Here is a 144,179-nt window from a genome sequence, read left to right on the forward strand (position 1 = left end):
AAATTTACGAAAAATATCCAAAATTGACTCCAACCCTCAACCGCTGGATCAAAATAACACCCGAAAAAAAGCCCTAATTCTTGGTTGTGTGAATTAGATAGTGTGTCTGTACTGTGTGATTGCCGCCGTGTAAACAGCACCGGCGAGTATGTGAGTGTGTGTGTGAGAGATATAGGGGGGGGGGGGGGGGGGGGGAGTTATTTTCTTGTTCGGTGTTGGTTTTGGAATTGATGATGTCTTTAGCGTGAGGGCTTGTTTTTGTTAAAATTTCACGGAAATTTGTGTTTTGTGTGTTTGTTTTTCTTGTTTTTCTAAGCCTAATTGTTTGTTATTATCATATGAGTTGTTTAAAACAAAATAAACAAGTTTGCATAGGAACATGTTATGTGTAACTTTTTAATTTTCTTTTCTGATGAAAGTAGGTAACATGTAACTTGGTAACGTGTAATTGATGATTATGATCTAGTTTGGATAACATGCACTTTACACGTGAATGGATAGGCCTGTTAACGAACTTAATGTTCAGTGAATTGTTCGTGAACTGTTTGACAGAAAGTTCGTTTATATCTATTTATTTATGTATTAATATAAAATAATTAAATATTATCTAGATGAGTCATCTACTTAAATGTTTTATATTTGTTAATTTGTGTTCATTTATGCGTTGGCACTGTTGTTTGTTTATGTTCATTTACATTTGTTCATATATGTTCGTTTATCTTTATTCAATTATGTTCGTTTCGATTTTAGACAAACAAACATAAACGAACACATGTGTTCATTTTTTAAATAAACGAACATGACATAAATATATGTTCTATTAAGTGTTCGCGTTTGTTTAAAGTTAAATGAACTAACACGAACATGCCCTTGTTCGTGTCCGTTCAATACGCTTACATGCTTTCATTATTCACATAGATGAACACATCAGTCTCACTCTATAGGTTCTGCTGGTTTTATTTGTGTTCGTAAACCGTCGATGAACACATTGATTTCCTTAATGAACGAACATGAACATAAAATCATCAATTTCGGTAAATGTTCGTGAACACATTATATCCTTTCACACACGAACACAAACAAGATTTTGTTCGTGTTTGTCCGGTTCATTTACAACTCTATCTAACTGAGCTAATATATTTTGCTTATGATAAAGTATTGTTTATAGCTAAGTTAGATAACAAATCCAAAGTTTTTAACAAATCCAAAGTTTCAACATATAAATTGAAGGGATGGTGACGTGGCCATGTATTTGACCATATAAATACAGTTAACATGTATTTAAGGTAAACAGTTAACAGTTAGCCACCACTTGGTAAGTTTTATAATCTTCATCATTGACTTAGATTTTTCACACGACAACACAAGTCAACCCCAAAATGGACGTCTCATCTCATTTCCAGCAGTCTCTTCTGACCACTCACATTTCACACAACCATCCTCCATTGCACACATAAACCTTCACCTTCACCTTCACCTTCACCTTCACCTTCATACATACATACATGCAACCACACTAACAATAACAACATGTCTTCAAGTTCCAGGCATAAACGATCAGTGGCGAAGCTTGACCGAAAAAACGCAGCCAAGAACATCGGATATGATGCCTCTGTATCATCATCACACAGAACTCGTTCACTTGATAGCTCTCTGATATCTGATCAAACCAGTTTCAGAATTGAAGGTAATATTGATGGAGAATTTGACTTGATTTGCCGCTCTTTAGGACTTTCTGGACCCGAAGCTTTTGCGATTCCAGCGGCCGACTGGGAAGCTCGTAAATCTTACTCTCCTACGAATAATAATAATGTTTTAAGGTCAGTAAGATCAGAAGAGGTTAAGGTTAAGAAAAGTGATGATGAGGCTAGCTTATGTGGAGTTAGTGGGAAGAGTTATGTGACTTGTCAAAGTGGGATCAAGGGTGTTCGGCCTCCGGTGCTTGCTACTCCACCGGTTGTCTTACCCGTGGTGGTGGATGATACTATCGGTTCGAATTGGGGATTTGCTAGTATGGTGGAAGAAGTTACTGTTTTATCTGGACCGGATGCGAATTTAAGTGAAGATGTGGTTGAGGATGATGAGGATAAGTTGTCTTCAAATGCGCCAACTGAAGTTGGTTCGCTTTCGCCTAATGGACCGTTGAAGTGTAGTATTACGAACTGGCAGAAGGGGGACTTTCTTGGAAGGGGGTCGTATGGAACGGTTTATGAAGGCTTCACCGGGTAAGTTATTTGATTTTTCGTTGCGGTTGTAGATCTTATGCAATTGTTGTTAAACTTCCTTGAAGCTGCATATGCATTTGTCTTACATGAAGAAACTTTTAACTAGTAGAATGATCAAAAAGCTTTTAACTTTATAACTTTAAGAGAGAAAAGAAAGTCATTCACATTCAGACATTCAGTTGTTACATATTGTTAGGTGGTTATTAATACTACTGTAAGAAGGTTTTTAGGATGTGACTTGTCGACCATCTCTTTCGGTTCGACTTGTTGAAATACTTAAATAAATGTGGTGCTTTCTTATATGTAAACTAAGAATCAATTCTGTTTTCATGCTGCACTGTTCTACAACATGCCAAGGAGATCAAGAACTGTTGATATGGGAATTGTTTGTTGCATATGACATAGATGTTTGTTTGCAGACACGGGTTGTTCTTTGCTGTTAAGGAGGTTTCTCTGCTCGAGGAAGGAAGCCAAGGAAAGCAGAGCATTGTTCAACTTGAACATGTGTTTTATGGACTGTTATTTTGATCAAGTTGTTGCTGCATACTAATGTATTCTTGTTTTTTATTTACTGTTTTAGGAGATTTCACTATTAAGCCAATTCCAACACGAGAACATAGTTCGGCATCTTGGCACTGATACAGTATGTATTTGGACTTTGTCAGCAAAACAAGTGTCCACTTGCTTATTTTCTTTATCTACGATACGTGCTGACTTTTGTTTAAGATATGGTGTTTTACTGTTTTAGGGTGATGGCAAACTATACATTTTCCTTGAGCTAGTAACTAAAGGTTCACTAGCAAGTCTTTATCATAAGTATCACCTTGGAGATTCCCGAGTGTCTGTATACACTAGGCAGATTCTAGGCGGCTTAAATTACCTTCATGAGCGTAATGTCGTTCATAGGTAAATGTTGTACTTTGAAGTTTGAACATAACTATAAATTTATTATTTAACAGTTTTGATTTGTATTCTCATTTGAGCATTTCATAATCATCCTAGAGATATTAAATGTGCAAATATATTGGTTGATGCAAGCGGATCGGTGAAGCTTGCAGATTTTGGGCTGGCAAAGGTAACAGACGCACATTTTTTTCCTCATTTGTTCAACTGATTAATTATTTTAGTTTATGATCGCAGGCGACAAAATTGAATGATATTAAATCTTGCAAAGGAACTCCATATTGGATGGCACCAGAGGTTTCTTTAATATCTCAGTTTTATAATTTATCAGAAGGGATTATGTTCGATAATATTATCGCTTGACAATCTATTATTGGGCCATCAGGTTGTTAATCGAAAGAATAACGGGTAAGGACTTGCAGCTGATATATGGAGCCTCGGATGCACGGTTTTGGAGATGCTAACAAGCAAAATTCCATATTCTCACTTGGAAGGGGTTTGTTCTTAATTTATATTTAAAAATCTTTAATATTTTATGTCATTAGGTTATATTGTTGTTGTAATGAAAACATGAATGATGTTTTGATTTGACAGATGCAAGCTTTGTTCAGAATTGGTAGGGGTGAACTCCCGCCTATTCCTGAAACATTATCGTTAGAGGCACAGGATTTTATTCGCAAGTGTTTACAAGTCAGCCAAAACAATAGACCGACCGCTGCTGAACTATTGATGCACCCTTTTGTCAAGGACCAAAGTTTATAAATCAAACAATAAAAGCACAAATTGTTGATAACATTTTGTTTGTATCAAACTGACAAACGCGCTGGAGTTGAAGATTGATTGTATTCAGATTGTAGCGGTTTGCTGGTTTGCAGGTGTGAGAACTGTGAAGACTTGTATTACTTGAGTTAAGAGCTGGCCCGTGTCGTCCATTCACGCGTCGACTGGTTTGCAGGTGTTGGATAATGTGTTGAAATCGGTGTTTGTAGAGTGAAGTTTCATACATCGGCACAAGTTCTAAAACATGCTATCTAGTATTACTTGAATTCAAAGTCGATATCAGGATTCGTGTATTGTTCAAATATCAGGATTTGAGTTTACAGCTGATGTATTGTTTAATGATTTTAATGAAATAGCCTTTTTCCAGGTTGATTCTGTTTTCGTGTAGCTGAGCCAAACGCATAGCGTCCTCCAAGGCCGTCGGCTGATGAACAAGTACCGATTGCTTTATGTCATCCCTAAGTCCGGATATGAAGCATCGGACAAGGAAAGCCGGTGGCAAAATCATTGCACGATTAGACACTTGTTCGAACCGACCTCTGTATTCTGCCACCGTCGATGTTTGTTGCAGTTTAGCGAGGATCCCTTCCGGTTCTTCCAATTCACGAGCCATAAATCGTTGGATTAGGGATTCCGTAAAATTTTCCCACCCTGCAAGTTTATAATTCCTCTGCATCCAATCATACCAATCGCACGCACCACCGTCGAAATAGAACGAGGCTATTGTGAGTCTATCGGAGTCAGGTATGGAGTAAAAATCAAAGTAACGATTCGCTTGTGCAACCCAACGCTCCGGATGCTCGCCTGCAAAACGAGAAAGGTAAATGGGAGCAGGCTTATGGCGAGAACCACCAGAAGAAGATTCAGTGTTGAACGACGGTGTGCGAGGACCCATGTTAGCTAAAACCATATTCAACATCTTCTTTTGTTCTTCCAGGGAAGTTGATATCGAATCCAAATCCGATCGTAGGCTCGCTTGATTCGCCTGCATCTGTTGTTGAGACTCATGCAGGGATTTCAGGCTTTCATCAATGATTTTCGAGCGAGTTCCATCAGCCATCGTATCGTTGCGGATGGACAATGCAAGCACCAATGTAATGATCAGAGATAATAATCTTATTAGAACCAAATTTGATGACAAGAGAAAACACAATTTACATAACAGAATTCATCATGACCTCACACACACACCCAATGAAAATTTTAACTTCAACCCACAAACCCATTCAGATATTCATTACCACCCATTTAAATAAACACAAGTTTCACAAGTGTGCATGCATTACAACCAACCGATATGAATGATAATGCAATCTCAATCCTCTAATCTAGGGGGTTGCAAATGGCCCGAGCTGGTTCGTGAGTTACTTGAGATTGGCTTGTTAAAAGTTTGATTTTGACCGAGCTTCAATGAGCTTGATTCTTAAAATAAGCTTGTTTAGGCTTGCGAACATAAATAAGCCTATTATATAATTAGACATGAATAAGTATATAACTTCAACCCTCTAACCTGGGGGTGAAAACGAGCCGAGCTAATTTGTAAGCTACTCAAGATTAGCTCGTTAAAAGCTTGAATCAAGCCGAGCCAAAACAAGCTTGAGCCCGAGCTCGAACCTTAAAAATAAACTTGTTTATGCTCGCGAATCTAAACATTAAACAAGCGTATTATTTATATAAATTTTATTTAATATATCAAATATATGTTTTTATATAATAATATATATTATATGTAAAATTATCATAAAAATAATATAATTATGTATTATGTTTAATATTAAAAAAATATAATTAAAAACTGTATAAATATAACTAAAAGTGTATCTAAATTAACTGCTAAACAATAAACGAGGGAAGCTTGCGAGCTTGAAAAAACATAGCCAACCTTGAGCTTTAGAAAAGAAGCTTAAAACGAAGCCAGCTTACGCTCAAGCTCTAGCAGGTCAAAACGAATCGAACTTGATCCTAGTTGAGCTCAGACTTGTTTACACAAAAACTAGTTTTACAAATTGATTGAAAAACAATAAAGTAAAGGGACATTATGTGTAAAAGCCAAAAAGATAACTATCTGCTCAATAAAACGTTATCTTCAGTTACGGTATATGCATAAACAACAGAACAGGTGTGTGAGATAAGCACAGCAACGATGTCATCAATTTCGGTATCATTTCTACACAGCACTTGCTCCTACTCAAACCTTCATCAGCACCATAAGCTGTTGGTTCAACCGCCGTTGATTTCATCATCACCGTTGTCTCACCGGAGAACAACCTCTGTGGTGGTACAAGCGTCCGCCAAAACTCGTCAAGATAACAGGAAAGCTCGTCACGCTCGTATTCGTAAGAAGGTGATTCTTATCAACTATCTAACCCTAGCTCTCTTCACTGTTTACACTTTCCCCAATTTTATGCGGTTTAATTTATATACTAATTACCTGATATCTAGCAATTGAAGCATTTTATTTGTATGAATTTTGCACACTGAATTTTCTTCTACCGTTTATGGTATTGTTCAATCACATTACAGGATGGAGTAATTCAAGGGAGTTTATGGATCATGATTTACTGAATTGGCTCGAACTTAAACGAGCTGAGCTCGAGCTTAGCTTGTTAAAAGCGCGAGCCATCTTGTGGCTTGTCGAGCCGACTTGTTAATTTTTTTTGTGGTTTTTTTTTAACAAATATTGATTGATGTATAAATTGCAAAAAAGTAATTTTTTTAACATATATTTGATGCAAAATTAATAAAAAAGAGAGTTTGTAACATTATATATGTATTATCGCCGTTAAAAACATCGTATGTCTTATTTATTATTTTCAATGTTGAGAGGCATACTATGTTTTATTTTTTATACTTTTATTTATTGTTATTATTATAAATATTAATTTATGATATGGGTGTGTATATATATATATATTATAATTATATTTATTTTTTATACTTCTGTTTGTTGTTGTATATATATGTATATATATCAAAATGTGGAGTTAAATCCCACCGAGCCACAAGCCAAGCCAACCCTGGCTTGGGCTCGGGCTAAGCTTGTTTAGATACAGGCTTTTTTCTAGCTGAACTTTTTCGATTCGAGTTTTTTTACAAGCGAGTCGTGAACTTTTTGAACAATCCTAATTTACCCTCAAGTCTTAGCCTAATTACTCATTGTGCAGTACCATATGTAAATTAGTGTTGTATAAAGTTTTGTGGATTCATATGTTGTAGGTTGAGGGGACACCAGAAAGGCCAAGATTGTGTGTCTTTCGGTCCAACAAGCATCTGTATGTCCAGGTGATTGATGATACTAAAATGCATACTCTTGCATCAGCTTCCACGATGCAGAAACCGCTCTCTGAGGAGTTTGATTTCACCTCTGGTCCCACAATTGTAAGTAGCCTTTCAAATGTTTGATCAATTTGCGGAGAATATAAACTAGTAATATTAATAATAGGTGCATGCATAAGGTATAACTTTATGACGAGTTTTTGGTGTCAGGATGTAGCTAAGAAAATTGGGGAAGCGATTGCGAAGTCATGCATAGAAAAAGGGATCACAGCCGTGGCCTTTGATCGAGGTGGTTATCCTTATCATGGACGGATTCAGGCACTTGCTGATTCAGCTCGAGAACATGGTCTTCAGTTCTAGTAATCTTTTCTTCTTTTTCTTGTATTTCAAGAATATTTGTTTCCTAACAAGATTTATTACTGAAATATGCCAAAGCTGCATATTTTTGTTAGTTTCCCAATTTGTGTTTTGTGTACTGAAACATGCCCTGATCAATGATTGATTGGATCCTGGTTATGTTATGTTATTATATAACCCTTTACGAGTAAAAGTTATTAAAACAATTATTTCTTTCTCAAATGACTCATTTAACCGAAACCCACTTTAGTAAAAACCTGTTTAGACACCAACTGGTTTTTTCGACCCACCCAGTCATCCTACCTTCACCTATTTTAATCAGAACTTGTTTTAATCCCAACCTATTTTGCCAATTTTAAAGGCCAAAAAGGAAACATTGGAGGTGTTACGTGCACCCGATGTATTCTCTATACTAATATATATCATCACTAGTTGTGTCAACAAGCCGATTACTAGCTCGAGCTCGGCTTGTTTAACTTACAATAGAGCAAACTCGAGTTCAGTGCGTGAGTCGTTTTTCAAGCTTGAATTGGCTCGTTTATTATATACTAATAATTTATGTATGATTATAATTACTTTTAATGTAATTTAATTATAATTTTATAACATTAGTATATGTTATTTAGTTATTTTTATCATAAGTGTATACGTAATACTATTTGTTATATGAATATATAATTAAGATATTCAATAAAAATTATATAATTAATAGGCTCATTTAGCATTGCGAGCCATCTTGAGCTCGATAAATGAAAGTTCGGGTTTGTTTATTAAGCAAGCTTGTTCTTAGGCTCAAGCTCAGACTCGAACTCGTTTAAGCATGGCTTAATATGAGATTTTAGCGAGCCAGTCTCAAGTAGCTTACGTGTCGCTTGGCTCGTTTACACCCCTCATCATCATCAACTTTGGCATTAGAGTTGCTTACGAGTTGGTATTAGAGTTCCCCGTTTAAGTCAAACCCTGTTCATTCATGAAACTTCTTCACTTATAACAATAACATCGTAAGATATTTTTGTTATGTAAGATGATACTCTAATACCTTTTGGTACAATAATTATGTATTTAATCATCATCTATTATTCGTCCATGTCATCGTTCACATGATAAGATCAAATTTACAATCATCTAAAACTATCAAAGTACTTTGTCTAAAAAAGTGGGGGCTAGAAACTACACATTCTCTAGTGTTGCCTCAAAGATATAGGTATTAGTGAACAAACATTTGCCAAATGGACAGATGATTCACGAAGTGGCATGTGTGCATTCACTGGGTTTGGCGCAAGTGCACTTGCGCCTGTAGAAATATAAGTTACGTTGTTACATATTACACTAAAGAGAGAACGAATCGAAAACGAATAACCAAACAATTTACATATTATTGAGAATGTGAAATGATTACAAGAAACAAATACGAAATTGACTGAAATTAAGAACTAACCTGATCATACAAAGTTTCATATTCAGTCCCTCATGCTTCACTAACTGATCATTAGCATCCAAAACATTTGTTTAACTAAACGCCTCCTCCCATACTTGTAGCATATAAACTTCCATGATTGTAGACCTCCGTAAATGATTTAAGACATTCGTAAATGCTCAAGTTTCACTTTGACTTTTATAGTTTTATCAATTGACTATTGTTGACCGATGCATTCTACTATTATAATGGTCATGATGCACAATTGTAATTGCATAATTCATTTTTACATTAAACCATATAAAATAAGACGTTCATTGTCATGGCAGATGTATTGTTGCATCAACATTTTAAAAATCCCATCATAGTTTGAAAAAATAAATTAATTAACAATGTTATACACGTATTAAAGAGAATAAAATTCTTGATTTTATGATATGACTAAAAGTATTAATACGAACAAATAGATCCACTAAACTCCCACATGTATCATATAAGGTATGGGAGGTGGTACGAGTACAAAACCTTACCCATGGGCCATGTCCCATGAGATATATGAGATATAGTGACTCTTCCCAATACAACGAGACGAAAAAAGACCATTTTGTTTGCATACAACATCACCATTTTCAAAGCTATTAACTCCAGTCATTTTGCGACTAGATCTTAATTAATAAAGGACATGTTTAATAAAAAGTAAAAAGGAAAAAAACATCTTTCATGAGAATTCAACAATAATTCTTGTTTGAAAGGATAACGGTACAAAGTTGCGTCAACTTATGCAAATTTATGAATGTAAACAAACCGAACGTTCAGCGAACCGTTCGTGGGAAGTTCGTTTACGACCGTTCGTTTAATAAATGAACGAACACAAAGAAATTTTGTTTGTATAGTTAAATGAACGAACATGAACAGAAGTTGCGTTCGTTCATTTGTATTCGTGAACACTCGGTAATGTATTCATTTATGTGCGAAAGCCGAAAGGCGAACGATAAGAACTGTAAACACACAAAATAACAAACCGCCGCAATGCGCTATTAGCAAAACTTGTTACAATATAAAATGAAATCTCGGAAACAAGTGAATGATTACAACCCGAATCTACCAATATTTATCAAAGAGTGAATTGCAATTATGGTCTCTGTGGTGAAACTCAAAACGCATGTTTCAATCTCGTGGTGGCATTTTCAATCCCTTGGTAATTAGGTAGACCACGTCTAGTTGTGTCAATTTGTCAGGTTAAGTTATGTGAATCATCATAACAAAACTAATATGTCAAGTAATTATTTATCAAAATTAGTTAATGAACTACGTCTTTGTCGTTATCCATGAATTACAAGTTATAATTATACAGTTCATTGCATTACATGAACTTGAAGTATAGTCACACTTTTCTCATATTGATTTTACAAGTTACAATTAAACTGTTTTCAAAAAATATTTTCACAATCAAATCTTTTAAACTGTTTGACATTGTTTGTCCGCCTTTGTATAATTAGATAAAATAAAACATGAGTTTGAATGACACTTTCCATTTCCATTAATTCCTTATGGAGATGACCTTACTTACCCGTACTAGTTATAAATATTTATGCTTTCTAAATACTTGTTTTTTATTAGAAATCAATACAAAAGTTAGTATGATGCTAATATAATAAAAATGAAAAAGGAAGTTGTATGCATGCATTGACTTTCACCTCGAAAGGCATTCAATTCGTCTAATGCGATAGCATTTTTGTAATTATGATAACTAGTTAGACTATTCAGCTTCAGCAAATCTACACTATAACAAAATTGTACTAGAGTAATAATCATCATGCTTTGATTTTTTTCTTTTAAATACGGCCGCAACATCTACGTTCTGAATTTATAAAATAAAGGCATCACAAACTCATATACATTTTCTAAATCTATAGAATGAAGAGTTGAAAACTGGATATATTTTATAATTTGTATTTTATATTATTTAGATGATGAGTTGGGGAAGAAATGAACCACCAACGACTTTTCGGTGGTTTCTTCAGCGAAGATTCGAAATTCCATTAAACCGTAAAGTTGACTTTTTTCGAAGGTTGAAATCACGATTATGAAGGTGCAGATCGGTTAATATATATAGCTATGGCACTCGATCTTATCTAAAGACACAACCTTCTTCATCAATGGCTACTGGTTTCAGTTATGATGTTTTCTTAAGTTTTCGAGGTGAAGATACCCGTACCGACCACCTCTACGCGGCCCTAAAGCAAGCAGGAGTCCGCACTTTCAGGGATGACGATGCCATGGACCGAGGAAGACTGCTAGGCCCAGAGCTCTAAAAGGCTATCCATCAGTCCGCAATTTCTGTCATCGTCTTCTCAAGAAACTACGCATCTTCCAAGTGGTGCCTGGACGAGGTCTTGACGATCATTCAAGAACAGGAGAGGATGTCCTCTAAACATGAAGTCGTTCCTGTGTTCTACAAAGTGGATCCATCTGATGATATGATTGAGGCGGAAACAGATCATCAGAAGAAGATTGAATGGGTATAAAAGGCGAAGGCGTGGAGGGATGCTCTTAAAAAAGCGGGTAGCTTGACAGGAATGGTACAAACAGCAAACGGGTATGCGTGCTTCCTCTTATTAGGTCTGTCAAAATAGACGGGTCAGGTCATGAGTCAGGAACCTTTGTGTTTTTGTAATAGATTCGGGTCAAAAACGAGGTCCGGTCAAAACAGGTTCATGTCAAACAGGTTTTGACCAAAATAGATTCGGGTCAACATTTGTGGATTTAATAAAATCATCAAAAATATAATCAGAGTGTTTTTTTTTTTTTTTTAAATAAAACTTCTATGAAGAATCTGGATTAGTTGAGTCTAATTTGGAAATTCAGCAGTTTATCCAATTATCCAAACTCATATTTGAAGAAATTATAACTTTAAACTTTTAGCAACAAGAAAGTCAAGTATTGAGCATGGTTTGACTGTTTAATTTCAAAGGAGCCATTATAGTTGTACACTTTTCTGAAATTTCAAAGCAACTGTTGCCCTATATGTTTCATTCAGAAACCTCTATACCAAAGGTATCCAATTTTATCATTTTCATCTAAGCTGCAACAAAGTTTTAAGCATTCTGTATATTTGTTGTTTTGAAAACCACCATGATAAGTCGAACCTAGCTACTAACCAGCTCGAGTCCATTTTCTATAAAGTCAAAGAAATACAAAAATAAAATCCTCTCATTAGGATGTTGTTGGATTACAAAAAATTTAATTAATAACAAGAACAAATGTCAGTGCTATAAGAAAGAAAAAACTGTTGAGCATAATTGTGTGAATCGAATTAAACAACTGAAAGAATATCGTGTATATGCAAAGCAAATTTTATAAGACACACTGGAACTTGATCTTTGCAGACACGAGGCCAAATTCATAGCTAATATAGTAAGTGCTATAAGAAAGAAACTCAACTACAAGCTTTTGTACATTGAGGACAAGCTAGTTGGACTTAAGGACAATGTTGCCGAGATCGAATCATGGATACAGGATCCATCACCTGATTCAGTTTTCCTCCTTATTCACGGGATGGGAGGCATTGGGAAAACGACCGTATCGAAATGCATCTATAACTCAAACTACCACGAGTATGATGGCGTTTGTTTTCTCGCAAACGTTCAGGAAACATCAAATCAGCCCAATGGATTAGTACATTTGCAAAGTCAGCTTCTCTCCACGATATTAAGAAGTGACAAAGAAGTAATATGGAATATTGATGAGGGAATAGTTAAGGTTACAAAAGCCTTACGCAATAAAAAGGTACTTCTCGTCCTAGATGATATCTCAACAAGGCAACAAATAACAGCACTACTTGGGTCACAACAATTTTATCACGGAAGTAAAGTGATCATTACATCAAGGAACAAAGGACTGTTAACTGAACTTAAAATGCAACCAAAGGCCATACTATAGAAGTGTTAGGTCCCAATGCCTCTAATAAGCTCTTTAGTTTGTATGCCTTTCATAGAGATCACCCTGTTGAACCCTACATTGCCCATTCAGAGATTGTAGTTGATCGTTGTGGAGGACATCCTTTGGCTCTTAAAGTATTGGGTTCTTCTCTAAATGGAAAGACCATCGATGTGTGGGAAGATTCAATGCGCAAACTAGAAGCAATTCCTAATCCTGAGATGCAAAACCTTTTGCAATTGAGCTATAACACGCTTGAAGATACCAACGATAAAGATTTGTTCCTACACATTGCTTGTTTTTTTACGGGTCAGAAAAAAGAATTCATTGTGAAGTTGTTAGCCGAATGCGATCTGTACCCTGTAGTTGGGATCCAGAATCTAAAGGATCGTTGTCTACTATACATTGAAAATGACAGAGTGATGATGCATCAGTTAATCAAGGAGATGGGTCAAGAAATTGTTCGCCAAGAATCACCTAAGTATCCCGGGAAACGAAGTAGATTGTGGCACCATTAAGATTCTTTTAATGTGCTGAAAGAAAATGCAGTAAGCATTCAAATCCAATTTCTTATATTCTTATAACTATACTTAATTTTTTGTGCATGTTAATCCCTAACTTACCTTTTTAAATATTTTAATTAGGGTACAAACAAGGTAGAGGGACTTGCCCTTGATATGAGAAGGATTAATGGAATTAATTTAACTTCAATTGTAAAGATGGACAATGGAAGAAAACACAGTTATGAAGATTTTAGTGGTCTAAAGAAAGAAAACTTCAATGTGGGAGCAATAGAAAAGATGAAGAATCTAATGCTACTACAACTCGACTATGCCACCTTTTCTGGAAGCTACAAGAAGTTGCCTAAAAATTTACGATTTCTCCGTTGGCATGGGTTTACTTTAAAATCATACCACGTGATGTACCTTTGCACAAGTTGGTAGTTCTTGACTTAAGTTATAGCAAACTAAAACAAGTCTGGGACGGGTTCAAGGTATAAATTTCCAGTTCCATATTTTAATTTCCCAGTTGATTGCTAGTTATGAATGTTATTTTGTCACATGGATCAATATAAAAGTTATTAATATATCTTGTTCTTCATGTGACATGTCACAGGAGATTGGATCCTTAAAAATCCTTAATCTGAGTTTCTCTGTGGAGCTTATTAAAACCCCTAATTTTGGTGGAATCCCTAGCTTGGAGAATTTGCTCCTTGAAGGATCCTTAAGTTTGACTCAAGTTTGTGAATCCATAGGGTACCTTCAAAGACTAGTGCTGTTGGATGTAAGTGGCTGCAGAAGTTTGAAAGACATCCCATGCTTACCAAGATCTCTCGAAACACTTCAAATGTATGGGTGCTCAAACCTTGGAGGTCTAGGACAAGTTGCATGCTTGGGTTCATGTTCTCTTTTAGTAGATATTGACGTTTCAGATTGCAATCTCTTTGATAATTCTTTCCCAAAGGATTTGAGTAACCTCTTCTCATTGAAGTACTTACATATAAGCAGAAATAAAATAACTTCATTACAATGGTGTGTTAAAAGTTTACCAAGTCTTGAAAAACTCAAAGCCTGGGGGTGTTCACATCTTCAATCAGCTCTAGATCTCCCAAAATCCGTAACATACCTAGATACCTCTAAGAATATGTCCTTGGAAATAGTGCAACCACCACCAAATCCCTTAAGCTTAATGTCCATTAGACATTGCAAAAAATTGTGTGCGGTGGACGGTTGTTTTAAGCTTGAGTCAATAAAAAAGGTTGACAAGAAAGTTATAAGATATCTTGGCTTAGAATCAATTTTAAAAAATGTATATACAGAAGATGAGTCCATCAAGGTCCTCTTTCTCAATCTCTTAGTCTTTGTTTGTTGTGTTCTTTTAGGTGCTAATGTTAAGAAATGGCATGTACAGGTATCATATGAGTTTGGTATATTTAGTACCTACGTTTTAAGGAAAACACTTCCATGTTTTAGTTATAAAGAAATTGGATCAAGGATATCATTTAGAGTCCCTTCACATCCTAATGGTTCAAGAATAAGGGGTCTGAATGTGTGTTTCATGTCAACTTCACACTTTGGAAGTTCAGAAATTAACTATGTTGAGGTTAATAATAAGACCAAGGTCTTGGTATGGAAATACGCTCCTACAATATATAATGTAAGATGTGTTTGGTTAAGTCTTTGGCGAACCGGCAATCTACTGGATGTTGGGGACGAAATTGCTATAAGCATCAAGATGTTGGAGAGTGATAGTGATGATGTAGTAGTAGTAGAGGAGTGTTGTGTGAACCTGGTGTACGACGACGACAACAACAACGACGACGACGATGATGACGACGACGATGACGGCGACGATGATGATGATGAAATGGATGACACCCCTGTTGTCTTATTCAATCACATTTCATGGAGTGACAGAATGCGAATAGAGGTATCAAATTACGTTCATAGTGGGAAAACATATTGCTTTACGGTTTATCATCAACCTTATGGTAAGCTTTTAAGTTCTCTTTAGCCAATTTTAGCAGGATTGCCGAGATAACCCTACTAATTCTTCGTATGTGAAAATGTTTGTTGTTAGGATTAGCATCAATTGTGGACTGGTGGGGCCTAAAGGAGGACTGGACGGACAGAAGTATATATGCAGGGTATGTTTTGTTACAATTCCCTTCATAAATCTACACGATTATATTTGTTTGTTTACCTTGTTTCGATGTGCAAATGCAGCTATTCAGTTGAGATATGAAGAATACAACATTAACCATTGTTGATTGGTATCTTATAACCTCGATAACTGATTCTTGATTAGATTCTTGTATTTTAATCATTTAAGTGTTTGTTTAGGAATTATGGTACTTCTTGCATGCTTATGATTTCAGGTTCTAGCATGTTAAAGTCTTAATTTGGAGCTAATATGGTGATGTTTAAGTAAGGCCCGAGAAGTGGGAAGCATAAAGATGTATGGTGTAGAAGGATTTCGGAAGAGCTAGCTTGGATGAAAAACCTGATGCCATAGAAAAAACTGAAGAAAGACGGGCCGGCAGGAAAGAGTTCATATATAAAACGAACATATCTCGGGATAGAAATAAGTCATGGGAACATAATATATGAATTTTGGGTGTTTTGGCAAGAGGAATCCAGATGCGGACTTTTGAAATGTAAAAAGCAAATTTTGGCATAGCCGACACCACACCGTATGGCGTGTATGGACGTTCTCTTTTCGCTTTGGACAGTTAGATGTGGCGTCTCACACCAGAAGTGGCGTCCTCGACGCAAAAACTAGCATCCCCAACGCCGGATGTAGCTTTGGTGAACGGATCTAGCCGCTTAAATAAAGGATAAGTAAGGTTTCGCCTCCTTTCGGTTCATATTTGGTTTTAGGTTGATCTTGGAGCTTGGGATACCATTGGAGACTATTTTGTTGAGCTTAATTGAAGATCCAGAACTAAAACCAATGACTTGGAAGATGATCAACCATGAGAGGCTAATCCACCCCAGGTGTAGAGTCTAAGATTTTAGTAATTTTATTAATGTCAACTATTTGTACTAGTACTTATTTGTAATCATTTGACTATCTTCACTTGATGTTTCGTATTGTCATTTAATCATTAGGTTGAAGGTTAATTTGCACCATCGGTGTTTGTTTAAATGCTACAAGAATACTTGTTTGCGTAGGGTTTAGTATTTTGTTCTAAGGCTATTTTAGTATTTTGTTCTAAGGCTATTTTATATACAATTGTTAATTAGTGTGTGAAGAAATTTCTCTGTCAGCTGCGGTTGATTGATTGTTGATCAATTTATATATATATATAGAATGAAGAGTTGAAAACTGGTTATATTTTATAATTTGGATTTGATATTATTTAGATGATGAGTTGGGGAATAGACAAACCACCAACGACTTTTCTTCCGCAAAGATTCATATTCCATTAAACCTTAATGTTGACTTTTTCCAATTAAGGTTGAAATCACGATTATGAAGGTGCCGATCGGTTAATATATATAGCTATGGTACTCGATCTTATCTAAAGACACAACCTTCTTCATCAATGGCTACTGGTTTCAGTTATGATGTTTTCTTAAGTTTTCGAGGTGAAGATACCCGTACCACTTTTACCGCCCACCTCTGTGCGGCCCTAAAGCAAGCAGGAGTCAGAACTTTTAGAGACGATGATGCCATGGACCGAGGAAGACTGCTAGGCCCAGAGCTCTAAAAGGCTATCCGTGAGTCCGCAATTTCTGTCATCGTCTTCTCAAGAAACTACGCATCTTCCAAGTGGTGTCTGGACGAGGTCTTGACGATCATTCAAGAACAGGAGAGGATGTCCTCTATAAACATGAAGTCGTTCCTGTGTTCTACAACGTGGATCCATCTGATGTCCGGAATCAAAACCGGAAGCTTTGAAGAAGCATTTGGTAGGTATGATGATATGATTGAGACGGAAACAGATGATGAGAAGAAGATTGAATGGGTGGAGAAGGTGAATGCATGGAGGGATGCTCTTCAAAAAGCTAGAAGCTTGACGGGAATGGTGCTAACAGCTAATGGGTATGCGTGCTTCCTCTTATTAGATCTGTCAAACGGAACATTCGGATTTAAAACAGATCTAACTTGGTTCATGTTAATATGGGTTATGATCAAAATAGGTCCGCGTCAAATTGGTTTTGATCATAGTAGATTTGTGACAAAATTTGTGGGTTTAATTAAAAAATTGACCAAAATCATCAAAAATAAATCAGAAACTGTCAAAAAAAATGTTATCTGGTTACTAAAAAACCTCCATGAAGAATCTGAATTAGTGAAGTCCACATTTCTCTGTCTATAAAATCGAACCAGTAAAAAATAACTTTCTTTTCGGGGCAGCAAGAAAGGCCTTGATCTTCATAAATATCATATCTCCGGAGCAAATACACAGTCAACCTGATTAAGCTTTTGTGCATACAGACACAGTTGTGTATTTTATATAAGATTTTGAGCTAAATATTACAGTGGATTTAGCAGCTAAAGGATTACGGATCATTCGGTTGGTCGGTCTTCCTCTTTATTCACGGGATTTAGCACCTGATGCAGTTTTCCTCTTTATTCACGGGATGGGAGGCATTGGAAAAACAACCATATCCAAATGCATCTATAACTCAAACTACCATGCGTATGATGTTGGTTGTTTTCTCGCAAACATTCAGGAGACATCAAATCAGCCCAATGGATTGGTGCCTTTGCAGCGTCAACTTCTCTCCACAATATTAAGAAGTGACAAAGAAGAAGTTATATGGAATCTTGATGAGGGGGTAGTTAAGGTTACAAACGCCTTATGGAATAAAAAGGTACTTCTCATCCTAGATGATATCGCAACAAGCCAACAATTAACAGCACTACTTGGGTCACAACAGTTTTATCCAGGAAGCAAAGTGATCATTACAACAAGGAACAAAGGGTTGTTAACTGAATTTAAAATGCATCCAAAGGTCCGTGCTATCGAAGAATTAGGTCCCGGCGACTCAAATAAGCTCTTTAGTTTGTACGCCTTTGATAGAGATCACCCCGTTGAACCCTACATTGCCCAATCTAAAATTGTAGCTGATCGTTGTAGAGGGCATCCTTTGGCTCTTAAAGTATTGGGTTCTTCTCTGAAAGGAAAGACCATCGACGTATGGGAAGATGCAATGCGCAAACTAGAAGTAATTCCTAATCCCGATATTCAGAAAGTTCTACAACTGAGCTATGATACTCTTGAAGACACCACAGATAAAGATTTATTCTTACATATTGCTTGTTTCTTTGTGGGTGGGGATATCGAGTTCATTGTGAAACTGTTATCTGAATGCAATATGTACCCAAGAGTTGGGATCCATAACTTAATGCATAGATGTCTACTCTCCATTGAAGATGGGATTGTGATGATGCATCAATTAATCAAGGAGATGGGTCGAGAGGTTGTTCGCCAAGAATCACCAAAGGATCCCGGGAAACGAAGTAGATTGTGGGACCATCAAGATTCCTTTAATGTATTGAAAGATAACGAAGTAAGTAATGCATGTCCAGTTTCTTATATCTCTACTTAGTTTATTGTATATGCTCATCTTTTTAAATTTCTTAATTAGGGTTCAAGTAAGGTAGAGGGACTTGCCCTTGATATGCAAAGGATTTATAAGGAAATTAATTTAACTTCAATTTTAAAGATAGTGTTACAAGCCAAACAGAAGAACTCAACCCAAAAGACTAGTCTGATAGGTGAGGGAACCCATTTGGCTTATAAACCTCACATCAGTTGCCCATACAACCGATGTGGGACAAATCCTGTACCTTGCAATGGTTTCAGTCCATAACAGATAGACAATGGAAGAAAAAGTAGTTATGGAGATTTTAATGGTCTAAATAAAGAAAACTTCCAGGTGAGAGCAATAGAGAAGATGAAGAATCTAATGCTACTACAACTCGATTATGCAACATTTTCCGGGAGCTACAAGAATTTGCCCAAAAAGTTACGATTGCTCCGTTGGCATGGGTTTCCTCTAAAATCCATACCAAGTGATGTATCTTTGCACAAGTTGGTAGTTCTTGACTTAAGTTATAGCAAACTAAAACAAGTCTGGGACGGGTTCAAGGTATACATTTTTAGTTCCATATTCTAATTTCCCAGCTGATTACTAATTATGAATGTTATTTTGACACGTGCATCCATACAAAAGTTAATTATTTATCTTGTTTTACATTTGACATGTCACAGGTGGTTGGATCCTTGAAAATCCTAAATCCCAGTTTCTCTGTGGAGCTTATTAAAACCCCTAATTTTGGTGGACTTCCTAGCTTGGAGAATTTGCTCCTTGAAGGTTGCTTAAGTTTGAGAGAGGTTTGTGAATCCATAGGGAACCTTGAAAGACTGATCTTGTTAGACATAAGTGGTTGCAGAAATTTGAAAGATTTTCCATCCTTACCAAGATCTCTTGAATCACTTCAAATGAACGGTTGCCCAAAGATATTCCGTGGAGGTCCCAGACAAGTTCAATGCTTGGATTCATGTTCTCTTTTGGTGAAACTAAATGTCTCAGGATGCAATCTGTATGATAATTCTTTCCCAGAGGATTGGAGTAACCACTTCTCTTTGAAGTACTTAAATATCGGCAATAATCATATAACTTTTCATTACCAGGTTGTGTCAAAAGTTTACCAGGTCTTGATGATTTGGACGCTAATTTCTGTCCACATCTTCAGTCAATTCTAGATCTCCCAAAATCTGTAACAAGGCTAGGTATCTACTTTAACATGTCCTTGGAAACAGTGCAACTAACACCAAATCCTTAACCTGCATGTCCGTTGTTAATAGCGAAAAACTGTGTGAGGTGGAGGGTTGTTTTAAGGTTGAATCGATAAAAAATGTTGATAGGAAGGTTAGAAGATATCTTGGGTTAGAAAATGCATACATAGAAGATGAGTCCATCAAGCCATCAAGGTCCTCTTTCTCAATCTATCTCTTACTCTTTATTGTCTGTGTTTTTATTTTACCTATTAAGAACAATAAACTAACAAATGCTGTGTGCTACAGTACAGGTGTCATATGAGTATGGTATATACAGTGCCTTTGTTCCGGGGAAAACAAGACTTGCATGTTATAGGTATAAAGAAATTGGATCAAAGATATCATTTAGAGTCCCTTAACATCCTAAGGGTTCAAGAATTATAAGTGGTCTCAATGTGTCTTTCATGGCTACAACTTTTAGAAGATCAGAAATTGGGAAGGTTAAAGTCAAGAATAAGACCAAGGTCTTGGTATGGGAATACACTCCCACAATACATGAAGTAACATCATGTAAAAAAGAGGGTTCTTTTAATTATGTTTGGTCAAGTCTTTGGCGGACGGACAATCTACTAGATGATGGGGACGAAATTGATGTAAGCATCCGCCTGTTCTTCAAGGATGAAGTAGTAGAGGAATGTTGTGTGAACCTAGTGTACGATGACGATGAAGAAGAAGAAGAAGTAGAAGAAATGGATGTTGCCTTATCCAATGGCAGGAGGATTTCATGGAGCGACAGAATGTGGGTAGAGGTATCAGATTACGTTCATATCGGGAAAACATATCGTTTTCTGTGTAATAATCCATTTTATGGTAAGCTCTCAAGTTCTTTAACCATTTTTAGGAGGATTGGATTACCGAGGTAACCCTACTAATCCTATGTGTATATATATGAAAATTGAAAATGTTTGCTGTTAGTTTCAGAACCAAATGTGGATTGGTGGGGCCAAAAGGAGGGCAGAAGTATATTTGCCGAGTATGTTTTGTTACAGTTCCCTTGCATAAATCCACGAAATGATGTTTATTTTTATTTGTTTTGTTGTTTAATTGCAGTGTCCCACTGAGATTGGAAGAATAAAACATTAACCATTGCCAATTGGAATCTTATCAACCATCGGATTTACCTTCAATTACCCATCACAGCGATGGTGATAGCTTTGTACCAATAGATATATGTAAGCAATTTCAATAAACAAAACACTGTTATTTTAGTGCTTATTCATATTTATAACTCTTGTTAACATAACGAATCTTGGTTCTTCCTAGTATAATAACACTTAATTTCCAGACTTAAGATACATTTACATTACCCCTACACTATAATAATACATACAATAATAACAATTGTTTAGTTTACCTATTTCTAATATATACTGTTAGACTAGTGTTATTGTTTCGAATGCAAGGGACTACATATGTACTTATTTACGCAATTAGGTCTTAGTAGAAGTGTTGTGATTGGTGCTTAATAGCATATATGACAGTGTTAACAACCTCTTACCCATCCGTATTTGTTACATGTTTTATCATATTGGATGGACAAACATAACACTATCCCTCTAGTTGCTTTGCTTAACTCGTTTATGGTGGTTTAATGTTCCGGTTTATAATTTGTGTATCCTTTCTTTCTTGTTCTCCACCAGTGAAGCAGTGCTCACGCTTTTTCCCTTAAATAAATTACTGTTTGAAAAGAATCCTACAAATAACCAAAGACATAAGAATCCCAGTTGTAATCACTTAGTATTGTAGGCCAAAACTCTAAGCATTCCAACGAGAGCTCAAAGCCTCAAACAATGAGCCTAAAACAAAAAAATTCCAGCTAAATTAGTAAATTACTAAACATATAGAATGACATACTTTAAAACATTTTGATTACAGTGTGTATACATACAGATCTCAGTCTACATTCTATTACTCATGCAGACTCAAGAATACACAAACCAATTTAATTAATTTCATATCAAACCTAACTCCTACAGAAACAAACTCATAATCATGAATCTTTCTTCCGAATGCCTGTTGGCACGCCATAGCAAACAGGTGCAGCTCCAATCAGAAACGGTAGTGTACATGCTCCACGGGCCTGGCCCATAAACGATCCGATCTTTGGTTGGTGTTTACAACCAACTGTTACTTTACAGTCTTCTACAGATTTACTTCTTGCCGGTTTCTTTTTTCCCCTTTTGGTTCCCCCATCAGTGATACTCATGTCTTTAAACTTATCCGAAAGCTGAGTGCATTGTGCACAATCTACTGAGGTGTTCGACCTTGCTTTCATCCACCCATCCAACACTGTTTTACAAAACCGATCAATATCCTTGTCCGTCACATCCCATAAATTTGCTATAATTACAGGTGAGCCCGCAAACAGATAGTACAGTGGGGCCCCTTTTGGGGTGTAGGACCCGTTTAATGATAAAGACCCGCTACTGCATCCCATTAGAAGTGTAGCTGCACACCGCTCTAGTTTTTGAATCTCACCACCAGGTATATATTGTACCCCTAAAATTACATTTATATAACAAGAAAAAATTAAAACGTTAAAACCAAAGAAACATATAAAGATGGATAGAAAGTTGAAGCATGCATACCACTTCCGTGTCCAAGATAAATAAAAAGGTCGTGATTTTTTAACGCGGTACTCAACTCATCCACACTGGGTGAGGTCCCAGCTGTCCCCTGTCATAAAAGTTAAGGTAATAAAAAAATGTAGGGTTTGGATCAAATACATATTAAATTAGCGTGCTAAACGTGAGAATCAAGTAGAGTAATTATATATACAAGTAGAGTAATTATGTAATTACTCTATGATAATTACTCTATAATGCAATTACATATTTACTCTACTTGTATATATAATTAATCTATTTGATTTTCACGTTTAGCACGTTAATTTTATTTGTACGTTAACCTTCCCCAATAAATGTATAACACATAATATTTTCCTTTAATGACAAAATAATATTGAACCCTCGTACCTCTAAATTTTGATCTTTAAACCAATTACCAAATGCAGCTTCTGTATTGCTAAGATCGCCACCTGGATTCAATAAATAGTACGCGTCCAATGGATCGATCATAGGAAAAGGTGAAGAATCTTTCCCAACTTTTTCCTCAAATTGACAGCATCTGTTATAAGTGCACAAGATACTAGCAACTGAAGGCATCCGATATACCTCTTGGTTTCTTAGTACAGGTAGGCTTTCCCATGGTAACATCTGCAGACCAAACAAAAAAAAAACATGTTCATATTCAAGACAATAATATGCAAGAAACATAACAAGATTTCCTACCTGAATGTCAAAGTCTAGCACCAATATTACAGGTTCTCTATCTACATAATCTTCTCCAATTTCATGTATTGTGTTTAATACTAAATCAGAAATACTTTCATCGTTAATGCATTCTCTTCCACCAACGTAGCATCCTTTATTCATTATCAACTCTGATAAACATTCTTCTTGTCGCAAACCACCTTTAATTATAGCTTTTATAATGTTTTCATGTGCATCAATTTTACACTTGGATTTAAGATCTTTCTTTAGTTTCTTTAGTAGAAAATCAATGTGTTTGTGGTTTGACAGTCCTCCCAACAGCAGGTGTTTCCACAGGCCAAACCATAAATCTTCTATATCTCTGAAACAAAAGTATCACAAAAAAAATGTTCATTACTATTTGTTATAAATGCACAGCTAGTTTAATAGTACATCAAGATAAACAGTTGTTCATTCTTTTACATGTAAACTAAAACTATGTTATTGTAATACTTATCCATTCTTTCAAACAAAAACCATTCTTAAAACTGCTACCATAAAAAAATTAAAAAAAATCACATTGCCAAGTTTGGGTTGGGTTCAGTGTTTCGGTTTTACTATATGGAGTTACAATTTTTGGGCCGAAAAAGTGTTGGCCTAAAATAACAAGTTTGGGTCCAAATCATTTTGTTAATTATCAATTAACTGACTATTATACATTCGAGCAAAAATATTTGGGTTACACTATTTATTATCAATCAATCATACCCAGTGAAATCCCACCAATAGCATAGCTATAAGTAGGGTCTGGGGAGGGTGGGATGTAAGCACACCGTACCTCTATCCACATGGATAAAGAGGTGGCTTCCAGAGAGACCCTCAGCTCTAAAGTACATATGTATGAAGCAATACAAAGGAAATCAGAATTCAACAGTAATAATAATAATAATAATGATAATAATAATAATAATAATAATAACAATAATAATATTAATACTATTTATGTAGAGAAAATATTATTATGGTGTGTGACTAAAATAAGGTAAATAAAAGCCCTAAGATATTCCTTTCTTCCTAAAAATCCTTAACTTTAATTCTACTTCTCCAATAATTCCTATCCTCAACCATGTCCTCGGAGAGATTTAGGTCTATCAAATCATGCTTAATCCTTTCATCCCAAGTCAATTTAGGTCGTCCTCTACCCCTTCTCCCCTCTATAGTAATGTTTTCTATGGATCTAACAGGACTCGTCGTTTGTCTTCTCTTCACATGTCCAAACCATCTCAATCTCCACTCTCTTATCTTGTCTGCTATGTTCGCTATCCCTAATCTCTCCCGAAACAAGATGTTTCTTATTCGGTCTAACCTTGTGTGCCCACACATCCAACGTAGCATTCTCATTTCTGCTACCTCCATCTTCTGCACTTGTGCCTTCTTGATGGCCTAACAATCTGTTTCATATAGCATTGCAGATCTAACTGCAACCCTATAAAATTTTCCCTTTAGTTTAGTTGGGAAACTCTTGTCGCACAATATACCTGTGGCTGCTTTCTATCTACCCCATCCTACCTGAACTCGATGGGTCACATCACTGTCTAATTCCCCATCGCTCTGAACAAATGATCCTAGATACTTGAACTTCGTTACCTGTGGAACCACCTGCCCTTCAATGGTAACCTGTGCGTCCTCATTGTCATTTACCCCTCCAAAAGCACAGTGGAGGTACTCCGTCTTAGATCGACTAATCCTTAAACCTTTTGTCTCTAAGGTTGTTCTACTCTCCTCAAGTCTCATGTTTAGATCTTGTTTTCTCTCAGCAAGTAACACAATATCGTCTGCGAACATCATGCACCATGGGAGCGTCCCCTGAATCGACTTTGACAACTCATCCAAGACTACTGCAAAAAGAAACGGACTCAGCGCTGACCCCTGGTGAAGACCTACCTCTACAGGGAAGAAATCAGTATCACCCACTATCACCCACTGGCGCACGGACACTTGTTGCACTCCTAGTATACATATCAATAATTATCTCTATGTATTTCCTGGGTACTTCTCTACCCTCCAAGCACTCCCAAAGCACCTGTCGTGGCACACTGTCTTAAGCCTTTTCTAGGTCAATAAACACCATATGCAGGTCACGCTTCTTCTCCCTATATTTTTCCATCAATCTTCTTATAAGGTGTATTGCCTCTGTGGTGGAACGCCCCGGCATGAATCCAAATTGGTTCACCGTAACATGAGTTTCTCGTCTAAGTCTAACCTCAATCACTCTTTCCCATAGCTTCATAGTATGACTTAGTAGTTTGATTCCTCGGTAGTTACCACAACATTGGGCGTCTCCTTTGTTCTTATAGATAGGAACCACAACATTGGTTACACTATTTATTAAATTCTTATAAATTTATTCAGATTCAAGATAAATATCCATAAAATCGATTTGGTTCAGTTTTAAATACGTGCAAAACTAAACCAAAAGTTCAGTTTTCACAAAAACATAAAACCAAACTGTCAGTTTTCGTTTGGGTACGGTTTTGCTAATTAGGTTTGAAATTTTTGGGCCGAAAAAAAAACATTGGCCTAGAATAATGAATTTGGGTCCAAATGTTTTTGTTAATCATCAACTATATGATTATTATACATTCAAGCAAATATATTTGGGTTACACTATTGACTCAATCAATCAATCAATCAATCATACACAGTAAAATCCCACCGACAGCAGAGCTATAGGTAGGGTCTGGGGAGGGTGGGATGTAGGCACACCGTACCTCTATCCAAAGGAATAAAGAGGTGGCTTCCAGAGAGACCCTCGGCTCTAAGAACATGTGTATGAAGCAAAAAAAAGAAATCAAAGTTTAACAGTTATATAAAAAACTACTACTAATTATAATAATATTAATAAAAAGGTCACAGTTTAACCGCAATATAAAAGCTAATAATAATAATAATAAAATATGTAAGGGAAATACCATTATGGTATGTGACCTAAATAAGTTAAGTCTAAGCCCTAAGGTATTCAATTCTCTCTAAAAATCCTTAACTTTAATTTTACTTCTCCACGAATTCCTATCCTCAACCATGTCCTCGGAAAGGTTTAGGTCTATCAAATCATGCCTAATCCTCTCATCCCAAGTCAATTTCGGTCGTCCTCTACCCCTCCTCCCCTCTATAGTAATGTTTTCTACGGATCTAACAGGATTCGTCGTCTGTCTTCTCTTTACATGTCCAAACCATCTCAATCTCCACTCTCTTATCTTGTCTGCTATGTTCGCCACCCCTAATCTCTCGCGAAGCACAACGTTTCTTATTCTGTCTAGCCTTGTGTGCCCACACATCCAACGTAGCATTCTCATTTCTGCTACCTCCATCTTCCGCACTTGTGCCTTCTTGATGGCCCAACAATCTGTTCCATATAGCATTGCAGGTCTAACTGCCACCCTATAGAATTTTCCCTTCAGATTAGTCGGGAAACTCTTGTCCCTTCAGATGGGTTACACTATTGACTATTTACTAAATTCTTAAAAAAATCTTCAAATTCAAAATAAAAAATCCATAAATTCGATTTGGTTCAGTTTTAAATACGTGCAAAACCGAAACTGAACCAAAAGCTCAGTTTTCAAGAAAACATAAAACCAAACCGTCAGTTTTTGTTTGGGTATGGTTATTTCGGTTTTTCTAAATGGACTTAGAATTTTTGGGCCGAGAAAAGAAATTGACCCATTGTTAATTATCGACTAAATGATTATTATACATTCTAGCAAAAATATTTAGCTTAACCTATTTTTACCTTTTAAGCTAGTTTTTATTAGATTCATTTAACCCATTAAGAATAAATCATAAGCCAATTCTAGACATTGACTAATAAGTGGGTCAAATCAACATTTAATACAAAAAATAACAGGACCCTCACCTCAAAAGATCACTGAGCCATTGATCAAGTTTTCTTCTTTGATTCCACCATTTGAACCTATTTTGATTGGTATCCTCCAAAGTGGTGTATCCATATGACGATGTGTAACTTTCCTCTAAAATTGTTCTGAACAATGGTGCAATTTCATCAACAGCAGTGTGGCCCCACGGACAATGCCATGGTTTATCAGAACTCTTTTTTTCTAATAAGATATCAGAACTTGAATCTTCATCATCTGGACTTGCTAAAGGTTTTAAGCAGGTGTCAAATTTAGTTTTAATGTAAGTTGATGTACAAATGTAAACATGGGTAGTTAGTTTGTGGTAGTTACCTGCTAAGACTGAAACAATGGGCAGGATAATGACTATAGGTGCACAATCTGAATTCAGACGTGATAACATTATGCATGAATGTGTAGGTCTATCAGGTGATAAATTACTCAGCCAACTGGTGTAATCATCACCAAGTATGCTGATACAGATAATGGTTGCTAGAGGAAGACCTTGAAAGAAATTTAATATGAATTCTTCAAGATCCGAAACAGATTCAGGTGCCAGCCTGCATAAATAAGGGTCAAAGAATCAAGTTGCTTGCATGCATAAACTCAAATAACAAAATCTACCCAACCCACTAACATTGCCATCCTTAGTGAAGAGACAAGACACATACCTATGTAAACTGAGAGAAGTTGAGCTGGATGGAAAAGAACCCTGAAAATAAGTTTTATTGCCACAATTAGATGCAAGGTATAAAATGTACAAATCAATAAAAAGTGGTTAACAGTTTGTGAATAAAATCTATAAATAAACACAAATTGTGGGTTCACTTAAAATTTCTGTAAAATTTTGCATACATACACATAAATGAGGAAAACATTTAATGTTGCATCTGAAGTTAAGCTAAAGGTATTACTAGGGAAAGGACAAAAGAAATAAACAAAAAAATGCATCAACATGTAAAGACGTGTCAAGAATCGTTCCTAAAGAAAAACAAGAAAATTATTCAATTTTTTTCCAACTACTTACATCAATATCCATTGTATCCTGATCCTTTTGCTTCCCAAGACGAGAAAACAACTGATAATTAACATGTGCTCCTAGTGACGCTTGATGAAAATAAGCCGCCCATCGACTCTCAGATAAAGAATTCTTGGGAGTCAACATAGAAAAAGTTTTGTTTGAAGAAGAGAGCGTATACAAAACTGCTAACAACCGTGAAACCTGTGACATCATCATCAATGACCAAAGTCAAGTGCAAACATGATTGAAATGTGAAATATTATCAAATTAAACTCTTTAAAAACTCATGCATAAAAATACCAAAGAGATAAATATGATGGTTGGGTGAAACTATAGTAAAGATTACTTTCTGAAACTAAAATTATAATTACCTTTTGAAAAAGCTCAGGAACCTCACGGCATGCTATGAAAGATAGCTTTAATCCAGAAACAATTGTCGATATGGGCATGAACGACATGTCACAAGAATCGTTCCTATAGAAAACAAATTAAAAAAAAAAAAGAAACATCAGTAATATCAAAAAGCAGGTTCAAATCTTTAGTTATTATAATAAAGTGATTGATGTAACTAGAAAAGGCTGTTGACTAGTCAAACTGTGAAGAGACTATTTTCCAGGACAAGTTCAATAAGAAAAGTAGAATACCAAGGATATCAGAGCATTTCTCGAAAATCATGAGTTATAAGAGGTGCATACTTCTAAACTTAAGTTACATAACATGTTTTCTAGAATGATGCAACTTATGAGCATATCGCAATTTCTTTTAAGTGCGTAAGCAATGCCACATAGCCACGATAACATTTAAAACATGTAGACATTTATGGTATACTGCATACACACCAACAAAATATCAAATATATAGACCTTTATGAATTAGAAACAAAATAGCATGAGAACAAGTTAATAATACCTTGTACAATCATCATAAGAGCTTCTTAATGAAAACCAGCACATGTTGTAGAATAAGGCTGCATACTCAATTGCAAACACGTCTCCAGTTACATTGCTTTTAACTAACTCGCCCAGAAAAGTGAATGAAAACTTGAACTTTGATTGGTGAAATGAGCTCCTGCTGACCAGAACAGATAAGCTCTCCAAGAATACTTCATGTGCTCTTTGAGTTTCACCTTGGGCCCACAAACATTTTCCTGTAAATGTAAATGATTAAACATTATAAACATAAAAAAGTCATTGTCTAACTTCAAGTTAGTTTTACAATACCTATCCCAATGAGAAGTTTGACCAAGAGTCGTCTGCGTGCACACTCCCATTTCATTTGTGCAACGCTTGTCAATGATGATGACTTCATAACTCCAAAAGGAACACAATGCCAACAGTTTTCTTCATCACAAACACATGTAACTTCACATCCACAAGAAACAATGTGGGAACCCTTAGACTTTTGTGCCACCTTCAACTCTCTTTGAGCATTTTCACTCTTTTGCTTAGAAGATCTAGTGACTCTAGAAGTCAACCTCTGCTCTTGTGGTATAGTTATAGCAGTTTTCTTACCCCTTCTAGTTACTTTGGGTTGAACAACTTCTTGTTCTTCGTGATTCCCACAATCAGATGAAATGTTGACGTTATTCCCACCAATTAAAACTTTATCACAAAGCATAGTGTTGCTTGAAATTGTTTCCTTCGGGTTACTAACACAGTTTTTCCAATGTGAAAGCTTCAGCTTTTCCATAGCAGATCTGTAAAAGATTTCAGCTTTTGATAACCCATCAAGTTTATTATCATATGTGCTACTGCAACGACTTCTGTATAGATCGCCTTGTTGTTTGCCGACTGTAACTTCCATGATTAACTTGCAGTTAATGCAAGAAATAAGACAGAGGCTATCAACCAATATATGATTGGCACTTTCTAGCTCTTTATCAGCTAAATGCCAACATTTTTGTTTACAGTGCAGTTTTCCTGGAACAATACAAATCAAAATTCAGTTAATCCTTACTTGTTTTATGTCGTACAAAAAATTACCATTTTGCCCCTTTACTATTTATGGTCAAAGAAATAACAGCATTATCATTTCTATACAATATATACAAAACATTTGTAGATATTTGTGCTTCTTAAGTGAGCATGTGATGTTATTGAATAAATAGCATATGTAGGTTAAACAGACACTAAAACAAAAAAAAATACAAAATTACATACCTAGGGCAGTAGAAAAATTAACTAAAAAGATCGGCAAGTCTTGAAATAAAGAAATGTTCTTTCCCCACAAAAACAGAGCTTCAGCCTCTGATCCATTTCCAATGATCTCTTGAATGGTTCCTACCTAATTTACGAATAAAAAATTAATAAAAGTTTGATAATTTAAAGTAAAAGAAAATTGAAAAACCATTTGAAGCTAAATTTGGTAACTTTACCTGAAGGGTGCTTTCAAGGTAACAACGAAGTACATTCCATGAGGTCAAAATAAATTCAAAGTCGCTTGAACTATCATTTGACCAAGCTCCTATAGCTACTGAAGAATGTATGTGAAAACTCTTAAGTTCATATCCACGTTCTCGAATTATTTCCCCATTATCACCAATGATATCATTGTGTTGCTCAATTGTGTATATGAAATTCTTTTGAAAAAGTTTGGTGCGCATTCGATGGGCTTCTTTGGCATAAAAAAGAGCCTACAAATAGGATAATTCATATCAAGTACAAGATGCATACATAATATTGACTAGGACTATAAAAGTACAAAACAATTGAGGTACCTCAATCATTAATCCCTTTAAAATCATTCTTTCACTCAAATCATAATACAAGTTTGAGGCAAGAAACAATGATTTGCTTGACACAGGAACCTACAATATCAAGCGAATGTGTATAAAAGATCAGCATAAGTATAACAATTCTAAAATGTAATCACAGAAACTACAGATGACAAGTTTGACCAACTTACTTATAAATAGATCAATTCTGGTTTATGTTTTAACTAAACGAGTCAAATGTGCTAAGCCCAAAAGATTTAACCAAAAAAGTTGGTCAAAGTTCAAAGTGTGTATCAATGCACAAACCCCCATCAATCGTTTTCGTATTTAAGAAGTAGATTACTGTTATAATACCATAGTTTTCGTAATCATATTTAGTAGATTAATTAGCTTCAAAATTATAAAAAGTAAAAAAGAAAGTGTTTACAAAAACCATATTATGAGAATCATACCCTGTTACTGAGATCAAAAGCAGTCTTCTTGATATCAACCGTTAAACGTGCATATTCGGTGGCGTTATCATGATTATAAGAGCTTGAAGAAAGTGTAGAGATTACTGAAAAACATTGTTGGAAACCAACTTCTAGCGGTTTTGATTTCTCCATACAACTTTTCCAAAACTCCACTGACTTTGACAGCTGACAGTGCTTAGAAAATGTCAAAATGAATGCTTCATTCACATGTGAAGTGCAAAGGGCATGACTGAGGCTTTTAGTTTGCCAGAGCATGGCCAAACACTCCTTTAAAGAAATATTCTTGTGGGTACAAAATCTAATCATCAGCTCATATATGTCAGAATGAAGGTCCATGTAGCCCTACAACAAGAAGCAATATAAACAGCGAGGCCCACCATACAAGATATGAATGAACAAGAAAGACAACAAGAAAACGAACCTTAAGTAATAACAAATCACCAACATGGTACAGCAAGATAAGAGTATTATTACACACTGTATCAATTCGTTCAACAGATTTGGAATGTTCTTGGCTCAACCACAGCTTTGTAGCTTTGCCAATATCTTCAACAAAAAACTGTTTGCACCACAAAAAACTGCCACCTCATTAATATAATATATGGGTATATGAATACACTACAACACTCAAAACATAAAGATTTACTCGAGTACCTTCGAGTTTGGTTCTGCCTCTTGGGTGCACAATGCACGTAAGCAATAAGCCTCGGCTAAAAGATTACAAACCGGACCACAGGCTTCCTTGTTTTTATCGTAAATGTCACTCTGGATTAATAGCTAAGTCGTTTCATATTGGTAAACTTATATATATATATATGAAAAGATAAGAAAATGGGATTGAAAACGAAGATAACTCACCATAGTAGATATTGCTTCAGACAAAAAGTCAATGCACTCCTTCAGACTTTCAACTCCACAGGCTCTTGATTGCCTTCCTTTCGCAATCAAAATTTTGGATTTGTGTAAAAAGCTATCCTTTGTACTGTAGATATCTTCTAAAAGGATGTTGGAGATGGTCTTTTGCATTATTTTAGATAATTCTGGATTAAGAGACTGTATTTCCCTATAAGCTTCAAGCTCCTGAACAAAAGAAACATATAATGGGAATGTATGAAAACTATATAGGAGATGCAAACGTGAGTGTGTGCACATACACATATGAGGGAGAGAAAGAGACCTGCTCTAATAGAAAACCTAGAGTTTCCTTTGACATTTTCAAAGAAAATGGCATCAGTGAATATATGGTTCGAACCCTACGCCCATCTTCAGGATCTTTAGTTTCTTTACATAATATCTGCAGGCAAAGAAAATCAGATAGCAAAGATAACGCAAGATCAATGATTTGTGATACCTAATTTCCTTCCTTTCTGAAAATTAAAGGTGTTGTTGCAACCCATTTACTAAAGGACAGGCCAATTCATGTTACATGTTATGTCTAACATGCCAAACAGCTAAAATAAAACAGGTCAAAAGAGTTAAAACTTGCCTAGAGTGTATATTTAATGTGCAAAACCTCTGAAATATTTTTATACACATAAGTTAAATTATCACTGAAAAAATAACTTTAGTAATCACATCTGACACGAATTATCTAAAAAACTGGAAAAAAAACTTTTAAAATAGTAATTTGAGTCGGCTCAACCAAACCCATTTTGGCCTGTTGTCCGATCCAGCCAACCTCATTTTGCCACCTCTAATGTATGCGTGTATATCATATAAAGGCATTGTTTTGTTACCTTCACCCATTGTTTAACCAGAGCAACTGGAATTGGAATCTTGTCAAACCAGTTTTGAGCAGTAGACCAACTTTCAAAATAATCAGTTAAAATCATACTTATCTCCTCACTACCGATACCACATTGGTAAAGTAAAACCAGCGAAAAAGCACTTTTTGCACATGTTTCTGTGACAAAAGCAGTTATGGCATCCTCTGAGAGGTCACTTGAAGACTCGTCTTTACTTGAAACAAACATCTTACAAAAAAGTATTACACATTTCCATGCTGCTTGGCAAGACAAGTTAAATGCTTCTGTTGCCTATAAACACAATGCATCATAACACAGAATAAAATATAGTGTGCACACAAAGATCATATATAGATGGTTGTAGTATCAAGTATGCAACGGTAAATGTAACTTACCTCTTTCAATCTATTAGCTCTGTGCAAAACTATCCCTACATTGTGCAAAGATGCATAGAGGGATTGCAACCGGTTAGCTTGAACCCATTTGGCTGAAACTAACTCCTTAAGAAAACTAGTACATTCCTGCAATGAAAGAAAAAATATAAGCACGGTAAACAGTTTAGACAGCAGATATTTAAACATCAAAAACACTAACAAAACATGTAATTTAACTTGTCATAAAACCTTAAAATTTTGATTTGTACTAAACGAGAGTATGAAAGCAGCAGTAGCTACAGCAAGTACAGCTCGGCTATTGTCCTCATAAACATATTTCTCTTTTTCAAATTTACTGCATCCATAAATCGAAGAAAAAGATAATGTCAAAAAACATTTAACTTAAAAGATATTAAAACAAACTTTAGACTTACCAATAATCATCAAAAACAAGTCTAAACAGTTGAAAAACATCTTCAATATTAAATAGCTTGATAGGATCTGACATGTCATCAAATCCACAAAGTATGCCTTTACGCTCAGACTGTATCAACTCAGAAAGAGGCTCACACAAATACTTTAGCGCGTTAAAATAAAAAGATATGTAAGTCCCAGTATGTGCAGTGATAGAGGTGCTTAAACTTTGAAGTTGTTTATCCACATCCAGCAAAAGTATGGAGACAGAAATGCCATTCTCAGCTTTTGGCCTATTAGAGTTACCACCTCTTGAATAATAATTCAAATCACCCGTAGAAAATGTGATGGCATAAAGCCTCATGATCAAATCAATCATCGGTAAATTGACCTGCAAAATAGATGTTGCTATAACTAGACTCCTTGACAAATACCAGAAATACATTAAAAGAAAAAAGAAAAACACTCACGAGCGAATACGCATACCTGAGAAAAGTAATTTGCTAGTATCTTAAAGTGAGATGCAATTGCAACACAAAAATCTGCGGTTGCATTTCGACATTTTGTGGCAAAATAAACGATAAGTTCTAGAAATTCTACATTAGCCTTTTCCTTGCCAACCTGACAAGCATATAGATAAACTTTCTGTAATCATAGTTGACAAAAGAAATTTATGCAATGCTAAAATATTGTATTTGGTTAAAATTGTAGCTTTACTTTCAAATGAATTTAAACAAACACATAGAGTGAATGTTTGCCAAGAAATAGTTTTGTATTTCATAATAAGTTAAGTATTCATTTGTATGTGATTCGTCCCATTCTTACTTTCATTTTTCTATCCAAACTTCATCATAAAGTTTAGGTTAACCTGTTTTGATTTATTTAATCTGTTCTTATATATCAACATGATGTGTCTTTATCATCCAATAACCATCTATTAACTCAACCTGACTTTTTATCAACTTAAGTATCATGTATTGTGTGCAATGTTTTGGCCATTAAGAGTGAAGTATAAATATTTTGTCATTATATTAAAGTTACTTAATTTTCAATGAAAACCCGAGTAGATACTTTGTTTCTCTTGTAGATTAGATTATATCTTATTTAAGAATATACTTTTTCCACATTAAAGTATAAAGGAGAAATTAAGAATGTATGGCTTTACTTAAGCATTACAATTGAGAAATGAGGTTAGATGATTACCCCGCAATCCTTAGCCATTGTATCTAACACCAAAGCTAGTACTTTTTCACTGCACAAAATGACATCGTCCAGCTGTGTAAATACCGAACTGCATATCCTGTGAGCAAACTGCATAAAAAACTTCATGTCAATCTTATTATACTTTGTTAAAGCAACCGTAAGATGAATTGCTCAACAACAACTCACCTTTTCTATTTGATCACTCATAGACGATCTTTTATACTCGGTAAATGTTTCTACACAAAACTTACAGATCAACTTCACATCAAAAGTTGCAAGCTCCCCAACCATAAAAAGAGCACATTTGCTCATATACGACAAAAGCATTCTATGTAACTTATCATATCCTTCTGCACCAATAACCCTGTCATGTAAACTCACAACTTTTAATAAAAATTACCAATGTCAATGCACTGTTAATTAAATTACAACAAAAATTGTCCGTGTCTCCTAGAGATCCTACGGTCCTACCATAGCTTCTAAGCAAAGTATCATTTACTACATTAATTATGACATAATCCTAATAGACCAAAAATATGCTGCAGGTTACTGATAAATCAAATCATAAACTGCAAAAGCATCCTATGGAACTTATCATATCCATCCACACCAGTAACCTTGTTGTGTAAATTCACAGTTTTTAATAAAATCACTATTGTCGATGCACTGTTAATAAAATTTCAAGAATTGGTTCATCTGTCTCCTAGAATTCCTACCATAGCTTCAAATCAAAGTATCATTTACTAACTACTAAGCATCAATTACATTAAGAATTGATTTCAACCTTACAACAAACTGCTACATTATTTATGATAATCCTTAAAACCGCAAAATACATGAATGTAACAGACTAACAGTATACCTCAACCACGGCTGAATTTCATCAACCATCGTAAGCACTCTATAATAATCATCCTCCTTTTTGCTTTGCACATTCGCAACACACTTAACGAGCGACACAACCACCTCCAACACGACCAACGCAATCTCCTTATCTTCAATCTCCCGCCTTACTTCCGGAACAATCCTTCCACCTATTCCTTTACCAGCCGAACTCAAACTCGCAATAAATTCCAACACCGAAGCCCCTTCGACTTGTGCATCATCATACCTCCCCCAATTCGCATAACAAACCATCAACCTCACCCGCTGATACTGCAGACTATGCGGCTTACACGACAGCTGCGACGAAACAGCGTCCAAGCAATCGAGACAAAGGCGATACGTATCGAAGAGTTCCGAGGCGTATCGGGCATCGATTTTGGGGGTTTGGTTGAGGCGTTTGGGGAGGAGAGTTAGGGATTTGTTAATAAACGATAAGAACTTCTTGGCGAGTGACCGGAGAGTAGTCGGGTCGGGTTTGTTATTGTTAGGTTTTGGTGGTTTGAGGACTGGGGAGAATGGTTTGAGGTAAGTGGTGTATAGTTGGTGGATATTTGATAGATCTGTAGAGGACTCGAGCTTTGTGAGGAGTGAGGTGTCGGTTACGACGGTGCCGGAATCCGCCATTGACGGTGGTTGCGTGTGACGGAAGAGTGAAGGTGTTGAAATGAGCGGGAAATGAGAGGGGTTTTGAGTGTTTGTGTTTCGACGGCGAATGAGATCAAAGTTATTTGGGGGTTTACAAAACTAGTCCTTGTATTATTGTGTATGTTTTTTTATATATACATGAAAGTATTAAGACTTAAAGTTATCAAGATAAGTTGATTACACTACTTCATGTGATTTGCACGGATTTCACGTTTGGTTTCTAATTTTGAAAAATTACTTGCATGCTCCTTGATATTTTGATGCAGGTAACACCGATACTCCTTAGTGTGAATGGTCGTTAGTTTTATCAGTTAAATGTGTATGGAATTAATAAACAAATAAAACATTAAATAATAAAGGGATATTGGTTTTTAATACTCTCAATTTTTCCTCATTGGTAGATAACACTCCCAACTTTCGATTTGTCACCCCCCACTCCCAACTTTCACCCTATTTTTCTGTACCACTCCCCGTCTAAATGAACACTAACCTCGTTAATGTTTTGGACTAAAAATGTCATTCAAATTAGTTGAGGGGGTAAAACAGAAAATTTATTTTTAACAGACAACCTCCATTTCCGGTGACCTCGTTTTTCCGGCGACCTCTTTTTTTCCGGCGAATTTGAGTTTTCCGACTATCTCGTCTTTCAGAAAATGGAGATGGTTCAGAGGTGTAAAAAGGTGATGGAGATCATGAAGATTGTGCACCGGTGGAGATATGATGAAGATGGTGCTCGCCAGAAACCTGCAACTCGATATTCTGGCACGCAGGCGATCCCGGAAAGTGGCTGGGTGAGACACTGGTGGGGGGGGGTGTTGCGGTTTTGGGGCGGTGGGCGGTGAAATGATGGATATGGTGTTCGCCGGAAATCTGCAACTCGCCGGAAAACTCAAATTCATATGTGAAGCTCGGTGAAATGATGGATATGGTGTTCTGAAAGACGAGATAGCCGTACAACTCAAATTCTCCGGAAAAAATGAGGTCGTCGGAAAAACGAGGTAACCGGAAATGGAGGTTGTGTGTTAAAAATAAAATTTCTGTTTTATCCCCTCAACTAATTTGAATGACATTTTTAGTCCAAAACATTAACGAGGTTAGTGTTCATTTAGACGGGAGTGGTACTGGAAAATAGGGTGAAAGTTGGGAGTGGCGGGTGACAAATCGAAAGTTGGGAGTGTTATCTACAAATGAGGGAAAGTTGGGAGTATTAAAAACCAATATCCCAATAATAAAATATATTTTGGCCCCAACAACTCAGCGGTTTACACTTTCGGTAACCAAAACCGTCGGCGACCATCTATGTAACGTAAACTCTTTACAATTTAGAGTAATTTAATTAGGATTCACAATCATAGTCATTGTTAACACACACAATACACTCACAAAGTTCTGTTACAACATCTCTATAAATGTAGGTCATGTATTTAACATAAAAAAACGAAAACTTGGGCGAAAACCAGAAACCTGCAGTTAGTTGGATATCTATCAATATCCTAATTTACAAACTCAAATTTAAAAGACTGATGTACATATAATTCAAGATCTTCATCTTTATTATATTTATATATGGGTATGGGTATGGGTATTTTAGTAATTTCATCATACACTTAATTGAAAAACTTAATATCATCCGGTTAAGTGACCATGAGTGTTACCCGCATCAAAATATCAGGGAGTATGCATGTAATTTTTCAAAGTTAAATTACCACGAGGGACCAAACGTGAAATCCATGCAAACCACAATGAACATCCGTGTCATTAGCTCTATAAAGATTTTTTTAAATCTTCTGCCTAGTGTTTAATATAGTGTCTTTTACTAGCATTTGATTTAGGTTTCAGCGTTGGATGTTGTACTTGTATAAATTGTAGTCTTGTTGTTCAATGAAATTCAAGTTTATCATAACATTTATAGTAGTAACGATTATTTCGTACTGAATGCATATGGTGAAGTACGATAAATCTTTTTAATCGTTTATAATGAAGTATGACAAATCCTTTTTGCAGTTTATTTTAGTGAAGTATGATAAGGTGACTTATCGGCAAGTTGTGTAGGAGAACGCTTTTTGTGTGATTTTCTCGCAATTCACAGGCTGAAGATGAACCCAATTTTGCTAAGCAGTTAATGCAAAATACCGAACACTTTATTTATAAAATATGTTATTGCGGTTTTATGAATATTATATCAGTGTTGTTTGACTATTATTTAAATTTATGTGCTGAATGACTTTTTTTATTTAAATTTCAGCTTATTTAAAATTTTATGTTTTATTTTAGCAGTCTGCAGACGTTAAAACCAAACAGTCTTTTTCTTGTAGACTGCAGAGGTTTGGTCCACCTCTTTTGCTACAGATGTCTGCAGATGTGGTTCGCAGACTGCAGACATTTTACCTCTTAAAAAACAAACATCACCTAAACCTTTATAACCTATTAAAAACCGTTACTACGTGCGTCATGAATGTCTTGTCGGTAACAACACTCATGTTTTAATCGTGACTACAAAGAATACGGGACAAGACGATTGGTTGATACTTCACTAGAAAATCAAATCATATTAGCAAACAACTAACTGACAAAACACATAATGTTCAAAAACAAACAGTCACTCTTTGTTACAATAAATTCAACTTCAACATCAAAACTATGTTGCATTCTTTTCTCTCTGTGTCCAAAGTAGAGGATGCTACCTTGTTTTTTGGGATAAATTCTGTACAGAAGCTTGCAATGGCTGCTTTTGTTTACAACAAATGAATACAATTTAGCGGACTATTCTCTCTTGCCTTCTGCATCATCTTCATCATCATCTAAGTCAAAGTCATCTGTGTTATGACCGTTTTTCTCTCGCCTTTCCTGCTTGACTAAGCTGATGTCGCCTTTGGGGGATCCGCTGTTAAGTGCTTCGGTTTCTTCATCAGAATCTTCATCTCTCTCTTCTGAATATGCGTACCTGTTTCATAGTGTGTAAGCAATGTTTTCAGAACCTGACCGGACCGATAGGATCACGAACCAGATACATAATCGGTCCGCTTGATTCTATTTGAGCCGCCTCCATTTGAACCAGCTGGTTAGCGGTCAGACCATATTTTAAATTTTCTTACTCTTCAACTTATTTTTGTTAACTTAAGGCTCTATATTTCATTAATGCTTGCAAATCCATACCAAAAGATACATAATTTCATATTTTGATGTAAATTAGTTATATATTTTCAAAGTTTTCAAATTATTTATGACGTCATCCTACCTGTGTACTGGTAGATGATAGGTCTGGTTATAAAAACATTGTGTGCAAGTCAAAAATCGGTCAAACTGCGCTTGTCTATCTATTTGAGTTTTGAGAAACTATTATATCAGTATTATTGAAAGTACTCTTCTATTTAAAGTAACCGTATTGTATCTTTTAGATAAACGACTTAAGACAATGAAAGCAATTAAACACATGTTAATGACACATGTTCAACAAACTTGACACATTTTAACATTTCATTTTTAGCTACTGTTTACTTTATATCTCACTGTTTAACAATCAAATTGACCAATTAAAAATAACTGGGCTACGTTTATCATTTTCCAAATAATAATAACTCAACTTACCTTTGAGAACTCTGTGAAGGGGTCCACAAATAGCAGATGACACAAAGCAAAGCAAATGCAAGAATATCCCAGAATGAGGTGATAATCCACCCACTCTGCCACCTCTCATTGAAAGGATCCGTTGCTTTGAAATACACCTGCATGAAGAAACCACTTATATTTGAAACTTTTCATCTTATAAGTATTGCAAATAGTATATACTAAATCTAACAATAAAAGAGCTGATTTAGCTCCTAGAAGTGTTTAAATGTATATAAATTAAAGCATATATGAAATGCATACCTCATATCCAATCCAAACAACCGAAAGAACAACTGTGATTAATAATGCATTTGAAAACTTCCTGTAAGTAGCCAACTTAACAGAACTCCTTTTTGCCTGCACAAATCAAACCTTAATATTAATATTTAATTCACTGTATTAAGACAGTTGAAATGATGTAATAGATCAAAGCTTAACCTGCAGCTGTGTAAGTGTCTTTGAAAGAGAAGTAAAAATCCACATGATCAAAAATGCATCCAACAATGCATTAGGAAGTACAAGAATAACCCTTGCTCTTCCTGCTATGTCACTTATGGTCCCTACATTCTCAGTAATGTTCAACAGTTCGGTTGATAAAAAGTAAGTTACTCCAATAAGCATAACTTTTGTAGTAAGTCCACCAAGTGTAGGATGCACGACACCATAACCCATAGATACACACAATATAAGTAACCGTGAAACAGTTTTCCTTACAGCTCCAACAGTCACAACCCATGTTGTAACTGCAACGGGCCTTACTCCCGTGTTGTTAAAATATGCATAGTCAAAATACCAAAGTATCATTTCAAACAACCCGATAGCAACTACAAAACTTATGCAATGTTGAAGCTGCAAAATATCATCCCAAAACTTCACATATTGTGAAAACCAAGCAATACAAAGCAGTGCGTATGCAATCGACATAATTACATAAAACTTCTTTAAAGGGGCCATTCTTCCAGGTAAGTAACCATCAGGGTTCTTCCATACAGTTTGCCCGCTCAAAGTCATCTCTTTGAGGTTTGGATCACATGATATGAAGAACAAATTGTACATCCCTGTTTTCGCGATGTAAGCCTCTGTGGATTTTAACTGCGCAGTTAAAGATTTTCCACGAAAATAGACATTGACAGTGACAGGCCAGTTAGGATCCCTTGCAGAAGGTATTCTAATAACTTCACCTTGTTTACAACCTTCCACTTTAGCTAAATCAGGGGTGCAACAAATGGATCTCTGCCCCCCATAAGGGGACCCGCCAATGTTATCACGGTCAGCAGCCTCGAAAATGATAACTTGTACTAATCCAGTGCGCCGTTCTGTTTTCGAATATTTAGATGCGGCTGCTTCAGTCCTCCTAAATGTGATGTTCTGAAACCTACACATGTTTGCAATTACACAGAAACAGATATTTAAAGGGTTGTAACACATAAAAATGTCTTGTGAGCAAAATAAACAGCTTCGGCCTTTACAAAGTTAAACTCAAGCTTAGTGACCTTAATCTATCAGTAACTTAATTTTGTCTTTCAGATTAGATATATTTCTATATGAATGTTTTGAAACTCTCTTCAGATAGTTTAAGCTTCAAACATCCCAAATCATAAGAGAACAATGATCATATGCTTTAGGTTCAAAATCTGACATTATTTTCTTTGCACTAATCTATAAAGTAGATAGATTTACTTAAAAGGATCTAAGAAAGCTGCAAGTCTGCAACTATGGACTAGAAAAAAAACAATACACTTTTAATACTATTACACTCTCCATCTACACTACCGGTAGCGTAGGGGTGGCAATCTTGACCCAATCCCTTTCAAATGAGTCAATTTGAGTTGTTTTAAAAGTTAAATGAGTTGGTTTGGGTAAAAGGTTTTAAATAAATGGGTCAAAATGAGTAATTTGAAATTCCATCCTTTTATTTTCGAGTCAAAATGGGTCGACAAGTTCAAAGAAATGGGTCGATGTGGGTTAGTGTCCTAAGGAAATGTGACAGGTTTCGGATCGGAACGGGTTTTCGTACAAGACAGGTTTCGGCACGAAACGGGTTTCAGATCGGAACGGGTTCGGTTCAGGTTTCAAGTCAATACGAGTTTTCACCCGTGACGTGTTGGGTTTTGGTTTCTTTTTGGTCGATTCCGGACTCGTTTTTGTTCGTTTTTTCAGTTTTATTTTTGTTCGGTTTGAATTCTTTTAGTTTTGTTTTGATTGATTTTTCGATTTCGATTGATGTGGTCCGGTTTTGGCTTTTTGTTTCATTTTCGTCGATTCTTTCGATTTCGGTTCGATTTTAGATGGTTTTTTTTTGTTTTTTTATTTATAAAACGAGGAGAACGTATGAAACATTTCAGTGCTTTTACTTTTTTTTGTTTATGATTTATATTTTGAGTTATAATTTTTTTATTATTATTTTTGAATATTTTTTTGAGGGTTTTTGATCTTAATAGAAAACCCCTAATAAAAATTCAAAAAAAATAATTAAAAAAATCATAACTTAAAATATAAGTAAAAAACGAAAAATCTTAAAAAACTAAAATGTTTCCGCCGTTATTCTCGTTCACAAAAAAAAAAAAAAAAACCCGGTTTGACTCTAACTTATTTTGACCCAAACCAAAACAACCCTTTTTTTAATTGACTCGTTTTGACCCAAACTCATTTTGACTCATACTCGTTTTGACCCATGACTCATTTCAACCCATGACTCGTTCGACCCAACCCAACCCATTTGCCACCTCTACGGTAGCACCACATAAGTTTGCATTAACACTATTCAAAAACCAGTACAATATAGATTTCACATTCTCAAAGGATCACATCATTCTGAATAGGTCAAAGTAGCTAACTTTAAGCAACTTGAATTCAAATTTCAGCGCGATGTATAGTGTATACTAAAAGTGTGCGGAACCAACATGTAATTAAACAATGAAAACCAAATACAAGAAGAAAGAACAATCCAAATTATAAGAGATCAATGATCATATGAGAAACTATTATTTTGCACTGATCTACAAAACAGATAGTAATAATTAAAGGATCTAAGAGAGGTGCAACCATGGACTGACTAGAAAAGACAATTTATTAGGTCATTTTATCAATATAAGAATATCATACTCCCCTGTGCTAATCCTAGTTAATATTAAGCTAATTAAATTAAAATTCAGTGTAATAAGTATATACAAAAAGTACATGTAATTAAACAATGAAAACATAAGTGACACCAGATCTGGATGTGTTGTAACAATTAATTACCCGATAAAGGAACGGCCGTCATTGGCGGTGGCGGAGGGAGAATGGTGAGGAAGCGGAGTAGTGGCGCGAGATGCGGCGAGACCTTCGCTGCCGCCGGAGACAAGGTAAGCGTTTCCGACTTCTCGGAAGGGATCTCGATCGTACACGTGGACGGAGGCGTCGGTGGAGTGAATGAATAATAATAATAATAATAAAGATAGTGAAATGGTAGTGAACCAGATATTTGAAATGCGTGCGGGATTCATGGAAGTGTGGAGAGAGGAATACGGGATCGAGAGATTTGGTCGGAGATGTATGTGCGTGTGATATGGTGGGTGGATGGGGTTGGAGTGAAAACGAAGCTATAACAGCAATGAGTGTTAAAGAGTAGGAGTCGACGGTGGTTTGACAAGGAAGTATGGGCTAGATTGGCTACTTGACAAGGTTAACCCGAACCCGTAGTAACACCATGCTTGAAAGCTTTCCTGTTACGGGTGTAAACAGGCCGAGTCGTCATAACTTAATCTAGATCAGCTTCACAACTTAATTTGAACAGAGTCTAAACAAGCTCGAGCTTTTATTGAGGACTTACTTGTTTAATAAACGGTTTCAAGCCCATAACTAATGTTTTGTCTTTAAATTTGTTATCTTTCTTTATTTACGCACTAGGTTAGTTACCCGTGTATCACACGGGTTAGAATAAGTAAATTTTTTTAATAATAACATAATTTGAACTACAAAAAAAAAATGTATCACGTATATAAAGATATATTATTATACATTAAAAAAATTACGCATTACGTAATTTGGAAATAAAAAATTGTTAGAAAATTCATAAATCATAAATTATTTCTTTGTTATTTTCTATATCAAAACTTAGTTGTAAATGGCAACTTTTTTAAATCAACACGTGGACCAAAACTCATTCCAATCTTAAACTGTTTTGACATGAACAATGTTTGATACTTTAATCGCTTAAAGAAACACACCCGTTTCGTATTGGTTACTTATAAAAATCGAATATTAATAACTAATGCAATACATTTTATATTAAACAAATTAACATATTTATGATGGTATTGATTTTTATAAATTAGAATGGAATTATTAAAAATTGAAAATGAAATATTAAAAAGATAAATGTAGTTAATATGAGAGAGACGAGGGAAAATTTTGTAAGGATCAATATAGTCAATATGAGAGAAATGAGGGAAAACTATTGAACTAAAATCGCAGAATTCGAGAAACCATAGAGACAAAAAGCATAGTTCACTCAATAATAATAGATTGAAAAGAAAAAAAAAGAATAAAATATAAAACTATTAATAAGAAAAAGAAATGTATGTTTAACATGAGAAATGGGAAAATTTTGTAAGGATCACTCATGTGTAATGGTATATAACATTAAGACCCATGTAAAACACGAGTTAGAATAAATAAATTTGCTTAGATAATAACAAATGTAAATATGTTCAAATGATATAAAGATATAATATATGATAGAATCTATATATCATATATTAAGAACTTTAGAAAATAATTGATTAAAAAAGAAAACAAAAGTTAAATATAAAAGTATTAATAAAAAAATAAATGTATTTATCAAGAGAGAGAGAGGTGAGAAAATTTTATAAGTACTATCTTGTGTAATGACATGTGACATTAAAAACATTTATTTATTATATAGTATAGATAATCATAAGTCAAAATTGGTCTCTTTCGCTTTCAAATTGAAGTGTTTCATATTAACAAAATCAATAATAATAAGATAAGGTAGAAAGTGTTTTCTCTAATAACAATAATTGTTCTCAATGAAACTCAAAGTGTTAATTAAGTCTATGAAATCAGACCAGATGATTTTTTTTATACAGGCATCGAATCAACATAATAATTGGGGTGAAACGTCGCATTTCATAAATAGCTATGGTATGAGGTGTAGCCACTGCAATGTGCGTTTACAATTGTCGTAAGAAACCATATGGTCGCACAACTTCAATCAATCCAAGTTGTTAGTGCTTGGTCTGTTGCTACAAATAATCATTGCAACTGACAATTGAGTCATAGAAGATGTGCAACTGTCATTGATCATATGTAACCGCTATTGAACAGCTTTTATTGTCGTTAATCGATTGCAAATTTAATTAAACCATTGCTATTGTTTTGCTAGTGTTGATTTGTTCTAATTGATCATCAGTTTCCATGATATTTACCACTAACCAAGCCAATCCAATGCAATTTCTGAGAGTAGCCCTTGAACCATGTAAGTTGCCCCAATACCTACCAAGGGGCGATGACTGTTGGAGCTATAAAGAGGCCAATTTGACTGTTGGACCAATGTGTTTTGTGTTTTCTCATTTAGTTTATAAGTAAATCCGATTACCCAAAATAGCTTGATGACACTAAAATCGTCAACATTTTCGCAACTGTTACAAAAAAAAAAAGTTTGATTAGTCTGGTTATTGGGAAAGGTGTCCTCGGTTGATTTGGTTACGATTAATAAATCCACACTAAAAATTGGTGATATATAAAGGAGTGTTGACAAGAAATTTATAGTTATACTTGATGAATCATGTCCCAACTTAAATGTAGATCAAGCCTAACTGTTTCTTCTTAACGTAGCATGCCCACAAGAAAATCTAATACATTATTTTTGTTTATTTTTAGTTTTTATCTCTGAATCGAAGAGATGCCAGGCGGAGTAGTAATAAATCAATAGAATATAAAAAGAGAAAGTAGCTTTATTAAGATGTTGTTGCCTTGTTGGTTACTTCAGTGTGTACCTAATCTAATTGTTTTGGAAAAAATATAGATTAAATATGCATCTATTTTCTAAAGTATTAACTTATTTCGTTTATATATTTTTATTAAAAATCTTTTGTAATTCCATATTTCTCTCATAAAAATATGGCATACTAACCCGTTCAAACCGGGTGTGTTTTAATGACCCCCCCCCCCCAAACACACCCACACCCACCATCTCCCACGTGGGGAAACTCTTGATCCGTGACCGTCAATGGTTGTAGTCTAGGAGGAAGAGAGGCATTCATTTGCATCGCTCATGTTAATACTGGAGCCAGCTAATTGGATATTCGCCCATAACCTTTTCAAATCTCTTGACGGTGCTCAAAAGACTTATCACATGTAGTTCAACCAGAAAAGGACCACTTATTACCAATTAGACGGCCATAACCGTTCATTGAGTTTTTGGGCTATACGGCTATACGCCAAGAGATCATAAATTTAGTTCACTTGCAGCATCAATACCAAAAGAGAGCAATAAGTGACCAAGTCACAAAAATTTCAGTACCATCAAACATATCCTAAATCATAACCAAAGGCATAAAATAGAAAAGCAATCATGAAAATTTTATTAATACCTTAACTCTTTTCTGTGGTGTACATTATTTTGTACAACAACTCTTGTTGTCTAAGTTACAATCAGAATCCTTTCTCCTTATTCTTTTTAGCATAATTCTTAAAATGAAAGTTAACAAAAAGAGCCAAAAGAGAAGCATTAAAAACGGCATTAAAGCACCAACCCCCAAACCCGGAGCAACCCGACCCGGTAAAATGGTAATACAGCATCAAACCCGACACCAAGAAGCTAAACACAAACTGAACAATCTGACAGTTAGTGACCAACACCTTCCACCAGGGCCTCCACCCAAGCGCACACAACAAATAATAAGCGTACATTAGCACATGAATAGAGGCATTGGTAACAAGCGCCACAGGTAACAAAGACTGCGAAGTAGACAACCAGAAATAGCACATGACCACCACTACAGAGTGATGGTACACGTGGAGGAACGACAGCCGTCGGCTACTCCCACTCAAAATGATCAAAAGGGTGTCGATGAATTCGATGAGTTTGGAGAAGTAGAAGACGTGGGCCCAGAAGAAGACAGGGCCACGTGGAGGGGTGGGGTTAGGGAAGCAGAAGATCCAACGGTGGGTGGGCATTTGGGAGATGGTGGCAAGAGAGCATCCGACGGCCATGGTTAAAGAGAGGGTTAAGAGGATGAGGTTGTGGAGGGCTGAGATGAGGCGGAGGATGATGGGTGTGATGGTGGGGATGGTGACGTGGCGGAGGGTGAAGGTGAGTGAGAGGTAGGTGAAGAGAGTGGTGGTGAGGAAGAGAGGTGAGGCACCCCATGTGTGGTTGGGCTTCCACTCGAAGGTGGTGATTGTTGGGTGGGTGACTAGGTAGTAGTGGAGTTTGGAGTGGAAGGTGTCCATCACGCGCCGCCCTGGGTGAAGGATTAAGCGGTGGTGGTTAGTTGAGTGGAAGGAAAGAGGATGCTTCGGTGTTGACGTTTTAAGTTATATACCTACTCACCATACCGGACTGAAAAATTATTATCTTGGTTATAATTTATATAAGTTTATTTTTATAATAATCACGATTATTTTTTCTTTGAACGGCTAATTTAAATTAGTAATTACTAATGCCAACTGGCCTATCGAATTTCTTGAGTACCACTTAAAATAGGGTTGTTTGATGATTTTCAATTTTAATAAGTACATATTACTTTGTACATATTACTTTGTAGAAATCAATTTTAATAAGTACATATTACTTTGTACATATTACACTTGAGTATGGTAATCAATTACCAAAAACCTACATATTTACTAGCTTAGATGTTTTTAATATATGTTGAATATTGTAATGGCTAAAAGTGGTAGAGTTAATAGTTTATACTGGATATTACAGATTGTAAATACATTTTGAACAAAAATGTCGTCTTTATTTTAATGAGGGTTAAATAATTAAGAAAAAACGAATACATTTATATAATAATATTTTATTGTAAAATAGTTAAAAGAAAATATATGCATTAAATTAAATGTGACATTAAAGTATGTAACCTATAACAATTTACAATTTTTATGATGACTTGCATTACCATAATATTATAAATATGAAAATACTGTACATGTCATTAGAACTTATAACTACTTACCTTGAACTCAATTGGTAAGACTCCACTAATTTAGTTTCGAGGCCAGAGGAAATTAGGTTTGATTTACAATTGTGATAATATTTGAATGAGTTTATCTTCTGGGATAGCAGATGGATAATTAGGTTTGATTTACGATTGTGATAATATTTGAATGAGTTTATCTTCTGGGATAGCAGATGGATAATTAGGTTTGATTTACAATTGTGATAATATTTGAATGAGTTTATCTTCTGGGATAGCAGATGGATACCTAGTGCTAATAACCTTTTTAGAAACAGGCAATAATCAGTTCGAACCCGAGTTTGACTACGATGCTTTATCGCGCATGAATGCAGCCAACGCGCTACATGCCTAAAAAGTAAAAAGAGTTAACGATGTGTTCCTGAGTTCATTTATAAAAAGAAAGTTTTCTCATCTTCTATTTTCTTTTGACATCTCTTCTTTCTCTTTAGTTTTTTTTCCTTTCAAATCTTTCCAATTTGAAAAGATACAAATTCTTTTATTTTACTCTTATCTCCTCTCCTTTTCTTTTCTTTAATGAAACTCAGAAACACCCCTTTTATGTTTTCATTCATTTTCCTTTTTAAATAAAACTCGAGAACGCAATAATTTTTTTACATCCCTTATTTCTTTCCTCTTCTTCCTCATTTAAACGAAACTCGGAAAACACAGCGTAAATGTTTTACAAATCAGTTCATGTGGATCCATATAAAAATGACAGTAAAAAAATTTAATAATAATAATAAATAAATCTAGAACCATAAAAAGGAGGTTTGAGTACTGGTTAAGAACTCCCCGAGTTTTCACCGTCGTCGGTAGTATAATATTTCACCGGAGTGTTAAATTTCAAAACCTGTAATCAGACAAACGAAATCTTATTCCACAGCGATGGTCGGTTCATTTGCACCTCAACCGCCGGAGTTCTCCGTTTCCGGCCACAAACCTTTCCATCTCATCACCAACGCCGCCGCCCTCCGCCTTGGCCATCTCCTCCGCCACAGTTTCGTCACCAATCGCCACCGATTCCGGTCGATTATCCAGTCACCTTTACAGGCAAATTAACCTTTTCCTCTCTTCGTATTTGATTAATTAGAGAACCGGTTCATCTACTTTCATGAATATTAAATGAATTTGTGCTTTCTAGGGTTCCAAATCGATAGAAACTGAATTTTACCTGACACCATATTTTGGCAGGTGTTTCAGTTATTGTAATCAGTGTTATGCAAATTGAATAATCTGTCACAAATTGATGTAGAACATTTAATCTGAATAATGTAGCTGTTTTTGTTCGTTGGTAATGTGATTATTATTTTTATGAGGAATTGGGGATTTTATACTCAGCTGAATGTCTGAATCAATAAGACTATAAGACTATAGTTAAATTAATAAATAATAGATGAGCCTAGCCCAAGCTGAGCTCAAGTTTGAAAGACTACTCACGAGCCAAGCTCGAGCGCAACCCCTCTTAAGTTATAACTTACTTGAGCTCGAGACTTAACGAGCTCGGGCTCGGCTTGGCTTGTTTACATCTCTATTACTATGGACTAATTTGGGTTGAGTTCTATCCCAAACAGGTCTAAAATAAAAACAAATTAGCCAAAATGCAAAAAACGGGTGAAATGGGTTGAAAGTAAGCCAAAGTTCATTTTGAAAGCACAAAACCTCCAAAGGGGTTTTATTCAAAGATTTAGAGTATATATATAATATCATTGCTCTTTCATTTGCAAAAAACGCCTTGATTTAACCAGTGTCCGTTTTGAGCTAGTAAGCGAACCCAAAATTATTAGCACCATGATTTATTCTCTTGTGATTATAAAAAGTTACACCAATTTGACGTTTCTTGTGAAATAGATTCCTCATCTACATGTTCTTCATTTAAATGTTGTGCCTCATGAAGGATCACACCAATTTAAATGGTTTAATCTTGGTCAACTGCCTCATGATGTGTGGGCCACCACTTTCTCTAGATGCTTATTGTTATTTAGTGGAGAAGGAAACAAAACCAACTTTGGAGACCAAGAAAATGCATACTTAAAGGCTTCCGCAAGAGGCCCGGTTAATAACAGGAGATTAACAAATATGTTACTTGCCATTAATGTATTGTAAGTACATACCTTTATTACATTTCAATATCGGAGAAAAGTATTCAAATCGGTAGTTTTTATTTTCAGGGTATATGTTGCACAAATAGCATCACGAGGGCAGGTGTTAATGTGGGGAGCAAAGGTTAGATCTTTCAAATAATATTTGATTGTTGATTATAGGTGGTTTATATAATACTATGTTATGAAACTTTTGTAACTTATAGATAAATATTTGTTGTTAGATTAATAGTTTGATTGACAAAGGGCAGCTGTGGAGGCTGGTCACGTCTGCCTTTCTACATGCAAATGTCGGGCACCTTATGGTCAGGTTTGAGTTTTTCTATCAAGTATTTTATTTTCAATGATATATAATTTTAAATACAACTAAATAAATTTTACCTTATTTCAGATTAATTGTTATTCTTTAAACTCCATTGGTCCGACCATGGAGCATTTGAGTGGGCCAAGAAGATTCCTTGCGATATATTTGACCTCTGCAGTCACAAGTGATAACCTTAATCTGTTATGTATATATTATTATTGTACGTATATATAATTTAACATTATATGTATATATCTGGTGTTTTATAACTATAGGTTCTACAATGAGTTATTGGTTCAGTAAAGCACCAGCAGTTGGCGCTTCTGGGGCAATTTTCGGATTGGTCAGGTTTTAACTGTTAAATCAACATGTGTTTTAATGTCTATATTATACTAATGATTATATTTGCAGCCGATATCTTTATTTTATTTTATTTTCTCATAATTGTATTACAAGTTTAGTTATGTATCAGGTTGGATCTTTTGCCATTTTTGTGTTGAGACACAACAAGATGGTTAAAGGTGGCGTTGGAGACTTGAATCATGTTGCTCGTGTGATCGCCTTAAATATGGTACAAATCTCTACCTTTTGTGTTTGACTTTGAAGATCATATTATTTGATAGAATGTGATCTTATATTGATTAAATTTTTTAACCTATATTCATAATTCATCCTCTTGCAGGCTATCGGGCTGTTATCACAGGGTATTGACAACTGGGGACATGTGAGTCTTTTATCGCTTTATTAAACAATAACATAACTTATTTGGTTTTCTGTCATTAACAAATATAATCATTGATTGGATTCACAGCTTGGAGGGTTAATAGGTGGGGTTGCTACATCGTGGCTTATTGGGCCCGCATGGGAGTTGAAGTCAACAACTCGTCTTGGAAGAAAAGTACTTGTTGATAAAGCACCTATATTCTCTCTTCCAGGCACGAAACGAGCATCTCAGTAATTAATCAAGACAGATCATTTTGGCACATTATTTGCACGTACTACAAACTATCTTTATGTATTTATCCAATTAAACAACGGTATAGTTCATCTTTACGGATCGTGTTGGGAGTTTTATTCGTGTACTAAATATTAACTTGATGTTTTTGTATAGTCCAATGTAAGGATGTTGCATTCATAGTTCATACTAAACAAAAGATTCGACTTTTATGTCAATTCAGCCCGTCTTTTTCCTGCGGCTTAATTATTATTTTTTATTTATTGTTTAAGAAATGAAGTAAAAACCTATCAATCCACTTTTGTTTGTTTGGTGTAGCTGATTTTTGTATTTTTTTTCAACATCATTAGTTTGTATTAAATGTTTTAAAATGATAAAAAGAGTTCATGGATATAATACATATTAGTAACTACATATTCCAAAAATAAATAATAAAGGTTGAACAAGTTCGGTATGCACAACTAGTTTCAAGTTCCAAATTGTTCGTATCGTTAAACTGGCCAATTGTCATTATGAAGTGAACAATAGCTGACTTGCTTCGATTGAGGTGGTTTCAATGGTTTATTAACACCCTATTGGCTTATGTAAGCAAAGATTATGAATCTACAGTATCCATTTTAAGAGGAAACAAAGATCATGAGTCTACAATGTATGTGTTAGTCTGTGGGCGGACGACCAGAACATGATGAAATCAAGAACTGTTACTATTATACATTGAAAGAAGTAAAAGAAGGATTCTAATGGTATAAAAAATCTTTGATTTATCATATAATTGACAAAAGAAAAACAAGTGAATACTGATTTCTAGATTAGTTTCTTCTTTTGGAACAAGCGAGTCAAGTACCAAAGTTGTGCAACAGAAGCAGCAATGCAAATGCCTAATGACAATATACTGTACAATGCCACTCTATAATTTGTTGTTTCACTCACATCTCTTATTTCTGCCTCTCTGCATAATCAAACCACAATTCATTATTACAAACAAACAACCGTTTAAATTATTAAAAAAAAACAAGCACCTGCTCTTGAGGTAGAGAAGATTATCATGAATGGCCTCCACAGCTGCTTCAAGCTTTCTCAACTCAAGCTCAACTCCCTATCAAGCAACTCGAACTTTATGCGATTACAAGTATGCAAAATAATATTACAAAAGACTACAAATGTGTTTGTATATCTGACCTCAATCTTTTCTTTTCTTGCAACTGACTCCCAATCTTTAGCTGCAATTCCAGTTCTCCAGTCAATGTTAACACTTAGCGCACCACCTTGGTTAGGGTCATCTGCCCAGAAACACACCAGATACTGCCCGGCCTCACTCGTAGTGAATGCAAATTGACCGTGAGTTGCGTTTTCCTTTTGGTGAAGGATTCTTCCGTAAGGTGACGTCAACTGAAAGTGTAACAAAAATCACCATTTACATAACTAAAGCAAACTTGAAATGTTGTTATGGATCTAATATAGGCATATTTCGCCTGTTTGATTGCAAATTAGTAGGAAAAGCTCATAAGTAAATTAAAGTCAAGTCTTGTCTGAACTACTCTTGTATCATCAAGTTCTTATCATATAGCCCAACCAAATTGTATGACATATTGACATGATTTATAAGACTGATACTGTATTCTTTGAATTTAAACGTATCACGTCCGTCGCTAACATGAAGTTTAATCATGTTGCAGAAGTAGAACATTCACCGGGTAGAGTAGTTGGAGTACAAAATCATAAAGTCAGACAAGCCATCCCTCTAAACTAAAACAATTGCATATTTCCCTATGTCATGCTTGAGAGCATTGTACATTATGCGTTAAAAACTTGAATTTTCATTTTAATTAATTGCTTAAGTCTAGGATATACGTAATTATTTCATTTTTTAATTAATAAATTTCTATAAGTCATCAATATTGGATATATGCATGATTACAAAATATAAACACACCATTTTACGTGATTCACTAAAGTGAAAACCAAAGGGCTTTTAGCCTAGTGATATCAAGATGTGTATACAGTAGTGTTCCTCTCAAGTAGTGTTCCTCTCAAGTGGTTAATAATTTGAGTTCCATGGTGAACATGAATTTAGATTTGGGAGTAAGATTGGTGAGCGTGTGAGTTACCTCTTTCAAAAAGAAGCAGCATAAACCATAGTTCGACCACTAGATTTGTAGGAAAAAAGTATCTATATGCGAGAGACCAACTCTCTAACGACTATACTAACATAAGTCATGCTTAAACGTTTGTGTTTTTTGGTTACTCCTGCATATTCCTTAGGAGTGTTTTAACAATTAAACATGTATACAACAAGTGCTCGCGTTTCACGTATCCCACTAGTCCGGAGTTGGGGCCACTCCTCAAATGAGTCCATGACAAGACAAAACCAGTGGCCCATATCCAACAATTTGACATGTAAAACTACAACAAGATCATGATGATTGACACTCGTCTAAACCCGGCTCTTGTTGTTTTAGAATTCCGATTTGGCCAATATTAATTCCAAATTTGTTAAGACTCGTAATAATTACGAATATTGGATGATTTGATAAGGTTATATGCATGCACATGCATCGCGAAACACATGATATATATATATATAAGAAATTAATTACGTACCTTGGTGGTGATGGAAGGAGTGGGGTGAATATGAACATCGGATATGACAACGTAATCAGCCAAAACGACAACATTGTTATGGATTTCTTCGGTCACACATTTCCTTCCGGATTTGGGTAGATTCAGCCATATGCAATCACCATTTTGGACCAAGATTATTAACATCAACAACAGGATCACCTGCAGCAACACTAACCTAGTTTTCTTCGCCATTGTGTTAATTCGTTTCTTTCAGAAGCTGAGATCGAACAAGTGTCGAGGTTTGGATCTTTCGGAAGTTTTTGTGCGACTTTTCTGCCTTATCAAAATACTACGTGTTTTATTTATTTTATACGAAAAAATAAATAAAAGAAACAAGTTTTTTATAATCAAACTGAGACGGATTTTCATGATAATTTTCCCCTCTATATCTTTATTTATCAATTATCATAAAAAATACATAAATTACGGCTATAGTTCGGTTCTTACCTTTTATCAAAAGGGCCGGCTCAACGAATATGGAGGCCTAAATCAAAATAAAATATTTGGGCCTTTTTAATACAACTGTTAAGAAAAAAAAATTAGTTACTATAAGATTTTAACTCATGGCCTAAATTGTGGTAACAACCAAGCCTACCATAACATCAATACATTACTTTAAACTTATTTTACCCATTATAATATATCTATATATAATGTTTTTCTTGGACTTGAAGACATTAGTTAGATATGGGCTCAAAGTCCTAACTTGTTTCCGCTGATTCACGGGTCAGCCCATTTCACCAAGCATAGTTGGTAGTAGAAAACGCATAAAGTCACCTCATGTGGTTTACATGTGAGGGTACTTAGGATTTTTTTTTTATTTTTTTCTTTGTGTGTGTACAAAATAAAAAAGTAGTTTTAGCTTGTCGACTTTATTTTAAGTGACTTTAGATAAGTTGTTATTCTATATCAGATAGCGGATTAAAGTGACACATCAACAACCTTTTCAAATGACGGTTCACATCATCCAAGTTGTGAATGACATATCCAAGTAGGTGCCCATGCCATCGAAGGTGTGAGATGGCAAATGGAATCCTCTATTCTCAAGTAGAGGGCTATGAAATATGAATAAGAAAATTTTGAAAAATAAGTATGTTAATATAAAAAGCCCTACTAATTAATAAAAATAATAACAAATAAATAATATTAGGATAAAAAAATTCATAAATTAATGAAACTCATAATAATTATAATAACAAATTAAATTTTAATAATAATAATAATAATAATAATCCTAGTCTATTTATTGTATACATCTATTTATAATTTATTTATATTAAACATGCTTCATACTATGATGATGAATATGCAAGTCTTTACCGTTGTAGCAAAATATAAAGTCTAAAAAGTACGTTTATCTTTTCAATTTTTCAACAAAAGTATTGATTATACACTACTTTAAATAAATATAAAAAATATAACATCGACCAATAATTCATTTCAAGATAGCTATAGCCCAGTCCCACACATGTTCTTTCTTTAACTCCACTCACCAAACTGAAAGAACCACTGTTCGATCCTCAGATCCACCATGGAAGCTTTGATCAACCAATTCACTTACCTCTCCGACCAATCTCTCAACGACAAAAACTTCGACCCATCAACCATCCAAGACCTCATGAGACTCTTCGACCTTGAATCATACAAAGCATGGGCTGCAATGGAGCTAGAGTTCGACAACCAAGTCAAAGAAGCCGAGAACTCGATGAACGAAGCCGAAGATGAGCTCAACTCTGCCATGGAAGAGGCTATGGAGGAATTCAGAAGGTTTGAGGAGGAGATGGAGCGTGAATGTGAGAAAGAGATGCAAGGATTGTTGTCGATAAGCGAAAGCGCGAGGAGGCTTGGGAAGACCATGGAGAAAGCGGCGAATATTGCGTCGAATAAGTATGTTGAGGCTGCCATGAATTCGGCTACTGCCTCGATGAGATCGGCCATGAAGAAGGTTTCGAATAAGGGGAAGAAAGTTCATCCGTCTTGAATGTATCTGATGATCGTTGTAACTTGTAAGCGGATTACTGAATCGAGTATTTGTGGTTTATGTTATTGTTGTTGAATTATTGGTATGTCATTTTAAGAAATTGTTGATGATGATGATGATAATGCAAATTGTACAACTTATGTTCGAGAGTGATCAACTTGTGTCGGTGATTTGTTACTTATTTATGGTATAGATTAGTTAAGAACAACTGTTACTTATTTATCTGGTATAGATGAGTTAAGAACAATTGGTTATCAATATTATTAGACCTCAAACAATTATTAATCAGTGGATTGCAATGTAATAAGAGTTTGTTATGACAATGTTATGAGGTTGTACACAAAGTTATATAGATAAGAAGTCTAAGTCGAAACTTGAAGTTTGCATTAACAATGTACGTTTATTAACAAATGTGCAAGTTCTTAACAATCCAAGCCGATATATATTCTTGAAAATTGTTTTTGGAGGGTTGAGGGGAAGATATTGTTTTAAGTTTATCGCGTGCCTGTTTTCTAAACGCTTGTCACACTTGTTTTGTGATGCTTACGGTTCGTGGGGTGTATGGGCTAATAGCCTAATAAGTTATGTTGTATTTAAGAAATTGAATGGTAGAATTAGAACTGAATGGTATATATGTAAACAAGAAGATAAAAAAAATACAGGGATAAACCCTAAAACAACGAAGAAGATTAGATACTACATTGTTGATAACCGATCAATGTTTCTTCTGTCTTGGAGCTTTAGCAGAGACGATGAATGATTAAATAGCCAAAGGGAATAGCACTCCAAACAAAGATAACACATTGCAAGAATGCAAGTCCAAAAGAAGCAAGGCCCATTTGCAAGATAACAAAGAGTGAAAATTAGAAAGAGGGATATTAAATTGGAAGAAACAATTTTAACATTGTACATGGTTAATAGAGTTATAGAGTAACAATTTTTTTTAATGCACCATTGTTGTTTGTTTGCCCGCCCATGATCCTTTTAAACTTGAATGGTACATGAAATGATCTAGATGACACTTACTAAAAACAAAGAAAGCTAGTGAAAGAAAATGAATAAGATAATTTTTAAAAAATAAGCTATCGATTTTTTAAAAAAATCACTACTATTTTTTTTTTTTTAAAAAAAGGTTACATGTAATGAATTAAGTATGCTTTTAGTTTGTGTATGTGCGGTTGTGCATTATAGATTACAATGGGAGTTTTGGTGGGTTGGGATGGTGGTGCGGTGTTAAAATGATGGCGTAGAGCATAGACATGATGGATTTTATAAAAACTGATGAACGGGGTGGGGGGTTGAAGGTGGTTCACGACCATACTACATGCCTCCTTCCCACCTTCGAATAAGCAGTCCCTCAAGCTTCCATCGTGTTCCCACCACAATTAATCTCACTCTCTTCCTTCGGCCTTTGATATTAACAAACATTTTGAGGGCGTGAGAGTTTTACCTTAGTTTTACAAGATTCAATATGCACTTAAAAAAAACTCTTTTTACTTGCAAAATGATGAAACTGCTAGATAAATCAAACAACCAATTATCCCATAATAACTTGACCTTTATAATAATAATAATTCAATAGGTGTAGCTACAGGAGTAAAAAAAACCCGAACCCGGAACTGGACCCGCAATAAAAACCCGGAACCGGTTTTTTTAATACCCGAACCCGTACCCGACCCTTCCCGTAGGGTACGGATAGGGTATGCATTTCGGCACTAAAACCCGAACCGGACCCGATTTGTACCCGGTAATACCCGAAAACCCGAACCGGTTCCATACCCGAAACCAGTTTTTTCCAATACCCGAAACCGGGTATCTCAAATACCCGATGTATACCTGAAAAATAACTTAAAAATACCCGAAAAATACCCCTAAAAAGTGCAACCTTTTAAAAAAGATTCAATCTATGCTCGATACCCCGAAAAAAGCCCAAAAAACCCACAAATAAGGTTTTTTTCAATACCCGAAAATAGGGTATTCAAATACCCGGTTGTATACCCTACCCGAACCCGATGCATAGGGTATGATTTTTAGAGACAATACCCGGACCCGAACCCGACCCGGTTTTTACCAATACCCGATTTTTTAATAACCGATCATACCCGAACCCGGGTATTTAAAGTTCCCGATTTGTGCACCTCTAGGTGTAGCCGTGTAGAAAGAAAAGAAAATTGTGATTGGGCCTATTGAGCCCATGAGGATCCATGTGCAGGGATAGATTGATGTGGCCCACGTTTTCATCTTTACCAACTCAAGTACTCAACAACATATGTCGATCTGACATCACTTTCATCATCACTTCATTCATTCGACGACATGTCTTCTAAGGTATAATAACCTCTCCGTATGTTTTTAGAATCTTATTTATCAATTCCAACTGTTTGATTTGCTAAATTGATTGTTTGATTCTTGAATCTTGTTCTATTGGGTTTAATTTCACTGATGATTTGGATTATTGGGTTTTTGTTAGGTGAATGAGAAGGATGCAGCTGCCAAACCTGACACCGGTATGTCTTTGTTTGTTTGTTTGGTAATTATTATGTTAATGTGATGATTGCATATATTTAGTAGTTAATTACTGTAGAAAGAAAAATGATTGATCGGAATGATAATTTTTTGAATTAAATTAGTTTTCTAATTAAATTGTTTCTGTTTCTTTCTTTAACCACTAGCACTCAATTGACCTAACAAATTCTGCATGATGTGCTGCTTTTAGCCGTACTTGAATGTGTTTAGTTTCGGGTGACCTTTGATTGTAAATTTGATAAGACTTCAAGTTGATGTGGAGGAAAGAAATGGTAAAGATTTGAACTTTAACTAAAACAGGCATAAAGATTAAGTTTTTCTGAAATTGCATCCGTGGGTGATTCCATCTGTCATAAATGAGGTGCAACTTGTGTGGTTAATTATGTAAAAGGCCTTTTTCTTCGCAAGAAAATAACTGTGTTGTTTACCACTAAACAGAAAAGTTCTCCCCATAGTTATTAAAAGCGGGCGCTTTTTGCGCTTAAGCGCATTTAAAGCGCCAGGCGCATTAAGTGCGACTAGCATGCAACAGATATTATATGCGCGGTCTTATTTTCCCAAACCTCCCATGCGTATTAAAGTCTCTTTAATAATCTGTTTCTATTCTCTAGGAGTCCCCTAACACTCCACTATTTAAGGGGTTCCATAATCAAAATATTATATCACACAAAATCATCAAGAACTAAGAATTACAGGTTAATTTTGTTCTTATTTCCCTATTTTCGGATTTCTTTCTTTACTATGCACTTTTTGTTCTTTGTTTCTTATAATCTTATGTAACTTTAATATTGTTTCAGCACTTTCTTTCTTTACTATGCACTTTTTCTATGTTTTGGTTTTTCGTTTTTCTAATTATTATGATGTAGTTGGTACTACATGTTTTGAATTTTGGATTTTGGTTTTTGGTTGTTTTTATAAACTATTTGAAGAATGAATGTATTTGTTCTTCATAAGATGTTCTATTTAAGTTAAATTTTTTGTTTTTTTAATGTGCGTTTTTTTTTTAAATCGGGCGCTTTTTTTGCGCTTATCGCCTGGGCGCTAGACCCAGCCTCAACGCTTTCGAGCGCTTATCACATTTGATAACTATGGTTCTCCCTAAGTTCAAATCAATCATGAGTTTTGTAGTACTATGAATCTATGATCAACATTCACTAGTTTATACCTTAACTTTATGTTGTATTTGTTTTCATATATCGAATTTTTGCCCACCTCTACACGCATATCTTGTAAAGAAAGATGCCCCGGGTTCATAGGTTTTTGTTGTTGGTGTTGTTTATAACTTTGTGTAGGTTTATGGGGCAAATTAATCTATCTAGATTTTAGGTCGTTTATAATGGTTAGCTTTGGTGGTAATGATGTATCAAAATCCAAACAACGTTTTTCAAATATCACCTCCCTATTCCAATTTAACAAGAATCATCAATATAAATGCTCATTGATCTCATAATTTAACACAGTCAAGTGGCTGTATGAGTGTATTCCATGATCATGCCATGACGTATGTTTATTTATGTGGATTATTTCATCTGCTTTCTTCTGGCTTACTATATGAACATTTATAAATGTTCATATAAAAGTTCATTGATCTCAAGATCAATTTATGTACTCTCAACAACGCCTCTTTTAAATGTGTTTTTCCCTAGCAGAAAAAAAAAACCAATCCATCCGTGAAGAAAACTTCCCCGGGATCAAGCTCTTCAGATGCACAACCCCACCTGCTACGCCCTTCATGCCTGGAACTGCGTTTCCCTCAAATCCTTTCGACATGTCATCTATGGCTGGCCTACTTAATGTATACTATGAGTTAAAACATTTTATTTTGATTATGATTATATCAGAAAATTAACTTGTTATCAAATTATAAGAATCCTGTGTGCGGTTTTTTAATCAATGGTGATTTACAGGATCCAAGTATTAAGGAATTAGCAGAGCAAATAGCAAAAGATCCATCATTCAACAAGATGGCGGAGCAACTCCAACAGACTTTTCATGGCGGTGATCACGGTGTCCCTCAGTTTGATACACAGCAATATTTTTCCACCATGCAGCAGGTTATGCAAAACCCTCAACATGTCCATGGCCGAGAGTCTCGGTAATGTCATGATGCAGGTAATATTATTGTTATTGTTGTGATTAGAACAATTTACTTGGATGATCTCTGCGGTTTCGCGCAAATTATAGATTTTCTTTCTATGGTTCATAAAATTACAAGCATAGTCCCCGACCACCTAGTTTGCTTTCAAAAATGGTTTCTGTGTCAGGTGAAATTATTACTTTGATTTTTTATTAATTACACTTTAACCCCTTGACTGTTTTACTCTTAAAAATTACAATAATAATATTTATAAACAACATGGGTTAAATTGTAATTTTTAAAGAGTAAAGTACTAAAGGGTTAAAGTGTAATTAGTATACTAAAGGGTTAAAAGTGTAATTCATATTGTAAGCGAACCAAACGTTCAGAGAATTGTTTGGCAGGAAATTTGTTTGCGTTCGTTTCATAAATAAATGAACATGAAGAAAGAATTCCGTTCGATTAATTAAATCAACGAACATGAACAGCGGTCACGTTTGCTCAATTGTGTTTGTGAACGTTCGGTAGCGTGTCTTGTAAATTCTTAATGAACGAACATGAACAAGGTCTCGTTTGATTCGGTTCGGTTCGTTTACAGCCCCAAGTGTGATTAATAAAAAATGGCAAAATTAGTAATTTTACCCGGGACCATTTATGAAAGTAATCTAGGTGGTTAGGGACGATATCCATAATTTTTGTACCATAGACACGGAATCCATAATTTGGGCCAAACCACAAGGACTATTCTTGTAATTTACTCTTATTTTTATTAAATCGACTTTAAACTTATATTAGCATAATTTCTATTTTGTGCAGGATCCATCAATGTCTCAGACACTTGAGAGTTTATCTAATCCCGCTCGAAAGGATCAGCTTGAAGAACAAATGGCACGTATCAAAGAAGATCCATCTCTGAAACCTATTTTAGAAGAGATAGAATCTGGTGGTCCAACAGCTATGATGAAGTATTGGAATGATCAAGATGTTTTAAAGAAACTTGGTGAAGCCATGGGTCTTGCGGCTACTGAAGATGCTACTGCTTCCACTGGGAATCCAGTTGCAGATGAAGCTGAAGAAGATGCAAATGAGCAAGAATCTATTGTTCATCAGACTGCTAGTGGTGGTGACCTAGAGGTACCGATGCATTGCAAACAATTACCCTTCTTTTCCTTTGCTAGAAACATTGGTTAACTTAATTAAAGTCCTAGTTAATATCTATTTCATTTAAGAATACATGTTATCTTTTGTTATATCCATAAGTTTATAACTAATGATGCTCATGCTAATTATTTAGTGTTGGTTTTATGAATTTGTATATATATAGGGTTTGAAGAAGGCGTTAGTGCGTCCGGTGCTGATAAAGATGAAGAAGATTCAGAAGGAAGGACTGCATTACATTTTGCTTGTGGATATGGTGAGGTAAGATATGATTGTATCATGCAATTAAAGTTTTCTCAATATCTAGTCATATTAGTATATTACAAAAGCTACATCATTACAATATTAATATAATTTATATGCCTAAATCTGCTTAGAAGGTTGTATGCATTGAAAAAATTACACTGAATACATTTCATTTTTAACTAAAACTACAAAAAAAAAAAAAGCATTACATACAATGGTTAAATTACACAAAGTTTGTCACTTGTATATGATGTAACCGAAAAATAAAGTCGTGATATTCTCAAAAAGATACTGGCACGCGTTTTACATCAATCGATAACCATAAAAATGAATAATGATATCGGGACCGATGTTGTTCGGTTCCGTACTGGTATCAGTATACCAAAAAGTATTGTACCTGGTATAGTTTACAACACCAAATGATACTTTGTTTTGAATAGAACCTCGTTTTCAATTAAGTTGCTCGTGTTATTAGAGGAAAGCCTGCACATTTAGTTTTTAAAAGCAACGACTGCAAGTTATTAGAGAAAAATCAAAGGATGAATGAAATTAAAACTAATAAGCATGAGGTGTCAAAATTTGATGGTATTAACGCTATTCATCTGGTTGCATTTTAATATTTTAGCAATAATGTAATTTTTTGATTAATTGTAGGTGAAATGCGCTCAAGTTCTCCTTGAGGCCGGGGCGAAGGTGGATGCATTAGACAAAAACAAGAACACCGCCCTTCATTATGCAGCAGGTTATGGAAGAAAAGAATGTGTTGCACTCCTGCTCGATAATGGTGCAGCAGTGTAAGTAAATCGGTCACTAAATTATTTTATACTTTTGTTTTTATGATTTTAATTTAATTTTATTGATTTAGTACTTTGCAAAACATGGATGGAAAAACGCCTATCGATGTTGCCAAACTGAACAACCAGAGTGATGTACTGAAGTTGCTCGAGAAGGATGCTTTTCTGTAAGCCAGGCGAGTTGAATGTACACTTGCAGAGTAGTGACTAGTGTGTTTGTGTTGAAGAAGTGAGAGTGATATGCTGGGCTTTTTATTGACTGCATTTTGATGTGTTTAGTGAAGTTACATAATTGACGTGTTAGTCAACTTTGTGTGTACTTGGAAGTTATTATTCCATATGTTATGTTAATCTGGTAAGTTAACAGCTTTAAGTGAATTAGATTCATCTTGTTATTGGCTAAATAAATTCTGTATTTTTCATTAATATTAATATTTATATATTCATGAATTTAACATTTATGCAAAGGCTATTCCATTGAACAACTGAGTAGATTTAAGAAGTTGAGGCGTTATTTCCCAACCATTTTTTATCAGCCTAATATTTTTTAGAATGTTACCATGAAATTTTATATATTTTGGATACCCAATAGGCAAAAAAGAAAATCTAAACATAAAACAGGCACAAGCCCCATATAGTTGTATAAAATGTATCTAATGGTTCAAAATATTAAAATTATACATTTAATGAGTATATTAAAGTTTTATAACAAACACTTGACAAGAAGGCCTATTAGCTCAGTTGGTTAGAGCGTCGTGCTAATAACGCGAAGGTCGCAGGTTCGAGACCTGCATGGGCCATTTGAAATACTTTTTATAATTTCTTTGTGGATGATTTTCTGAATATTTTTAAATAAACTCGTAAAAACACTAGAGCCGTGGGCTCAACTTTTTGAGGAATTAATTACAATAGAAGACAAACTTTGTATAAAAACATCATATATGAAATTTTTACTCAAAAACAATTTATAAAAGATGTAGTTTAGGACTTTGGGGGTTACAAGTCATACATTTTTTGTTTTTTATTGCTGAGATTTTCGTAATGGTATTTCAAATTAAATTCATTAATTCTAGTTAAAACAAAAGAGTAAAATTTAAGAGATTTTATATATTTTTTAGAAAGTCTAATTCAGACGCTCTCTAATGCTACACTTACATATCCACCAACCACACAACTTAAATCCTTACCACTTCAAAATAGTTTTCCAACATTTTAGTACTACCATGCCAAATGCTATCCGGCCTTGTGGTATTTGAAGAATTATATAGGCTTGAAAACTTCATATAAATGTCATGTGAGAATGACTCGAAAACGACTTACTAAGATGTGATTGTGTGCCACAAGTCATCATCAAACACACTATAAATAAATGAAGCTCGTGATTTGTACAACATAGACAAGATGAATAACTTCTTAGAATTGATTCTTGAGTTCATAAAAAGTATAAATAAAAAACATAGGTCTTAAATGAGCCGGGTCGTTCACGAACCATTGGAGGTTAACTTGCTAAAAACTTACATTGAGTTGGGTCGAGCTTAGATGACATTAACCTTAGCTTATGTTAGGGCATGAATTTTATGCTGAGGATCCTTAATCCTTAACTATCTTGTGGATAGTTTATACTTGAGATATATATCAGGATATAAAGGATCGACGGTCCTCGGTATTATTTGTTTACTAATGATTGCGTTTAGTATGGTGATGTGTTAGACAAGTATGACGACTTTAAGACGTGCAGACATCAATTATCCTCATGGAATATTCTCTAGCTGGAATATGGATCCAGGATCCTTATTAAACGTAGCTAGTAATGGATGATCTCGTGTGAAGATTGATGTATAAATACCAACAACGGCTCTAAGACTTATTCTTCCGCTTATCTCGCTACTGGACTTCTGTGGCATGTGGTCAAAGTCATGGGAGTGGCTAGTGGAGGACTTGCGGATTATTAGGAATTGTTGTTAATTGTATTTTCAATATATAATCGAGTTATGAACGACTAGAAAGACACATGTACTATCACACACAATAGAGCAGAACCAAATATTCTCTCTACTCACTAGCTTACTTTGTAACGTCGATCATAAACTCCACAACATTTGTAATCACCTTTTACCATTAATAAACTTGACGGTGATAGTTTTCACCGTCCGGGGTTTTTTGTGCCGGAGATTACTATAATCACATACCGTACGACCAAAGATTACCTTGTTAATCCTTGACCGAAGCAATTCGACCAAAGATTACCTTGTTAGTTTTTGACCGAAGTAAAGATTATCGTAATTAAGGGTTTTTTCCCTCGTGATCAAATCCCTGTGTTCATCAAGATTTCGAATATACGTTCACTGTTATCGTGTTAGCACTATACCTTACTTGACAGATTTGGATACATTATCCTTAGCCGATTTTTATCCAAAACAACTTATATTATAGCTCCTTTAATAAATGAGATCAAGCCCAGGTTTCATATAATGAGTGAGTAGTTATGAAGGCTGCGAGTCTAAATGAACCTAGTAATTTTAATTTATATCACAAATCTTTATATACATAAAAGTAAAGTGTCATTTTTGTCTATGGTTTGACAAATAATGCGAATTTAGTCTAAAAAGTTTATTTTTTGAATATGGACCCTCCACGTTTCCCAATTATTGCCAATTACATCCAAATCACTAACCCCGTTAAATTTAATCGTTAAGTCAGGGGTAGAGATGTATTTTCTCTCTTTCTTTATTATAATACTTATTTAAGTGCACTGCGGTTTTCGTCCTTGTGATTTGTCCAAATCTGTGGTTTTAGTCCAATAGTTAAGTTTGCAATTTTCAAACCACAAGGACACAATATTTTTTGGACTAAATTGACATTATTTGTTAAACCACAAAGACATAATAATAAGTATAGTCATACATAAAGTTCTGATAAAATAAGTACAAAATATATATTCCTTACACATACAAAAGCATATTAATTAATATAAACACATAAATATAGTCATTTGTATAAATAAAACCCAAAAAAAAGAGGAAATATATACAAAAGTAACAACACCCCCCCCCCCCAAAAAAAAATAAATAAATAAATAAATAAAGAGGAAATATACTAGTATTAAACAATAAAAAAATTATTACAGAAAACGTTTCGTTATGTTATTTTATGGTTTCAACATGTAATTTTGTAGTTTAAGTTGATTATGATCCTTACGGCTGTGTAAGCATTTTTAATCAAGAGAACAAAACGCAAAAACCAATATTGTTATAAACACCAATTACGGCCTAGTTCCATTTCTATATATATAAATATATTGCTTCAAAGGATGTATGCACCTATCATAACTTTCAATTTACCATTGTAATTTATAACAATAGTATGATGTAACAAACACAACAAACATGGTCATGGTGGACCATCTCTAGTTTTGAAGGTCAATAACTAATGTGCATGCACAATGAAAAGGTTTCACAACCAACTAACATACAAACATACAATGACGGATTTAGACAAAATTTTCAAAGGTAACCTCATTTTTTTACTTAGGGATATCCTAATTATGCAAACAATGTATACTTTTGGCTTTTGAAGGTTTGGAATGGTGCAAATGATAGTTGATGACTAATTTTGAAAACAATCTAGTGTATGAAAGTTGTAGATGGAAAAAGAACTATAGAGACAGATTCAAACTCGGGTGGCAACATGACTCCAACTTTTCCACAATGCTAGATAACCACTCCACCAAGTCCCATTAATCAATTCATATAGTAGAGTATGATATGCATGTTGGTTTTATAATAATGCTAAAAACCATAAATATTTGTACTTCGCCGACAAAGTTGAGGGGTAACCCGGACTACCCATATGACCTCACTAGATCCACCCCTGCAAACATACCAACATCAGGTGTATAGTCTATCATAATAAAATGTTGGTTCTAGCTTGTGTAGTGATCAAAAAATAGATAATCGATCTACCAAGTGTAGAACATAAACACAATAGTTGCATATACTTAGCGCAAAGTTATCTCCATCGGAAATAATCAATTCCTTCTCAGTATATGAAGAGTTAGTGAAAACATAGGCTATAGCTACGGATTTCTTCTCATGACCAAGGAAAAATTTCTCACTCACATTTCTTCTTAAGAAGAATAATAACCCCCCCCCCCTTAAAACCCCACAAATAAATAAATAAATAAATAAGAAAACCACCGCCGCTTATTTAAATGGGTATTAGGTACATTGACTAGCTAGCAAGTCATAAATGTGTATGTTTTTTCTCGTTTCACAATACATACATAGAAATAGTTACGGTGTAACCCTACAACATTAAAGAAGTTTTTGAAAATGCATACACACATTGTTAACACCTTAGCTAGTAAATCACTTTTAACATTCTTATATTGGATTCAAAACTATAGTAGGCTATATATTTAGTATGATTATCCAAACTAGCGTCGACTTTTATAATCATAACTTACGTAACAACAGTTAGCCACGCGCTATTGACCAACGACCACAACAATTATATAACGGATAATTCCCAAAATGATCCAAACCAAGAGAGAGAGAAAAAAATGATCCTAAATGGATCCACATTCCCAAACTAACCCATGAAATATGTATTAATCCAATCAAAATATGACATGTGTAAAGGATCTGACACACCAGACGAGATTTTTAAAAATCTCGTCTTTTCCGACCATATTTTAAAGTTAACTCACATTTTAAAAACAGTCTATCCAGACGGTTTTTTTATGTTTCTTATCTGGTTCGTTCAAATTATTATTATTTTCATCTTCTTTATCTTCTTCATGTTCTTCATCTTCATCATCATCATCATCAACTTCATCTTCTCCGGCACCCTACAACCTCATCACCGTCTAACACCACCACACCGCCACCCGACACCACCTTACCGCCACCCGCTGCCGTCGCATCACCACCGCCAACCACCAGTTCCCCACCTTCTAACACCACCTCACCGCATCACCACCGCCAACCGCCAACCAAAAAACTTAAAAAGATATTGACGTAGAGTGGAGATACAATTGGATGTCAAGCACGTTGATTCTAAGAATACCCGTGAAGAACTTCCCAAAACTCCCAGAAAAGACGTAGATCGTAAATAAGATAAATAATTGAACTTGTTGATTCACACGAATACCAGGATCAATTCTTCCAACTATCGTTGATTCACAAAGAATACCGATAATTATGTCTTTCACACACTAACACACACTGTGATAGAGAGGAAATGATTTTTTTATATATTCCAAACCTTATTTTTCTTAAATGACAAAATCTCAAGTATTTAAAAGAAAATATAAACCATTAGGCTTCTAATGATTAAACCAAAAGACATAAAATATTACTTATAAACTCTTGTAATTCCATAACCTATGTCTTCATTATTTGGTAAATGTTTGATCTCCCCACATCATTCTCTCCACCATTGAAAAAACTCGCCCTCGAGTTTTTGTCTTTGAACCATAGCCATCTAGGTCAAAGGGACCATCCATCTGATTCATGTTAAATACTATCACCACACCTTCACCATTAAGAGTTACGTGCATGAGCCCATCACAAAAAATTACCACTTCATGTAATTCTTCTACATTCATGTAATCATCATTCACTTTAGGGCCCACCATATCAAGCTCAAACATAAAATATTTTTCTTTGACCTTCGAATGTGGGAAATAGTTGATAATTACGGTAGGCAATTTCTTAAAATTTGCATCTTCATTTAACTCATTAATATGAAGTTTCAAAATAGTGGGAGATACCATGTATATGAAAGACAAATTCGAATCACCATTAACCACAATATCACCACCATTTTCTACCGTACCATCCCTTAAAATTTCATCAAAAATACCTGAATAAATTGTAGACCACTCATGCTTTCTTTTTAAACTTTCAAGAACATCACCGATTGCCCAAACATACCATTCCTCGACCTCGTATTCATTAAACACGGGCCATAAATCATAGATAGTGTCCCCCTCATAAGCCATATTTAGCCAGGAATTCAGCTCTGATACCAACTGACGTAGCGTGGAAATACAATTGGATGTCAAGCACGTTGATTCTAAGAATACTCGTGAAGAACTTCCCAAAACTCCCAGAAAAGACGTAGATCGTAAATAAGATAAATAATTGAACCTGTTGATTCACACGAATACCAGATGCAATTCTTCCAACTATTGTTGATTCACAAAGAATACCGATAATTATGTCTTTCACACACTAACACACACTGTGATTGTGACACTCGTCAATTTCAGGTTAACTCCGTTAATCCAAACTCCGTCAATTCAAACTTAAGATCACTTGATCTATAACGCACATCTCATTATATTTAAACTAGGGTTTTAAATGACGCTTGACAATCACTACACATGTAGTCTTTCGGGATTGCACCGAAATGCAAACGAGTTGACGCAAACCATTGGTGAATAAACGACAAACATCCAAACAATAATTATTTGATAATTATGTGTTAGGCTTATGTGTTATTTGATAATATTGTGTAGAACATTAACTCAAGATGCAAAAAGTTTATTTTATGTTAGAAATTGATTAATTAGAAGCTTAAGGGGGTTAAGTGTAATATAATTATATATATAAACAACATATTAATAACCTAAACCCTAATCCCCACCCCTCCCCCCTACAACCCGATCGGCCCCCTCCCCACACCCCTTTTGCGACGGCAGCCATCACCACCACCATATCACTCCCGTTTTGGCCTTGTTTTTCATAATCGGAGCATCCCGCACTTGTTTCTAGGCATCTCTCACTTTCCTCTTGCTCGTTTCTGCGTTTTTAAGATATAAACATAAAACCCTAATTTTGTAAATCATGTGTTAAGTGTTCTTATGCTTTATATGGATTAAATGATGCTTGATTATGCTTCGGTTATTGATTTAAATGATCATGTGTGATGTTGAACGGTGAAAGATTGTTAGAGCATTGATTGTTCGTAAACCCTAGAGGGTTTACTACTGATTTTTATGGATAATTATGTTTATTGCACGTTTGGGGATATGTCGTATGCTTAGGATGCATGCTAGATGTTTGTGTGTGCTTGCTGATTTTTGACAGCAGAGATAGTTAAACTTGAACGAGGTGTAACTTGTTAAATATAAAACAAAACTGGAATATTTATGAGTATAAAAGGTAGTGCTCTGAGTCTAGTTTTCAGAAAACCCAACCACGCCTGATTTGGAGGTGTTTTGGTTGCTTAAACGATTTAAATGTGATCAAAGGTTAAAACTGGTACTGGACAGATTGTAAGTTATGTTTAGACAACTGTAACTGAATGTTAATGTGGTAATTGGTCGATATTGTTAACACTACAGTGTACTAGGTTGAGTCTAGTTTCTATAAAGTCCAAGTTTGTAATTTTTGGACGGGTAAAAGTTAACCTTTATTATTTTACAAAACTAAAGTGCAAGTCTGAATTGTGAGACCTGCTGTTAGGCTGTTTTGTAATTATCATATCTCATAAATTACAAGACCAAACGGGTTGGTTCCACTTCTGGAAGTTAACAAGTTGAGTTAAGAACCTAACCCAATTGGTCTTGCATTAATTGGAATTACCATTTAACGGGAATAATAAATAACATTCTGTTGCGCATGATTTTGACTGCTGTGAGTTTACTGTAATTTTTTGGTCTTTGTGAGAAAACTATGTGGAATAAAAATACAATAAAAATAATTCTGGAAACCTAACTCATGTGTGCTTTTGTGAAGATTTTTGGTGAATTAATTGATATATTATGATCGGTTGAATAGAGTAATCTTTTCAGATAGAATTCTGTCTTGATAAAACTAGCTGCTGAACTATGTGAAAATACATGAAACGTGCTCGTTGTTAGATAATTGCCATGTTTTGACTAAATTGCCCTTGTGGGGAATAATTGCTAGTAATGTACAATATTAATACTTGACACGTAAGTAGTTGTTCACACATGTAACGTATCACCAATGTGTTTGTTGAGTCACACACAATTCACAAACGAAACACGAAACGTATCTTATGCATAGGAATTATGTGCCGAGTCTAGAGACTCAATAATAGTTCCAACACTTAGAATATCTCATTCTTGTTTTAGAACGCTAGTGAGGATTTTCTGTGACGCGCATCTCTTGGTTGACTTGTTTTTGAACTCTTCGCAAACAGTGAGTTTCACGTTCCCCTTTTTAACTCTTTTAAATGCTTTTATTTGGGGGAGAATACATACTCCAAAACGCTTTAGATTTTGTTATTAGTTATATATCACTTGTAAAGGCTATGTGGCAAACGAACCAACTAAAGTCCTTCATAACATCGAACCGTTTAGTATTTGTATAATAGCGAGTCATTGTTGAGTAGTACTACTGGGTTTGACAAACCTCACCCAACGCTAAACTCGACTGGAGGTCGAGTGGGTGTAATCTTGGCTAACACATTACCATGGTCGTGGTTGACATGGTGGCAAGGCAATTGATAAACAATCAGCTTCGATGTCGAACACTTAGTAATACTTGTTGTATAGGCTAGCTACCTATCGATATATATTTGACATAACATTATCTGGTAACGCAAACGCAAAACGTAAACGCAAACGCAAACGCAAACGCTTTATTTATATAAACTTGTGAACTCACCAACCCCGTGTTGACACTTTTAGTATGTTATTCCCAGGTAGTCGAGACGGGCACGCGGTATAGGAACATGCATTACATTGAACTCTATCGTTTTCGCAAACTTGTTTTTAAACTGTTATTAATTGGGTTTTAAGTCGTCCTGCGTGACGCAACACTTGGTTTATGATTTTTCGCTTCCGCACTTATTTACACTTAAATGTTTCGTGGTTTGAAAACTTTACTTATGGTTTGATTATAACTAATGATTCTGATCCTGTTAGTTCACACCCTCTGACGGTAAAATTCCGTTAGTGGATTTTGAGGGTGTGACAGTGATAGAGAGGAAATGATTTTTTTTTATATTCCAAACCTTATTTTTCTTACATGACAAAATCTCAAGTATTTAAAAGAAACTATAAACCATTGGGCTTCTAATGATTAAACATAAAGACATAAAATATTAATTATAAACTCTTGTAATTCCATAACATATGTCTTCATTATTTAGTAAATGTTTGATCTCCCCACATCAATGAATGATGCGGAAACGGAAGCACAAATGGCTCATGACACTTTCGTTAATCAAAGACCGATAATTTGAACCATAAGTTCCAAGAACAAAGTTCTCTTCAATTAAAATTCAATCAAAAACTAATGAAACTAAAAACCTAACAACTTTATTTATAAATAAAAATAAACATTTAGGCCGGGCCGGGCCGGGCCGACTTAATGGACCAGATGCTCATGCATCATACTCTCCTTCTTCGAAAAACTCGTCCTCGAGTTTTTGTTTTTGAACAGAAGCCTCCTGGGTCAAAAGGAACATCAACTCACTCCTTATTCAACGACATCACGACCCGCCACAGATAATATGTTCCATCATCTTTTAATGCATTGAAACTGTTCAAATGCCTTGAAGTTATATCACTATGCATGCCTAGAGTATTGAATTTGATTCCAAAATTAATGAGACCTACAACCTCCCCACTAACATGGTTTATTTTTGAGATTTTTTCACATTCCTTATCATTATTCAAACTATTAAGTTCAATTGATCCTTATTAAATTCGTCAGTTTCTGAATTAATAGGACCTCCACCACCATCATCATACACAAAAGTTTGATCACCTTCATCCCTGTCTTCAATGTGAATAACACTATATTTAAAATTCAAATTGTTTTGACTTACCAAAATACCCGACTAACCTTCTATGTTCCCCGGGTTTTGACCCTCAACTACAACCGATCCTACGCCACCCGCAGCCACCCGAGAACCACATGTAGCAACCATATCGTCTGCAATATTAATTACAACACCATTATTGGCCGATGCGCCCCTTAGTATTTCATCAAAAATAAGGGCATATGTTTTCGCGTATTCCGTCATCTTCTGATCCAAAGATTCACCATACATCCAAGAATACTAATCCTCATCCTGGTAATCGTCATACACAAGCAAAGAATTATAGATAGTATCACCACTGGGAGGATCGGTTAACTCGTCCACGACGGGTGTTTCCGGTTCCGTTTCCTTCCATGTTGATGATGATTCAAGATCTCGGATCCTTTGTTGGAGCCGCATGATCTCTTGTTGTATTTCCAGATATCGGACTCGCTTCCGGAGCCGTTCGATCATCTTAAGATCCCGCGAGTCAGAATAGACTCCAACGCTGCCCTCGATCGGCGAATCTGCGAGTAGGAAGTCGATCTTCTTCACGAGCGCAGCGAATAAAAAACACTCGTGTCGTTGCCTCTGTCGGCGAATCAACGAACAGACAGGTATTTACCTTCACGTTGAGCCATTTGAGAACCTAAAGCTTTGATACCAAATGATGCGGAAACGGAAGCATTCAAATGGCTCATGACACTTTCGTTAATCAAAGACCGAAATTTGAACCATAGGTTCCAAGAACAAAGTTCTCTTCAATTAAAATTCAATCAAAAACTAATGAAATTAAAGACCTAACAACTTTATTTATAAATAATAAAATAAACATATGGGCCGGCCCGGGCCGGGCCGACTTAATGGACCAGATGCTCCTGCATGAGGATTCCTACCTTAAAAAGAATTGGTGGTTGGCGGTGGAGAAATGGCTGCCGAAGGTGGGGAATTGGTGGTTCGCGGTGGTGATGCGGCGACAACGGGTGGCGGTGATGTGGTGTCGGGTGGCGGTGAGGTGGTGTCAGACGGTGGTGAGGTTGAGGATGCCGAAGAAGATGAAGATGAAACATGAAGAAGATGAAGATGAAGAAGAAGTTAGAATTAATAATAATTTTAACGGACCAGACAAGAAATATAAAAAAAAACCGTCTGGATAGACTGTTTTTTAAAAAGTGAGTTAACTTTAAAATATGGTCGGAACAGACGAGATTTTTAAAAATCTCGTCTGGTGTGTCAGATCCTTTACACATGTCACATTTTGATTGGATTAAAAATCTAGTTGTTTATTTTCCCAAAGCGTCTGATCAATACGTATTTCATGGGTTAGTTTGGGAATGTGGACCCATTTAGAATCATTTTTTTTTCTCTCTTTTGTTTTGGATTATTTTGAGAATTATCCCATTATATATCTCTACTAGTATTAGTGAGTACTTTTAATTTATGATATTTTTTAAAAAAAGAAATACAAATACTAAAGTTATATACTATAATGTTTTGCAATGTGAGTGTAGGTGTGAGTTGGGTTGGATTGGTAGAGGAATTAAATGGGTATGCTGACAATTGCTTTAGTCTGATATCTATCATTAACGCATCATTGCCCTTTCTATATCGTGGGGCCCTGTGTCATATCAACCACTGACATCTTTACACGTACACGACATCATAAATGCCGCTGAATATTGTCTTTTCTATACCTGCATTTACTTCTATCACGTGCTCACCAGCCCCCACCATAACAAACATCATCTCTCCTTTTTTTAAAAAAAACTTTATTATTTAGATTATTAGATGCTTTCAAATAGAATACAAACATTATTGTTATTGTTATGTTATGTTTTTCAAAAGAAATATATAGATTTTCCAATTTTTTTAATGACCAACAAAGCCCGGTTACTCGGTATACTTCTTGATAAAAGGCTATCCACGTCTGAAGAGACTGATTGTCCGAAGGCCATACCTTTTGCTTGCACACGACATTGTCACTAATGAGACTCGAAATTAACGATGTCATTCCCTAAAGAAAGTCATCAGGATACCACTAGAGCATCGCTCCTTGGTATGTATTTCCCACCTAGACTTCAAATATGTTCTTACAAAAAAAAATAAAGGAAAACAAACTCTAGAACAAAATATAAAAAAACATGTCAATATTGGTGTATTCGACATTTGAAAAAGGAGTTAAAGAAAGTAAAGTTGCACCTAAATTGGACGTTGGTGTGATTAGGTATTAATCATGTTGGATCAATGATTTTAGGTTGAGGGGTTAAATTTGATGAATCTAAATTTGAATTTGTGATTTTAATAATTACTCAAATAATAATGACTCAATAATTTATGACTCTTAACATTAAAAAAAATGCAACTTTTAATGCCCAATGATTTACAATATTTCTAGTCAATTAATGTTTCACAATGAGTCCTTTGTTTTAGCCTTTGCACCCCTATCATGTATTACACATTTTAAATGATCCTATAGTTTGTCAAAAGTAAAAGGTTGATCCTAATTTTCAAGTAATTAGTAACAGTTAATTTAAATATCTAACACTAACGTGTGCTTAACACGAAAAGACCCCATACAACTAGCACACGAGGGTATTTTAGGTATTCTTACTATTATTTATTTCTTATTAAAGTAATTAAAAAATAATACAAAATAAATTAATAGACATTTATTATACTTTATTTATATTTTATCTCACAACGCTCTTGATTAATCATCATCTCCTTCAACAAATGTTAAATAACACAAAGTTTATAAAAATAACATTTATTAAACTGTTTCAATCTCTTTATGAAACATATAAATAAACAATCATTTGAAAGAATGCACGATAATGTGTGTATCTTCAAGATTCAGGAATTAAAATTTTTGGTAGTAAATCGATGTGCTATTGATTCCATTAGCCACAATACATTTATTTTTTCAATTTTGTTGATTGAGATAACTACGAATTTTTTATTTTCATTTTTACCTTTTAACATGCATTTCAGTTTTAGGTTCTTTTCTTTTGAAAAGAGTTAGGAAAAAACTTTTATGCTGTTTTATTTCTTAACTACACACTTTACACTGAAATTAGTTCTTATATAGTTGCGTAACAACTATCTATTTCTTTGTAGTTGTACTCTTTTGATCTTTTATGCAGCTTGCAAGTGTTCCTTTTTTTTAATGGATTTGGCCTTTAAAACAAAAATAAAAACAACCTATATCTATTTCGTGGCTAATAATGCATTGTATAGGAGCGGATGCATAAATAATATGGAGACAATGGATATATAATAAATAAATATGAAAATGGAATCCGGTGTTTGTGTAACTTTAATTAAATTAATAAAATAGCATATGATAATAATTAATAGGTATATAAAAATTGAGAAATATACTATTTTTGTAAATATCTTTTTCAGATTACCTATCTTGATGATTTTTTTTTACCAACACTCTTTGTAAGAAAAAAGAATGGCATTGTCTATTAACTTTTATTTAGTTTGCGAAATCATAAGTATGACATATCTTTTAATTATCATGCATTATTTTAGTTTTTATAGAAGGAGATGAATTTTTTTGAATGGTGACTTTCGCAGTTAGGATATATCACACTCCTCGGTCTAGCATGAGGAGAAGGCGAGAAGCCCCGCCACCCAACTCGGGTCAGATTATGTTGACATAATCGGGATCCACGCTGGCATCCGAGTTTGGCTTGGCCGTTCCCGGTAAAACCCAGTTGGCTCATCCCGCCCGAAGGCACGACAAGTTTTTTTGCTCTGGGAAAATCCGATCGGAATCAGGACTCGAACCCGGGATATCCGGGTCATCCATCATGTTCTTAGCCATTGAGACAAACACAGTTGGTTATAGAAGGAGATGAATTGACTAAGAGAGTTTTGAGATAAAACTTTGAAATAAATAATATGAAAAGCGTCTTATCATTTATCTTGTATTAATTTTTAAAGGACGTTGAAATAAATAAAAAGTAATATTAAAGAATAGCAAAAATACTTTTATGTGCAAGGCGAGTGAAGCATTTACTATTAAAATAAACAGACTTTTATGTTAAAACTCATATTAAATAAATTAAAACCACATATTCAAAATTAGACTCAAACATGTTTATTTTGACAAATAACATAGACTATTCTTGTAAGTAACTCTTTCTTTTTCGTTTGGTCAGTCAGATTTATAATATGAAATCTACAGATTTAAATGTTGAATTGGTAGTCAATTAATAGAACGTGATGTCTTGATTCTCGATAAGTTGGCTTAGTGGTAAGAGGTATGTCCTTCATTAGTGGAGACGCATATTTGATTCTTACTTGGGCTAATTAGAAGAACATTTGGGTGAAGGGACGAATAAGAGCTTTAACCCCGAGTTCAAACCCAATAGGGGGCGAGGGTCTATGGATTCTATCTGATTCCGTGCATCAAGGGGGGATACGGTCTCACGACAGTCGAGGAGTTTTCCTTAGACTTAGCCCCAAAAGAATAGGTTTACAAGGGAGATTCTTGGCATTCAAAAAAATTGAAAGAACATGATATAAATTGTTCAAGTAAACTTACTAACTAAAAACGTTAATTGTATCAAAAGCACAACATATTCTAATTCTTGTACAAGGCCATGTTAAGTATTAATGTGAAAGATTTAAAATCTCAAGGGTCCAGTTGTAAGAAAAATTAATTTTATATACTAAAATTGTGTAACTTGCCGAATCTTAGGGACGAAATGACATAAATAAGATTATTGTTATGTGAAAAGAAAATATAAAAAGTGTCCCTAGTTAAGACTTCGATTTAAGACCATAAATAGGTTGTATTGCTAACAAATAGTGGATTAAAATTTTGATTTAGTACCAGAAAAGCGCTTTGAGAATTTTGTTGCATTTTACTTTTAACTAAAAGAAAAAACATAATATAAACCGGTGGCTTTGAGGGGGTGTGAGGAGGGTGTCACACCCCACTTTAGGGCCTAGACGTGTGACCACAAGTTGGTACCTGTTTTGTAAATAAATCAGAGTTGCGGGTTTTATTTCAGCGGAAGTCTTTAATAAAATATTATTACTTTGAAAACTTATTAAAAAGTCGGGTTTAATTACCCGTTCATCGTTTACAATACATTTCTTTAGAAAACATAACTCTTTGTAATATTTTGCAATAAAATATCTGAGCCATCAGATAGTATCTAATGACTATAACTCCAATCTTCTATTTCCTCTTGCTTGAATGTTTTAACCTTTCTTGTTTCCCTGTAACATGGGTGAAAAATACGTCAGCACAAAGCTGGTGAATAACGCTGACTCAAAAATCTCTTTTCAATACCTTTATGAAACCAACAATAATACATTTGTGACTACTCATTAGGCACCCAACTACATTGGGATCAAATTACCCTAAGTACCATTTACAATTAATTATATACACAATATCATTTCTCTGAACAGTCCCGTAGACCTTCAGAGGCATGTTGATGATATGCATGGCCTCGGGGAAATGCCGAGTCACCATGTATTTTGGATCTAGACACATGTATACTCTTAATCAGAGTGTTCGTTTCTTATTATTGTACACAAAGTTTTTAAGGATTCGTAAATCTTATGCAAACATTCAGACTCATTATAAAAGGTTTGGGGACGTATTCACCTTTTCTGTTTATAATCAGTTTCTGTTACTGATTCCTGTTTTATGTTCCCTTCTTCTTGTTTTGTTACCTCGGACCTATAGTACGAGAATAACATTTTGTATAAATAACTAGATCAACGATCTAGCTTTAGACCTTTAGTCTATTTTGGTATAACTTCAACCTTGATAAAATCATTTGTTTCTTTAAAACATTTGACCTTTAGTCTTTTGCTTCATTTACCAATTATATGCTACGTTTCTTTTTAAAAAAAACGTCTATACTGAGTTTCTTTTTCAAGAAGAAACATTATTTAACTATACTCCTTTAAATATTATATTTCTTAATATTAAAGAAATATTATTCAACTATAACCTTTGTTTCAGAAAAGTTATATTATTCTTAATTGTAATCAAGGTTCGGGCTATACCCTCGACTATGGTTTAAGCCATTTATAATGTAACACCCCGACCAAAGGCGGATTATACATCGGGGCGCCACATATTGTTTTATTACTCGTGACACTATTGGGTGTCAATATTTAATAAATACATTCATTCGCGCACGCGCAAAGTAAACACAAGATAACATAAATCATCATAAATCAATATAATATAAATCATAATATTAGAACAGCAATAACTTGTCTTGATACATTTTAATCTAGGTCCAAAATAAAGAAAACTTCCTACGTGTCCACAAGCTCCAAAACAGCTACTGCAAACCTGAACATGTGTTAAAATAAACGTCAAACACTTGCGTGTTGGTGAGAAATCAAGTTTAATACAATACATAGATAACAATAAATCTGCGCGCAACATGTGTATGTCTGGTTTTCAACAAGGGTGTAATCCGATCGGGACCAACTCTAAGATTCATAGACTGCCAGTGCTCACAATTGAGCTCACAAACAAGAAAGACTGTGCAAGTGTAAACAAAAGAGAAAATCATAAACGATAGTTCTCCCGTGTTCATCTAATGGTACCATGAGAACTGCGGAATAGACCGACAAGACGGTTAATGATCCACACATACAAATAAACAGCCAAGTCTACGTCCTCAACACATGGGATACTGCGCGACTAAAGTTCATAAACAGTTTAAGACTCTAAGTTTGTATGAACACATGAACATCCCAAAACGTTAAAAGCAAAAAGGGATTAGGTACGAGATTACTCACTTGATAAACGATGCGGTGTAAGATAAAGCAAGAACCAACTTTAAACAAGCACAAGTTAACCTATAAATAAGATTATTGTTTTAATGATTTGTTTTAAGTCTTGATTATAAGTTAGCATAATTAATTAGTAAATTATTATGTATAATATATATTACCGGAAAAGCAGGGCAGAACAGGGAGGAAGACGGAGGCAGAGAGAGAGGAGACGGCAGAGGAAGAACAACGGCAAGGAGCAAGAGAGAACAGGAGAGTTTAAGTGCTTTGTGTGTGTAGTGTTAGGAAATTAACATTATTATTTATAGAGAAACCCTAGGGAACACAATCCCTAGAAAAGGGGAAAAGATTTCAAAAAGCAAAAGATTCCAAAAGCAAAAGATATCAAAAGATATGGCAGCTGCAGGGGGCAAGATAAAGCTGACAGGGAACAGTAAACAGGCATGGGCGGGTCAGATAAAGGTACTGGTCAAGCATGGAAAAAGCAGATCTCAAAAGATAATGTCAGTCACTTTTTCTGTCAACCAATGGGGTTGGTGCGCATGCTGCGCCAAAAGTGGCTTTTCAGACATAAGATAGGTCAGGTCAACAGCTCAGAAGATAAGACAATACAAAAGTAAACGGCTAGATTAAACAGAAGAAAAGACTCAAGTCATAGCGCGAGAAAGCTTCAAGCGCGAAGGCAGACACAGAAGGTCAAGAGTGCGCGAGCGCGAAGGCAGACAGAACCAACCTATGCGCGCCGCGGAAAGAACTACATTTCTAAGCGCGCCGCGGGAAGAACTTCAATTCTAAGCGCGTCGCGAGACGAACTATATTCCTTAGCGCGTCACGGGAAGAACGGTATCCATAGCGCGCCGCGGGAAGAACTAAAATCCTTAGCGCGCTGCGGGGACAGTTCGTCTCGCGTATCGCAGTAACAGGTGGTCTTCACGCAGGCTTCCTTGTAAGGAGTCTGGCGCGTGGAGCTGCGCAGACAACCTTAGGCGGGAAGGAACAAAGGACAAGGAGTTAAAGGGGTTCAAGACTAGGGCGGGACGGCGACAGGAGAAAAGAAGGCGGAAAGAGAGAAGAAGAGGGACGGGACGGCGGAAAGAAAGAGAGAGAAAGAGGCGGGAAAGAAAATATATTATTATTATTAAAAGTAAAATATAAGTATAAATAAATATTAAATCATAAATGAAAGAGATCGGATCATTGAAACGGGTACCTGGGTCGGGTCGGATCGGGGCAGATGTCACAGTCTCCCCTACTTTAAGAAATTTCGTCCCGAAATTTATCTCGAAGTAGGTTGCGCAGAGAACAGGCGCGGGTACTTGATCTTCATTTGATCTTCCCTTTCCCATGTAAACTCGGCTCCGCGCTTGGACTCCCAGCGAACTTTCACGATAGGGATGCGACTGCGCTTGGTTTGCTTAACCTCGCGATCCATAATCTCAACAGGCTTCTCAACGAAATGCATGGATTCATCAACTTGAACTTCATCAAGTGGAATGTGAAGGTTCTCGTCGGCTAAACACTTCTTGAGATTGGATACATGGAACGTTGGATGCACATTACTGAGCGCGGGCGGCAGGTCAAGTCTGTAGGCAACTTTTCCTACACGCGCGAGAATCTTAAATGGTCCAACATATCGAGGAGCAAGCTTACCTTTCTTCCCAAAGCGGACAACACCCTTCCAGGGCGAGACTTTGAGGAGAACAAGATCACCAACTTGAAATTCGAGAGGCTTCCGCCTACGATCTGCGTAACTCTTCTGTCGGCTTCTGGCAGTCAGCAGATGATCACGGATCTTGGCGATTTTATCGGTTGTCTCTTGAACAAGTTCGGGTCCTGTGATTTGAGCTTCTCCCACTTCGCTCCAACAAATCGGGGAGCGGCACTTACGACCGTAAAGTGCTTCAAATGGGGCCATACCGATACTGGAATGATAGCTGTTATTATAAGAGAACTCAATCAAAGGCAGGTGTGAATCCCAATTACCTCCAAAATCAAGAACACAAGATCGGAGCATATCCTCAAGAGTTTGAATAGTTCGCTCAGACTGACCGTCAGTCTGAGGATGATATGCCGTACTCATGTCCAAGCGAGTTCCTAGCGCAGATTGGAGAGATTTCCAAAAGCGGGATATAAAACGGCCATCGCGATCGGATATGATGCTCAAAGGAGTAGCATGGCGGCAGACAATTTCCTTGACATAAAGCTGCGCGAGATGCTCAACACGGTAGTTTTCACGAATGGGCAGGAAGTGAGCAGACTTAGTCAAACGATCCACTATTACCCAAATGCTATCATGTTTGCTTGCTGTCAAAGGTAACTTGGTAATGAAGTCCATCGCTATACCTTCCCATTTCCACTTAGGAATTTCTGGTTGTTCGAGCAAACCAGATGGGCGTTGGTGTTCAACTTTTACCTTAGAACAGGTCAGGCATTTAGCTACGAACACAGCAATATCCTTTTTCATACCGGGCCACCAATAAGTAATGCGCAAATCCTTGTACATCTTATCAGCGCCAGGATGAATAGAATACCGAGATTTGTGCGCTTCACTCAGGATATTAGCGCGAAGATTCTCATCAAAGGGAATCCAGATGCGATTAAGATAGCAGAGAATCCCACTCAGATTGGGCACAAAATGTGCTTCCGCGCCACACGCTAACTCGGCGCGAAGGTTACCATTGCTGATGGATGCGCGCTGCGCGTCACGAATACGCGATTCAAGGTTGCTTTGGATCGGCGCAAAGTGAAGCTGCGTGCGCGGCAAAATACAGTTAAGCTGGCAGGGTTTTCGGCTGAGCGCATCGGCTACCACATTAGCCTTACCAGGATGATACCGGATCTCACAATCGTAATCGCTGATGAGTTCGTTCCATCGGCGTTGCCTCATGTTGAGTTCCTTTTGATCAAAGATATGCTGAAGGCTTTTATGGTCAGTGTAGAGGATACACTTAGTACCATAAAGGTAGTGTCTCCAGATCTTCAAGGCAAAAACAACTGCACCAAGTTCGAGATCGTGAGTCGTATAATTCTTTTCATGAACCTTAAGTTGCCTTGATGCGTAAGCGATAACCTTGCCTCGTTGCATAAGAACACAACCGAGACCTTGGTTGGACGCATCGCAATACACGACAAAATCATCATTACCCTCAGGTAGCGCAAGGACAGGAGCTTCACACAACAAACGCTTGAGCGTCAGAAAGGCTTCTTCTTGCTTCGAGCCCCAAATATACGGTTTACCTTTGTGCGTTAGAGCTGTTAAAGGCAATGCGATCTTTGAGAAGTTCGAAATGAAGCGCCGGTAATAACCAGCTAAGCCCAGAAAGGAACGGATCTCAGAAGGAGTGGTCGGCGTAATCCAGTTCTTGATTGCTTCAATTTTGGATGGGTCGACATGAATACCCATCTTGTTCACAACATGGCCAAGAAACTGAACTTCATCAGACCAGAATTCACACTTGGAAAGCTTAGCATAGAGCTGCTCGGCTCTAAGCTTTTGCAACACCAACCGAAGATGTTGCTCATGCTCGGCCTTGGTCTTAGAATAAATCAGAACGTCATCGATAAACACAATCACGAATTTATCCAAGAAAGGCCTACACACCCGGTTCATTAGATCCATGAAAACGGCGGGTGCGTTGGTTAAACCGAAGGACATGACCAAGAATTCAAAATGGCCATAACGAGTTCGAAAAGCAGTCTTCGGAACATCTTCATCGCGGATGCGCAACTGGTGATAGCCAGAGCGGAGATCAATCTTGGAAAAACAAGAGGCACCTTGGAGTTGATCAAAGAGATCGTCAATACGTGGTAAGGGATACCGGTTTTTAATGGTGAGTTTGTTCAACTCGCGGTAATCGATACACATGCGAAACGATCCATCTTTCTTTTTAACGAACAACACCGGAGCACCCCAGGGCGAAGAGCTAGGGCGAATGAATCCTTTAGCGGTCAACTCTTGAAGTTTGGCTACGGGGGAAGCACCAGGGACAAGATCAATACGGAACTCGACTTCACGAGCGGGAGGGATACCAGGAAGATCATCAGGAAAATTTTCAGGGAAATCACGCACAATAGGGATATCGCGAAGCTTCATCTTCTCAGCAGGTTTAACCACATGGGCTAGAAATGCAATACACTTCTTCCGCATGAGTCTTCGGGCTTCGGCGCAAGACATAAGTTTAAGACCGCGGGAGGGTTTTTCGCCGTAGATATGAAGATCACCATTTTCTCGAGGAATGCGAATCAACTTCTTGGCGCAAATAACTTCGGCGCGATTCTTCGAGAGCCAGTCCATACCAATAATAACATCAAAGCTTCCAAGAGGCATGGGGATGAGGTCGATCAGAAAATCGTTTTCGTTAAGGTTAAGCGTGCAATCTTTAATCACTGAGTTAATTAAAACAGTTTCGCCATTAGCCAATTCAACTGAAAAATTTTCTTTTAAGTCGTTGCGCGGTCGCGCAAGCTTCTGCTCAAACGCGCGAGAAATAAAACTTCGATCGGCGCCAGTATCAAAAAGTACAGAAGCATAAAATCCGTTGAGCAAAAATGTACCATTAACTACGCCATTATACGCTTGCGCTTGGTGCGCGGTTATGTTAAAAGCTCGTCCGCGTGTCACTTGGTTCGAAATATGGTTCACCGGATTCGCTTGCGTAATCTGAACTTGTAGTCTCAGGCACGCGTTCCGGAAATGACTGGGATCACCGCAGTTAAAACACGACCTGGGTCGTGGGTTTTGGTAGGTTGGTTGTGGGTTCTGCGGGTAGACTGGTGGTGTTGGCGCAATTGGATTGGCGGGAAGGACTCTACAGTTTTCTGCAAGGTGACCAGCGCGGCCACATCGGTTACAAAGTCGACATGGGACTTGAGGTGGGTGGTGGAGTCTACAGGTTGGGCAAAAGGGGTGGTTTCCTGTGTAAGGTTTCTTAAGTGGCGGGGCAGGGAGTGCGGGATTGGTTAAGGCATAGTTATGGACTACAGGAGGTGTTGGGTAGGCTGACAGTGGGTTAGGCGCGTAAACTGGAGGTTAGTAGATGGGTTGCTGGACAATGGGCGGGTTGGTAAGCGCATAGGCTTTGCGCCTGCGCTTGAGGTTGTTACGGTTTGAGGGTTCTGGTTTGGTTTCTGTTGGTTCAGGGACAGTCTTGGTGAGTTTGGTCTTCTCAGATCCCCGCAGGAACAGGGTTCCTGCTCTGACATGGTTGTCGCTGAGCACAGCGGCCAATTCGATGGCGTCAGAGAGGGTAACTGGGTTTCTGGCCCATACAGAATCTTGAATTTCCATGGGGAGACCCCCAAGGAATTTCTCTATGGCTCGGCGGGAAGGGGTAACAAGGTGAGGGACAAGCAGGCTTAGTTCATGGAAGCGCGTCGCGTACTCGCGCGCTTCACCGCTGTATTGCTTAAGATTCCAAAATTCCTCCTCGAGGCGCTTAACTTCGTTGGGAGGGCAGAATTCTCGCGTCAGAATTTCCTTGAATTCCTCCCATGTCATGCTAGAAGCAGTTTCTGCGCCACGCGCATGAGCTACTCCATTCCACCATGTAAGCGCTCTAGATTCCAGGACACTGGAAGCATACAGGGTTCGTCTGTCTGAGGGGCATTGGGTGTGGAGGAAAGTGTTTTCTATTTTCTCAAGCCACTGGAGCATCACGGTGGCTCCTTCAAGACCTGTGAACTTTGGAGGGTTACCCGCGTTAAAGGACTTAATGTTGTAACCAGAGGTGTTAGCATTGTTTTGGTTTAAGGCTTGGGCTATTGCGGCGGCCATTTCCTGGGAACGTTGCAGCAAACGTCTGCGCGCGGCTTCTTTCTTCTTGAGATGGCGAGCTGATAGCGGAGGCATTCTATAAAAGTTTTAATTTTAGTTAATATCTTAGTTTTAGCGCAAAGTATGTCATCGTAAAGCTTGTTTCGCGAAGTTAGTTACTGTCAAAAGTTAAAGTAAAATAAATGACCCTAAATGCAGACTTAATAAAGGTAACAAATTCGAATCAAGAATCGACAATTCATGTATCACCATGACCTTCCGAATTCCCCAATTTAAAATATACGAGCAAACGAGTATTGGAGATTGACGATTCATGTATCACCATGACTTTTCAATCTTCAATATAAAATGTACAAGAAAATGAGTATTGGAGGTTGACAATTCATGTATCACCATGACTTTTCAAGTCTCCAACCTCAGAACATAATCGTAAATGGAAATTGAAAATCAACTATTCATGTATCACCATGACTTTTCGGATTTTCAAATCCAACAAACGAATATGTAAGTAAAATCAATAAAAATCGAAATTCAATAAAAATCGAAATATCGCGAAATAAAACATAAGATCATATACTGCGTCTGCGCAAGCATATTTATAAATAACGAGTAATTAACAATAAGCGCGCAAACATGAGATTTCTCTCATGCGCGAGAAGGGACTCTTAGGTATTCTAGGCCGTTACGTCTAACCACCTATCCTAAAGTCAACGAGCTCTGATACCAATCTGTAACACCCCGACCAAATGCGGATTATACATCGGGGCGCCACATATTGTTTCATTACTCGTGACACTATTGGGTGTCAATATTTAATAAATACATTCATTCGCGCACGCGCAAAGTAAACACAAGATAACATAAATCATCATAAATCAATATAATATAAATCATAATATTAGAACAGCAATAACTTGTCTTGATACATTTTAATCTAGGTCCAAAATAAAGAAAACTTCCTACGTGTCCACAAGCTTCAAAACAGCTACTGCAAACCTGAACATGTGTTAAAATAAACGTCAAACACTTGCGTGTTGGTGAGAAATCAAGTTTAATACAATACATAGATAACAATAAATCTGCGCGCAACATGTGTATGTCTGGTTTTCAACAAGGGTGTAATCCGATCGGGACCAACTCTAAGATTCATAGACTGCCAGTGCTCACAATTGAGCTCACAAACAAGAAAGACTGTGCAAGTGTAAACAAAAGAGAAAATCATAAACGATAGTTCTCCCGTGTTCATCTAATGGTACCATGAGAACTGCGGAATAGACCGACAAGACGGTTAATGATCCACACATACAAATAAACAGCCAAGTCTACGTCCTCAACACATGGGATACTGCGCGACTAAAGTTCATAAACAGTTTAAGACTCTAAGTTTGTATGAACACATGAACATCCCAAAACGTTAAAAGCAAAAAGGGATTAGGTACGAGATTACTCACTTGATAAACGATGCGGTGTAAGATAAAGCAAGAACCAACTTTAAACAAGCACAAGTTAACCTATAAATAAGATTATTGTTTTAATGATTTGTTTTAAGTCTTGATTATAAGTTAGCATAATTAATAAGTAAATTATTATGTATAATATATATTACCGGAAAAGCAGGGCAGAACAGGGAGGAAGACGGAGGCAGAGAGAGAGGAGACGGCAGAGGAAGAACAACGGCAAGGAGCAAGAGAGAACAGGAGAGTTTAAGTGCTTTGTGTGTGTAGTGTTAGGAAATTAACATTATTATTTATAGAGAAACCCTAGGGAACACAATCCCTAGAAAAGGGGAAAAGATTTTAAAAAGCAAAAGATTCCAAAAGCAAAAGATATCAAAAGATATGGCAGCTGCAGGGGGCAAGATAAAGCTGACAGGGAACAGTAAACAGGCATGGGCGGGTCAGATAAAGGTACTGGTCAAGCATGGAAAAAGCAGATCTCAAAAGATAATGTCAGTCACTTTTTCTGTCAACCAATGGGGTTGGTGCGCATGCTGCGCCAAAAGTGGCTTTTCAGACATAAGATAGGTCAGGTCAACAGCTCAGAAGATAAGACAATACAAAAGTAAACGGCTAGATTAAACAGAAGAAAAGACTCAAGTCATAGCGCGAGAAAGCTTCAAGCGCGAAGGCAGACACAGAAGGTCAAGAGTGCGCGAGCGCGAAGACAGACAGAACCAACCTATGCGCGCCGCGGAAAGAACTACATTTCTAAGCGCGCCGCGGGAATAACTTCAATTCTAAGCGCGTCGCGAGAAGAACTATATTCCTTAGCGCGTCGCGGGAAGAACGGTATCCATAGCGCGCCGCGGGAAGAACTAAAATCCTTAGCGCGCTGCGGGGACAGTTCATCTCGCGTATCGCAGTAACAGGTGGTCTTCACGCAGGCTTCCTTGTAAGGAGTCTGGCGCGTGGAGCTGCGCAGACAACCTTAGGCAGGAAGGAACAAAGGACAAGGAGTTAAAGGGGTTCAAGACTAGGGCGGGACGGCGACAGGAGAAAAGAAGGCGGAAAGAGAGAAGAAGAGGGACGGGACGGCGGAAAGAAAGAGAGAGAAAGAGGCGGGAAATAAAATATATTATTATTATTAAAAGTAAAATATAAGTATAAATAAATATTAAATCATAAATGAAAGAGATCGGATCATTGAAACGGTACCTGGGTCGGGTCGGATCGGGGCAGATGTCACATATAATAATATAGTAATAACTTAGGCAGAACTCCTTATCTCGCCCGGTATTAGAGTTAGATATTCCTAAGTTTATACGGGCAGCACTTCAACTCTATATGCACATCTATCGAGGCGTTCTTGATCCACCTTCCTTGGCACGCAAATCGAGGCAATGTTCGGTCGCCGGGTCGTGCACGTACTTCGAGACGGAATGTCAGGTTACTTTCGAGTGGCACGAACTTCGAGGAAAACACCGGGTATTTGGCACAGATTACGAGGTTATGATTGTCGGGTCGGTGGCACGCAAAACGATGTTGTGCACGCAAACCGAGGTAGAGAGAGTAAAATTTCTAGAGAGAGTATGGGAGGTGTGTGCAAATGAGCCCGTAGCCCCTCCTATTTATAGCCATTTTGGATCCTATCGCGATACGCGATAGGTCCTATTTCTCTCGCCATCGCGTAGCGCGATGGCTCCTCTCCTGAGATCACGCCACGCATCGCCATGTACGCGATGGCTCCTCTCCTGAGATCACGCCATGCATCGCCACGTGGCCTGACACGTCTGCCACGTGTCGCCACGTGGTCTAACACATCTTGCCACGTGTCATGCCGGGCTGCCACGTGTTACAAGAGTGTGACACGTGTTGATTTGTCATCACGGGTCATCGCGATACGCGATGCTCGTCTTCTTGGACTCATCGCGTAGCGCGAAGGGTTCATGGATATTATTTTTCACTTTTGGTCCTTCAACTTTCCTAAGTTGTCAAATTTGGATCGAGATTTTGGGGATGTTACAGAGGGCAACCGCTCCCTGTTTAATCATTCTGGTAGGCCCAAAATTTTATTAACATTTTTTATATACATATATTATTTTTTAAGAAAATATGCTTTTTATAGTTTTTTTTAATGTTCGAACTCAATTATTGGTTTGAGTTAAAGGTAACATCGGTTTGAGTTTATGGGTTATGATTAGAAGAAAGTGAAGGGTGTAGTTTGAACATTCCATAAATAGTTAAGTTACATGTGAAAATTGAAAAACATCATTAACTGAGTTTCTGAAATTACATCTGACCCCCTGAGAATGTAAGGTGAACACACAACAAGCAAAAGAAACTGTAAATCAGAAAATAGAAAAAGATGCTGCTTCAATCACCTCAAATAAAAATAACTGAAAGAGACAATTTAGTACCCAATAATCCAGATTGTCACCTAATCATTGAAATATATTTGATTATTTAATAATTTATTATTAGAAAATAGTTATATAAAATATTTTAATCGTTATTACTTTTTCATGTTTGGAATTGTTTCGTTTTATTTTTTTGTTAAATATTAATATAATACATATATAACTATTTATAGTTTTGCAACTATAGTTTATACATATAATAAAGAAAAATTTGGTTTTATTAATCTCACATTTCTAAGGTGGGTCAATAATAATTCTATCTCAGAAAACTGTTGTCATGGTCTCACTTTTCATAATATTTGTTTATATTTAATCATATTTAAAGAAAAAACGAAAGATCATCTTGTTGATTATACCTTATCTGCCTTCATGGCACAAAGGAACGTATCGGAGGATCCTCTTCACATTAATGAACCAGAAATATGAGGCTGCAGCACGAGAACTTTCCCTCATGTCGAAGAGTTTGCACTCGGGGGTGCAAATGATTTGGTAGATAAATGGGTCATACGATTACACAACCAATTAAGAACAAAATGGTCCATCGTGTGAGGGCACACTGATGGGTTTAACGAGCAGAGTTAACAAGGTTAAGTGGGTCGGGTTTAATTAATGCAAGTATAAACAAAACTATTAAATGAAAACCATAAATTCAAAACTATTAGACTAAAACTACAGATTTAGTCAAACCACAGATCTCTCAATTCATAATCTTAACAATGAGTATAAACTCACATTAATACGGTACATGTACCGTATCCTCTAAAATAACTTTTCTTAAATGGTTATCGTCGTTAAAATCAACAATAATTAATGTTAAATCTATTAAAATAAAACTTAATCATCATATATAAGTTATTTATTTTCGTTCATTCACATAAACTTTTACATATTTAACCAAATAACCATAATCAAATATCATTCTTTTATTAGTGAATATACAATAATAACTAAAAGGTTCTTTATGTTGAATAAAGAAGTTCAAAGGAGATGGTATTTCGTACGAGCCTTGAGGATGTAAGTTGGAGAAAAACTGCCAAAAAATTAGTTTACAAGTCAAACCTAAATCCCCCCCCCCCCCCCCCCCCCAACACAACCCCTCTATATATACTCATATAACCTTAGGGTTTTCATATACTTTCTTCACTCCTCTCTCTCTCTCTCTCTATATATATATATATATACATACACACACTTCATGTTGATGAGAAGAAGATAGGTAGCTGTTTGTGGAGAATGGTGGCTGGCTCGATGTATTCATCTTCTCATGCATGTTCTTGGTGTAAGATGACAACATCGGACCAGGCTTCATTCCTCTCAAACCTCTCCTTTCATATGATAACATCAATCTCTCTATGTTTTGTTTTTTTAAGGGGTTTTTACATACATACATATATATATATATATATATATATATATATATAGAGAGAGAGAGAGAGAGAGAGAGAGAGAGAGGTTGTTTTAGAAGATTTTGACTTTTGATGATTAGTTCGGATCCAAGAATCAAGATTACAAGATTTCTTTGATTTGGGCATGAGGCTTTAGTTCCAAAAATGGTCATTTTCTAATAATCAAACTTAATTCCATTTTAGGGATTTCAAGTTTTGTTTAACATCATATGTAAACTTTGAAGATGATAATTGGATAATCTGAACAGGAATGCACACAGCTTTCATAACTGTCACATGGAGACACAATCACCCTCAGTCAAACCACCTTTTTGGTGTCTTGTCTAAAACTTTGTAAAGATTTTGACTTTGTAATTGCATTAAAGTTTTTTATTGACTTTTTCTCTCTTAAAGTGTGAAACTTTTATGAAAAACGGGAATATATTAAACATATATAAATAATTATAAATACAGCTGATAAACAAAAACCAGCACTATAAAAATAAAAAAGGACAAACAAAAAAATCAACACCAAAACAGAAAAAAAAATCAAAAAACAAAAACAGCCAGCAAACCCAAAAGGTTGTCTTTTGTGTGTGTATATATATATGCACACAGGGTTGGTAATTATTGACATGGCCCAAACCTAACATGAAAAATATATAGGTTTTTAGTCGATTAATACGGCCCATTTTTAAAAGAACAGTCGTGTTGGAGCCGACTAACACGGCCGATTAAAAACGGGTTGATCTGTTAACACATTTAAGTATTTAAAAGAAGCATTTATATTTATAATTTTATTTGTGTTTTTTCTGTTTTCCATTTTTCAAGTTACGCTTATAATTTTCAATTCATTTTTTTAAATATTCATATACTGACTCTAAATTAATCAATTTTATTTATAATTATTTTTTTATAAATGGGTTAAACGAGTTGTGTTCGGGCTAACCCGAAATTATGTGTGTGCGGATTATGGTTGAAATATTTGACGCGAATAATAATATAGGTCGGGTTCGGATTGCATATTTCAACCAATATTTCAAAAACAAATAATTAACATGTAACTGAAAGTCATTAATAGATTGATCAAGCATTAAATTTAATTTCTTTCTTTTTCTTCTTCTTTTTTCCAATGATTCTTGTTTTTTTTTTAACGACCAACTAAGTCACGCCGAGTACTCCGTACGCGGCCCTCATTGGCTAAAGGTAGCCCGAGCCGGCCACTAGTCCGGACGGACGGAGCCTCTAGCGGTCCACCTATTGAGGGATTCACCGGATAAAACCCAACCCCCTCGCCCGCCAAATGGCACGACAACGAGGAGCCGGTAAAACCGGTTGAGATCAGGACTCGAACCCTGGCAAGCCAGGGTCATCCCTCATATCTTCCATATAAATTGGTGATAGTGAGGTTTGAACCCCCTACCTCTCACATGTAAAGTGAGTGCTCTAATGATTCTTGTTCACTTAAGAAACCGAAAGAAACATGTGTAGTGATAGACATATTAAATGAAGTTTTAGTCACATTTTTATAAAATGTGGTTCACATTTTAAATTAATTAAGGTTATTGTTTTGAATAACTGTTAGCTTTAAATTTCAGCATTTTTGTTATTAAAATTAAGAAGGGGTCATTTCGATTAATGTAGAATAATATTCTTCCTCGGACTATCTCTATATTAATATTGAATACCGACCCTATTACTTTACCTTCTTGATCAGTTTGGATCGCTTCAGTATATAGGTCACTATAGTAGCTAGGTTTGTTTCATGGTCTCTTTTTCTTCTAGATTTTTCCAAATTAAGAGCGAAAAAGTAAACAGCACTTTCGTTTTTTTCAAAGCCACCAATTATTTTCTAGTTTCAGATGAAAATTAAAAAGATTGAATTTGTAATTTGTTTTTTTAATACTGAAAAAAAAAAGATTAAAGGGTGTTTATATATTTTATTTTGTATCAGCACGAGAGTTGTGGTCATTTAAATAGAAAATTAACTTCAAAATGAAAAAAAAAAATATCATTTCTGATTTGATGTAATGGTAGGAATGCTTGGTTAATTTCTCAATGGACACATATGTTCAATCAATGGAGACTCAGGTTCAATCTTCACAAACAACATTTTGGATAGGGTACGGGTGGCTTAATGGGGAAGACTGAAATCTTTGTGATATCCAGTTTGATCATGAGGGCGTCCGGATTTTACCACAAGTGAGCCTCCAAGCGGGTATTTTTTTCTAGAACTGGAGATAACTTGGAGGCGCTTAAGGACTCCGTGCGGCTGGTTGGGTCAGCTGGCGGTACCTTTTGTCATTAGGTCACCCCATATGAGGTAATTAAACAATTTTATGTTTATTAACCGTTAAAAAAATATAAATAATGTTAATGCTTTGTACTGAAGTGAACAAATTACAAATCAAAGTTTGGAAATGACTAAACTTACCAAACCATATTCTCACGCTTTAAATTAGGTGCTTGAGCCTTTTCTAAACGAAAAAAAAAACTTATCAAATTTACATTGGTTTTAACTTAGAATAAAAAGTATGGTAATAATAAGCTCAGAAAAATTTAGTGGGCGTGTTATTTTGGATAATAGAATTCGATTTGCCTTTTTTTTTAAGAAGTCAACATGAACCAACAAAAGAACATACATAATATTATTAGAACATGCATAACGGACATCACTCCTTAAGGTCTCTTAACGTCCCAAATGATGCATGCGGGCGAATAAGGAGGCAGACTCCACCGATGTGGAGCTAAGTCTGGTTGGTTGAGTTTGTGCAGTCGAACAAGCAAGCGGACTTTGAGGTGGGCCCAATCTCCAACGGTTAGCTCATTATTATAAAACAAAAAATAATTTAAAAAACAAAGTGTCCAACTGCTTTAAAATATTTAAATAAATAAAAATTAAATATGAAATTACAAAACCCCATAAATACACTCCAACCTACTTCAATTTCTTACCCACAATATTTTTCTCTAAAATCACTCCTACGAACTTAAAAAAAATGAGGTAGTCAAGAAGAAAACCCGCAATCTCGGTCTTTACCTCTTATTAGTCCTCCTACTATTGAATCTCATATAACCAATGCCGCCACGAGCTTCGAGCTTTTAGTAGGAGTTGGTATTCGGTGACGTCCATAATATGTACTTGTTGTGGAAGCAACATTTTATTTTTTTATTTATGTAAAAGTATTTTTTTTTATTTATTAGTTTATGTATAATTTATTTTTATGTTCTATGTACCTTTTTTTTTCTTTAATTTTAGATATCTATTTATTTTAAATACATGTTCTAATATTTAAATATATACGAAACATAATATTAAAATGTTATAAAAGTTATTTGATTAATAATAAGATTAATTGCATAAGTATGTAGTAATGTAACGATTTGTGAATGTCTAATGTTCTGAAAAAAAAAAAGACAGAATTACAAATTTTGTCCTTTAAACAAAGTCAATTTACGGTTCGTGTCCTTTTTTTAGTTTCCTTGCAGGCGGTGTACTTTAAACATTTTTTTTCCTACAAGTTTTGTCCTTTACGCTAACTGGGTTAGAAAAAGTCAGTTAAATCCCATCACGTGAGGCACATGTGAGGGTAGTTTTGTCCTTTCGTTTATGCCTGCAACAACATATAAATCGTTAAACAGCACTTGTAGGAAAAAAATGTTTAAAGTACACCGCCTGCTGGGAAACTAAAAAAAGGACATGAACCGTAAATTGGCTTTGTTTAAAGGACAAAATTTGTAATTCTGTCAAAAAAAAATTAGATTTCTTTAGAAAAGCTTGAAATAAAATTTGACACTTTGTGAAGATTTGTGGGTGTAGCTACTCCTACAAATGTTTATAGTTGTGATGTGTACGGATGTTGGCTGTAACCCATCTGCATGCTTTTCTATCTTTCTTCTTCATTAATATAAAGCCAAAACCAGTTGTCAAAGATTTCATCCAAAAAATTCAATGCTGGAAGAAAACTATGCAAGTTTCAAGTTTTATGGCACTTAATGAGTTAATGTATATTTATGCACATTGATTATTAGTTTACTATTATTAATATTTATTTGAATATCATATTCGAATCATGAAGAAAATAATGATAATTAATAAATGCAACTATAGGGTGCAGTTACTGTACGCTAATGCTTAACGTACATTAACGTACGCGAGACGCTCGAAGGCAAAAAACAAAGGCAAAAACCTAAAACGCTCATTAAACGCTCGTTAAACGCTCAAAAACCGTCTTTGTGAAAAAAAGTGAAAAATTGATCGATTAACCATCCAAAACTGTTTTTTTCGGTGAAACAATATGATTGATTGGATATGTATTGACGATTCCGAGATGTTTGGATGTGATTTCATGGATCGATTCGCGAAAAATGGAATTCGTGTACGTATTTGTACGATAAGCATTAGTGTATTGGATCTTTATATCATAACAAATGCCTTTAGAAAGTAGGATGAAATTAAATTTTTGATTTTTTTTTTGAAGCATAAAACTTAACTAATGCAAACTTTTATGTTTTGTTTTGTATTCTATTGTTTTTTTAATATTGATTAAGGGGTAAGCGTATAAAATAGTGTTCAACTTACGACCATTTCCATACATTCCTAAAAGCCAGAGTGTTAACAAAGTAACATCACTGGTGGACATATGTCGGTCGATTTTTCCAATGAATCAACGACGAATGCCATAGAAAAAGCGTAAAACATCATTCTTGAGTAATCCCTTGTTGATTACTGATGGATCACAAGGAATTACCTAACCCAGAAAAGGCTTTCACCTGGGGATTACTGGGGTACCAATGATGCGTTAGTTCATTACTATATGATCTTGACGCATTACCCAGTTTGACACTGAGCTTGGTTTGTTATATTGTAATGTTTAATCTTGTAACATTTTGGATTTTTCATTTTAACTGGTCTGTTTGACAAAGAATAAAACCAATGGACCCAAACGATAAACACCACTAGATGGAGTGGCATTACACTATTAAAGATTAGTGAGACGATTAGTGACCGTTACCTTGCTGCCGAAAAGTTGTAAATGTTATCTTTTATCTGTTTAGAGAAACAATAGGGTTCTAGACCCAAATCAGTTTGGGTTGGGTTAACAAAAGTTGAACCCGGTTTAGCCAAACTGGGTCAGGTTGGAAACACGTTTGGAGGGAGACAAGATAGGTTCAGACAGTTTGAAACCGGGCTTAACTCATTCGGGTCGGGTTTGACCGGCTCAAACCGGTTTCGATGTACAACCCGATTTCAACCATATGGGTTGGGTCGGTTCCAAACCGGTTTCAAAACTGATCCCTGTTTCAGGTTACAAACCAGTGTTTTATCACCTCAACCGCAACGCAACAGAACCATTTTCCACCCCCATTAGAGGCGTACAAACCAGGTTTTACCTTAACTTATTCCGGTTTGGGTAAACAAAATACCGGTGTTTGCCTAAGCCAGTTCCTGTTCCAAACCGGTTTTTCCAAGTGAAAATCAATATGTATGGTTCCAAACTAGTTCCGGTTCAGTTACAGCTTATAACTGGTTTAAAAAATAGAACGTGATGGGCCTAACCGGAATCTATAATCCTGGAACGAGATGGGCTTTACACTTTTAATGATAAGAATCAGATAAAGATAAGATATCAAAATGAATGATCTAGTGACCCAACTTAGAATGAAATTGAATAATTAGCTTACTACATAATAAACCCATAAATGCAAATATACCCAAGTATTATCATATGATACAAATACTACAGCTTCAAGCAAAAAGGATTTTATATACCGACTATAATAAAAACAAAGAATCATACTTGCAGCAGGACTCAGGAGTTCAAGGATCAACAGGAAAAACCTTCTCAAGAAAACTGATGAACCGGTTGGAATAGAATTTTGGATCAGCAACGGATATTGACATCGGATCATACCGAACCGATTTACACGCATGCTCTATTTTCTTTCGCATGCTATAGTCTTGTAGTATATCTATTATGCCCAGATATAGAACAACATCGTATACCTCAAAAAGTTCTACTTCTGCTGAATCTGAAACATCCTGTGAAACCTTACGGTTTGCCTGAGCTGGCATGTTCACACCTAACTGCACTCGTAATCTGAAAAAAAATAATAAAAATGAATATACCACAAAATTCCTATTTAAATTTATATTATTAATTATCTTTTGTGACTGTGAGATCCCGTTAGAGAAAACTCACAGCCCCCCATCAATACCCTGCTAGCCAGCGAAACCACGCACAGTGCGGTGGCCTTCAAGGGTTAAGGCAGGGAATCGGTGAAGTTGGATTCGAACCTAAACATAAGCTCGTCTAATAAACGAGCCCGAGCTTCACTTATCAAGCACGAGGTAGCTAGCGAGCCTACTATTTATATTTATATATATATGTATGTATATATATATTATTTAATATATTTTATATATTATTTATTATAATATATATTACTAAGGAAAGTTAATGTACAAGTGAAATTAACGTGCTAAACGTGAAAATCAAGTAGAGTAATTATGTAATTACTCTATGATGTAATTGCATAATTACTCTACTTGTATATATAATTACTCTACTTGATTCTCACGTTTAGCACGTTAATTTCATTTGTATTTGATCCAAACCCATTACTTATATATATATAAAATTCAAGACCAAGCCAAACTCGAGCTTGAAAACTGCTCACGAGCCAAGCTCAAGCTTTGATAACATAGCTCAAAACAAGCCAAGATCAAGCTCGGCTCGTTTACACCCCTATGCTTACCCATGCGCCACACCTTGAAGGTTCAAAATTTCAATTTGATTCCTTAATATATTTTATTAAAACGTTGTAATTATGGTTATATCCATAGATTGGAGTTTGTATCAATAACAATGATAAAAAAATTGATTGAGATCAGATATTAAAATTACCTTGCAGTACCAGGAAGAAGGAGATCGACTTCTTTGTCACCTACAGAAAACGCTCTCAAGGTATTTCCTCTTATGTGGGGACCTGGTGCGGTGTTGACTGAACTGGGTTCGTGTGTCACTAGAAGAAGGCCCTTTGGAGGAATTGAGAGGTCCATTGATACTGAATCTACAACATAGTTGTAAACAATCAAATTGAAAATCATATTAAGTAGTTATTATTATTCATAACATTTACCATCATCAGCAGGTGCACTAGACCGGTGCTTTGCATCTGGTGGTTCCAAGAGAGCCTTCAAATGCTCGGGTGCTCTAAAATGCAACCCGAGAAGAAGGCTATAATCTATGACCTGTTGGGTTTCTAAAAACTTGCAGTCTAGATGGATTTGTCTGCAAAAGATGTTGGAAGAAAGTTATTTGACTAATATAAAATTATAAATGATGACATGTACATAACTTTGATATGCCAATGAATAGCTTACTTAAAAAGTTCCTCGCTCAATGACTTGTCCATATGGAATTCATATGCAAGATCAAGGTCTTTTAATGTGGTGCCCTCGTCTATATGATCTTTATTTGTGATTCTTCCTTGACAAGAACCTTTCAAATCATAACGTCGATGTATCCGTAGTTCTGTTTTGAACATATTTCCCATAACTATAAACCGTACCTAGAAGTAACATTATAAAAAAACAAAATGTGTAAATAATGTTAAAGAAGACTAGAATGCAAAAATTATGATGAAAATACCTTCTTGCCACCTCTCAGTGCTATCTCATGGAGGCCGAAGAATTTAGTGATCAGTGTGTTGTCATACATTTTTACATGATCATAATAACTTGGAAGCATCTTGAGTAGAACCTACAAAATAGACAAGATCAATACTCTTTGTTTTAGATAAAAGTAGGGTTCTAATGAGGCTTATATGTTCATATAGATCAAAGATATGCTGCAAAAGGTCAAACCTTTAGTTCGGATCTTCTTAAAGTCTTGATCACAAATCTGTCATCATGAGAAAGATAGAATATGCTGCCACTTTTCCCCGGGGAAGAAAGCTCTCTCAAACCATCATCTCCACATATGGACATCATATACTCTGCAGCATCTAACTTGAACAGCTCCCTCAAGTTTCTGAAAAAATAGTCACCAAATCCACCACAATTACACATAAATCAAATGTAATGATAATTAGGTTCACCATTAATCAAAGATCTGGTTCCTAAAAGAATACATAGTAAACGACCCTAACATGTATGCTAACAACAGTTAGACAGATACCTGAAGACCATCGGACAGTAGTCTTTCCAATAGAAGTCAACAGAATAATGTGGGGGTGTAAATTGTGACCCTTTTCTAGGAAAATACATTCTTATTCTAGCCCGTTCTCCAAAATCTGAAGATCTCACTTCACGCATTGGAACTGGTGTAATCTTCCCAACTGTGTACCTGTAAACTTCAAATGATACAACACATGAGTTGCAGTGTAAATAAATAAAAAAAGAATTATATTCAAGTTGAGTTCATTTACCTGATACCTAGTTGCAGATTTAGCATCAGCCAGTAGCTTTTATGGCCTTCAAATATATCCACACATGATTTAGTCTTCACTTCATTTGCGTGCAATTTGTTCTGTTGTTTGTTTTTAGACGATAATCCTACATTATTCTTTACCCGCTCTTTCATTAAAACACCTTGCATATACTCCCGTTCCCGTGCTACAGTACTATCATTATCTAGTTCACTTTCACCTTCATCTGAGATATGAGATAGCATATCTGCGTTCTCAGAAGTAGAAAACTCTCTAGAATAATCCCCAAAGCTATAATCTTCATCAATTGGTATTCGCTTGCTTGATATCCGACCGGAGTCTCTAAAGAATCCATTAAACGTAATCTTTTCAGATAAACTGCGGCCAACATTGCGTTCAGAATCTTTAAATCTATCAGACCTACCAGTAGAACCATCAGATACAAGTCCTTTCTTTTTGTCAAATCTTCTAAAAGATTGGGACTTACACTTGTTACTTCCTGCTGTATAAAGTGTGCCTTGACCATCTTTGAGTCCTTTAGTCCACGTCCCAAAATAATAACTACCGTCCGCAAACCGGTACACACCAGACCCGTGTCTATGACCGTTTAACCACGAGCCATCAAACAGATCACCATTCAGCCACTTCATCACTCCTCTACCACACATTTTTCCCGCTTTCCAGTTTCCAATATATATATTGCCATTACTCCAAGCATACTTACCACTGCCTTCATGCACACCGTCTTTCCAACAACCATCATAAACATCAGAATTACTATATTGTTTTCTTCCAAGCCCATTTTGGATGCTCAATCTCCATGAGCCTTTGTATATAGACCCATCAGATTTTGTTAATGTTCCAAAACCGTGAAGATAACCACCAGAAAAATCACCCTCGTAAGTTGTGCCAGATGGCCAAGAGATGTGTCCTCTTCCAGACATTTTTCCTTCTTCCCAGTTGCCATCATAAACTGTACCATCTGACCATGTGTATTTACCTGTGCCGTGGGGGATTTTACCCTTCACATTACCAAGGTAAACATCCCCATTTAACTTTATTTCCTCGGTCATCCTGAAACAATGAGGAATACATGGGAAACATCATCAGATTCTGAAATAGGATTAATGGAAAATCTAAAGCAATATATAAGTGATGGAAATGGAGTTATTATGTAAAAGAGACGCTTAAAGAAAATTGTGTGAAGATCCAGCTATCAGTTAGATTATGATTTGTGACACCTTCAAAGTCACTTTGCATCTACACGTAAGAGTACTTAAGTCTTATTAAATATTAATACATGATACATGTTGCACCTAACTTTCTTTTCTGAAGAGTATCTTGCATTTTACTTTAAAGACTATTTAAAAACTTAAATCATTATATGATTTCTGTCAGGTGGTTAAAACTTATTCAGCTTAATATCAGTTTATAAAACAGAAAAATCCATACAACGTGTATTCAAGTATATGGGAAGAACAAGTTGAAATTTAAGTATACTGTCGACTAGTTTCTTAAACCTGGTAAATAACTGATGAGGTATCCCACGTATCGAGCTCAATGTCTAAAATTGGGTCTGGATTAGGATTGGCCCATTGGGCCCTGCCCAGCCCATGTCCCTCTCATATAAAGGAGGCTCATTGATTAAAAAAGGGGTTCCTACCCTCTCTACCTTCCCCGTTAGATCTCCCTACTATACTCTTTATTTTGTTAAATTGTTATTTACTTTCTGTTATATATATGCATACATATGAAAATGACATGATTGTGGTAGGGTGGTCCCCGGAATACACTGTAAGTCTGTAACAATAGTTTTATATGCATTTCAGTATTTCTTACTGTTATGGTAGTAGAATGTATCAGTTCCCTAATAGTACTAATTACATATACAATCAGAATGAGTTGAATATTCATTTTTGGTTTTTGAGCCTATTTTCTATTGTGTGTCTTCGCATTGACCTTCGACATAAGCCTGTCCTCATGCCTTTATTTATCAATCTTCTTAGCATAAATTCATGTACATTTGTCACAGGCAGGCAGGAAATACTCACCTAATTTCTGGACTCGCTAATCTACAAGCAGATAGCAACTAGCAAGGAGATAGAACCTAATCTTAACTGGTTGATGATAATAGGATTCTCAAACTTTAACTGTCTCATTTTAAGATAAGTGAATAACCATCACCAAAGGAAATATGTGAATGTATATTAATATAGGTATGCACATACAAAATATAGATGTTATAACATAGGTAAACTTGCAACACTTATTTTATGTTCTCTAAGAGCAAGACATGGTGAACTAAATAACAGATGTAAAAGACTAAGGTGAAGTTTTATATCTGATATGTGGAATTTGAAGATTTCAACCCGAAGCAGCATATCTTTAAAAAATCTTGATCCGGATACAAAAGAACACAACTTCAACATCATAAAAACCAACTATCTAAACAAAACCGAATTTGAACGCTACAAACATTTATATCGTATGGCATCCTAGAGTAATCAACTCTAAACTACAAAACAATATACAATCGGATGTATCTATATAGAAAGAGTAATACTTATCCATTCATTAAATTAAAATATTGATCCAGATAACTATTGAAATCAAAGCCAATTTACACTTTGATACATCAGTGAATTATTTAATAATTAATTGCAATAACATATTAATATGAAATAGACATTGACTTAAGCACAGCCTTCCACACCACCTGAACAGGTCAACCAAAGTAGTCCAGTTTACACCAAAATTAAACCTACACTCACCTACATTTTTTCCTCAACTACCTAATCTACATGATCAAATCTCTCCACTATCAACACAAAACCAGATTCAAAAACACATAAAACTAATCACAGATCTCCACTTAATCTATCTATCTATAAGCTATAACTAGTTAACTACTATAAATAATTACTATCAATTATTAATTTATGATATCCAAAACAGTAAGCATTAAATCAGATCGATATAAACTCAATGCGATTCAAATTCACTATAACCTAGAATCAAACACCGAGAAATATCACCTGTAGGATCGAATCAGACCGAATCAGACCGAATTAACTCAAATTCAAGCTAGGTTTTGCATCAACCCTAGGCAAATGGATCCAATAAGACCGAATCAATCCAAATCCACCGGTGAAGTAACGAGAAATCGTCCGATTGAAGCTTCAAATTCGCTAATAATCATAAACACTATTTATTATTATTTATCAATGAAGAATATGATGAAACTTGTGGCGTGAGTTGAGTTCAGGTGGTGTATGTAAGGTATGAGAAAAAGGGGGAAAAGAAAAGAGAATAATAGTGACTTTCGGGAGAATAATAATAATAATAATAATAATAATAATAATAATAATAATAATAATAATAATAATAATAATAATGAGAGAGGTGATGACGTGGCAAGCATGCAAAATGTGTTGAAAGAATAAGAGCCGTTGGATCTGGTTGAGATGATGATGTCGTTGATCTGACTGACTCAATGTTGACGCAAGGCATAAGGTGAGTTGTGAAGATTCATAGATTTAATTTTTATTTAAGGGACAAATCGCATCTTTTTTTATTTAAAGTTGAATATATATTATTATATGTTATTTTACTTATATGTATGTGCTTTGTTAGATGGGAAAAGGATCGGATTCATCCACGGCTCAATAGTCATTGATACGGTTAAAAAATACCCGCAATGTTAAAAAATTGGATAATGGGGTTTAGAATATGCTTTCTTTTCTTTTTGTTAGTATCTGTTTTTATTCCTTTTTAAAAACGGGTCGATCAGAGCTTATGACTAATATTCTGATAGTTTATTGTAACTGTTGTCGTAACATGACGGACACGACACGTTAAGATAAGATGACATGCATGTGGTACTAAATAAAAACACGACATGAAACTAATTGTGTCATTTTTTTCAAGCACGAACTTGAACATGTTAACATATTAAGAGCTATTAAATGACCTATTTAACGACACAATGAATAATACATGTGTAATGAAACAACACGAACATAAAAGTCTTAGTTAATACATAATTCATAACATATTTGAAAGAAAAAGCCACAAATCCATATCATTCTTAAAAGAAAAAAAAACAAATCCATAACATACTTGACATGGGCGGATTCAGTATTGAGCCAGGGGGAGTGTATGTACCCCCTCAAATTCGTATTTTCTTCTATAAACTTCTACTATATTAGGTTCAAAGACCCCAAGCGCCTCATCCGTGTTTTTTTAGTGCCCCAAACTCAACTTTCTGAGCCAACTTTTCAAACGCAAGTATAGTTTTTCTTTCACAAAATAACAATTAAGCTTAGATTATTTAATTATCTAACCACTTCATCAATTAATTATTAATATAGTGATATATTTTGTTAGTTTAATCGGACCATTATAAAAATGAGACCAAAATATGATAGTATTCAGAGTAGCATTTATTTTTTATAATTCTACATTATTTAACTGATTTTTTTATTTGTACATAAGAGCGCTTTGTGCCGTAACAATTATGCAAAGGTTTTTATCAACTGTAAATTGTATTTTGGGGAAATTTATTGCTTACATTTCTATACGTGGTTTATTTAATGTAATTTCATTTGACCTGCCCCATTTTGGTTTGACCCGTTTTAGTTTGACTTGATTCGTTCTATGTTAACCGTTTTTTGCACCCACTGACAAAATTTTCTGAATCCGCCACTGATACTTGAAACGAAAAACCATAGAAGTAAATCACAACATTCATTAAAAATATCATATTAGGTTGTGACAGGTTGAATTAAATACCGAATGTAAGTATGACTTGGGTTTAGGAATTTAGACATGTATATTTATTTTTTTAAATTTTAAATTAAAAAATCTACATAGGTTACTAATAGGCTAACAGGTCTTTAACATGTTAAGACACAAATTTCAACATGTCTTAAACGAGTCGACTTTTTAAGACACGAAACATGTTGAGCTCAAACCCAAACATGTTAAAACTCATGTCGTGTTAACAAGTCCGTGTCATAAATTGACAACCCTAGTTTATCGGTTTGATATGTTGAACCAATTGGTCCAAACTCAAAAATCTAAAAAAATATGATGTATGTATGGAAAAAGATTCAAATACAAATGACTAAATATAGGTTGTGTAATTGCTAATATAGGTCGTGTAATTATTTTTGTAAGTTGCTTATTTTCTTTTTGTTGCGTAATAAGTTGTATATGTTGCATAATTATTTAACCTTATCATATATAATTACTTATTATCGTGCATAATTATTTTACTTACTGTGTGTTATAACTCGAAGGACCTTTATGCATTCCGCACGTTAACCCCTTTTACACGTTAACATGCCCTTCATATATATATATATATGTGTAAATATAATTTGAGAAACAAACAAAATTTAAACATAACTTATTACCTAAAAAGGAAAGAAGTAAGGTGAGAAATGACATGGGTCAAAATCACTAGTTAAAAAGGTGGCGTGATGACTAAAAGTTTGTGAAATATAATGTGTGACAACAAATACTACCCATGCCTGCGTTTGTCCTCTGTACACGTTTAACTTCTTGCTTCCACTGCCACCCCTCTTTCTATATCCTTCTCAATGAAATAATCAGGTTTTAAATAGACTAATATAACATACTTGTTAAACAGTTTAAACCAAGCTCTGCATTTTAAATCAGTTATCATGAATACCGCAATTGTTACTAAATGAGTTGACATGTTAATGAGTTTAAGGGTATGTATTTTTAAGAAGTTTGTATATAAATTTTAAAAAGGGTTATTTCTAAATGTTAAGTTTAATGTTTAATTATTTTAACTAACTGTTAAGTTTTAGAGGTTAGATTAATTTTAACCAATCATACTTGAATAATTTCCATAATCTCAACTTATATATATATACAAATTCAAGTTGGTTGGTTGTCATTATGAGAGACAACCAAAGTAATAGACACAGATTATAAAAAGATACATACATGTGAGCTTATTGTAGTTGCTGCTAAACAACTAGTCATTACCTATATGTCTAACATGAGTAGAGTTGACTGCCGACACACACATTACACCATTTTATGTGTGTCTGACATGATAAGACATGAAGAAATATATAGATTTTGTTAACCTATTCAACCTACCGACTTAAGATCCTCCAACCCAACATGTCACGTAGTTAGATTTCTCGTAGAAGTATACATAATGATGAGATAGAATTTCAAATTATGTTATCTTTTGGATAACATAATTCTTTGTAAATCGTTTGGATGTTTCTATGAAATTATTGATTATTTGATATTGTTGATTCGTTATCACCTGATTGATTACCCAGTAAAAAAACAAATTCTTTGCTGAGTGGAATTTGAACTCTATTTGTATGGACTAACAAAATTTGTATTCATTAATGTTAGTTATTTTTAAACCTTTTAATATGAAAATAACAAGTTTAAAAATTAAATAAACTTTTATATAATAAATTCAAAATAAATTGTAATGTTATAATAAAATTTATGTAATAAATTTTAATGCTACAAAATAAAAATAAAATGTTATAAAAATAAGATAACTTTTATATAATTTTTTTTAATTAATAAAATTTATTATATGAAAATTATATCATGTTACAGTAATGTTATACTTTAAATTCTTATAAAATATAAAACGGTTTAAATAAAGGTAAAATTTAAATTATAACATTATAGTTTTTATATAATAAACTTATATAAATTTATATAAATAATTTTATGTTTTTTGTAACATTTTTATTTATGATATTAACTTTATAATTTATTATACAAATTTTGTTATACCATTACAATTTATTATATAAAAGTTTCTTTTATTTTTATAACTTGTTATTTTTATATTAATGTGTTTAATATTAGCTAACATAAATAAATACAAATTTTGTCGGTCCATACAAATAGTGTGGTCGATCCTCACAAATAGTTTGGTCCGTCCTCACAAATTCCGGCGACTCACAAATATGGACAAATGGCTAGATTATGTTGATTTAAGTTTGGGTAGATGACAGGTGAAGAAACGGCGGGCCGACGTTCTTAAACGGTCATTTTGGGTATTTTTTGAATCCCATGGCTAGTAATAGTTACAAATCGCACATTAAATTAGATAAATCTAACATTTTGTTTTCTTTGTGCATAACATTCTTAATTGCCGCATCCTAGACGATATTTTATTGAAAAGCCTTTGATTCTCAGCTTGCCTCTTGGTGGCAACAAGTGAGAAACTATTTACAAAACTTCAAAAAGTTTTTTTCTTTTTGTTTTTGCTGAATTCTTCATATTCTCTTTTACAGTTCAAAACTTAAAGAGAGACTACAGTTCTGCAAACTCGTTGATGCTCTAATTTGACTGTGATTGTCATATATGTGTTTATTAAGTTGTTCTACAATCCCCCTGCTGTGTTCACCATTAGTAGAAGCTCAAGGTCGCAGTGGCGTACCTGGTCACCGCCGTTTTTTCAATTCGTAGTATAAATTTTAACAATTTCGTCCGAAAGTTTTTATAAGTATATTCGGTCACCTTCATGACCTAGTCCAAGCTTCACCACCGCAAGGTTACTTCACTATATCTAGGATCTAAGACTATGTTTAGAATGTAAAAAAAAAATCGTCATTATGAAAACAAAACTTTCCATTATTTAATCATTACAGAATTATTGATTTATTTCACTTCCAACAACTGTTACTGAATACAGCAAAAAATAAAACAAATCAAAACATAACATAGCGCTAAACAGTCAAATCGATACCATACAATTTTCCTAATCACGTCGAAATGAATTAATATCTAATGGGACTTGCCAGCAGACTATAGAAAGTTAGAAACAAACTTCAAGCCTTGGAAACATTCTTCTTATAACCCGAATGCCGGCTACCACTCGCAGATCCTAGCGGTGGGAAATCATCTTCTCCGGTAAAGAGAGACGGTCTACTCTGATTTGAAACAACACGAGCAGGAGCAGAAACACGAGATGCTTCATTAGTTTTGATCGGCGTTTTTTGTGGTGATGATTTAACTGAAGTTACGGTCAAAGGCCGTAGACCTTGCAACTCGGGATCAGGTGAGTAAGTGTAAGGAATTTTGCTCTCGTCCATTTTCCTGAATGTGATAGAAATTCTGCAACAAATACAATGAAATTAACATATAAATTTGATGATGAATTGAACACTTATAAATATGACAACGGTTATTTGAGAATCGAGATCATACCTTTTGGCGGGTACAGCTGGGACACAATGTTTGGCGACATCAGCACCGTTACCCTTCAACACGAGCACCGATCTGCATTATGTAAATTTGAAAAGTCAACCATCACATCCAGAATTTAATTCATAGAAATATAATCATAAACTAAAAACACTTAAGGAAATATAATTTCATACCCGACAGGTAAAGATATGGAAAACGGGCCTGCGAACTCTCCAGCCCCGATAATCTTGAGGTTTGAACCAAACAGTATGTTGCATTGGGTCAAGAACGAAATTGTGCAAAACGGTCTAACAAAGTCATGATGATCGATATGCGGTGGAATGCAATCTCCTTCTTCATATATATTCACGATGCAGCTGTTAGGAACACATGTTGGAGGTAGAACGTGCCACCTCACCAGTCTTTTGATCATATTTATGAATACTGGAGGTAGAGGATCAACTTCTTCGTCTCTATTTATTCCCGGAGGGTTCCCGTTTCTATCCTGAAAATTTTGACAAAAGGTCAATACAAAACCATATAATGTATACGCTGAATAGGAATTATAAAGAGTGATGAAATTGATACATACCACTGCATAATTATAGCAACAGCCAAATTGAATTGTAACGCGCCCTTTGCCTCGCATCCACTTTGCAGGTTCTGTGTATGTCCGCTCTGCAAAATTTCATAATTATTATCAGTATAAAGAAACGACACAGTTTTAGTATTTAAAGCTAGGTGTTTATAATATACAGTTTATGTAAGAAATCTTTAGTCATGAATGAATTAACTCAGGTTGTGTTTTATGTTTGAACGGGTAATATAAAATAAATAGAATAAAAGATAAACTAAACCGGTCAGAAGTCACCAACGGTCTGTTATTAATGCAAGAAACCTCCTAAATCCTATCCTTCTATTTTAAAAACATGTTTTGGTTGAGATAATATAATTTCGTGACCGTATTTAACACATTATTTATAAAATATATAATACTTTGGACGAAAAGTAACCCGTTTAAACCCATTAACAGAATACAAACCTCTAAGTCGCCCCTTTTGGCCCATGCGCTGAAATTCATAGACGGATTCAACAATCTTCTTTTGCTCCTCAACATTAAAGACTTGAGTGTGCAACTCAAGCCCTTAAACCACATTCACGTTCCTCCCGTTAACTTTCTCAAAGTGCGTAAAGTCCGTCTTTCTTCCAACATTCATAAACCTCAACATTTCCTTCTGCTCCTCCGACCGCGCTTCATATTCCATTGAAGAATATTCATGTACTCCATCATCAAACAATGCACCAGATTTTGATAAACCAGATGAGGTTACACGCTTCTTGTCCACTGACGCTGGGGAGAACTTGTCAACATAGCGTTTCTGACTTCCTGAGTGACTGTACCCCGAAGAATCTTTCTTGTTCAAAGATTCTTCAATACAAAATTCTGAACATCTGTCGTGAATATCGTCTGATTGAGTAGAGCCAACACTTGAGATTGATGATTTCTTGAGGCGTTTTCCTGCCAGAAAATAAAAAAAAATAAACAATAAGTACATCTACTTTAAACTAGTTTACAAACAAAAGAAAACACAATTTAGATAACAAATAAATGCTGCTAATATTATCTTCATAAATAAACAATATATCTAGCTAGTCGGACTTGACGAATACAATCGCGGTAAAGAATTTCAAGAACACTATAAAGCAACACTTTGTTGTTTATTTTTCGGTTTTTGATTCATTCTAAATTATTTTTTAATGCATTATGAATCATAACAGGTGGCAATCTTGACTTCTCAATAATTTATGATACTACCCAACATTATGTTCTTTTAGGAGTTTTTGATCTCAATAAAAATTCAAAAAAATTAATAAAAAAATCATAACTCAAAATATAAATCAAAAGCGAAAAAATTAAAAAAAAACTAAAATGTTTCCTCCGTTGTCCTCATTCAAAAAAAAACAAAAAAAAATGATGCGAAACCCGTTTTGACCCGTTCCGACCTTGACCCATTCTGACCCGAACCTGTTGACCCTAACCCGTTCCGACCCGAACCAAAACAACCATTTTTTAATTGACCCATTCCGACCCTAACCCGTTCCGACCCAACCCAACCCATTTGCCACCCCTACCCAACATCATAAGCTACAAAAGAAATCAGATAATATCCACTTTTGTGAATTAAGAATAGTTTTGACTTCAAAATGTCAAAATATATTAGAAAATATGCAGACATTACATACAAAACTTCATATGCAAACACTAAGAAATCAAATATCCATTAAACTCAATTTAATCAAAATCATACAAATTATCTAACAACTGATTCATCACAATTCACAAAATAAACACTTTATTATAAAATTTCAAAGCAAAAAAAAATATATCAAAGCTTAATATTATGGATGGATATGACACGATCATGAAGAAGACTTTCACAGTGGCCACAAAACGTTTCAGATAACAATTCTTCACGTTCAAAACCCTTAAGAATTGAGAACCAATCACACCCATCTCTTCCGGCTTCGGAACCACCATGCCGAAACGTACTCCGTTCATCTTTCACGACCCAGAAATGGTTTCCATTGATGTCAAGAGAAGAAGAAAAAACAAAAACCCTAAAATTTGAAACTTAACGCAGAAGTCAGAACAGAAGTGTTTAGGAGTCGCACGAGTGAATGTGAATCAACAAATGTGTCTTTTACCTATATTAACCCTCTTACTTTTACTATGCCGACTTTACCCTTACCAAAATTATACCAAATCTGGCAAATCTATTTTTTCTTTTCTATAAATTAAAACTCAAAAACTTTTTAAAATTTTTTTAACGGTTTTTAAACTTTGAAATATATAAATAAAATTAAAAGTAATAAATGATAGCTAAATTAAAAGACCTAATTAATGAAATTTTGGAAATAACAAAATAAATACAAAAACTATATTTTAAACTTCAAATTTAACTAACAAAATGTATTGTTCGCTTTAATCTCCCAAATATTATTATTAATTAATTCCCGTTATCTTCCAAAATCATTATCATTCTAAATCTTTTTAGTTAATTTTATTATTTCAATCATAAAATTTACGCGTTTTTTATATATGTCAAGTTTAATTTGATTTTTGAACTTTTTACTACCAAATTTAAATACAAAGTATCACCTTAATTAGAAGGTTCTTAGACGCTAAGTTTAATAATCAACTGAAAGTTTTTTTTTTTTTACTTTTAATTAAACCAACTACAATATATAGAAACATAGATATTACATCAATATAGCAGGTAGGCGGGCAACAAGCTGCGCCGCCACCCCTTTCTGAATTGCAAACCCTAACCTGCTAAAAACATACCCCTGCCCCTTTGGAGTCGACACATTGCTATGCACAACCTGTTGGACCCTGGTTAGGAAACGGATAGCTTCCGGTGCCAAGGAGCCAAATGTATCAAAAGCCAGAGGGACAAAAACATGTTGGTTCTCTTCGCAGGCTTTAGCATGTTTCTCCACCTTCTTCGTTTCAGCCCTTTTCATTGCTTGCCCAGCTACAAACCCATTATCCCTCAAACCAGCTAAGGGAGATACCCCTGTGAGGTCAACACAAGCGTGTTTAATATCTCAGTAGAAATAAAGTGGAGATATAGAAGATTATTTGTGAAAATCGACTGCTTAATTCTTAAAAATTAAGAAATAAAATGAAAATAATAGTAAGGGCATTATTTAAAAAGTTTTATGTATAAAATAATTCTAAACTCTATATATTTGTAACGTTGTCGGTGTGGATATCAACTATTTATGTATTTGATTAATGGTTGTGATTAATTTGTTTTAAATGGTGTTTAAATAGAATGTAATATTGTTTACAGTATAGGAATGAAATGACAATTTATATTTTAATATATAATATATTATATATTCAATATTCATACACACTACATTATATAACTTTAATATAGGGTTAAATTATTCTACAAAGGGTAATAAAAATAAGAAGTGTGAAAAGCCATAAATAATTGACATGTGTTAAATGAGGATCAAAGGAAAAATGGTATAAAGGTAATTGTGCATATTTTTTCTCCCCACATGCAAGGCACATGTTAATACCCCCATCATTTTAGAACGTTTATAACTTTTTTGTATGATATTTTTTAAAAAAAAAATTCATCATAATAGCAAGCGTGTTTTTATCTTTAATATGAGTATGATTTTTGTTATATAAAATTTAAAACAAAATTACGTTATTGTGTCTTTTCGCACACCATTGTGTCTTTTTCGCTTATCATTGTGTCTTTTTTCGTCATTGTGTCTTTTCGCACACCATTGTGTCTTTTTGCTTATAATTGTGTCTTTTTTCGTCATTGTGTCTTTTCACACACCATTGTATCTTTTCGCTTATCATTGTGTCTTTTTTCGTCATTGTGTCTTTTTGCACACCATTGTGTTTTTTCCTTTATAATTGTGTCTTTTTTCGCACACCATTGTGTCTTTTCGCACACCATTGTGTTTTTCGCTTATCATTGTGTCTTTTTTCGTCATTGTGTATTTTTTCGTCATTGTGTCATTTCGCACACTATTGTGTCTTTTCGCTTATCATTGTGTCTTTTCGCTTATAATTGTGTCTTTTCACACACCATTGTGTCTTTTTGCACACCATTGTGTCTTTTCGCTTATAATTGTGTCTTTTTTCGTCATTGTGTTTTTTCGCACACCATTGTGTATTTTCGCTTATCATTGTGTCTTTTTCGTCATTGTGTCTTTTCGCACACCACTGTGTTTTTTTTCTTCATTGTGTTTTTTCGCACACCATTGTGTCTTTTCGCTTATCATCGTGTCTTTTTTCGTCATTGTGTCTTTTCGCACACCATTGTGTCTTTTTTCGCCATTGTGTCTTTTCGCACATCATTGTGTCTTTTTTCGCCATTAAATCATGTTACACAATAACTTGAAACGTAAAACACAATGGTGAATACGTATAAAACAATGACCTAAAACGTAAGACGCAATGGCAAATACGTATAACACAGTGGCCTAAAACGTAACACACAATGGTGAATATATATAACACAATAACTTGAAATGTAAAACACAATGGAAACAACATATTACACAATGAAACAATGAACAACAAAAAAACACAATTAAAAAACCCATTATTGTTTTTTTAATTTCTATATAACAATATGATACTCATATTAAATATAAGAAAACGCTTTATTATTGTGGTGAATTTTTTTTAAAAAAATAACATCGTATGAAAAAGTTATTGACATTTTAAAATGATGGGGGAATTGACATGTGTCTTGCATGTGGAGAGAGAAAGTCAACAAATGTGGGTTATTACCTTAATGCCCTTTTCATCAATTTTTATTTATTAAATTAATCTTAGCCATTCAAATTTAAGATCAATGGACTGAATTCCTTCTCACCCTTCTCATTTTTATTGTTCTTTGTATTTTAACTTTACCCCTTTAATATATACTATTTAATTGAAGTGTTAGTTTCTTCATGCTTTTTTCATCTCATCACATATTCCATGGAAACCATTACCACATTCGCTATCACACCACCTTTTATCTTTGATTGCATCATCTGTTACAATATAAACGATAATTGAGTTAAATAATTGTAGAAGAAGAATTACAAAGAAGGAGATTTACTCTCAAATCGTTGGTTACCTTCATTCATCTCATCTTGCCATTTAAGTACAAATACTACAAATGACTAATTAAGTACTAAATAGAAACAACATATACATCTAGATCATATAAAACATGAAATATGTCTATAAATAAAATAATATTAATTTATTAAAATATAAAAATACATGTAACAGATGATTTTCTCTTTTTAAATATGTCATATTAAATGATAATTTGAATAAAAATATTAAAAACATATAGCAAACAACATAAATGAATAACTCTTTCCATTAATCATGTTAAACAAAATGATAATACTTGTCAAAAAAAAAACAAAATGATAATAAAATGTACTGAATCATTCAATTTCATCCCAAGTTTCATTCATTTTTCATTTCATTTTGTCCGGCCAATAAATTAATCTATATCTGAATAAGTAACCACCCACTATAATATATCATAAATCTGTTAATCTAACATGCCTTTCGCACTTCATTTATGTTACCTTTACCCATTCATAATATATAAATTTATAACTTGCAAACCACCTTACAAAATTTATTTAAATTTGAAACAAATTAAGTTTAAGAGATAATTGATATTCATCTCACCAGCTCAATTTCAAATATATCTCATGTCAGAATATTGTTTATACTTTCTAATTTTCATTACTAACTATTTTAATATATATTTTTCATTCAATACCGGGGCACTAAATGTGTTAATTTGCTCGTGTGAGCCAATTAATGTGTTGACATGCACATGCTAAAGTAATACGAGCATTAATTTCAAACAACTTATATTTATTTATTTATTTTATTTTAAGGTTCGAGTAACCTTGTGTTGTGTTGGTTTTACGTTTTAAGTTATGCTTTGAACTCTAACACATATTTTGAGGAATTAATATACTAACCCTAAATATAGATTTTATTGTGTATTATCGTGTCGGATTTTCATGTAGTCTCATATGTCACGCATTAACATGTTTGGAGTGCAAATCATTAAGTAGTGAAAATTACGGTCGGCACACACAATTAACTATATAAAAACTGAGTTCCACATGTTGTTGATGTCAAAGGGCTGGATGGTATATGCATACAAGTTAATACGCAAGTGGGTTAGTGATCACCCTATGAAATTTGATTTGAAATGCATTTTTATGAAATATATGATACACTGAAACTCCTGCAAATGTTTTGATGAGTCGGCCTATCATTAACTTACTGGCTTTTATGTTGGTGTATGTGTTTTAGCATGTATTTCCCAAAAATGATAGGCGATCGATGATTATAAGGATCACTTGATGGTGGTAGGAGGCCTTACTTTTGAAAGTGTTGATGGAAGCCATGAATCCCCTTTTTGCTTGGAACCAACTTAATATTATGATGATTGATAAATGACGTGCTACACCAAGTCTTCAACTCGTTGCCTTATTATTTAAGATTATTGTTGTTAATAACTGACTTTTAAATTCTGCCATGTAAGATACAACATCAATCAATCGGTCACGTATAGCCCGTGAGCAATGCAGAGTGTGACGTAACAAAAGATCAAAACCTATGGTTGATACTTGATAGTTCAAATAACAATTATTTAAGGTCAAGTTTGCAAAATCATAAAGTTGGTTACATTTAAATCATTCTTTATAACAAAAATCTGGTTTTTTTGAACTTCAGGATTCAACCCGGTATAAATTCAATCTCACATTTGTGGTCTAATGGTAAGAGGCTTGGATTTTTCAGTGAAGATCGAAGTTCGAATCCCACTTATGTCACATTTGGGTGAATATTGAAAATAAATGATTTGAGATAGGTTGTTAGTTCGAACGCGGAGCCCACCCGGGTTTTAGTCCACCATGTGTTACGCCAGAGAGTTATGCGCTTGTGATGGCACAACCAGAGCATGCCTAAGGGTGTGGCAGGGTAGTCGACGACCACATGCCCGAATTTGTTTTTTTTTTTAAAATTATATGTATTTTTATGAAAAAAATATGTATAATCAATGCTTCAACACAATTACATAACCACTATTTTGGTCTGACGGCAAAGAGGTATGACATCTAATCAAGAGGTTGTAAGTTCTAGTCTTATTTGAGACATTTTTAAGTTTATTTTTATACAAATGTTTTTTTTATACAACTCAAATCATAACCAAGTAAGCCCACTTAAAATTAAATTGTTTAAACCTAACAAAATGTTCCTTTTACTTAAGGCCAAAAAAAATTTGTTTTCTCGAAGCCAGCCCTGGGCATAATGACTGTCAAGCGGCAGTCGGCGATATGATTTCCTGTGGGAAAGCCCGAGCTGTAACACTCTTGGCAAACACAACATCGTCCCACTCTTAGGCAAATCCCACATCGGCCGTGGACAAGAGAGATCCTTGGTTCATAAGTAAATGTCCTGCCTCTTCAATCACCAACGCCTTTTGGGCTTAATTGGCTGTGAAGCATATGAAAACTCCACGGTTAAGCGTGCTTAGGTGGAAGTAGTACTAGGATGGGTGACCTCCTGGGAAGTCTCCATTTGGGCAACCAAAAACAAATCCGTGAGCTCTTCGTGAACAGAGCGGACAATATTGGTGGTGCGAGGGGCCAGATGTTAGTATTAAATTGTGCTATATTATTTATAATTAATTTATATTGTCCTATTTAACTAGGAATCATTGTCGGTGTATCCCGAAGGGTTCATCATTCTTCCATCATCATCGTTTGTATTCCGTTCATCTAATCAGGTGAGTATCTCACTCCCTCTTTTAACTCATTTTTAACTGTTTTGGGGACATATGCGTTATATTTATTTTATTACTATATATTACTCAACTTGCAATTGTTGTCACTTGTGTTTAACAATTTATACCTTACTTGTTTATGTGCTTACTTGCTTTATATGCTTCCGCATTCGGAGAGGTCCAGCATAATCTCAGTCTAGTATGATCATACGACCGTCGTAGTGGCCGGCGTCCGACGCATTGACAATGGTTTCACCGATACCTCGTTTTTGGTAACCAATGCCCATTCGCATAGCAACGGTTTAGCCATTTCTTTATGGTTTGATTGATTTGTTTATATGCTTGGTTAAATTGCTTATCACTTGACACAATCTGCCCTCTTATTTATTATTATTATTATTATTATTATTATTATTATTATATAATCATGAAAATCTGGTGTTTTACTCACTCAACCTCGTGTTGACAAAACTATTTTATTTTCAACGCATATGCATGTCATCGTATGATGTATTTGAAGTTAGAAGATCGTTTAAGGACTTATGCTAGAAGAAATTTAATGAGACAATTAAATTTATGATTTTGATTTGTGTTTGTTTTGAGATATTGTAATGAATAATTGTTTATTTGAAATACTTATATAGATATTGAAACTTATAATGTTGCATGATAGTAACCTTGTGAGTTGTGACAATCAGATCACGGCCCGAAATTTCCGTCTTAGGTTGGGGTGTGACAAGAGCCAAACTCTGAAGGGCAGCGTGACTCCGATTAAGACAACATAGTCGCCTAAAGGGGTGTTTGGGATTCCTTATTTTGCCTCCTTATAACTTTTTAAAAAGTTAAAAAAGTGTTGGATTTCTTTAATACGTGAGAGAAAAAGTTCCATAAATCACAAAATTTTAACTTAGGACTTTTTCATAAGTCACAAGAACGAAAAAATAAAGAATCCCAAACATCCTTTGAATACAACAAGAAATTTGTCATTCTTTGAAGAAAGAAAAGAAAAAAAGGTATAGATACTTGAGGGGCTATTTCTTCATCTTTCTGGGTTAAACTTAAACCCATCCAAAATCTTGAACCCATCTGCAACCAAATTAGCTTTCCACCCTTCAAATCGACCCATCAATGGATATTATTTCCCCTGTTCTCGGTCACCGGCTTCATTCAATTTCCTTCACAGGATCACCAGACACCACCACCACTTCCATTCTCAACCCGACCCATCACCAATTCTCACTCTCCATCCACAAATTCTACAACCAAAAACTATACAACACTCCGAACTCAGTCTCAAGATCGACCAACGTCCAAGCAATACGTCTCAATTTCCCACCAAGCTAGACAATCAGCCATTCTTGATATTCAACAGTCCAGTGATTTACAATTGGCTCTTTCAAGGTCATATTTTTAATCTTTATATGCAAAATTAACATGGGTTTGGCTGCAAATGCAATACCCATGTTGTAATTGTTTTTAATTTTGATATTTGAATGAAAAAGTTTTGATTTTTATTTGAGTGCAGGTCAGGAGATGTGCTGCAAGTGCAGGATTTTAATATCGTTATCCGCCAATTCGGCAAGCAAAATAGATTGAAGGAGCTTTCTCAGGTTGTTGTTCAGTTTGATGCATAACATATTCATTTCAATTTCAACGTTAATATAGTTTGTGTTAGGTTTGACAATTTGTAAGTTGACTTCAAAAGTCAAAGGGTGGGTGCTAAAGATTTGTTTTGGAAATACTGCAGGTTTTTGAGTGGATGCAGCAATACGCCCAGCTAAACTTTGCGTCTTATAGTAGTTACATAAAGCTCATGGGGAAAAGCCTTAATCCTAATAAGGCATTGGAGATATACGATGGCATCGAAGATAGGTTAATAAGGGTTAATCCGTCTGTTTGTAATTCGGTTCTTGGTTGTTTAATCAAGAATGGCAAGCTCGAGAAAAGCTTTGAACTTTTTCGTAAGATGAAACACGACGGTCTAGTGCCAGATGTTGTTACTTATAGTACGGTATGCTTTTAATTCCACATAGCTTTTAGAAAATCTTTGTATTAGTTTTAGAGGTGCTAGTTTAACATGCTCACCTATTAATGGCCGATTTGGTTGTGTTTTATCTCTAGCTTGAAAAGGGAACAAGTAAAATGGAATAAAGCCGCCCAAAGTGTTTTTAGGGGACATATAAATAAATACCACTGACATGTTATCCAGACACCACTGACGTGTCAAAGCCATACGGCTCATGAACTTTTTTCGCCTATGATATGGCCCATATGTTAAAGTATTTCCAATTATGCCATCCCAATCCGACATGACCCATTTTGGCATGTACTAAAAAAGGCCCATTTCACCTCTAGTGAATTCGCGTTAGTTTTGACTTCTGCTTCAAAAACAGATGCTAAATTATCTTTATTTTTATTTAATTTTCTTTAGCTGCTTTCGGGCTGTGCAAAACTCCAAGATGGTTACACAAAAGCAACAGAGCTAGTTCAAGAGCTCAAAGACAAGGGGTTACAAATGGATAGTGTTATATACGGGACACTAATATCCGTTTGCGCTTCATGTAACCAATGCAAAGAGGCTGAGAGATATTTTAGTCAAATGAAGATTGAAGGCCACAGTCCTAATGTCTTTCATTACAGTTCTTTGCTAAATGCATATTCGGTGGATGGAAATTATGAGAAAGCCGAGGATATATTTAGCGAGATGAAATCATCAGGGTTAGTTCCAAACAAGGTACGCTTTTTATGCTTCACACGATATAATATTCAAACTTTGTTTGGATATTTTCTCATAAGTTAATATTGCAGGTTGTTTTGACAACGTTGTTGAAAGTGTATGTCAGAGGAGGCTTGTTTGACAAGGCCCAAGTGTTATTAAAAGAACTAGAAGCCCTCGGCTATGCTGAAGAAGAGGTAACACAGAACCCATATACACTCTTTTATTCATTTTTTTTTCTATAAATAAGTAATTACTAAGTGGTTAATTATAAGTAGATGCCATATTGTTTGCTAATGGATGCTCTATCAAAAGCTGAACAAATAAATGAAGCTAAGTTGGTGTTTACTGAAATGAAGAGAAGAGATGTGAAAACAGGTGTGAAACGATTTTTCTTGAATATGTATTTTGATATTTTACATAATTAATTTTGCAAGCTGAATAGCCCTGCTTGCGGTGCGCACATATGATGTATATATGTGTGAACCCTCGGGTGGGCAAAAGTGAAATTGCACTAATTTTGACGTTATTTTACTAATCTCGTGAAAATAACGTTAAAAGTGACGGACGGTTAATCAGGCATCATGTAGTGGCGTTGATAGCTGAAAGATAAGGGTACATGCACCGATCAGCCGGTGTCCCGATGATTGAGTGCTATGTGCCTTATGTCTAAGGCTTGATGCAAAACTACTATCGAGCCGGGGGTCTCACCGGAAGCAGCCTCTCTATCCCTATGGGGTAGAGGTAAGGCTGCCTACATCTTACCCTCCTCAGACCCTACCATAGCTTTGCTATTGGTGGGATATACTGAGTACGATGATGATGATGATGATGATGATGATGATGAATTTTGCAAGCTGAAACTAACTCTTTTGCTGTGTAATTACATCCAGACGGGTATTCGTACAGCATCATGATTTCAGCCTTGTGTAAACATGGACTCCTTGACGATGCAAAACAATTAGCATCTGAATTCGAAGCAAAATATGAGAAATACGACGTTGTTATATCGAACACGATGCTGTGTGCGTATTGCAGAACAGGAGAAATGGGGAGTGTAATGAATCTGATGAAGAAAATGGATGAATTAGCGATTAATCCCGATAGAACTACTTTTCATATTTTGATTAAGTATTTTGTCAAGGAGAAGTTATATATGCTTGCTTTTAAAACTTTGCAAGATATGCACAACAGAGGCCAACAACCAGATGAAGTAATTTTATTTTTCTCTGTATTTATAGCCGACATTGTCTTCTAAGTTAATTTTATTTTATCGTGGTTTTTTGTCTTTTTGCAGGAAATTTGTTCTAATTTAATGTTTCATCTTGGGAAAACGGGCGCCCAACAAGAAGCATATACGGTATATAATATGCTGAGATATAGCAAAAAGCCAATGTGCGAAGATCTTCACGAGAAGATTCTTTATATTCTCATAGGTGGTCGCCTCTATAAAGAAGCATATGTCGTGTTTAAGGTAACATTGCCGTTTTTTTTTCCAGAACTTATATCATTTGAAGTTCAAAGAGATTTTATTGTGATAGTTTGTATGATAAAATGTTTAGGATAATGCAAGGTTGATCTCTCGGCCCGCTATGAAGAGATTTTCTAGTTCATTTATGAGATTCGGTAATATTAATTTGATAAATGATGTCATGAAGGCTATTCACAACTCTGGATACAAGATTGGTCAGGTAACCGGATTCACTAGTTATGTGTTTATTATGAGATGAACTTACGATAAGGTTACGTATTTTCATATTTTTTTTTATTTTGATTTCAGGGTTTATTTTCCATGGCAATAACGCGTTACATAGCTCAACCAGAAAAGAAGGACCTGTTACTTCAGTTGTTAGAATGGATGTCTGGTCAAGGCTATGTTGTTGACCCGTCCACAAGGAATTTGATACTAAAGAACGCAGACATGTTTGGACGCCAACAAACGGCTGAGTTTTTGTCTAAACAACACGTGATGTCAAGAACATTGAAAGCGAAAGAGACAAGTAAAAGATGAAGGAACTTGGTAACTCTTTTTCCCATCATTTCCATATTCGGGTCGAATAATGGGTCGTAATAGGTCAAAATGGATTCGTCATCCAAAAGCATGTAAGTGAGCTGAGCCCGACCAAGCTTTAGCTTGGCTCGTTTAACTTAAGAGAGTTGGGTTAGATTTATTATCGGCTGGATATAGGAAGAAACATATTTGTAACCGAAATATGTAAATTTGTGATGCTTCCATTGCACAATGTAAGTTTCAACCTCAAGAGATGTTACCTGTGTTATTGTATATTTGTATATACAAAAAGTCAAAGTGTATGCTAAGCAATTTGTTATTGAAATGTTTCAAGTGATAGGCAGTTTTTTAAAGTCAGGTTCTTTTGTTTATAAAAAAAAATGACATAAACTTATAAACAGATTAGGTGGCATTGACCTGCTAATAAAACAGCTATCTAATGGTAAAAAATTCTGATTATTTGAAAGAATAATTGCAAAAATACCCATTGCTTACACCATGCTCTCTATTTAATATCAAACTGTAAAACTAACCAGATTAGGTTCTTTTGTTTTTTTTTTTGTTTTTTTAGACATTGTTTTAAAGCGTGTCCATGCCTTAAAGCTTTCATGAGTTTTTATAAAAAGATGTAATCATCATAAGATGTCCTCACCCCTGGGTTACATAGTATAATACAAGTCATGAAAATAATCAATGTTTGCGTTGTTATAATATACAGTGTTGTAAAAATCACTAGTCGCTAGTCGGACGGTATGGTAAGGACTAGCGATTAATCAGGAATAATCGGATCGAATTTTAATGTATAATTTTCAGTTTTATATATGCATACATACATTTTTATATGTAATTTTCAGTTTTATGCATACATAAACACATTTTGCTTGGAAATTGGCTGGAATCTCGCTGGAAACTGCTGATTTTTGTTGGAATCTTGCCAGAAACCGCTAATTTTGGGCCGGAATCTCGTTGGAAACCGCCGATTTTGGCCTGGATTTCATCATAAAAAGCCGATTAATTCTGATTTCACAATTGACTGAATAATTGCCGATTAGCCCCAAAATTAATCGATGAAACGAGGACTAACTATTAATAAGAGATTAATCGACAACCAGTGATTTTTGCAATTTCATATTCTTCAATTTTTAAATATGGAATCAGTTGAATCCAAGGTTGGTACTTGACGACAACAACAATGTCAACTAACTGAGTTTGATCCACCAAACCAACCAAATTCTTCATCTTCATCTTCTTCTCCACCATGACCAACACTCCGTACCCAACACCCATAACACCAACCCAAACCCAAATCGGATGGATCGGCACCGGCGTAATGGGTGCTGCAATGGTTTCCCATCTTCTTTCCGCCGGCTACACCGTCACCATCTACGCTCGAACCCCTTCCAAAACCCTCAAACTCCAATCACAAGGCGCCCATCTCGTCAACTCCCCAGCAGAAATCGCCAAAGCAAGCGACATAATATTCACAATGCTGGGACACCCACCAGATGTTCGACAAATTGTCTTAGACAACCCGGACTCAATTTTATCCTCTATAACCCCCGGAAGCGTCATAATTAATCATACCAGCAGCCACCCAGAACTTGCTAAACAGATATTCGAAGCCGCCCGTGAGAAGAATTGCTGGTCGGTTGATGCTCCGGTGTCGGGTGGCGATATCGGTGCGAAAGAAGGGCGATTGGCGATACTTGCTGGTGGGGATGAACGGGTGGTTAAGTGGTTAACCCCTTTGTTTGAATTAATGGGGAGACCGAATTATGTAGGTGGTGCCGGGTGTGGGCAAAGTTGTAAAATTGCTAATCAGATCACAGTGGGTGGGAGTTTGTTGGGGTTAAGTGAAGGGTTGGTGTTTGCTGAGGCGGCGGTGTTGGATAAGTTATGGTGACTGCAGGCGGTGAAGAACGGGGCTGCGGGGTCGATGGTGATGGATTTGTTTGGGGAGAGGATGATAGGGAGGGATTTTAGGCCGGGTGGGTTTGCTGAGTATATGGTGAAGGATTTGGGGATGGGTTTGGATGTGGTCGAGGAGGCCGATGGTGAGGTGGCGGTGTTGCCTGGAGCGGCTCTGTGTAAGCAGCTGTTTTCGGGTATGGTGGCTAATGGTGATGGTAAGCTTGGGGGTCAGGGGCTTATTACTGTTATTGAAAGGATTAATGGCAAAAGATGAAAGTGTATCGAGCCTTTTCCATTGTCACGGTAATGCTTAAGGTTCTTATGTTTTATGTATTCATTAGTATTCACATTATCACATATATGTTGTATGATCTGTGGATGTTTTGCATTATATGCATATTTAGATGTGTTGTTTTTTAAGGTTTTTTGTATATTCAAAACATACATGATTGACTCGTTATCCGTTGACTATAGGAGATTAGGAGGAACTCCCTATAAACATACAAATGGGTCACTTGGGGTTATGTTTTATCTTCGGTGGGTCAACTGACTGGACTGAAAATTAAAAACATTAGTTATGAAATTAGAAACAGATTAAAAGATTTTAGCGGGTGGTCTGACCTACTGAATTTAAGTTTTTGACATGAACTAAAAGTTACCAATTTACACAACCTGTCTCCTTGTCCTTTGTTTTAAAAGGCATGAGGCTCTTAAGGTCCTTGAAGACGAGGTGTGAGGTCGAAAGGGTTAGTCTCCAAGTAGGTTTTCTCTAGTTAGTGGGTTAGGTAAGCAACAACCGCCAACCCCATCGTCAAGACACCTTTCTCTGCTTTGTAAGTATACAAGTGAGGCTTCTTAATTAATAGTTAGCTAGCTGAGTCTAGTCTTTGTTTTAAGAGGTACTTGGTGACATGAGAACTTTGAGTTAGTTATCTTTAGAACAGGGTATTAGACTATAAAGCTAATGAAATCAATTTTTTTTATCTTAATTAACTTAATAATTGCAATCCGTAAGGGGAAGTAGTATGCTTTTGTTTTTCACAACTCTTTTCTTTGCGTTTTATTGCTTTCTAAGTTACTTTTTTAGCCAATGCTTTTATTTCAGAATAGATAGTGACTGACTAGGTAGTACAACACCACTTTTTATCTGGGTAAATAGAGTCTAGTTGTTTGTAAAGAGACCGGATTCTAGTTCGTTGTTCAATAACATCGGTGGGGCAAATAAACCTCGGTTATTTAGGTAGAAATCGGGGTATGTTATTTGGAAGCACTCCAATTTAATGTTAGAATCCAACTTTTTATTTTATTATATTATTATTAGTATTATTTTTTTTTTAATATTTTGGTTAATTTGGAAGAGGACATATCACATGTTTTGTCGTAGTGGGAATTTCTTAACTAATGTAAAATCTTACTAGGAAAAATTTGTGCTATCACATGATATTTTTATTTCCAATTCTTAGTATCGGAAACCTAGCTTTAATGGAAGCTTCAATCTTCATGGTTAATAAACTTTATAAAAAGGAGTTGATAAATATCACGCCTATATATGACAAGAAATTACTCAACAGCAAGCTTATCACAAAAAAATCATTATTAAATATCAGAAAAAAAAATATTGTGCTCAATAGTAAGAATTATCAGAGAAACCTTGGTTGGGAAAAAAAGCCCGATTAACGCCCGACCAACTCAGTAATAGTCAACATGTTTTTACTCTGCAAATCCTGTTTAGATGAACTAGAAGATGAAAAAGCCCGATTAACATGATCCTGTCTTGAAATGAACGCTGGTTCTTTTGGATTTGGGAGTGTGGCCATATCACCTCCAAGCATCATAACCACATTTGTCATGGTTGGACGATCATCAGGGTCTCCTTGTACACACAAGAGCCCGACGCTTATACACTTCAATACCTCACTTGAATTACATGTATTCATTAGTATTTGATCCAACAATTCAAATGGTCTGTCTTCTATCCATAAGCTCCAGGCCTGAGATGTATAATTTTAGACATATGACAAAAGGTAAACATGTAGTAAGTAGTTACAACTGTAAATTAGTTCACATGTAACTTACATGCCCCAAAAGACTTGTTTGGGATTTATAAAATCCAGTGTTCTTTTTCCCACTTACGATCTCAAGCAATACCACTCCGAAGCTAAAAGCATCAGACTTAATAGAGAACAGACCGCAAAATGCGTACTCTGGAGACATATAACCACTGAGAAACACACAAAAGGTTTTTAGAGAACACGTAACTGTACTGTTGTATGATTCTGTTTCCATAGTCAAGTTTGGCTCTTGTTTAAGAAAAGGGAGTACTAACTTACAGGGTTCCGACAACTCTGCTGGTGATATCTTCAATATCCTTTCCTTTAACTATCTTGGCTAAACCAAAATCCGAAATTTTTGGATTCATGTCCTCGTCTAGCAAAACGTTGCTTGTCTTAAAATCCCTATGAATAATCCTCAACCGAGAATCATGATGAAGATAGCTAAGTCCTCTAGCAATTCCCACAATGATATTGAATCTCATCTCCCAGTTCAATGATTTGCTAAGTGTTTGATCTTGCAAAATATAATTAGGCTAATTATAAATTTTGCTACAAACATAAGCATATGAATCCTAGAGATACTAACCAAAAATGAATTTGTCTAAGCTTCTATTTGGCATGTACTCATAAAGTAGCATTTTTTCTTCTCCCTTGATGCAATATCCCAACAGTCTAACCAGATTTCTATGTTGAAGTTTAGCAATCAGTGTAACCTCATTTTTTAACTCTTGTAAGCCTTGACCGGAGAGTCTGGACAATCTCTTCACTGCAATTTCTTCGCCTCTGGGAAGCTTACCCTGATCAAGTATTTTTTTGTACTTTATTTACTACCTTTTTTTTTTGGAAAAAAGTTAATTGAAAGTATTTCATTGCTACCTTGTAAACAGGCCCAAAACCACCTTGTCCAAGTCGATTTTCCTCCGAGAAGTTGTTAGTAGCATCTATTATGGTTTCCAACTCAAAATATGGCACATCGAGGCCTTCTCTGTCATCTTCTTTAGGGTGATTGAGATGAAATGACTCATTGATATTTGCCCGTGTGTTACGCGACGTGAATTCTGTATTATTTTCTTTGTTGTCTGCGACACAAAAGTCGACAATGCATAAGATTTGGGTTTACTTTACAGAGAGAACTTTAAATGGCAAATCAAATGAATGGAAATGTTTATAACCTAAATAAAACACAAAAATATTTTTTCTACAAAGTAAAAACACCACTAGTGAAAATTAAACCAATGATATTTAATTCCAAATACTAACACTCTTTCCATTGCACCAAGGAGTCACTATTTATACTTACGTTTTAAAACAAAATTATTATAAAAAATATATAATTTTTTAATTATGGGTCTCTTTGGATAATATTGGTCATGAGTTTGTCCCCCTCCTCGACCCCCCCCCCCCTTTTGGGCCGGCTCTAGATCACAAAAGAATATTGTTGTCAATAGCAAGGATTGTCAGATAATCGTAGTTGAAATAAATGCATGGTTAGCGCCCGGCTACCTCTGTAATCGTCAACATGTTTATAGAGGATATAGCACGGTCTCTTCTTGGAATGAATGCTGGTTCTTTTGGATTTGGGAGGGTGGCCATGTCACCTCCAAGCATCTTAATCACATTTGTCATGGTAGGACGATCATCAGGGTCTCCTTGTACACACAAAAGTCCGACACTTATACACTTCAATACCTTACTTGAATTGCATGATTTAGTTAGTATTTGATCTAGCAATTCAAATGGTCTATCTTCTATCCATAAGCTCCAGGCCTAAGATATGAATTTTTAGACATATAACCAAAATAAACAATGTGGTAACACCTATAAATTAGTCTTTAGATAACTTACATGCCCCAAAAGACTTATATGGCTTTGGAATTGAGCTGCAATGTTCCTATTCCCATTTATGATCTCAAGCAATACCACCCCGAAGCTAAAAACATCAGATTTAATAGAGAACAAACCATCAAGTGCGTACTCAGGAGACATATAACCACTGATCGAGAAACACAAAGCAAATGTTAAGAAAACTCATGATGTTTCTGTAGTCAAGCTTGGTTCTTGTTTAAGAAAAGGGAGTACTAACATACAAGGTTCCGAAAATTCTGCTGGTGACATCTTTGATATCTTTTCCTTTAACTATCCTGGCTAAACCAAAATCCGAAATTTTTGGATTCATGTCCTCGTCTAGCAAAATGTTGCTTGCCTTCAAATCCCTGTGGATTATCCTCAATCGAGAATCATGATGAAGATAATTAAGTCCTCTAGCAATTCCCATAATGATATTGAATCTCATCTCCCAGTTCAATGATGCGCTACGTGTTTGATCTGGCAAAATACAATTCGCATTATAAATCGCTACAAAAAATAAGCATATGGATCATAAAGATACTTACCAAAAATGAATCTATCTAAGCTTGTATTGGGCATGTACTCATAAAGTAGCATTTTTTCTTCTCCCTTGATGCAATATCCCAGTAGTCTAACCAGATTTCTATGTTGAGGTTTAGCAATCAATGTAACCTCATTTTTGAACTGTTGTAAGCCTTGTCCAGATAGGCTCGACAACCTCTTTACTGCAATTTCTTCGCCTCCGGGAAGCTTACCCTGATTAAATATTTGTTGTATCTTAGTTAACACATTTCTAGTAGAAAGATAATACCAAACAATGTTTTGTTACCTTGTAGACAGGCCCGAAACCACCTTGTCCAAGCCGATTTTTCTCTGAGAAGTCGTTAGTAGCTTCTATTATGGCTTCCAACTTAAAATATGGCACCTCGAGGCTTTCTCTATCATCTTCTATAGGGTGATCGAGATGAAGTAACTCATTCATTTGTGTCCGTGTATTACAAGACATCAATTCTTTATTATTTTGATTATTGTCTGTGTGACGAAAGACATTGTTGTAGAGAACTTTAAATGGCATTCTCAAATGAACAGAAATGTTAATTATAAGTAAAGTATTAAAATAAAGACTTACTAGTTCTGTTCATCAATCGCTTATAAGTAATATAGCCAATGCCGCAAAATACAGAAAGTACTAAAGCTGACCCAACCAAAGAAATTGCAAGGACTAGATTCTTAGATGATGATTTTCTTTCAGTCCTCGGTTTCTCTGATGGTGTATTGATGTTAGGTTCTGTTGATTTTAGTTCAAAGAAGATGTTAGCCTTGCCACTAGCTGTTCAACCGGTAAATAGCAATGCAAGTCTTACGAGTCAGTTCAAAATAATACAGGTTGTTAAGATCTTTCTGTTGATAGTTTATTTGTTTAATCAAGTCTTTAGTATCATTGTTATTTAGTTATAAACTCATATGCTATATAAGTAGTATTGTGTGGTCAACACAGGCAACTTGTTCTAGTTCATTTGTTACCGGCCATTGTTGATGGGTCTTTTCACCCCTATGATTTTCCAAAGGACTACTCCTTGCTATTCAACAATCGAAAAGTACATAGAGGATTCTGAAGTTGAAATGCCAGAAAATATACCTTTTGAAGATTCTGAAACACGAAAGGAAATATTATGTGTACCATTTCCTTTAAGATTCTTTGGTTTCGTATCCCAAAACCAGCAACCTTGTGTATCACACGACTCGAATCCCATATCCCGCTGTCGTTTTGATATATACAGTAAGAATAAGTCAGGCAATTGCAGTTTTTGAGGCACTCTTTTATGCATTCTGATTCATTAGTTGCATTAACGAAGGGCAGAGCTGAATCATCCATACTAACCATAGTTATGTTTACGAAGGCGTCTTTAGTACTCCTGTCAAAGACTTTATAATTAGTTCTCTTGCATCCACAGGCTGGATTATCAGGTGAAATTGGTTCAAATCCAGGCAGACAACTACACTGCAACGAGTTATTATTTCCGGTACACATCCCAAACGGCCCACACACCTTATAAACGCTACAAGCATCCTTTGGTTCCTCCCATTCCAAAACCCATTGGCTTTCTATCTTTGACCATTTAAAATATTGTAACTTCCCTAAATGACCCATTACCAACCTTGAATTAGGTTCAACCAGTGAAATAGTGTTGTAAGATACCGTACCATTCCGTGACCTGTTGTTTACTTTTTGTGTGGTGGCGTTTGACAGCAAGTTGAATGCGCTAGAGGAAATTTGGTTGTCATCAAAGCTATATGTTGACATCTTCCCACTTTTCCAATGATACGTTGTTGACCCCTCCATAATAAAATACCTTGTTAAACTTGGACTAGGCTGAAACTTGAAGCTTCCAGATCCTGGGTCGCTTGCACTTTTCCATGATGTCAACTTCATGTTTGTGTCCATTTTCATCCCAGGAAGAAACGTGTCAGTTGGAGTTCCAAAGCTTTGCCACAATATCCTTCGCGATGTAACGTTTATTAATATGGCATTTCCAGTATCCATTAACTTCAGCGTTGTTAGAGGAGCTCCTTCTGCCAGAACCAAAAATTCATCAGTTTTCTTATTTTTTTTTGAAACGGGGGCTAAATTACAAGGATTAATCACTTAGAGAACTGAAAAAAATATTATTTTCAAAAGGGGGGCTGCCTCTATTTGTAATGGCGGGAGAGTTTTAAAAATATAGGGGTCCCAGAGTTAGTCAGAGAATGTAAGAACTTTTACTGGTACGAGGTATCTTACCTCCATTCCTAATGTCGGGGACTGCAAAATTGTTTCCCCTGCATTTGAGGGTTGATGCTATTTTGGAAATTTGAAGTTCTGCAAAAACTATTTTGTAATACTGTTTTTAAATTTCAGCCATCAAAATCTTGAACCACCTGCTTTGAAGACATAAATCTCTCATGTATGAACCTCATTTTATACCTCGTTTCATGTGTTGCAAAGTACTCACGTAAAAGAAATTAGTCAAGAAAATCACATATGGCGATTAAATAAATACACACGAAGTTAAAAAAAACTGTTTTATAATAATGTTTTTAAATTTTCAGCTTTTTGAATCTTAAACCACAACTTTAAAAGATTAATTTTAAATTGACACTAATAAAAGTCTTCCACCTTTTGCAAACTCCCCACCATTACAAATGAAGTGGAGATAACTTTTTCAGGCTCCTCTAATGGAGGGGATATACTTTTGCAATTCACGTCATTGAGAATGGAGGAGAGATACCTCGTATCTGTAAAAGTTTTTACATTCTCTGACTGACTCCGACACCCTATATATTTAAAACTCCCCGTCATTACAAATGGAGGCAACCCCCCTTTTGAAAATAATACTTTTTCAGTCCCCCAAGTGATTAATCCTTGTAATTTAGCCCCCCTTCCAAAAGAAATTCTAAAAAAACAATGGTGAAATCTCACAAACTACACCGACTTAAGTATCATAAACTACTATTCGTATGTTAAAGCAAATATCAACTCGTAACAATCTGGGAAGACATAGGCATTATCAAGTAAATGTATAATCGTGATAATAATGATAATAGTATCAGAGTAATGGTTTAGAACAAAGACACATAGTTAAGGGTGCAAAATGGAATTTTTTTTTGTTATTTTTACAGTTACATATTTATATTGCACCCTATCACGCCTACAAATTCTTGACATAAATTGATAATCAAACAATAAAGATTGATAATATGAGCACGAATTAGAATTTATGTAAATTGAATTGAAAGAATGATGGTTAATTCGTTACCCTTGTTCGATACAAACATCGTGTATATATATGGCACGCACAGACATAAAACTATTCTAATATGGCATTATTGACCCTTGTACTTTGTTTACATGACACAAGTAGATAAAATATAAAATACATAAAATAACCTTTTCAGTTTTTAAGAGTTGTGAGTGACTATATCCAACAATCACCCCTCTTAATCACGATCAACTTGTAACAAGTCTTTGATGCCGAGTAGTTGATCTGTGGGTGAAGAACATGTTGTAAGTGTTTAATTTCGTGTGTGTTAATTGTTTTTATATATCGAACACAAATATTTTTAGTGGTTTATTGACCGCAGTTGCTCGGAGCTTAAATAAACTAATTTGGAGTACTTAGGATGACAAGAGATCAAGTTACAGATGGAGAAAAGCAATCGGGGGTTCAAAACGATGAACAAGCTTAAAGAAAATGAAAAATGGTGATCTAGTACTGTAGCATACTAGCCGTTGTAAGCTACGGTGGCCAACCCGTAGCTTATGGTGGACCAGTAGGCTATGAGCTTCAGGCTCTGCTTTACGGTTTCTATTTACTTCACACCCACAGTAGCTTATGGTGCAATGTTTTTGCAAAAATATTAACATATTAAAAAGTTATGTCCAAGAATCGTGGGGAAAAGTTGGTTTAAAATTGAAATTAAAAATAATATATTGTTAAAGATGAGGGGGTTAACATGTAAATATTACAATATATATTTTTAAAAAGGTTGGCTACATTTAAAGGTGAAAATTGTACATATTTTTTTTGAAGAATTTGAAGTTCGCGTGTGAATTGTGTTTAAAAGACAAATTTATCATATTTAGTACACGTGCCTTATGCATTAAATTGTATAAAAGTCTTAAACGTGTTTTTATTTGCCCATGTCTCATGCATTATATGTACTATAGATATAGATAATGTCATATTTACATGGTTTGTTTTATTTAAGTTCTTCCTACACTTCATAGGAAACTATGATTTCTTAAATAAACCCTTATCTATCTATCTAATATAAAATTTAAGAAGATAAGGGTTAAAACTCCTTGGAGGAGCGGTTAGCCGGGACGCTGAGTTCATCAGTAGTTTGGCTATTACTAGAGCTTCAAGAGCAGTGGAACTAATGAGATGTCTTTCTCCCCTGCGTGACCCTCAATGTGAGCTTCTCCTACTTCGCTCATGTATGGGGGTAGCTAAGTTGTTGTTCGGACTCCGAACATGCCTATGTTTGTTAAAGAAGTTGTCTCTGTTTTTTACAAAGGGCTTCGAGCGGAGATTGAGGATATTGTGGTATGTGGGGGTCCGTTTTTTGGTGATTTTCAATGGAGACTGGTCTCTCTCCCTATCCATTTTGGTGGTTTAGGGTAATATTCAGCTGAGGATGTTCCACCTATGCTTTCGTAGCCTCGAGAACACAACCTTGGAAGTTACAGGACCACATTTTGCGTGATTGTGGTGTTGATGGGTTAGATTCTGATTTTGGGTGTGCGATGGATTGTTTGCACAACTCTATTCCTGATCTTGATCTTGGCGGGTTCGCTAATAAGGACACCCCCCCCCCTCTAAAGCCCAAAATGCTTTGGTGAGTGCCCTTTATAGTAAAACTGGCCAAAAAGTTTGACATGTCCTCTCGTCAGAGAGCGGTATTAAAATGTGTTCAAGCTCCTCATGCTAAAGACTTTTTTACTCTGTCACCCCCATCGAAGAGTTAGGCCAGCACATGTCAACAGTGGAGTACCGAGCCATTCTTAAATATCGTTTAATGGTCCCCTGTTCCCAGTTGATGAGCCATGCCCGGTCTGCCGTATAGTTTGTTTAGATAATTTTGGTGAACACGCGGTGTAAAGAATTCCCGGGGTTTAAATATAGACATGATTTAGTCAGAGATGTCCTTTGTGATGTGTTAAAATGGGCGGGAATCTCGGCAAAAAAAAAAAAAGAGGCTCATGTGAATTTCTTGTCGGATCTGCGTGAAGGAAGGTCTACTCTCCGACCAGCGGACATTCTTGTGTTTGGATGGACGGGGAAGCATGCTTGTGTGGACCTTACTAGGGTGTCCCCTCTTGTCGGGCTTAGAGACACTGAGTTTGTTGCTAGGAAGGCGGTGCTAAAGGCATGAGTAGGAAAAATTACTAAACACGAGAAGACATGTGTTGAGAATCAACATGCCTTCAGACCTTTTGCTTTTGATACATTTGGGTCTCTCGCCCCTGATGCTGCTACTTTTTAAAAAGAATTCAGTGGGTCGTGCACAGTAACTCAACGACGCCGAAGAACGATAACTTTGTTTTCAGTAGGATCGGTTTTGCCATTTAAAAGGGTGACGGCGCAGCTTGTTGCTCGCTTACCTGCCTCTCTGTTGTAACTGGATCCTTATTTTAGTTAAATGAAAATGAAAGTTACTAAAAAAAAAAGTAAGTTTGGCCATGTTACCGGTGGTTGTGGAGAAGTAAACAGTTGCATCTTTGTTTAGCACCTTAAAGTTGCCATCTTCTGCGACGGTAAGAACTCCGGTGGAATCGAGCACTGGTGTATCACGGTTAGCAACCCACACAACTATCTTTGGATCCATTGTGTACCATATTCCCACATATCTTCTTACTTCTGATGCATTCCCATGTGAAAAGAAGCCCATTTGAAACTTCATCCCCTCAGATTCTAAATAATTGAGACCATCATTGATGATATCCCCCCTTGTGATAGTGTCTTTAGCTGAACAAGAGTAGCAATAACAACAAACCATAATGGTACACAAAGTGATGATATGCCTGTTGAGTGTTGTTGAAATCATGGTACTCTACACTATATGTTTGAACTGTTTGGCAAAAGATGGGGTGATGATAAGTGGGCATGGAATAATTGAAGTCAGTCTTATTAATTGCCATCAGTTCATAAATTAAGTGGCTGTCTTTTAGTTGTCCTTTTTCCTTGTTTCTTTCTTTTTTTTTAGCTGTAGTCTTCTATATATAAACAAAAGACAAAACCGAAGGCCCCCCTCCATAACCCAGAGGAGAACCAAACACCAAAACAAAATTACATCAAACGAAAGTTAACCCAACTAGACCAACTTAACGACTTTCATTTCGATTTATTCTTGTGCCAAAGAAAACCCAAAGATTTTATATCGTTTATAATGCCTCCGACGTCTACCTTTTAACTTGTCTTTGTTTGTCGAATTTCTTTTTAATTAACTAAAGGCTTGATAGCGGGACAACCGAACAATTTAATTCTTATTATAAAAAATTACACAAGATAGATGTAACGAAAACAGGTGGTATTCAATCAAGATAAAAAGATAAAAGAGATTTGTACATTGAAAATATTATTAAAAATGTGATTTTTCATCAAGTTTGATAATGAAGAAATACCAATCTAAACCGAAGTTAGAATCAATATAATCCCTGATGGGTGAGGATGCTCTTAAAACCTTGAATCCTTTGGATCTATTAAAAACGCCATTGGTACCTCGTCATGGGGGGGGGGGGGGGGGGCTTTTTTGTGATCACCATTCGGCGTGAAAATAAGCATCGACGATGGAGATCAAAATGTTTGATTGAGTTTGAAGGAGATAAATCAGGTCCTTTACATGTGTGATGGCTTATGTGGTTGGTCCAAGGGGGGATCACTTAAATAATCTCCTCGCCCACGGTGAGTGGAGCTAGTAGTGGGCGATTTGGCTGTCTCCCCATGCGCGACATTCTTTGTACAGTGGTTGTGGTCCCCACTGATATTATGTGCATTCGTGGAGCTCATGGTAATTAAGCAGCTATTTTCGGGTATTACTGTTATTGAAAGGATTAATGGCAAAAGATGAAAGTGTATGAACCTTTTCCCCTCTCATGGTAATGCATTTAAGGTTTTTGTATTCTATGTATGGGTTAGTATTAACATACATGTGTTGTTTAATTAATCTGTGGATGTTTGCATTATATGCATAGTTAGATGTGTTTATCCGGTGACTAGGAGCAATTCTTCTTTATACATGCACACGGGTCAATTTGGGTTACGTTTCATTTCCGTGGGTTTAGCGTGAGGCCCTTAAGGTATTAGAAGACGAGGTGTGAGGGACGGAAGCGTTAGTGCCACGTACGACGCGTGCTATCATTCATAAATATATGCTTATAAGTTAGTTATGTTTAACAAAAAGGTAAAGTGAACTTTTGCCTGGAATGAAGTTTATGATAGTTAACCCAATTCACATGGGTAACTTCACAAGGATACTGTATGGTGTTGGTTACTATTAGTGTAGCAGAACCTTCATAATTTACTTAGCTTGAGATGGTTAGTATCATGAAACCTCGTAGTACATACGTTTTGTATAATTAGTGGTTTAGGTAAGCGTCAAGCGACAGACCCATCGTCAAGATCACCTTCCTATGCTTTTTAAGTAAACAAGTGAGATTTCATAATTGATAGTTAGCTAGAGTCTATTCTTTGTATTAAGATTATCTAGTGACGTGCGAACTTTGAGTTAGCTAGTTATCTCTAAAACAGGGTATGTTATTTTAAAGCTCCCCAATATAATATTAGAAGCCGCTTTCTTTTGAAATCGGGCGTTATTTGGGCAGACATATCGCATGTTTTGTAGTAATGAGGGTATTTCTTAACAGTTATGTCTCCAATCCTTGAGCTCAGTATTGAAAGCCAGACTTTGATGGGAACTTCAACCTTCATGCTTAATAAACTTCGAAAAAGGATTTCATAAATGTTGAGCTTATATTTTACAATGCGAAATTACTCAACAGAAAGCTTATCACACAATTATATAGGATCACAAATGAATCTTGTTGTCAGTAGCAAGAATTATGAAACTGTACGTTATTGAAATAAATTCCAGGTTAGCGTCCGGCTACCTGTGTAATTGTCAACATGCTTTTCGTCTGCGTATCCTGTTTAGACGAACTAGAAGAAAACGACATACCATGGTCTCTTCTTGCAATGAACGCCGGTTCTTTTGGATTTGGGAGGGTGGCCATATCACCTCCAAGCATCTTAATTACATTTGTCATGGTAGGACGATCATCAGGGTCTCCTTGTACACACAAGAGTCCGACACTTAAACACTTCAATACCTCGCTTAAATTGCAAGATTTCATTAGTATTTGATCTAGCAAATCAAATGGTCTGTCTTCTATCCATAAGCTCCAGGCCTAAGATATATATTCTTTAGACATGTAACCAAAAATAACCAATGTAGTAACAACTATAAATGAGTTATAATTGATAACTTACATGCCCCAAAAGACTTATACGCCTTTGGGATTGAGAGAACCCAGTGTTTCTTTTCCCACCTAAGATCTCAAGCAACACCACTCCGAAGCTAAACACATCAGATTTATAGAGAACACACCATCAAGTGCGTACTCAGGAGACATGTAACCACTGAAAAACAAAAAATTATTAAAGAACACATGATTTTTTTCCGTAGTCAAGTTTGGCTCTTGTTTAAGAAAAGAAGTACCCACTTACAAGGTTCCGACAACTCTGTTGGTAATATCTTCAATTTCTTTTCCTTTAACTATCTTAGCCAAACCAAAATCGGAAATTTTTGGATTCATATCCTCATCTAGCAAAATGTTGCTTGTCTTAAAATCCCTATGAATAATCCTCAACCGAGAATCATGATGAAGATAATTAAGTCCTCTAGCAATTCCCATGTTGATATTGAATCTCATCTCCCAATCCAACGATGCGCCAAGTGTTTGATCTTGCAAAATAGAATTAGCATTATAAATTTTGCTACAAACATAAGCATATGAATCCTAGATATACTAACCAAAAATGAATTTGTCTAAGCTTCTATTTGGCATGTACTCATAAAGTAGCATTTTTTCTTCTCCCTTGATGCAATATCCCAACAGTCTAACCAGATTTCTATGTTGAAGTTTAGCAATCAGTGTAACCTCATTTTTGAACTCTTGTAAGCCTTGTCCAGAGAGGCTGGACAACCTCTTCACTGCAATTTCTTCGCCTCCAGGAAGCTTACCCTGATCAAGTATTTATTCTACTTTATTTACTACCTTTTTTAGAAAAGAAAGACACATTAAAAATTTCATTGTTACCTTGTAGACGGGTCCAAAACCACCTTGTCCAAGCTTATTTTCGTCTGAGAAGTCGTTAGTAGCATCTATTATGGTTTCCAACTCAAAATATGGCACATCGAGGCCTTCTCTGTCATCTTCTTTAGGTTGATCGAGATGAAGTAACTCGTTGATATGTGTCCGTGTATTATGCGACGTGAATCCTGCATAATTGTCTGCGACAGAAAGACAATGGGTAAGATTTGCGTTCACTTTACAGAGGGAACTTTATATTGTAAATCGAATGAATGGAAATGTATACAACTGTAGTGTTCATGAAGACTTACTTGTTCCGTTCACCAATCGTTTATAAGTAATATAGCCAATGCCGCAAAATAGGGAAAGCACTAAAGCTGAACCAACAATAGAAATTGCAAGGACTCGTTTGGAAGATGATGATTTTCTATTAGTTGTTGGTTTCTCTGATGGGCTATAGATGCTAGGTTCTGTTAATTTAAATTCAAAGAAGATGTTAACCTTGCCACTTGCTATATGTTCGATTAGCAAAAAGAAATGCAAGTCTTAAGAGTCAGTTTGGAATAATACGTGTTGTTAGGATGTTATTCTTTCTTCTTGTGTTCCCGATTTAAGTTAACGAGAAAAGGGGAAGAAAAGGAATCATTTCCTTTCTTTTCTTTTCTTTTCTTTTTTACTTCCTTAATTCATTTCTTTTCTTTTCCTATTCTTTCTAATTTGAAAAAAAAAAACAAACCCATCATTTAACACTTTATTTGTCTTATCTTTCTTTTCCTTTTCTATCCTTTCTTCCTATAATGAAACTCAAGAACACACATTTCTTTGTTTCTTTCTCTTTCCTTTCTTTAATGAAATTCGGGAACACAACATTCCACCTCTTTCTCTTCATTTTCTTTCTTTTCTTTCATCTAATTAATGAGATTTGGGAACACAACTGTAGAGTTCATTTATTTGATAAGTCTTTAGTGCTGTTGCTATTTCAATTCTAAGCTTAGTATCACTGATCAAATATTTGAAGATCGAGATACTTAATTTGTGTTAAAATGCTTGGGTTTGTTGCCTCGTCCCGGACTTCATCGGGCATGGCTTCAGCGGGAAAAAAGGCGTACATGCCTAGTTGTGATTGCACGACGAACGCATCACTGGTTGCGAGCTGTTACCGCTCGCCTGATGAGTCCAAAGCAGGACGAAACCAGCATACCTTGTCATGAGCGGACCGATTGGCTGACATTTGGACGCCACACGGAGTCTAATGGATAACTTCGTGTCATGAGCGGACCTTGTCATGAGTGGACCGATATGCAGTCAATACAAGCAACTCGGTCTAGATCTTTTGTTATACTTTTAATCATAGTTATCAAATGTGTTAGGTGCACTTAAGGCGCATAGGTCTTCCATGCGCAAAAAAAAATGCGAATGCATGAGAAACCGTACTTAAATTAAAAATAAATTTATATTGTAAGAATATAAAATTAATATTACTTTCTAAATATATTTATAGAACTGATATACTTAGATATTAAAATCATCTAACTAGTTTTAAAATAAAATTAAACCTTTTAAAGATAATTTGTGTATAGGAAATATTAATATATACAAATATATAATTGTGTACTTGCTATAATAATTTAAAATATTTTAAAAGAAAAATGACGTTTGTTACTATTGAAAGTCTATTTTCAGATTTTTGTGAAGTCTTTATGCCAAAACATTGTTAAGGGTGAGTTTTTGTGCATAGTCCTTTTTTTTTGTTTTGTCATCTTCTTTCTCTCCTATTCAACTTATGCTCTCCGGTGAGGCAACCACGGATTTGTTCCAGACGGAATTTTGCAGTAATTTGCATAACTCCGTCGGAAACTGGCAGGAATCACCTTTGACTGGCTGGAAAAGACACTGGAAGGTCATATTTAGCCCAAAAGTTTGCAGAAGATCGCCTTTGACTGTGCAAGGCGGTATGGTTGCGCCTCGCTTGAAAATTGCGCTTAGGCGCGCCACACGAGCGCTTTTGATAACTATGTTTTTAACCAGCTAGTTACTTCAAGAACAAATCGAGGATGATAGTTTGCCTCCAAGGTTTTCAATGAGTTTGATTTTTGTTGTCTTATGTTCAATAGATCTGTTTAAAGGGGCCTCCAAAAATGAAGAAAAGTATAATTCATGTGGAACATTTATGTAAAGAAGAACATGAATTCCCTAAACCTATTAATCAACATATGATCATGGAGATTGACTATACTATTCAATAATATTTGAACACATGCATTGATGGAATCAGAACTTTTCATTCGGGGCGGCGTAATATTATTTTTTTTAGATTCGCTAGAAATGTTCTATAAACCCACTTGTACTTGAACTCTTTCGTTTTCACTGCTACTGTTATCAATTAACGGGTTTATGACCCCTTGTGTTTGATTAGCGATTTTCTTTTACCTAAATATCTTTCTAAAAATATCTCCATCATTAACGAAAAATAGTATTATTTAGTGTATCTTATTGAAAATATGATAAAAAGAAAATTGAAGAAACCCATATAAAGTAAAAAATCATAGAACAACTCGTTGATAAACATATAATTTTTAAATATATAAAATGTGTTTCTGTCTCCCCATCTTCACTAATTATTGTCAAATTTTTATGTAAACTTTAAATTAAGAATAATGAATTAACAAACTAATTAAGGGTATGTATCTGATATATATTAAGTAAGAAATCTACAAGACGTAAACAAATTTTACAATTTTATTCAAAACTATTTTTATTACATAATCAACTAGTTAATAAATAAATATATCCAAAACTAATAATATCTAGCGGAATACCCCGCGTTATGCAACAAGCACCAGTTACGATAATACCGGTATTGATAAATATGTTATTGGTACGATCAGGGGCGGATCTACGGTTTGACTAGGGGGTCGGCCTTACTCTGTGAGAAAAAAAGATTTAGTGTAATATATACGTAAAAATCTTGACCGACTAATGTAAAATTTTGACACCGCCCCCTGTAAAATACTGAGAATAATAAGAAAGAGAAAAGATAGAATGGAGAAAAATAAATAATACCGGAAAATTTTCCGGTGATATTTGGAGTTGCAGTGGGAACTATAAAGAGAGAGAGCAAAGTTTGAAATAAAAAGTGATATTTTATTACCTTATATTTGTCTATAGCGACTCCCGAACACTTTTCTTTTCCATCTAACTTTTCCAAATTTTTTATTTCCAATAATAATACATTAATGGTACATGATTTTAATAAACTTGGTATTTATTTTACTTTTAATATAGTTATTATCGCATACCTTTTTTATTTTTTCTTGAATTAATTAGTTTTTTCCTTTTTATTTCATCTTATTATTTTATTATATATATATATATATGGTTGGTATCATTTAAGAACTATAAAAAAGTTAAGAACTCTTAGGAACCCTTAACAACCAAACAATTTTTTAATTTTTTTTATATATTAACATTATTTAATAGTAGTTTCATCATATTTTATATAAAATTTTTTAATTACATATATTAATCACAAGTTTACATATATGTAAAATTTATGTACTAACAAATTTACATATGTGCCAAACAAAACATAGATATGTATAAAAACTAATTTTCTAAATTGTAATTGTAGATATAGATATAAAAAATGATAAAACTAATCTCAAAGAACATTAAAATACAAATTTTTTTTTATAAAAAACGTTAGTTTCAAGGGTTACTTCAAGTTCTTAAATAATTTTATAGTTCTGTAATGATACTCATCTTATATATATATATATAAGGGATGGTTTAAGAGAGAAATGAAATTACTGCGAGAAATGAATATGGGCCACTAGTTTTATTTTAGGTTTTAAAAGCTTTAAGATTAATTAAGAAACTATAAATGCATCTCTCTCTTCAATTAATATATCTATTAAATCAATATAACTAATCAAATTACTATAATTGAAAAATATTAAGAATTCATTTATTTTCTATTCAAATTTTTATCTTACACAAGTACAATTTATCCTACACAAGTACAATTTATTCATACGTTAAAATTTCTTTCTATCCAAATTTTTTCCAACTCAATATATAAATATCCATCAACACGTAGTTACATTGTGATAAATAATATAAAAAACTATTTTACATGTGTTAGCATTAAATATCAACAAAAAGAAAAATACAACATACACAAAAATATATAGCCTACACTTGTTCTGAGAATAAGAAAACATATAACACACACACAAAATTCATCATCAATAATATATACACGCACACGAAAACTATAACTGTGACACTCGTCAATTTCAGGTTAACTCCGTTAACTCAAACTTTGTCAATTCAAACTTAAGATCACTTGATCTATAACGCACATCTCATTTCATTTAAAATAGAGTTTTAAATGACGCTTGACAATTACTACATGTGTAGTCTTTCGGGATTGCACCGAAACGCAAACGAGTTGACGCAAACCATTGGTGAATAAACGAAAAACATCCAAACAATAATTATGTGATAATTATGTGTTAGGCTTATGTGTTACTTGATAATATTGTATAAAACGTTAACTCAAGATGCAAACAAGTCACTTTAGGCTAGAAAAGTAATAATTAGAAGTTGAGGGGCTTTGATGTAACATGTTATTATTTAATAATAACCAAAACCCTAACTCTCTTTCTCCCTCTCAAGCCCGATCGCCCCCCCCCCCCCCTTGCTCTCTTGGCTGCCGTCAATCATACACACACATACACACAAGATTTTTCAAGTTTGGTTGAAGATTAAGGGGCTAGGAAGGTATAAACAACTATCCTATGTATTATACATGTTTAATTTTGATCTTGAATGGGTTAATCTAAAACCCTAGGTCACGAAAATTATGAGTAGGATGAACTAGGGTTGATTATATGTTTGATTATGCTTTGGTTATTGATTTAGATGATCATATGTGATTTTGAACGGTGAAAGATTGTTAAATCATTGATTGTTTGTAAACCCTAGAGGGTTACTACTGATTTTGATGAATAATTATGTTTATTACATGTTTGGAGATATGTCGTATGCTTAGGATGCATGTTAGACATTTGTTTGTGCTTGCTGAGTTTTGACAGCAGAGATTGTTAAACTTGAACGACATGTAACTTGTTAAATATAAAAGCAAACTGAGCTATTTATGAGTCTAAAAGGTATTACTCTGAGTCTAGTTTCCAGAAAACCCAACCACGCCTAATTTGGAGGTGTTTTGGTTGCTCAAACGATTTAAATGTGATTAAAGGTCAAAACTGGTACTGGACAGATTGTAAGTTATGTTTAGACAACTGTAACTAAATGTTAATGTGGAATTTTGTCGAGGTTGTTAACACTAAAATGTGCTATGTTGAGTCTAGTTTCTATAAAGTCCAAGTTTGTAATTTTTGGACGAGAAAAGGTTAACTTTTATTATTTTACAAAACTGAAGTGCAAATCTGAATTGTGAGACCTGCTGTTAGGTTGTTTTGTAATTATCATATCTCATGAACTACAAGACCAAATTGGTTGGTTCCACTTCTGGAAGTTAAAATATTGAGTTAAGAACCTAACCCAATTGGTCTTGCATTAATTGGATTTTTCATTTAACGGGAATAACAAATAACTTTCTGTTGCGCATGATTTTGACTGCTGTGAGTTTGCTGTAATGTTTTGATCATTGTGAGAAATCTATGTGGAATAAAAATACAATAAAATATGTTCTGGAAACCTAACTCATGTATGCTTTTGTGAAGATTTTTGGTGAATTAATTGAGATGCTATGATCTATTTAATAGAGTAATCTTTCAAGTAGAATTCTGTCTTGCTGAAACTAGCTGCTGAACTTTGTGAAAATACATGAAACGTGCTAATTGCTAGATAATTGTTATGTTTTGACCAAATTGCCCTTGCGGGGAATAATTGCTAGAAATGTACACTATTAATACTTGACACGTAAATAGTTGCTCACACATGTAACGTATCACAAATGTGTTTGTTGAGACACACACAATTCACAAACGAAACACGAACCGTATCTTGTGCATAGATATTATGTGCCGAGTGTGACATCTGACCCGATCCGACCCGACCCAGGTACCCGTTTCTCCGATCCGATCTCTTTCTTTTATGATTTAATATTTATTTATACTTATACTTTATTTTTAATAATAATAATATTTTCCTTCCCGCCTCTTCCTCTCTTTTCCTTTCCTCCGTCCCGTCCCTCTTCTTCTCTCCGCCTTCTTTTCCCTCTTGTCGCCGTCCCGCCCTTAAGCCTTGAACCCCTTCTCTTATTTTTGTGTCCTTTGTTCTTCCCGCCTAAGGTTGTCTGCGCAGCTCCACGCGCCAGACTCCTTACAAGGAAGCCTGCGCGAAGACCAGTTGTTCCTGCTACGCGAGGCGAACTGTTCTCGCAGCGCGCTAAGAATTGTAGTTCTTCTCGCAGCGCGCTAAGAACGGTAGTTCTTCCCGCGACGCGCTAAGAATTGTAGTTCTTCTCGCAGCGCGCTAAGAACGGTAGTTCTTCCCGCGACGCGCTAAGAATGGTAATTCTTCCCGCGACGCGCTAAGGATAATAGTTCTTCCCGCGGCGCGCTAAGGTTTGTTCTGTCAGCCCTCGCCCTCGCGCGTGCGCTCGAGCCTTCTCGCGCTAAACCCCTTTGAGTTTTCTTCTGTTTAATCTAGCCGTTTGCTTTTGTGTTGTCTTATCTTTTGAGCCGTTGACCTAATCTGCTTTATGTCTGAAAAGTTACTTTCGGCGCAGCATGCGCACCAACCCCATTGGTTGACAGAAAAAGTGACTGACATTATCTTTTGAGATCTGCTTTTTCCTTGCTTTGACCAGTACCTTTATCTGATCCGCCCATGCTTTTTACTGTTAACCTGTCAGCTTTTTCTCTTTTTCCCTGCTGCCATATCTTTTGATATCTTTTGCTTTTGGAATCTTTTGCTTTTTGAGATCTTTTCCCCTTTTTCTGGATTTATGTCTCATAGGGTTTCCCTATAAATAATAATCTTATTTTTCCTAACACATCACACACAAACACTTAATTTAACCTCCTTCTTGCTCTCTCTGCCGTCTCCTCCCTCTCTGCCTCCGTCTTCCTCCCTGTTCTGCCCTGCTTTTCCGGTAATATATATTATATATAATTTACTTATTAATTATGCTAACTTATAATCAAGACTTAAATCAAATCATTAAAACAATAATATTTAATTATAGGTTAACTTGTGCTTGTTTAAAGTTGGTTCTTGCTTTATCTTACACCGCATCGTTTATCAAGTGAGTAATCTCGTACCTAATCCCTTTTTATTTTTAATGTTTTGGGATGTTCATGTGTTCATACAAACTTAGAGTCTTAAACTTGTTTATGAACTTTAGTCGCGCAGTATCCCATGTGTTGAGGACGTTTACTTGGCTGTTTATTTGTATGTGTGTATCATTAACCGCTTTGTTCGGCCTATTCCGAAGTTTTCATGGATCCATTAGATGAACACGGGAGACCTATCGTTTACGGTTTTCTTTGTTTTACACTTGCACAGATGTTTTCTCGTTTTTGTGCTCAATTGGGAGCACGGATTGAACTATGAGCTATGATCTATTTAGGCTTGATCACAATCTGATTGCACCCTTGTTAAACACCAGACATACACGTGTTGCGCGCAGAATTATTGTTATCTATGTATTGTATTAAACTTGATTTCTCACCAACACGCAAGTGTTTGACGTTTTATTTTAACACATGTTCAGGTTTGCTGTAGCTACATTTGGAGCTTGTGGACACGTAGGACGTTTTTACTTTTGGACCTAGATTAAAATGTA

The 144,179-nt window shown here is 35.4% G+C and overlaps 9 protein-coding genes, 1 non-coding gene and 8 pseudogenes across 20 annotated transcripts; 10 read left to right on the plus strand and 8 right to left on the minus strand.

The window, feature by feature from the left end:
* The first annotated feature begins 1,459 nt into the window (after positions 1-1,459).
* Positions 1,460-4,994, plus strand: LOC143545504 (mitogen-activated protein kinase kinase kinase 1-like). Of its 2 annotated transcripts, XM_077037385.1 has the most exons (8): positions 1,460-2,225; positions 2,645-2,729; positions 2,806-2,868; positions 2,974-3,131; positions 3,228-3,300; positions 3,366-3,425; positions 3,514-3,624; positions 3,723-4,994. In XM_077037385.1, exons 1-7 carry the CDS (start codon positions 1,531-1,533, stop codon positions 3,538-3,540), a joined length of 1,161 nt encoding a protein of 386 aa, XP_076893500.1. In that variant the 5' UTR covers positions 1,460-1,530; the 3' UTR covers positions 3,541-3,624; positions 3,723-4,994. The 2 variants fall into 2 exon arrangements, with proteins under 2 accessions (XP_076893500.1, XP_076893499.1); XM_077037384.1 differs by having other exon boundaries at positions 3,366-3,624.
* A 1,034-nt stretch (positions 4,995-6,028) lies between these two features.
* On the plus strand, positions 6,029-7,648 carry LOC143545477 (large ribosomal subunit protein uL18c-like). Its single transcript, XM_077037368.1, has 3 exons — positions 6,029-6,252; positions 7,125-7,286; positions 7,395-7,648. The coding sequence occupies exons 1-3, from the start codon at positions 6,052-6,054 to the stop codon at positions 7,542-7,544; spliced, it is 513 nt and encodes a 170-aa protein (XP_076893483.1). The 5' UTR covers positions 6,029-6,051; the 3' UTR covers positions 7,545-7,648.
* A 3,331-nt stretch (positions 7,649-10,979) lies between these two features.
* Positions 10,980-15,642, plus strand: LOC143545469 (disease resistance protein RPV1-like; annotated as a pseudogene).
* A 1,267-nt stretch (positions 15,643-16,909) lies between these two features.
* LOC143545505 (disease resistance protein RPV1-like) lies at positions 16,910-21,371 on the plus strand (annotated as a pseudogene). Its single transcript, XR_013137439.1, has 9 exons — positions 16,910-17,451; positions 17,802-17,851; positions 17,896-18,920; positions 18,999-19,079; positions 19,227-19,502; positions 19,625-20,337; positions 20,444-21,004; positions 21,110-21,167; positions 21,245-21,371. The product of XR_013137439.1 is annotated as a disease resistance protein RPV1-like (transcript).
* A 678-nt stretch (positions 21,372-22,049) lies between these two features.
* Positions 22,050-36,972, minus strand: LOC143545506 (separase-like). 4 transcript variants are annotated; one of them, XM_077037389.1, is made up of 27 exons: positions 36,162-36,972; positions 35,486-35,663; positions 35,300-35,407; positions 34,583-34,717; positions 34,117-34,487; positions 33,932-34,037; positions 33,704-33,829; positions 33,300-33,599; positions 32,741-32,857; positions 32,422-32,643; positions 32,218-32,328; positions 31,985-32,122; positions 31,543-31,905; positions 31,094-31,183; positions 30,752-31,009; positions 30,537-30,660; positions 29,598-30,296; positions 29,287-29,524; positions 28,749-28,851; positions 28,384-28,578; positions 28,028-28,068; positions 27,690-27,916; positions 27,359-27,602; positions 23,485-23,827; positions 23,170-23,409; positions 22,783-22,870; positions 22,050-22,693 (listed from the first exon to the last, which is right to left on the minus strand). In XM_077037389.1, exons 1-27 carry the CDS (start codon positions 36,806-36,808, stop codon positions 22,185-22,187), a joined length of 6,321 nt encoding a protein of 2,106 aa, XP_076893504.1. In that variant the 5' UTR covers positions 36,809-36,972; the 3' UTR covers positions 22,050-22,184. The 4 variants fall into 4 exon arrangements, with proteins under 4 accessions (XP_076893504.1, XP_076893503.1, XP_076893502.1 ...); XM_077037388.1 differs by having other exon boundaries at positions 23,170-23,827; XM_077037387.1 differs by having other exon boundaries at positions 27,359-27,916.
* A 2,384-nt stretch (positions 36,973-39,356) lies between these two features.
* LOC143545507 (uncharacterized) lies at positions 39,357-43,952 on the minus strand. The gene is made up of 5 exons (XM_077037390.1): positions 43,682-43,952; positions 40,877-41,813; positions 40,700-40,795; positions 40,418-40,554; positions 39,357-39,773 (listed from the first exon to the last, which is right to left on the minus strand). Exons 1-5 carry the CDS (start codon positions 43,924-43,926, stop codon positions 39,593-39,595), a joined length of 1,596 nt encoding a protein of 531 aa, XP_076893505.1. The 5' UTR covers positions 43,927-43,952; the 3' UTR covers positions 39,357-39,592.
* Positions 43,953-47,084: 3,132 nt separating this feature from the next.
* Positions 47,085-47,955, minus strand: LOC143545478 (fatty acid elongase 3-like). Its single transcript, XM_077037369.1, has one exon. It carries the CDS (start codon positions 47,897-47,899, stop codon positions 47,099-47,101), a length of 801 nt encoding a protein of 266 aa, XP_076893484.1. The 5' UTR covers positions 47,900-47,955; the 3' UTR covers positions 47,085-47,098.
* A 1,548-nt stretch (positions 47,956-49,503) lies between these two features.
* On the plus strand, positions 49,504-52,169 carry LOC143545479 (RHOMBOID-like protein 10, chloroplastic). The gene is made up of 9 exons (XM_077037370.1): positions 49,504-49,680; positions 50,479-50,729; positions 50,799-50,853; positions 50,954-51,034; positions 51,121-51,217; positions 51,309-51,376; positions 51,506-51,604; positions 51,716-51,757; positions 51,845-52,169. Exons 1-9 carry the CDS (start codon positions 49,516-49,518, stop codon positions 51,989-51,991), a joined length of 1,005 nt encoding a protein of 334 aa, XP_076893485.1. The 5' UTR covers positions 49,504-49,515; the 3' UTR covers positions 51,992-52,169.
* A 370-nt stretch (positions 52,170-52,539) lies between these two features.
* Positions 52,540-54,812, minus strand: LOC143545480 (transmembrane emp24 domain-containing protein p24delta3-like). The gene is made up of 4 exons (XM_077037371.1): positions 54,590-54,812; positions 53,168-53,377; positions 53,008-53,084; positions 52,540-52,937 (listed from the first exon to the last, which is right to left on the minus strand). The coding sequence occupies exons 1-4, from the start codon at positions 54,800-54,802 to the stop codon at positions 52,793-52,795; spliced, it is 645 nt and encodes a 214-aa protein (XP_076893486.1). The 5' UTR covers positions 54,803-54,812; the 3' UTR covers positions 52,540-52,792.
* Positions 54,813-56,058: 1,246 nt separating this feature from the next.
* On the plus strand, positions 56,059-56,711 carry LOC143545481 (uncharacterized). The gene has a single exon (XM_077037372.1). It carries the CDS (start codon positions 56,142-56,144, stop codon positions 56,589-56,591), a length of 450 nt encoding a protein of 149 aa, XP_076893487.1. The 5' UTR covers positions 56,059-56,141; the 3' UTR covers positions 56,592-56,711.
* Positions 56,712-60,834: 4,123 nt separating this feature from the next.
* On the plus strand, positions 60,835-63,756 carry LOC143545482 (ankyrin repeat domain-containing protein 2B-like; annotated as a pseudogene). The gene is made up of 6 exons (XR_013137429.1): positions 60,835-60,912; positions 61,025-61,229; positions 62,011-62,328; positions 62,519-62,613; positions 63,253-63,392; positions 63,464-63,756. The product of XR_013137429.1 is annotated as an ankyrin repeat domain-containing protein 2B-like (transcript).
* A 362-nt stretch (positions 63,757-64,118) lies between these two features.
* On the plus strand, positions 64,119-64,192 carry TRNAI-AAU (transfer RNA isoleucine (anticodon AAU)). The gene has a single exon. It is a non-coding gene; the product is annotated as a tRNA-Ile (tRNA).
* A 32,260-nt stretch (positions 64,193-96,452) lies between these two features.
* Positions 96,453-102,676, minus strand: LOC143545508 (phosphatidylinositol 4-phosphate 5-kinase 8-like). Its single transcript, XM_077037391.1, has 9 exons — positions 102,441-102,676; positions 99,406-100,479; positions 99,156-99,323; positions 98,843-99,008; positions 98,628-98,738; positions 98,360-98,547; positions 98,116-98,267; positions 97,881-98,046; positions 96,453-97,073 (listed from the first exon to the last, which is right to left on the minus strand). Exons 2-9 carry the CDS (start codon positions 100,476-100,478, stop codon positions 96,794-96,796), a joined length of 2,304 nt encoding a protein of 767 aa, XP_076893506.1. The 5' UTR covers position 100,479; positions 102,441-102,676; the 3' UTR covers positions 96,453-96,793.
* Positions 102,677-107,071: 4,395 nt separating this feature from the next.
* On the minus strand, positions 107,072-110,271 carry LOC143545483 (RNA demethylase ALKBH9B-like; annotated as a pseudogene). The gene is made up of 6 exons (XR_013137430.1): positions 110,009-110,271; positions 108,653-109,129; positions 108,203-108,288; positions 107,805-108,115; positions 107,632-107,703; positions 107,072-107,538 (listed from the first exon to the last, which is right to left on the minus strand). The product of XR_013137430.1 is annotated as an RNA demethylase ALKBH9B-like (transcript).
* A 6,824-nt stretch (positions 110,272-117,095) lies between these two features.
* Positions 117,096-120,918, plus strand: LOC143545484 (pentatricopeptide repeat-containing protein At1g10910, chloroplastic-like; annotated as a pseudogene). The gene is made up of 10 exons (XR_013137431.1): positions 117,096-117,368; positions 117,493-117,577; positions 117,715-117,978; positions 118,399-118,701; positions 118,776-118,880; positions 118,962-119,061; positions 119,577-119,896; positions 119,981-120,157; positions 120,246-120,374; positions 120,464-120,918. The product of XR_013137431.1 is annotated as a pentatricopeptide repeat-containing protein At1g10910, chloroplastic-like (transcript).
* A 905-nt stretch (positions 120,919-121,823) lies between these two features.
* LOC143545485 (putative 3-hydroxyisobutyrate dehydrogenase-like 2, mitochondrial pseudogene) lies at positions 121,824-123,025 on the plus strand (annotated as a pseudogene).
* A 1,253-nt stretch (positions 123,026-124,278) lies between these two features.
* LOC143545509 (G-type lectin S-receptor-like serine/threonine-protein kinase At4g03230) lies at positions 124,279-133,210 on the minus strand (annotated as a pseudogene). The gene is made up of 9 exons (XR_013137440.1): positions 132,738-133,210; positions 128,147-129,081; positions 127,637-127,795; positions 127,337-127,539; positions 127,053-127,263; positions 126,747-126,984; positions 124,682-124,826; positions 124,369-124,596; positions 124,279-124,329 (listed from the first exon to the last, which is right to left on the minus strand). The product of XR_013137440.1 is annotated as a G-type lectin S-receptor-like serine/threonine-protein kinase At4g03230 (transcript).
* A 1,164-nt stretch (positions 133,211-134,374) lies between these two features.
* LOC143545503 (G-type lectin S-receptor-like serine/threonine-protein kinase At4g03230) lies at positions 134,375-137,647 on the minus strand (annotated as a pseudogene). The gene is made up of 7 exons (XR_013137438.1): positions 137,521-137,647; positions 136,672-136,872; positions 136,367-136,548; positions 136,081-136,291; positions 135,774-136,011; positions 135,537-135,686; positions 134,375-135,454 (listed from the first exon to the last, which is right to left on the minus strand). The product of XR_013137438.1 is annotated as a G-type lectin S-receptor-like serine/threonine-protein kinase At4g03230 (transcript).
* Between the last annotated feature and the right edge of the window lie 6,532 nt (positions 137,648-144,179).

Source organism: Bidens hawaiensis, unplaced genomic scaffold (genome assembly GCF_021521415.1).
Source record: "Bidens hawaiensis isolate Kalapana, Puna unplaced genomic scaffold, B.hawaiensis_p1.1 tig00013978_1, whole genome shotgun sequence".
In the NCBI taxonomy this organism is placed as follows: domain Eukaryota; kingdom Viridiplantae; phylum Streptophyta; class Magnoliopsida; order Asterales; family Asteraceae; genus Bidens; species Bidens hawaiensis.

Excerpts from the sequence above, each read along its gene's own strand:
- LOC143545480 (XM_077037371.1), bottom strand. The coding sequence starts at position 54,802 with ATGGCGAAGAAAACTAGGTTAGTGTTGCTGCAGGTGATCCTGTTGTTG. Across the intron at positions 53,378-54,589 it reads CTCCTTCCATCACCACCAAG|TTGACGTCACCTTACGGAAG; the intron begins GTACGTAATTAA and ends TTACACTTTCAG. Across the intron at positions 52,938-53,007 it reads CTTCTCTACCTCAAGAGCAG|AGAGGCAGAAATAAGAGATG; the intron begins GTGCTTGTTTTT and ends TTGATTATGCAG.
- LOC143545481 (XM_077037372.1), top strand. The coding sequence starts at position 56,142 with ATGGAAGCTTTGATCAACCAATTCACTTACCTCTCCGACCAATCTCTC.
- LOC143545506 (XM_077037386.1), bottom strand. The coding sequence starts at position 36,808 with ATGGCGGATTCCGGCACCGTCGTAACCGACACCTCACTCCTCACAAAG. Across the intron at positions 32,858-33,299 it reads TGGTTAAACAATGGGTGAAG|ATATTATGTAAAGAAACTAA; the intron begins GTAACAAAACAA and ends CTTTGCCTGCAG. Across the intron at positions 31,010-31,093 it reads TAAAGGGATTAATGATTGAG|GCTCTTTTTTATGCCAAAGA; the intron begins GTACCTCAATTG and ends TCCTATTTGTAG.
- LOC143545504 (XM_077037384.1), top strand. The coding sequence starts at position 1,531 with ATGTCTTCAAGTTCCAGGCATAAACGATCAGTGGCGAAGCTTGACCGA. Across the intron at positions 2,226-2,644 it reads GTTTATGAAGGCTTCACCGG|ACACGGGTTGTTCTTTGCTG; the intron begins GTAAGTTATTTG and ends GTTTGTTTGCAG. Across the intron at positions 3,301-3,365 it reads CAGATTTTGGGCTGGCAAAG|GCGACAAAATTGAATGATAT; the intron begins GTAACAGACGCA and ends TTATGATCGCAG.
- LOC143545507 (XM_077037390.1), bottom strand. The coding sequence starts at position 43,926 with ATGAATCCCGCACGCATTTCAAATATCTGGTTCACTACCATTTCACTA. Across the intron at positions 40,796-40,876 it reads AGACACTTACACAGCTGCAG|GCAAAAAGGAGTTCTGTTAA; the intron begins GTTAAGCTTTGA and ends TGATTTGTGCAG. Across the intron at positions 40,555-40,699 it reads TTGTTTGGATTGGATATGAG|GTGTATTTCAAAGCAACGGA; the intron begins GTATGCATTTCA and ends TTCTTCATGCAG.
- LOC143545477 (XM_077037368.1), top strand. The coding sequence starts at position 6,052 with ATGTCATCAATTTCGGTATCATTTCTACACAGCACTTGCTCCTACTCA. Across the intron at positions 6,253-7,124 it reads ACGCTCGTATTCGTAAGAAG|GTTGAGGGGACACCAGAAAG; the intron begins GTGATTCTTATC and ends CATATGTTGTAG. Across the intron at positions 7,287-7,394 it reads TCACCTCTGGTCCCACAATT|GATGTAGCTAAGAAAATTGG; the intron begins GTAAGTAGCCTT and ends TTTTGGTGTCAG.
- LOC143545479 (XM_077037370.1), top strand. The coding sequence starts at position 49,516 with ATGGTCGGTTCATTTGCACCTCAACCGCCGGAGTTCTCCGTTTCCGGC. Across the intron at positions 50,854-50,953 it reads TGTTAATGTGGGGAGCAAAG|ATTAATAGTTTGATTGACAA; the intron begins GTTAGATCTTTC and ends ATTTGTTGTTAG. Across the intron at positions 51,377-51,505 it reads CTGGGGCAATTTTCGGATTG|GTTGGATCTTTTGCCATTTT; the intron begins GTCAGGTTTTAA and ends GTTATGTATCAG.
- LOC143545478 (XM_077037369.1), bottom strand. The coding sequence starts at position 47,899 with ATGGACACCTTCCACTCCAAACTCCACTACTACCTAGTCACCCACCCA.
- LOC143545508 (XM_077037391.1), bottom strand. The coding sequence starts at position 100,478 with ATGACCGAGGAAATAAAGTTAAATGGGGATGTTTACCTTGGTAATGTG. Across the intron at positions 98,548-98,627 it reads CACTGAGAGGTGGCAAGAAG|GTACGGTTTATAGTTATGGG; the intron begins GTATTTTCATCA and ends TGTTACTTCTAG. Across the intron at positions 98,268-98,359 it reads TTGAGCGAGGAACTTTTTAA|ACAAATCCATCTAGACTGCA; the intron begins GTAAGCTATTCA and ends CATCTTTTGCAG.